This window comes from Chionomys nivalis, chromosome 22 (assembly GCF_950005125.1).
Source record: "Chionomys nivalis chromosome 22, mChiNiv1.1, whole genome shotgun sequence".
Classification (NCBI taxonomy): domain Eukaryota; kingdom Metazoa; phylum Chordata; class Mammalia; order Rodentia; family Cricetidae; genus Chionomys; species Chionomys nivalis.
This window is the reverse complement of record NC_080107.1, coordinates 52040334-52184512: the sequence shown is the minus strand read 5'-3', so window position 1 is coordinate 52184512 and position 144179 is coordinate 52040334. Positions and strand designations below refer to the sequence as shown.

General features: G+C 38.3%; 4 protein-coding genes and 2 pseudogenes across 4 annotated transcripts; 3 read left to right on the top strand and 3 right to left on the bottom strand.

Annotated features, from left to right (window-relative positions):
- The first annotated feature begins 8699 nt into the window (after positions 1-8699).
- On the top strand, positions 8700-8814 carry LOC130864975 (U2 spliceosomal RNA; annotated as a pseudogene).
- Positions 8815-18414: 9600 nt separating this feature from the next.
- On the top strand, positions 18415-19412 carry LOC130864376 (olfactory receptor 1J4-like; annotated as a pseudogene).
- Positions 19413-25796: 6384 nt separating this feature from the next.
- LOC130864493 (olfactory receptor 1N1-like) lies at positions 25797-26732 on the bottom strand. The gene has a single exon (XM_057754953.1). The coding sequence runs from the start codon at positions 26730-26732 to the stop codon at positions 25797-25799; it is 936 nt and encodes a 311-aa protein (XP_057610936.1).
- Positions 26733-41962: 15230 nt separating this feature from the next.
- On the top strand, positions 41963-45852 carry LOC130864375 (olfactory receptor 3). Its single transcript, XM_057754633.1, has 2 exons — positions 41963-41983; positions 44923-45852. Exons 1-2 carry the CDS (start codon positions 41963-41965, stop codon positions 45850-45852), a joined length of 951 nt encoding a protein of 316 aa, XP_057610616.1.
- Positions 45853-53706: 7854 nt separating this feature from the next.
- On the bottom strand, positions 53707-98274 carry LOC130864374 (uncharacterized). Its single transcript, XM_057754632.1, has 5 exons — positions 98181-98274; positions 90961-91118; positions 61128-61343; positions 59453-59969; positions 53707-54653 (listed from the first exon to the last, which is right to left on the bottom strand). The coding sequence occupies exons 1-5, from the start codon at positions 98272-98274 to the stop codon at positions 53707-53709; spliced, it is 1932 nt and encodes a 643-aa protein (XP_057610615.1).
- A 4256-nt stretch (positions 98275-102530) lies between these two features.
- LOC130864508 (olfactory receptor 50-like) lies at positions 102531-125374 on the bottom strand. Its single transcript, XM_057754991.1, has 2 exons — positions 124880-125374; positions 102531-103472 (listed from the first exon to the last, which is right to left on the bottom strand). The coding sequence occupies exons 1-2, from the start codon at positions 125372-125374 to the stop codon at positions 102531-102533; spliced, it is 1437 nt and encodes a 478-aa protein (XP_057610974.1).
- Positions 125375-144179: the final 18805 nt, after the last annotated feature.

The window sequence follows — 144179 nt, the reverse complement described above, 5'->3', positions numbered from 1 at the left end:
GACCTTGGGAGCTCAGTCCAGTGCTCCAGTGTGGGTCTCGGTTTCTATCTCCATCCATCGCCAGATGAAGGTTCTAGGTGATATTCAAGATATACATCAGTGTGGCTATGGGAGAAGGCCATTTCAATAACCCTCTCCTCTACTGCCAAAGGACCAAGCTGGGGACATCTCCTTGAACACCTGGGAACCCCTCAAGAGCCAAGTCTCTTGCCAACCCTAAAATGGCTCCCTTAGTTAAGATATCTTCTTCCCTGCTCCCATATCTGCTCTTCCTTCATCTCAACCATCCCACTCCCCCAAACTCTCCTCAATTCTCCCCTTTTCACTTCTCTTTCCCCCTCTCTCCTTGCCCCCACTCTACACCCACCCCCATGCACCCAACTTTTGCCTGGCAATCCTGTCTGCTTCCAATTTCAAGGAGGATCTCTATATATTTTTCTTTGCATTCACCTTCTCTAGGATCACTAACTATAGGCTCAATGTCCATTATTTATGGCTAGAATCCACTAATGAGTGAGTACATACCATTTTTGGGTCTGGGTTATCTCACTCAGAATAGTGTTTTCTATTTCCATGCATTTTCATGCAGAATTCAAGATGTCATTGTTTTTACTGCTGAGTAGTACTCTAATGTGCAGATGTGCCACCCTTTCTTTATCCATTCTTCCATTGAGGGACATCTAGGTTGCTTCCAGGTTCTGGCTATTACATGTAGTGCTGCTATGAACATAGTTGAACAAATGCTTTTGTAGTATGATTGGGCATCTCTTAAGTATATTCCCAAGAGAGAATTGCAGGATCTTTGGTAGGTTGACTCCCAGTTTCCTGAGAAACTGCCACACTGATTTCCATAGTGGTTGCACAAGTTTGCATTGCTACCAGCAATGGATGAGTGTTCCCCTTACTCCACATCCTCTCCAGCATAGGCTATCCTTGGTGTTTTTGATTTTAGCCATTCTGACAGGTGTAAGATGGCATCTCAAAGTTGTTTTGATTTGCATTTCCCTGATCGCTAAGGAGGTTGAGCATGACTTTTTGACCATTTAAACTTCTGTTGAGAATTCTCCGTCCAGTTCAGTACCCCATTTTTTAATTGGGTTATTCAGAATTTTAATGGCAGTTTCTTGAGTTTTTTTTTTTATATATATATTTTGGAGATCAGACCTTTGTTTGATGAAGGCTTGGTGAAGATCTTCTCTCCCATTCAGTGGATTGCCTTTTTGTCTTCATGACAGTGTCCTTTGTTTTACAGAAGCTTCTCAGTTTTTAGGAGGTCCCATTTATTTATTGTTACTCTTATTGTCTGTACTACTGAGGTTATATGTAGGAAGTGGTATCCTGTACCCATGTGTTGTAGACTACTTCCCACTTTTTCTTCTATCAGCTTCAGTGTAGACAGATTTATATATATATTTTTTAATTAAAATTTCCACCTGCTCCCCGTTTCCCATTTCCCTCCCCTCCTCCCAAATATTGCCCCCTCCCCCTACTCCCCTCCCCCTATCTCCACTCCTCTTCTCCTCCCCCCACATCATTCCCTCTCCCTCTCGATACTGAAGAGCAGTCCAAATTCCCTGCCCTGCGGGAAGACGAAGGTCTTCTATCTACGTCCAGGAAGGTGAGCATCTAAACAGGCTAAGCTCCCACAAAGCCAGTTCATGTATTAGGATCGAAACCTAGTGCCATTGTCCTTGGCTTCTCATCAGCCTTCATTGTCCGCCATGCTCAGAGAGTCCAGTTTCAACCCATGCTTATTCAGTCCCAGACCAGCTGGCCTTGGTGGGCTCCCAAAAAATCAGTTCCACTGTCACAGTGGGTGGGTAAACCCCTCACGGTCCTGATTTCCTTGCTCATGTTCTCCCTCCTTCTGCTCCTCATTTGGACCTTAAGAGCTCAGACCGTTGCTCCAAATTGAGTCTCTGTCTCTACCTCGATCCATCGCCAGATGAAGGTTCTAAGGTGATATGTAAGATATTCATCAGTATAGGATAGGGTCATTTCAGGTTCCCTCTCCTCAGTTGCCCAAGGTACCAGCTGGGGACATCTCCCTGGACACCTGCAAACCCCTCTAGAGTCAAGTCTCTTGCCAACCCTAAGATGGCTCCCTTAGTTAGGATATATACTTCGCTGCTCCTGTATCCACCCTTCCTATATCCCAACCATCCCAATCCCCCAAGCTCCTCCCATCCTCCCCTACTCATGTTTCTCATCCCATTTCCCCTTTGCCCCATGCCACCTCACCCGCAAGTTCCCAATTTTTGCCCTGCAATCTTTAGACAGATTTATATTGAGGTCTTTAATCCATTTGGACTTGAGTTTTGTGCATGGTAATAGATATGTATCTATTTTCATTATTTTACAGGTTGACATCCAGTTATGCCAGCACCATTTGTTAAAGATGCTTTCTTTTTTCCATTGTATAATTTTAGCTTCTTTGTCGAAAATCAGGTGTTCATAGGTTTGTGGATTAATATGCGGGTCTTCAATTCGATTCCATTGGTCAACATCTCTGTTTTTATGCCAATACAAAGCTGTTTTTCTTCCTGTAGCTCTGTAATAGAGTTTGAAGTCAGGGATGGTCATGACTCCGAAAGTACTTTTGGCTATCCTGGGCTTTTTGTTTTTCCATATAAAGTCGATTATTTTTCTCTCAATGGGGTTTGCATTTGTCTTTGGTAGATTGCCATTTTTACTATGTTGATCCTCCCAATTCAAGAGCATGGGAGATCCTTCCATTTTCTGGTATGCTCTTCAATTTCTTTCTTCAAAGACTTAAAGTTCTTGTCAAATAGATCTTTCACTTCCTTGGTCAGAGTTACCCCAAGACACTTTATGCTATTTGTGGTTATCGTGAAAGGTGAAGTTTCTCTGATTTCCCTCTCTGCGTCTTTATTTTTGTGTATAGACTGGCTGCTGACTTTTTTTGAGTTGATCTTGTATCCTGTCACATTACTGAAGGTGTTTACCAGCTGTAGGAGATCTTTGGTAGAGTTTTTGGAGTCACTTATGTACACTATCATATCATTTGCAAATAATGAAAATTTGACTTCTTTCTTTGCAATTTGAATCCCCTTGATCTCCTTATGTTGTCTTATTGCTATTGCTAGAACTTCAAGCACTATATTGAAAAGGTATGGAAAGAGTGGACAGGCTTGTCTTGTTCCTGATTTTAGTGGAATCGCTGTGAGTTTCTCTCCATTTAATTTGATGTTAGGTGTCAGCTTGCTGTATATTGCTTTTATTACAGTTAGATATGATCCTTGTATCCCTAATCTCTCCAAGACCTTTATCATAAAGGGGTGCTGAATTTTGTCAAATGCTTTTCCAGCATCTAATGAAATGATCATATGGCTTTTTCCCTTTCAATTTATTTATATGATGGATTACATTGATAGATTTTTGTATGTTGTACCAGCCCTGCATCTCTGGGCTGAAGCCTACTTGATCATAATGTATAATTTTTTGGATGTGTTCTTGGATGTGGTTTGCCAGTATTTTATTGAGAATTTTTGCGTCGATGTTCATGAGTGAGATTAGCCTGTAATTTTCTTTCTTGGTTGAGTCTTTTTGTGGTTTTGGTATCAGGGTAACTGTAGCTTCATAAAAAGAGTTTGGCAATGACTCTTCTGTTTCTATTATGTGAAACACATTAAGGAATATGGGTATTAGCTTTTCTTGGAAGTTCTGGTAAAATTCAGCATTAAAACCATCTGGACCTGGGCATTTTTTTGGAGGTTTTTGATGACAGTTGCTATTTCCTCACAACTTATAGGTCTATTTAAATTGTTCACCTGGTCTTGATTTAATTTTGGTATAATGTATAATTTTGGCATAATATCTAAAATATCCATTTTTTTCATTTTTCAATTTTCTGGTATACAGGCTTTGATAGTAAGACCTATGACTTTCTGAATTTTTCCAGTGTCTGTGGTTATGTCCCCCTTTTCATTTCTGATCTTGTTAATTTGAGAATTCTCTCTCTGCTGTTTGATTAGTTTGGATAGGGGTTTGTCAATCTTGTTGATTTTCTCCAAGAACCACTTCTTTGTTTCATTGATTCTTTGGATTCTTTACTGTGTTTCTATTCTGTTTATTTCAACCCTCAGTTTGATTATTTCTAGTCTTCTACTCCTGGGTGAGTCTGCTTCTTTTTTTCTAGAGCTTTCAAGTATGCTGTTAAGTCTCTAATGTGCGCTTTCTGCATTTTCTTCATGTGGACACTTAGTGCTATGAACTTTCCTCTTAGCACTGCTTTCATAGTGTCCCATAGGTTTGGGTATGTTGCATATTCATTTTTGTTGAATACAAGGAAGACTTTAATTTCTTTCTTTATTTCTTCCTTGACCCAGGGGTGGTTCAGTAGTTGACTGTTCTATTTCCATGAGTTTATAGACTTTCTGGGGGTAGAATTGTTGTTGAATTCTAACGCTATTCCATGGTGATCTGATAGTACACCGGTGGTTGCTACAATTCCTTTTTCATCTATGTTTGTTTGCTTTGTTACCAATTATGTGATCAATTTTTGAGAAGGTTCCATGAGATGCTGAGAAGAAGGTATATTCTTTTCTGCTTGGGTGAAATGTTCTATAGATGTCTATTAAGTCCATTTGTTCTCTTATTTCTCTGTTAAATTTCTGTCTGGTTGACCTGTCCATTGGTGAGAGAGGAATGTTGAAATCTCCTACTATTAGAGTGTGGGGTTTGATATGTGCTTTGAGTTCTAGTAATGTTTCTTTTACATATGTGGGTGCTTTTATATTAGGCTCATAGATATTCAGGATTAAGGCTTCAACCTATGAATTGTTCCTGCTAAGAGTATAAAGTGTTATTCTCCATCTCTTCTGATTGATTTTAGTTTGAAATCAATTTTGTTAGATATTAGTATAGCCACACCCACTTGTTTCTTAGGTCCATTTGATTGAAAACCTATTTCCAACCCTTTACTTTGAGGTAATGTCTGTCTTTGAGGTTGAGGTGCTTTTCTTGTAAACAGAAGAATGTTGGATCCTATTTTTGTATCCATTCTCTTAACCTGTGCCTTTTATTGTTGAATTGAGTACATTGATATTAAGCAATATTAATGACCAGTGATTGTTAACTCCAGTTTTTTTTTTGGTGGTAGTGTTTGTGTGTTTCCGTTCTTTGTGTTGTGCTGGTGGAGGGTTGTCAGATGTCTGTGTTATTATGGGTATTGTTGGCTTCCGGGGGTTGTGGTTTTCCTTCTAGTACTTTCTGTAAGGCTGAGTTTGTGGCTACATACTGTTTTTTTTTTGTTTTCAATGAGTTTAATTTTTTTTTAATTTTAATTTTTATTCTTTTTTAATTAAAATTTCCACCTGCTCCCCGTTTCCCATTTCCCTCCCCTCCTCCCAAATATTGCCCCTCCCCCCACTCCCTCCCCCTATCTCCACTCCTCTTCTCTTCCCCCCACACCATTCCCACTCCCTCTCGATACTGAAGAGCAGTCCAAATTCCCTGCCCTGCGGGAAGACGAAGGTCTTCTATCTACGTCCAGGAAGGTGAGCATCTAAACAGGCTAAGCTCCCAGAAAGCCAGTTCACGTATTAGGATCGAAACCTAGTGCCATTGTCCTTGGCTTCTCGTCAGCCTTCATTGTCCGCCATGCTCAGAGAGTCCAGTTTCAACCCATGCTTATTCAGTCCCAGACCAGCTGGCCTTGGTGGGCTCCCAAAAAATCAGTTCCACTGTCACAGTGGATGGGTAAACCCCTCGAGGTCCTGATTTCCTTGCTCATGTTCTCCCTCCTTCTGCTCCTCATTTGGACCTTAAGAGCTCAGACCGTTGCTCCAAATTGAGTCTCTGTCTCTACCTCGATCCATCGCCAGATGAAGGTCCTAAGGTGATATGTAAGATATTCATCAGTATAGGATAGGGTCATTTCAGGTTCCCTCTCCTCAGTTGCCCAAGGTACCAGCTGGGGACATCTCCCTGGACACCTGCGAACCCCTCTAGAGTCAAGTCTCTTGCCAACCCTAAGATGGCTCCCTTAGTTAGGATATATACTTCGCTGCTCCTGTATCCACCCTTCCTATATCCCAACCATTCCAATCCCCCAAGCTCCTCCCATCCTCTCCTTCTCACGTTTCTCATCTCATTTCCCCTTTGCCCCATGCCACCTCACTCGCAAGTTCCCAGTTTTTGCCCTGCAATCTTGTCTACTTTCCCTATCCAGGCGGCTGACTATATGATTTTCTTTCGGTTCACTTTCTTATTTAGCTTCTCTAGGATCACAAATTATATGCTCAATGTCCTTTATTTATGGCTAGAAACCGATTATGAGTGGGTACATCCTATGTTCCTCTTTTTGGGTCTGGGATACCTCACTCAGGATAGTGTTTTCTATTTCCATCAATTTGCACGCAAAATTCGAGAAGTCATTGTTTTTTACCGCTGAGTAGTACTCTAATATGTATATATTCCACACTTTCTTCATCCATTCCTCCATTGAAGGGCATCTAGGTTGTTTCCAGGTTCTGGCTATTACAAACAATGCTGCTATGAACATAGTTGAGCATATACTTTTGTCATATGATAGGGCATCTCTTGGGTATATTCCCAAGAGTGGTATTACTGGATCTTGGGGTAGATTGATCCCAAATTTCCTGAGAAATCGCCACACTGATTTCCAAAGTGGTTGCACAAGTTTGCATTCCCACCAGCAATGGATGAGTGTGCCCCTTTCTCCACAACCTCTCCAGCAAAGGCTATCATTGGTGTTTTTGATTTTAGCCATTCTGACAGGTGTAAGATGGTATGTCAAAGTTGTTTTAATTTGCATTTCCCTTATCGCTAAGGAGGTTGAGCATGACCTTAAGTGTCTTTTGGCCATTTGAATTTCTTCTGTTGAGAATTCTCTGTTCAGATCAGTGCCCCATTTTTTTATTGGGTTAATTAGCATTTTAAAGTCTAGTTTCTTGAGTTTTTTTTTATATATTTTGGAGATCAGACCTTTGTTTGTTGCAGGGTTGGTGAAGATCTTCTCCCAGTGAGTGGGTTGCCTTTTCGTCTTAGTGACAGTGTCCTTTGCTTTACAGACGCTACTCAGTTTCAGGAGGTCCCATTTATTCAATGTTGTCCTTAATGTCTGTACTGCTGGGGATAAACGTAGGAAGTGATCTCCTGTACCCATATGTTGTAGAGTAATTCCCACTTTTTCTTCTATCAGGTTCAGTGTGTTCAGACTAATATTGAGGTCTTTAATCCATTTGGACTTGAGTTTTGTGCATGGCGATAGATATGGATCTATTTTCATTCTTCTACAGGTTGACAACCAGTTCTGCCAGCATCATTTGTTAAAGATGCTCTCTTTTTTTCCATTGAATACTTTTAGCTCCTTTATCAAAAATTAGGTGTTCATATGTTTGTGGGTTAAAATCAGGGTCTTCTACTCGGTTCCATTGATCGACTTCTCTATTTTTATGCCAATACCAAGCTGTTTTCAATACTGAAGCTCTGTAATACAGTTTGAAGTCAGGGATGGTAATGCCTCCAGACGATCCTTTATTATATAAGATTGTTTTGGCTATCCTGGGTTTTTTGTTTCTCCATATAAAGTTGATTATTGTCCTCTCAAGATCTGTGAAGAATTTTGATGGGATTTTAATGGGGATTGCATTGAATCTATAAATTGCCCTTGGTAGAATTGCCATTTTTACTATGTTGATCCTCCCAATCCAAGATCAAGGGAGATCCTTCCATTTTCTGGTATCCTCCTCAATTTCTTTCTTCATAGACTTAAAGTTCTTGTCAAATAGATCCTTCACTTCCTTGGTTAGAGTTACCCCAAGATATTTTATGCTCTTTGTGGCTATCGTGAAGGGTGATGCTTGTATGATTTCCCTCTCTGCTTCCTTATCCTTTGTGTATAGGAGGGCAACTGATTTTTTGGAATTGATCTTGTATCCTGCCACATTACTAAAGGCGTTTATCAGCTGAAGGAGTTCTTTGCTGGAGTTTTTGGGGTCGCTTATGTACACTATCATATCGTCTGCAAATAATGAAAGTTTAACTTCTTCCTTTCCAATTTGAATTCCTTTGATCCCTTTATGTTGTCTTATTGCTATTGCTAGAATTTCTTTTTTTTTTTTTTGGTTTGATTTGCGTTGGTTTCTTTTTTTTTCCTCTTTTTTAATTCTTTTTTACTTAAAATTTCCAACTGCTCCTCGTTTCCCATTTCCCTCCCCCTCCTCCCACATATTGCCCCCTCCCCCCGCTCCCCTCCCCTTATCCCCACTCCACTTCTCCTCCCCCTAGTCCACTCCCCCTCCCTCTCGATACTGAAGAGCAGTCCAAATTCCCTGCTCTACAGGAAGACCAAGGTCCTCCCACTTCTATCTAGGTCCAGGAAGGTGAGCATCCAAACAGGCTACGCTCCCACAAAGCCAGTTCTTGTATTAGGATCGAAACCTAGTGCCATTGTCCTTGGCTTCTCATCAGCCTTCATTGTCCGCCTTGTTCAGAGAGTCCAGTTTCAACCCATGCTTATTCAGTCCCAGTCCAGCTGGCCTTGGAGAGCTCCCAATAGATCAGTTCCACTGTCACAGTGGGTGGGTGCACGCCTCGTGGTCCTGATTTCCTTGCTCATGTTCTCCCTCCTTCTGCTCCTCATTTGGACCTTAAGAGCTCAGACGGTTGATCCAAATTGGGTCTCTGTCTCTCTCTCGATCCATCGCCAGATGAAAGTTCCTGTGCCTTTTGGCTAAGATCAAGTGTAGTATCTGTTCTTATCAGTTTAATATTGCTAGAATTTCAAGCACTATATTAAAGAGGTATGGAGAGAGTGGACAACCTTGTCATGTTCCTGATTTTAGTGGAATAGCTTTGAGTTTCTATCCATTTAATTTGATGTTAGCTGACGGCTTGCTATAAATAGCTTTTATTATACTTAGGTACGACCCTTGTATCCCTAATCTCTCTAAGACCTTTATCATAAAGGGATGTTGAATTTTGTCAAATGCTTTTTCAGCATCTAATGAAATGATCATATGGTTTTTTCTTTCATTTTATTTATATGATTGATTACATTGATAGATTTTCGTATGTTGAACCAGCCCTGCATCTCTGGGATGAAGCCTACTTGATCATAATGGATAACTTTTCTAATGTGTTCTTGGATTCGGTTTGCCAGTATTTTATTGAGTATTTTTGCATGGATGTTCATGAGTGAGATTGGCCTGTAGTTCTTTCTTTGTTGTGTCTTTGTGTGATTTTGGTATCAGAGTAACTGCAGCTTCATAAAAGGAATTTGGCAATGACTTCTCTGTTTCTATATTGTGAAATATATTAAGGAGTATAGGTATTAGGTCTTCTTGGAAGTTCTGGTAGAATTCTGCATTGAAGCCGTCTGAACCTGGGCTTTTTTTGGTGGGAAGGTTTTTTGAAACAACTTCTAATTCTTCGCAACTCACAGGTCTATTTAGATTGTTCACCTGGTCCTGGTTTAACTTTGGTATATGGTACTCATCTAAAAAAGTGTCCATTTCTTTTACATTTTCCAATTTTGTGACATACAGGTTTTTGTAGTAAGATCTAATGATTCTCTGAATTTCCTTTGTGTCTGTGGTTATGTCTCCCTTTTCTTTTTTGATTTTGTTAATTTGCATATTCACTCTCTGCCGTTTGATTAGTTTGGATAGGGGTTTATCAATCTTATTGATTTTCTCCAAGAACCAGCTTTTTGCTTCATTGATTCTTTGGATTGTTTTCTGTGTTTCTATTTTGTTGATTTCAGCCCTCAATTTGATTATTTCCAGTCTTCTACTTCTAGGTGAGTCTGCTTCTTTTTTTTTCTAAAGCTTTCAGGTGGGCTATTAAGTCTCCAATGTGTGCTTTCTCCGTTTTCTTTAAGTGGGCACTTAATGCTATGAACTTTCCTCTTAGCACAGCTTTCATAGTATCCCATAGGTTTGAGTATGTTGTGTCTTCGTTTTCATTGAATTCAAGAAAGACTTTAATTTCTTTCTTTATTTCTTCCTTGATCCAGGTGTGGTTCAGTAGTTGACTGTCCAGTTTCCATGAGTTGTAGGCTTTCTGGGGACAGCATTGTTGTTGAATTCTAACTTTAATCTATGGTGATATGATAAGACACAGGTGGTTACCGATATTTTTTTGTAACTGTGTAAGTTTGCTTTGTTACCGAGTATGTGGTCTATTTTCGAGAAGGTTCCATGAGCTGCAGAGAAGAAGGTATATTCTTTCCTATTTGAGTGGAATGTTCTATAGATGTCTGTTAAGTCCATTTGATTCATTACCTCCCTTAATCCTCTTTTTCTCTGTTAGGTTTCTGTCTGATTGACCTGTCCATTGGTGAGAGAGGAGTGTTGAAATCTCCTACTATTAGTGTGTGTGGTTTGATGACTGCCTTGAGTTTTAGTAACGTTTCTTTTACATAAGTGGGTGCTTTTATATTAGGGGCATATATATTCAGGATTGAGACTTCGTCCTGATGAATTGTTCCTGTTATGAGTAAAAAATGTCCCTCTCCATCTCTTTTGATTGATTTTAGTTTGAAGTCAACTTTCTTAGAATTTAGTATGGCCACACCTGCTTGTTTCTTAGGTCCGTTTGCTTGATAAACCTTTTCCCAGCCCTTTACTCTGAGTAGGTGCCTGTCTTTGTGGTTGAGGTGTGTTTCTTGTAAGCAGCAGAATGTTGGATCCTGTTTTCGTATCCAATCTCTTAGTCTGTGCCTTTTTATAGGTGAGTTGAATCCATTGAATTTAAGTGATATTAATGACCAGTGGTTGTTAACTCCGGTCACTTTTTTAGTAGTAGATTTTGTGTGTTTCCCTTCTTTGAGTTGCGCTGGTAAAGGGTCTCTAGATGTCTGAGTTATTGTGGTCATTGTCGGACTCCTTGATTAGTGATTTTCCTTCTATTACTTTCTGTAAGGCTGGATTTGTGGCTACGTATTGTTTAAATTTGTTTTTATCCTGGAAAATTTTGTTTTCTCCATTTATAGTGAACGAAAGCTTGGCTGGGTATAGTAGTCTGGGCTTTCATCCATGGTCTCATAGTTTGTGCAGTACATCTATCCAGGACCTTCTGGCTTTCATGGTTTCCATAGAGAAGTCAGGTGTAAGTCTGACAGGTTTACCTTTACAAATAACTTGGCTTTTTTCCTTTGCTGCTCTTAGTATTCTTTCTTTATTCTGTATGCTTTGTGTTTTGATTATTATATGGCGAGAGGATGTTTTTTTTTTTTTTGATCCAGCCTATTCAGTGTTCTGTATGCTTCTTGAACCTTCATAGGTATATCTTTCTTTAGGTTGGGAAAGTTTTCTTCTATAATTTTATTAAATATATTTTCTGGACCGTTGAGCTGCGCTTCTTCTCCTTCTTCTATTCCTATTATTCTTAGGTTTGGTCTTTTTATTGTGTCCCATATTTCCTGAATGTTTTGTGATGAGAATTTGTTGGCCTTGCTGTTTTCTTTGATCAGTGTGTTTATTTTCTCTATGGTATCTTCAGAATCTGAGATTCTTTCTTCTATCTCTTGTATTCTGTTGGTTATGCTTGCTTCTGTAGTCTCTATTCGTTTACCTAGATTTTCCCTGTCCAGCTGGCCTTCTATTTGTGTTTTCTTCTTTGCCTCCATTTCAGTTTTCAAGTCTTGAACTGCTTCCATTATCTGTTTGATTGTTTTTCCTTGGTTTCCTAGGGTATCATTCACTGATTTACTCAATTCTTCAAACTTTCTTTTATACTTCTCATCCAGTTCTATAAGGGCATTTTTTACATGCTGTTTAAGGGCGTCAATCACTTTCATAAAGTCAATTTTATCTACTTCTTCATGATTAAGGTGTTCATGTCCTCCTGTTGTGAGGTCGCTGGGTTCTGGTGGTTTCATATAGTTTTTCAGATTGTTGGGTGAATTCTTGCATTGGCGCCTGCCAATCTCTTCCTCCGAATGCTCCCCTATGGATCTTCCTTTACCGGATCAGGTCTCCTTGCCTACTGATGTACCTTCCCAGTGATGGCACTCTGCAGTGATAGCTCTCCTGGTGCTCCAGCGATGTCTCTCCTGGTACCTATATCAGATCTCTATGCCCAAAGACGGCTCTCCTGGTACCCAGATTAGCTCTCCCACTAATGGCTCTCCTGGTGCCAAGATCAAATCTCCCTGCAGGTTGGGTAGTTCGTAAACAAAGCCCCTACCTTTCTTGTTGCAGGCAGGCCAGTGAAACAAAGAAGTCTTGTCTGCCTACTTGCCCTGAGGATTTGCCCCCAGCGCCAGACAGACTGAGCTGGATGGTGTTATGTGCCCAAAGAGGAAAGGGGGCAGAAGGGAGAAGGGTTCTCGATGCAAGCTGGGTGGGACAAGAAGAGAGAGGCAGTATGCAGGGTGTAGAGCCTCTGCAGGGAGCCCAGGGAGTATAGGGTGGGGGATGAGGAACTTCAGAGTCCCCTGTCCAGGGCTGCTTCCGCCGCCGCCGGTCACAAACTCACCGAACTGCTGTCTCTCCTGGTGCCGAGATCAGATCTCCGTGCAGGTTGGGTAGTTCGTAAACAAAGCGCCTACCTTGCTTGTTGCAGGCAGGCCAGTGAAACAAAGGAAGTCTGGCCTGCCTACTTGCCCTGGGGATTTGCCCTTAGCGCCAGACAGACTGAGCTGGATGGTGTTATGTGCCCAAAGAGGAAAGGGGGCAGAAGGGAGAAGGGTTCTGGATGCAAGCTGGGTGGGACAAGAAGAGAGAGGCAGTATGAGGGGTGTAGAGCCCCTCTCAGTTCTAATATCTTGTATTACATAAGCTTCTAGAACTAGATAAAGTGATAGATATAGAAAAGTCTGTCACAGACTCTTCTGACAGTACTATAATCTTACCTGATATTTACAACTACATATAAGATGATGAGAGAAAAGATCTGGCATTGACCAATGGTGCTAAATACTTCGGTACTGACCAAAAGGAATATGAATTATGATAAAGGAAAAGATAATTGGAGAGTTGGTATTGACTGACAAAATATAAAATTATGGCAAAGAAAAATATAATTGGAGAGTTGATATTGACTGATGATGTGGAAAAATTATGCTTTTGTGTAGTAGGGCTCTGTGGGCTGTGTTCTTGCCACCCAAGCTCCTGGTCACCTGGCTAGCTTATGCCCCAAAATAACAACACACAAACTGTATTCTTTTAAACACTGCTTGGCCCATTAGCTCTAGTCCTTACTGGCTAATTCTCATATCCCAATCAACCCATTTCTAATAATCTATGTAGCACCAGTCTTACCGGGAAAGATTCAGCATGTCTGACCTGGCGGCTTGCTTCATCGCGTCTGCCCTGGAGAGCAGAGGCATGGCGTCTGTCTCTGAGAGGAGCTGCCCTGCATCTGAGCTCACTTCCTCTTCCTCCTAGCATTCTGTTCTGTTTATTCCACCCACCTATGTTCTAACCTATGAGGGCCAAGCAGTTTATATTTTAACCAATGACCTTCCTCCATCATTTCCCCTTTTTCTGTTTAAACAAAAAAAAGGAAGGCTTTAACTTTAACATAGCAAAATTACATATAACAAAACAGTTATCAAGTAAAAATTACAATATTTGCATCTATTTTATCTTTATCATAACTAAGGAAAACTATAACTATAACTAACTATTCTTCAACTCCATCAAAGACTTCAGAAAGATATAATATTACCTAAGCAAACAAGAAATAAGCAACTTTCAAACTCTAGAAATGACAGAGACATCTCGCTGCTTTGGGTGGACAGTCACCCAAAGTTTCTCTGTACCGTTGGGGCGTCCATCTTCAGCCTACAGGCCCATAGTATCCAGAGACATTTCCATGAAGCAGTAAATTTCAAAGTCAGTTCAGTCACTATCTATTGTGTCCTGCAGAATGTCTCACAGACTCCATGAATCAGGAACCCCGAAAGATCATCTCACCTTTAGGCAAGTTCAGTAGTCCTCTCTCTGTAGGTTCTTTGTGTCCAGTTTATGCAACAGTCCAGGCAAGAGCAGTTTCTTGCCCAAATGGCTATCAAACTCCATAAGGATCCTCTTTGATGCCCATCTTCTTCTTGAAGTAGATTGGTGCTGCCAGGAGCAGAGTGTCTCATTATCATGAAAAATCATGTTATTAAATCATTTAAAATGCCATATTCTCTAATCTTTGAAAGATATGAAGAATACCTATCTAAAATATATCTGTGTACCTCTAGAAAATCTAACTAACATGACTACAATAAACTTTAAAGGCCCAATTATCTTTTTGCATTCTATGTTTGCATTCTCAAAAGCTAGAGATTCAAGAAGTATTTGTCTAGCTTCTGGGTCTGTTACACCTATGTTCAGAGCCTTAATTAATCTTTGCAAAAAGTCAATAAAGGGTTCTTTCTGTCCCTGCCTAATTCTGGTATATGATTCAACCCTTTTTGCTGGATCTTGTAGCCTATTCCAAGCATTTAAAGCTGCTTGGTGACATAGACACAGTACTTCATCATCATAAAGAGCTTGGACCTACTTGACTATTATTAATGATTATCTATTAACAACCTATATACGTTACATTTTTAAATGAACTACACAAATCACAATACCTTAATCAAGATCAGAAATACATATACATATAACAAAATTGACCTTAAATCTCTATCAATAAAGCAAAATCTATACTAATGCAAATTATTCATACCTCTATCATATCCCCCTTTAAATGTAAAAGAACATTTATAAACAATATTTGGGAATATGGACATAGTTATTTCTCTCCAAACTGCTTCCTGCTGAATGTGGGCACTGTTATTCGGGTCTTTTATGGGATAACCTATCTGCTAGGTTCATCTCAGTCAGCAGTTGAGCAAAGTAATTTTCTGAAGGTGTTCACAGCAACCTTTCAATAGGGCGTGGTCTATCATACCATATTGGGATAGAAAAAATCCAGAGTCTCATCCTCTGTGAAAACAAAAAAACTCTTCTCCAAAGTATCATATCCTTAGATCCAAATTCTGAAGTCAAGGTATTTTCAAAATATCTGTCTTGTATTAGTTCAGCAGCATTTATAAACAAATATCCTTCAGCAGCTCTTGCTCCTTCCTCAGCATTCAAACAATTCAAACAGAGCATAATAGCATACAGTATCAAGATTTTCTGTGTATTTTCCATCTTTGTGCAGTTTTATTTTAACCTCTATTTCATTTATCTTTACTTTTATTTTATATATCTTTGTCCTTGAATAAATCTGTTGACTCAGCTGTCCTTGAACTCTCAGAGATCCTTCTGTCTCTGCCTCCCAGGCTTTGGGATTAAAGGCGTGTGCTACCACACCTTGAAGTCACAGAGGTCAATCTCCCTCTGCCTCCCAAGTGTTGGGATTAAAGGTGTGTACTATCACACCCAACTACTTTCTTTCTTCCTTTTTTTTTACTTTTAAGAACTTTAACTTTTAGCCTGCATATATTTTTAACACACTGTAAATCATTTAGAAATTTTCTTTCTTTTTGATGCTCTCTTTACTGTATCTCTCTCTGTTTTTCTGACCACATGAATCTTTAATTTACCAAGCAATATAGGTAGGATTAAAGCCATGGCTTTGGCAGCTGGATCCAGCCCATTCCTTAGCTTTCCAGCCTCATGGCAGAGGTACTGCTGGAGCCATTTTTCTTGCCACAACTCTATGGCATTTCAAGGTCCCTGCCAGCAAGCAAGCTGCAACACTATATCCACAGACAACACTCAAGTCCTCTCTCTGTAGTCGGCCCTCCTGCCTCAAACAGTCAGAGTTTGCCCTGGCAGGACAGACCAGAAAGCCAGCATTTTTAAACAGTGCTGCTTTTTTCCTGCTACGGCTGAAAACCGAAAAGCATGTGTTCAGCTTTTCATCAACACCGTTTAAGTGTTTCATGGCAGGACATCTTAAGAGAGCTGCAGGGTTTTGCAGCTAAAGCTGAGTCAGGAAGCCTCTCTTAGATGAGAGTGCTTGCTTGCCTCTAGAAAGCAGAGCAGACCCGAGAAATTGCTGCTACCAAGAAAACATGCTTTACTCTATTCTTTTCCAAGCTTTCTCAGGCTTTCTGTGGATTCAGTTGTCCACACGTTGGGGGCCATTCTGTTGTGGGGAGCTGCAGGCTGTGTTCCTGCCACCCCAGCTCCTGGTTGCCTGGCTAGCGTATGCCCCAAAATAACAACACACAAATTGTATTCTTTTAAACACTGCTTGACCCATTAGCTCTAGCTCTTACTGGCTAATTCTCATATCCCGATCAACCCATCTCTAATAATCTGTGTAGCACCAGTCTTACCGGGAAAGATTCAGCATGTCTGACCTGGCGGCTTGCTTCATCACGTCTGCCCTGGAGAGCAGAGGCATGGCGTCTGTCTCTGAGAGGAGCTGCCCTGCATCTGAGCTCACTACCTCTTCCTCCCAGCATCCTGTTCTGTTTACTCCACCCACCTATGTTCTAACCTATGAGGGTTTCTTTATTTTTTAACCAATGACCTTCCTCCATCACTTGTGCCTTGTTGCTATTGGCAATTACTGAAAAGAGGTTGTGACATGGTGAATGTTGAGAGTTGATGCATATGCTGAGAATGTTAGATCTAAGTGACACTCTGAACCAGCAGAAGAAACATTTTCAACGTGGGTGATTCTACTCTCCTTTAAAATATGAGACTATAACCTTTGGGAGCATAATTATTCATAAAGCATCCTGACAAAAGTTATGTCTATTGAGACACAGGCCCTGAAAGTATATTTCCCTCCACTAATCTCTTCTCTTTACAGAGGTCAGCTCAATGATGGGTTTAAAGCTTCTCCTTCCCAAATGCCTAAGACAGGAGCTCACATGTGACAAATGCCTGTTTCCAAAGATGGGAAAGTTTGGGTAAAGGAAGAAGACTTTGCCCAAGCCAGGTGCGACCTATCTGTCTTGTTGCAGAAGCACAGGGGTTATTAAAATTTAATAAGAGAGAATGAATTGTGGGCCCATATTTCCTATAAGATAATTTACAGGCAAGCTCACTGGCCACTAGGCAGCTGTAATCCTACCAAACAATCAAGACAGCCACCTAACAAAGGCCAGGATGTATTGCTTGTTCTCCTTTGTTAAAAGGTAAATATCCTTGGGAAAGGTGTTTTCCAAAGCTGGTGATTGTAGTAAGGAGCGGTGGACTGCGTTCCCACCCAGCTCCGCATGGCTAGCTTTACCTGAAATAATAATGCACAAATTGTATTCTTTTAAACACTGCCTGGCCCATTAGTTCCATCCTCTTATTGGCTAACTCTCACATCTTGATTAACCCATTTCTAATAATCTGTGTAGCACCACAAGGTGGTAGCTTACCAGGAAAGATCTTAACCTGCGTCTGTCTCAGAGAAGAGAATCATGGTGACTCACCAACTCTGCCTTCTTCCTTCCAGCATTCTGTTCAGTCTACTCCACCCACCTAAGGGCTGGCCTATCAAAGGCCAAGCAGTTTCTTTATAAATTAACCAATGAAAGCAACAGATAGACAAATGACTCTCCTCCATCAGGTGATTTAAGTTGCAGGTGTTTCCATAGCCCCGCTTCCTCCGGAAAGGGAATATTAATCTGGATCCACCTTGGTTTACCTGGGGGTTAAAAGGTGTTTTGGAGAATAAACTCAGATCTTCAGGATAAAGGAAGCCTGAGAGGCCCTTCTGTGATGACTGTGTGAACTGTGTCTCATTATTTTCTCACACCTCCGTACTGGTCAAGATAAGGAAAGAGTTTCTATGTTGGGACCTACAGGCTCTCATATAAAACAGCAGTGGTTCTGTTTTTTTTTAATTTCTTGTTTAAAACAAAGCAAACAAGCTAAACCCTCTTTCTGTATTGGAGTATGCATTTTCATGATGTCAAAGAAGGTCATTGAATCAAGAGGAGATCAGAAAATTATCTAAAAAGTCATTATAAGTGTGATAACTGTCAATAAATGTATAATTATCAATAATACTTTTACTTGCTATCATAATAAACAGATATGTTTGTTTTCTCAACAACTTTATTTTTTGCAGTGGTCATTTGTTTTTGTAGTACTGGGCTTGAACATGCAGAACAAATGATTTACCAATATGCTGCACCCAAATCAATTTATTTGAGCCAATTTTACTTGTTTTTGTTATTGAAAACTTTGAAATCTCCACCTTATATTTTAACTATTAGTGCTAATTAAACCACATTTCAAAAGTTTACATTGCAATCTGAAGGAGCAAAGTTCTCTCCTAAAGCAATCTTCTTGACTATGCATTTGCAAAGCAACACATTTTCCTTGACCCAGATGTTAATAAATGGCAATGATGCCACTTTATTAAAATATTTTCTTTGTTGACAATTTTTTTCATTTTATGTGCAGCCCACTTTAAATGAGTAATAACAGCATATATTTGTCCACAAAAGGAATCATATTTTTACTTCCATGCCATAAATCAATGCCTGTTTGTTCCTTTGTTCTTCAATATCTTCCTGTTCACAGCAAAGAGAAGAGCCTGAGGAGGGATAACAAGAGCACAGTATCTGAGTTCATCCTCCTGGGACTCCCCATCCAGCCAGAGGATCAAGGCATGTAGTCTGCCCTGTTCCTGGCCATGTACCTGACCACAGTGCTGGGGAACCTGCTCATCATCCTGCTCATCAGGCTGGACTCTCACCTCCACACTCCCATGTACTTCTTCCTCAGCCACTTGGCCTTCACAGACATCTCTTTCATCTCTTTCTCATTTGTTACTGTATCCAAGATGCTAAAAAACATGCAGACTCAGGATCCATCCATTCCCTATGCAGACTGTGTAACACAGATGTATTTTTTATATTATTCACTGATTTGGACACTTTCTTCTCACTTCAATGGCATATGATTGTTGTATGGCTGTCTGCCATTCCCTCCACTATACCAATATCATGGGAGAGGAACTGTGTATTTCATGGGGAGCTATGTCCTGAATCCTGCCCTGTGTCAGTGCTCTTATCTCACACCCTCCAACTGACCCGGCTGTCCTTCTGTGCCAACAGTACCTTTCCTAATTTCTTCTGTGATCTCACAGCATTGATGAAGCTCTCATGCTTAGACATCTCCCCAAATGAGTTGGTCATTTTCACAGTAGGCACAGAAGTCATTACTCTGCCACTAATATTCCTCTTGATCTCTTATGGCTGTATTGAGATCACCATCTCAGAAATTTCATCTTCCAAGGGAATCTGCAAAGCTTTGCCCACATGTGACTCTCACCCCTCTATGGTGTCTCTGTATTATGGTGCAATTATTGGACTTTATCTTATGCCTTCACCTAGCACTTCAAGTGACAAGGAAATAGTCACTTCTGTGATGTACTCAGTGGTCACTCAATTGCTGAAACCCTTCATTTATAGTATAAAGAACTGAGACATGAAAGAGGCTGTGAAGAAGCTCTTCAGCAGGGCAGCAACCTGAACTTAATGACACCACAATAAACCTATGTATTCACATATCTCCAAATACTACACCCTCAATTGTAATCTCATTATGAAGCACATAGTCAATAAATATTAGATTCCTTAAATGTCATTCTGGTATATTTATTTCTATTTCCCTTGCATCTCTTTAGTGTAAAAAGTTGAACTCTGTTATTGTTGCCAATTTATTTTGCTGCTAGATTAGGAAATTACAATTATTATACTAATTTAAATCACTCTTCTTATTTCCTGGAAATATGTTTGTTCATAAGAATTGTTAGAGGATGTTGACATTAGTGTAGTATCATTTCCTTCTTTCACCTCCAATCCAGTACTCTTCTTATTTTGAAAAATTACTTCTAAAGAAGGAGGATGAAGAGAAGAAAATATATTCTGTTTTCTCTAACACCAGGAAACTCTGTTATGAGTTCAACTACTCCATTTAAGACTTGAAGCTTCTTGACTTTGAGAACAGTGACAAAGAAAACCTCCTCATAATTCCCCTGATTAAGCCACAAGAATGGGGTCATGTTGCCTGTGAACTCAATCCCAACTGGTTTCATATGCATATATGTTATATATGTATATATGTAATTTTAAATAAAGAAGCTGCGAATGGAACATAATTATTACAAGTGTTCATAAAATCAATGTATTTATGTAAAGTCTGAAAAGTTAGATTGTTGCTTACCTTATTTTTTAGATTCTGTCAATTAGCACCCAGTTAGGACATTACCTGTCCTATGGCAGACAGTGTGTCTAGCTCTGCTCAAAAGGAACAAGAAAAGGACATACCTCTAGCTCCATTTTTGTTTTGTTTTCTTGTTTTTTTTTTTGAGACAGGGTTTCTCTGTGTAGCTTTGGTGCCTGTCCTGGAACTAGATCTTGTAGACCTGGCTGGCCTAGAACTCACAGAGATCTGTCTGCCTCTTCCCCCTGAGTGCTGGGATTAAAGGTGTGTGCCACCAGCCCCCAGCTCTCCTCTTATTCTAGCTATGTAGAGACATAGTGAAATATGCAAGAATACCAAAAATGCCTTATTATAAAAATAATAAAATGCCATGTTTTTCATAATTCTGTATTTCAGGCTAATACAAGAGAGGAAATAGGAAATGCTGCCTAAGTTCCAGAAAAAAAAAACATTATGGGAAAGAATGTTTTCAACTGAGTTTTGAAGACTGTTCAAGATTAATTTGCAATGGGACAAATGTCAATCTAGACAGAAGGGACAGAATAAACCAGGAGTGGTACAGTGGCATGCTAAGTTCAAGGAAATAAAAAGGGTTTGTGTTGCTAAAGCACAGTTATGTGAGAGTCAAGAGAACATCATACATGAATCTAGGCAAGCAGATAAGTATTTTATTGCACAGGACACAAGATGCCATATTAAGGAGCTTGTGTATTAGCACTGGAGATAATTTGGTAATGGATTAGTCACTATACTCTGAGTAACAGACAAAAAGTGCCTGGATGAGTATCATGATGTAAGGATAGAAAGAGCATAATATGGAAGTATACTAGACAGGTGGTAGTAATGAACGGGAGAAATGCCAGTACTTCTCAGGAATGTTCTTAATTTTTTGACTTTATAAACAGATATTTAAGGAAGAATACAAACCTAGATGGCTAGAGTAAGTTTGACTTGTTTAACAATCTTAAGGAATTGTAGTAGTACGTTAAAGATGGCATGCTTTTCCTGTATTGATTCTAAACAAATAAAAAGTAGGTACTTTAAGTAGGCAAAATGCATGTGCAGACTGCTTATCATGTACCTCTGATAGCAGTGAAAATCATCATGTATGTGCTTATCACGTACCTCTGATTGCAGCTGAAGCAGAAAGACTTAACAGTAATCCTTAATTCAGTATAAGTCATTGAAGTACCAACAACATATTAGATGGTGGCATTAAAGGGGTAAAAGTTTGAACTTTGTGTCCAAGGGTAAAGATTATGTATCAAGAAAGAACACACTTAGAATTTTTAATACAATGGTAACTAGCTTGACTGGGTGGAATCTAAGATCGTAGAGAGTTGACCAGGAACAAACAATCATGTTCCTTTGTGGTCCTTTATATGCTGAGTTGACCTAAACCCTTGCTGCCGCAGTAATATTAGGGAAACCAAAGTGAACCTACACTCTGCTTTCCTAGTTGGCTTGGTTGTTCAGGTAGATGATAGAAAATGGTCAAGCCAAAGTGAACACACACTGTTCCCCTTAATGGCTTAGTTGTTTACATAGGCATTAGACAATGGTCACGTCAAATAGAAGGATCACAATTTTATGATACTTAGACTAAAATTTTTACACTTGTGTGATTCTTTTTTTTTTTTTTCGAGACAGGGTTTCTGGCCTCGAACTCCCAGAAATCCACCTGCCTCTGCCTCCCTAGTGCTGGATTAAAGGTGTGCGCCACCACCGCCCAGCACTTGTGTGATTCTTGAAGGGGAGAAAGCTAAAGCTTTACATATCTCATTTTCTCTCTCTAAAACTAAGATTCTGATGCCCAGTTTATACCTGAAGACAAATTTGCAACCAAATATGAAAAGAGGTCTTAATATTCTCATCTAGTGGTCTTTAGAAGGTTGGTAGTTTTGAGCATTTTTTTTTGTTTTTAGGAATGTTTTTCTTTTAAAATCTTTTAAAATTTTTATTTACATGTATGTGCTGTCTGTGAGTGAGCATGCACATGTTTATGCATATGGTCCATGGAGGCCAAAAGAGGGTGCTGGATCTACTGGAACTGGAATTACAGGTGGTTGCAAGCTGCTTGACTTAAGTGCTGGGGATTGAACCTGGGTTTGCTAAAAAAAAAAAAAAAAAAAAAAAAAACAAGTGCTCTGTCTAATGAACCATTGTTGAAAGAGCTGTGGGCCTCTTCCCACAGCCCAGCTCCTGGCCGCCTGGCTAGCTTATGCCCCAAAATAACAACACACAAATTTTATTCATTTAAACACTGCCTGGCCCATTAGCTCTAGCTTCTTACTGGTTAATTCTTACATCTTAATTACCCATTTCTATTAATGCGTGTAGCACCACGAGGTCCACTTACCAGGAAGATTCTAGCCTATGTCCACCCTGAGTCAGAGCTTCATCGCGTCTGCCTCAGAGAGCAGAGCTATGGCATCTTAGCTCACTTCCTCTTCCTCCCAGCATTCTGTTCTGTTTACTCCACCCACCTAAAGGCTGGTCTATCAAATGGGCCAAGGCAGTTTCTTTATTAGCCAATGACCTTCCTCCATCATTTCCCCTTTTTCTGTTTAAACAAAAAGGAAAGGCTTTCACTTTAACATAGCAAAATTACATATAACAAAACAGTTATAAAGCAAGAATGACAGTTACAATATTTACATCTACTTTATCTTTTATCATAACTAAGGAAAACTATAACTATCTATATATTCTTTAACTCCATCAAAGACTCCAGAAGGATATAATATTACCTAATTAAACAAGAAATAAGCAACTTCCAAACTCTAGAAATGACAGAGACATCTTGCTGCCTGGAGAGTCACCCAAAGTTCCTCTGTACCGTTGGAGCATCCATCTTCGGTCTACAGGCCCATAGTATCCAGAGACATTTTCACGAAGCAGGAAATTTCAAAGGCAATTCAGTCACTATCTGCTGTGTCCTGCAGAATGTCTTGCAGACTCTTTCATGAATCAGGAACCCCGAAAGATCATCTCACCTTTAGGCAAGTTCAGCAGTCCTCTTTCTGCAGGTTCTTTGTGTCCAGTTCATGCAACAGTCCAGGCAAGGGCAGTTTTCTTGCCCAAATGGCTATCAAACTCCATAAGGGTCCCCTTCGATGCCCATCTTTTTCTTGAAGTAGATTGGTGCTGCCAGGAGCAGAGTGTCTCATTGTCATGAAAAGTCCTAAGTTATTAAAACATTTAATGTCATAGTCTTTGAAAGATGTGAAGAATGCCTATTCAACTAAAATATATATACATATATCTAGAAAATCTAACTAACATGACCACAAACTTGACTATTATTAATGATTATCCATTAACAACCTATATACATTACATTTTTACATGAACTACACAATCACAATACCTTAATCAAGATCAGAAATACATATACATATAACAAAATTGACCTTAAATTTATATCAATAAAGTCAAATTCATACCAATGCAAATTAGTCATATTTCTATCATATCCCCCTTTAAATGTAAAAGAACATTTATGAACAATATTTGGGAATATGGGCACAGTTTTTTCTCTCCAAACTGCTTCCTGCTGAATGGGGGCACAATTAATCAGGTCTTTCATGGTATAACCTATCAGCTAGGTTCATCTCAGTTGGCTGTTGAATGAAGTAATTTTCTGAAGGTGTTCACAGCAACCTTTCTGGAGGGCGTGGTTTATCATACCATATTGGGATAGAAGCAATCCACAGGATCTCATCCTCTGTGAAAACAAAAGAAGAAACTCCTTTCCAAAGCATCATGTCATTAGATCCAAATTTTAAAGTCAAGGTATCTTCAAAATATCTATCTTGGATTAGTTCAGCATCATTTATAAACAAATATCTTTTAGCAGCTGTTGCTCTTTCCTCAGCATTCAAACAATTCAAAGACAACATAATAGCATACAATATCAAGATTCTCTTTTTATTTTCCATCTTTGTGTGGCTTTATTTTAACTCTATTTTGCTTATTTTTACTTTTTGAGACAGGTTTTCTGTATATCTTTGTCCTGGAATAACTCTGTAGACCAGGCTGTCCTTGAACTCTCAGAGATCCACCTGTCTCTGCCTCCCAGGCATTGGGATTAAAGGCGTGTAAGAGCTGCAGGGTTTTGCAGCTAAAGCTGAGTTAGGAAGCCTCTCTTAGATGAAAGCACTTGCTTGCTTCTAGCAAGCAGAGCAGACCCGAGAAATTGCTGCTACCAAGAAAACATGCTTTACTCTATTCTTTCCCAAGCTTTCTTAGGCTTTCGGTGGATTCAGTTAGCCACGTTGGGTGCCATTCTGTTGAAGGAGCTGTGGGCCTCTTCCCACAGCCCGGCTCCCGGCCGCCTGGCTAGCTTATGCCCCAAAATAACAACACACAAATTGTATTCATTTAAACACTGCCTGGCCCATTAGCTCTAGCTTCTTACTGGCTAATTCTTACATCTTGATTACCCATTTCTATTAATGTGTGTAGCACCACGAGGTGCACTTACCAGGAAGATTCTAGCCTATGTCCATCCTAAGTCGGAGCTTCATCGCGTCTGCCTCAGAGAGCAGAGCTATGGCATCTTAGCTCACTTCCTCTTCCTCACAGCATTCTGTTCTGTTTACTCCACCCACCTAAAGGCTAGCCTATCAAATGGGCCAAGGCAGTTTCTTTATCAGCCAATGACTGTCCTCCATCAAACCATCTCTTCAGCCTCTGAAATAAACATTTCTGAACAGCAATAGCAGAAGCATTGTAACACAGTGTAACAACATTCCTGGAAAAATCTTTCCAAGCTGTAGAACGACATTTAGCCAGCAGAGAAATCTAAATACTGAGCTCATAGTGATGGGAAATTCTTTATCTATTCTGGATTTCCTGGAATGAAGCAACTATCCTTTATTTTCTCTTAAATTCTACATATTTCTATGAACAGGACAAATGCAACAATTGATAAGCTAATAATTTAGAGTGAAATCTTAGTGTATTAACTTTTACTTAGCTTTAGGCATAGAAAAAATATTCTACTTGTTGAGCAAATGGATCTCAGAAAATAGATTTTACTTCTGGATGGCAGTACATACGAAGAATGACATTCATAGTGCCAATAGCTCTCAGTTGTTGGTGTCTGCCACATTTGCTGTTGCATCAGATGCACTTCCTTGCTTATATTACTCAATTGTCCAACTCATCTTATTAAATAGAAACTACTGAACTGGGTGTTGATATTCATGACTACAAACTTAGCACAGGAGATTGAGACAGGGAAATTGTGAGCTAAAGGCCAATTCAGGCAACAGAGTGAATGTAAAGTTAGTCTGAGTTGTACATCACTGCTCTATCTTAGCCAGGTGGTGGTGGCACACACCTTAAATCCCAGCACTCAGGAGGCAGAGGCAGAATCTCTGTGAGTTTATGGCCAGCCTGGTCTACTGAGTGGGTTCCAGTACAGGAAAGGCTACACTGAAAAACCCTGTCTCAAAAAAGCACTATGTCAAATAAGAAGACAGAATGGAGAAGAGAATAAATAAATAAGCAAAAAAGTAAATAACTTATTTTCTATAATCTTTACTTTATATTAGGGAAGGCTAAAGTCTAGTGAGGTTAAGTAATTAGAAATCAATCTGGTGGCAAGTATGTACACAACACCAAATTAAAAGAAACTTGCTTAACATAGACATGTCCCTTCATTAAACATTACTCTCATTATATTTAGGAAGAGAAAATTTGTCTCTGACAGAGGAGCTTCCTTAGAGCCCCTTTCATGTCCTTGTTCCTTAGGCTATAGATGAAGGGGTTCAACATGGGAGTCACCACTGTATACATTGCAGCAGCTACAATGTCCTTTTCTACCGAGACTATAGAAGGTGGGCACAAGTAGGCACTGAACAATGTCCCATAGAAAAAACAGACAACACAGAGGTGGGAACTACAGGTAGAAAAAGCCTTTGTACCCCCACCAGGAGTTCTAACCCTCAGGATGGCAAATACAATATGGACATAGGAGATGACAATGCACAGAAAGGGGACCATAAGCACTGTGCCTCCTAAGACAGAAATCATTAGCTCATTGACATATGTGTCAGAGCATGATAGCTTCAGAACAGGAATAAGGTCACAGAAAAAGTGAGCTATTTCCCCAACAACACAGAAAGACAGTCGAGCCATGAGGAGAGTGTGGGTCAGAGCAACTACGTTGGTGAGGACCCAGCACAGGGCAAGCATCAGGGCACAGAACTGCGTATCCATGGTTGTGGAATAATGGAGAGGGCGACAGATGGCCACATAGCGGTCATAGGCCATCACAGCGAGGAAGAAGCTGTCCAGATCACCAAACATCAGGAAGAAATACATCTGAATGAGACAGCCAGTATAGGAGATGGTATGGTGCTGAGTCTGAGCATTAAACAACATCTTGGTAACTGTAGATGATATTAAACCCATGTCAGCAAAGGACAGGTTGGCCAAAAAGAAGTACATAGGAGTGTGGAGGTGTGTGTCAGAGCCAATGGCCAGGATAATGAGCACATTCCCAGTCAAGGTGACAAGATACATACACAGGAAAATCCCATAGAGTAGCCACCGTTGCTCTGGAAACCCTGATATTCCTCGCAGGTAAAACTCCGAGATGCTGGATTGGTTGTCCATGAGCCTACAGAACCTGGAGGTCAGAAAAGATAGTCAGAATGTAGGGTTGATACTTAAGCTTCAGGCACTGGGTTTCAACCTTCACATACCCATGTCTATATTTAAACAATCTACTCCCCAGTCCTGATGTTTCTTGCCACCAGGTCTTACTTCCTTTTGTTCTTTCTTTCTGAGGAATTCTATGTTTTCCATCTCTCCTCTCTTTTTCCCCCAGGTCAGTCTGTGATATCAGATCTCTCCCAGTAAGAGTCTAGGCACAGTCAATTCTGTTACTACCCAGCTTAGACTAGGTTTATAAAGTCCTTTCAGCCCTATTATTACACTAGTATATTTTTATGGCTATATGAACATGATCCAAATTGTACATTCTTTTGGAGTATTATCCAAAAATGTGCAAAAATGTTGCCTTTACCAAACATTCATGATTACCCACTTCATAGTCAAGGGCTGTGGAGTGATTCATTCTCTCTACTTTTGACCACTTCTCCAGATGGAAAATATCAATCCTTGGGTTATCTGTCAACAGCACAGCCATCTTTCTGTAGATGATTTTCTTTAATCAGAGTTCACACCTAAACAGAAACCTATCTGCAGACCAAAGGATATTTCCTAAAATAGTCATTAGATTTCAAAGTGAAAATTTCAAACTTTTCTAAAAGGAGAATCTGAGAATGATTATATATATATATATATATATATATATATATATCAACCTCTGAAGTACACTAACTAAATTAATTGACACATCTCAGGATATCAAAAATTTTATGAGAAATTAGAAGGAGTCACAAACAATTTTGTCTATGACATAATATCATTATGGGGAATGTGGATCTTTACAAAGATTAGACTCCAGTTACTGAGCACATTCAAATAACATGTTCTGAAAGGGAAAGGCTCTACTAAGACCCAATGGATTATAATTTCTTCAAGAAAAAGAGGGATGCAAGTTGGCAGATAGTTCCATGATTCCCTAACTTCCAGGTCCTGTCTTTATTTCCAGTGAACCATTCTAAGCTCCTGCAAGTTACATGAGAGAAAAACAAGTCTTTTACTACCAATGACAGTATAAAATGCATCAATCAGCCAATTGCTATGGCAACAAAAAGTTCACCTGAGTAAGCTCTCACTCTCCTTTAAATAAAACCAAATATCTTCCTTAAAGTCATTTAAAAATATTTATTTATTGTGTGTGTACATGTATGCATCTGTGTGTGTGTATTCAGGCATGTGTGTGTGTGTGTTTGTGTATGTACCTGTGTAGAAGCACAAGAACAACTTAGAAAAGTCAGTTCTCCTTCCACCATGTAGCTTCTAAGCTTGCATTCAGATCAAGAGGCTTGTGGCTGTCCTTGCCCACTGAGAAATCTTTGACCTTGCAGGTCCATGTTTTTACATTCTGTCTTTGTTAGTCTCCTCAGTACTTTGTGTTAGCACCTTATGCTCTGTTTTTTGGTTTTACATTTTCTTACAAACTTTTATTATCATTCTTGGAAACTTGGCCTCAGAAATCTCAACATATCTTTGAAACATCAATCAGTAATTTCCATAATTTGTTCATTTCTTCTCATCCAAATCAAGCAAGTCCCTTTACTTACCACCACTGCCTCTTGGTCTAATATGTCAGTCAACAAGTGTGAGATGGTGTGAGCCTTATGGTAAGAGTACCACAAAAAAGACCTGGTAGCCACAACAGTTTTAGTCAAATTTTGTGCTCATTGCCATCTTATTCACTGAGAAGAAAGTCATGCAAAAGTATTTATGAAAAAGGAATAATCATAATCTTCTTGAAAAGAAAGATTTAATGGGATTGGCTGGAATTGGGGTTCTGAATGAAAAATTTAAAATATAAACAGCAAATAGACCAAAACAAAAGTCAAATTATTCAATAGAGATTAAAAACTATAGAAGGAATAGAAGCTTTGAGAAAAGTTTATCAAAGTTCTAGATGAGAAGTCCAAAAAGTAAACAAAAGATGCAAAGACAAGTCTAGGTAATATCCGAATGGAAGGCAGGATCACTCATAACTACCTTCAACTACTTGAAGAGAAAAATACGGAAAGATGAGCTTCTTTGTTGAAAACTTATAATGATATGAGACAAATTTCTGATTCTGCCTGGACAAAATTTTGAGGAATTCTGGGGTATTTTATATTTTCATTTTGAAGCCTGACTTGATAGAGACAGAGGCCCCTCTTCATCAGGCTAATCCCTAGAAGAGGGTGAACAAATTCACTTTAAATGTCTAAAGATCCAAGAAGTCAGGAAACAAGAGTTCCCCAGAGTCTTGTTAGTGAACACATACGATACCCAATTCCCCTCTGTCTTTATTAGAACAGATAAAATTAGTGCAGCACTGGGCTCCATAAAATCTAGGCTGTTTTATTATTTTCTTTATACCTTAAAAACTCTTGTAACTAATCGATAATGACAATCTATGGCAGCAGTTTTCAACCTGTGGGACAGAATGCTTTAGGGATTGCATATAGCTTGTATGTCAGATATTTTCATTATGATTCACAACAATAGCAAACATGCAATTATGAACTAGCAACAAAATAACTTTATGGTTGGAGGCCACCACAACATGAGGAGCTGTGTTAGGGATCAAAGCCTTGAGAAGGATTGGAACCGGTCTGCAGTAAAATAGGCTTTCTGGGGAGATGCATCTGCCTCCATGTAACAAGGTCCCTCTGCTCAAAGCTCCTTCACTAAAGAAGTGTAAAAGTGTCTAATACTTTCTTGACAGTTAGTTTCTCATGATTCTGATCAAGAATAAAAAGCACTGGTCCAATTTCACTCACCTGATTATATTCTATAAGTGATTTTAAGAGACAAAACCCACGAAGAGTAGAGTAATAATAGTAACAAAAATTTGGAAGTTGGGAACCAAATGGACTAGTGATCCTGAATATCCCCATCATTGGAACTAAATTTTAGATACTTTCCCCAGCTGTAGACCTCTGAACTCCTCTCTGTTTGCTTTAACTTGAAAAAAGTTAAACATCAGAAATTTAATTTGGGGTTAGAGGCATGACTCAGTAATGAAGAGCACAACTCTTACAGAGGACCCAGACTCAGTTTCCAGAGCCCACATGGTGTCTCACAACATTCTGTAACTCTGGAGCTGGGAGATCCACTGTGCTCTTCTGACCTCTGTGTGTTCTTGCACATACACTGTGAACATACATGCAGATAGGCATATAGCAAGCAAAACTAGCTTGCTTGTGGTCACTCACAGTCTTTGGTTCTTATGGACACAATAGGGCAATTACAAAAAAAATGACAGTGTTTGAAACATCATGCACAAGACTTAAAAAGTTGAAGCCAGACAAAATCCCAGCATTGGGGTGGGTGTGGGCATGAAGTCTTACTTGGAGATCTTAGAAACTGATATCTTCCAGAAGAATATTTGTCTTTCCTTAGTGGTGTGGCCCTAATAGATTCAACACTGCAGTGGATGGTATATCTTGCAGAAGAAGAAGATTTAGTTTTCCTTAGGCTGTGCCCCTGGTAGGTTCAACACTGCAGTGGATGGTCACACACCTAAAAGTATACAGGCAGCACCAATGAGACGTGATGAGTTTTGAAAAAATTGAGGACACATATTTGTGTTGGTATGGAATGGGGGTAGATCTGGGATGAAATTGAAGGGAATTTAAGGTACATCAAATGAAACTCTCAAATAATTAATAATAAAAAAAGCTACTGAGCTTAATAGTGTTTGCTTTTAGTCCCAGCACTGGGAAGTGGAGACACAGTGTCTCTTGGGTTAGCCAATCAGTGAGTGCCAATTACAATGAGAAACTCTGTCTTAAAAAATGCTGGGAAATCATCTGTGGAAGACACCCCTACATTGAACTCTGGCTTCCATACACATGTGTGTACATCATGTGTACCCACTGACACCCACCACATATGTATCCCACTACCACCACAAAATGTCTTAGAGTTCAGAAGCAAGAGACTTTGGTTATCACTCTTACCTTCAGTTTGGTTCATTCTGGACTCTGAATTACATTTTCCTAGAGGGAACCAGAAAGGAAAAGTCTTTGTTAGCCATGAAGTCCCTGCTGGTTATTTTGTCATCAACAACATGAGCTCTCCAGGGGCACACCCTTATGCCTTCTGCAACAAGTTCTTCCACTCCCAGAGCAGCCCCAGACAATAAAGCAATTGTATCCTGTTTTCTCGTATTTGAGCTTGTATGGACATACCATACCAGTTGGGTCTTCTTGAAGGTTTAAAAAATTATAACTCATACCTATTTTTCAGGGTTTCTGACTCAAAGTATGATGGGGAAGTTTTGTTAACTAGTTATTTTCAAGATGTGGGACCAAGTTGAGGTGTGGCTTTCTGGGACCTGGAGAAAAATGGGTGCCAGGCCCAGGTGCTCCCTCTCTGTGGTTCCTACACAGCACAGCTGACCTTGTTCCTATTTCATGATTTTCTTCCTTCATAATAAATAAAAGTATAAGCTTTCTTTTATCTAGATTGGCAATTTTCCAAATGGAACTAACTTCTACAAAAGTAAATTTATATATCTATGTCATTTGGCTGTGAGCTTTTATATATATAAATATATATATATAATATATACATATATTTAATTCTGAACTAAAATATAGACATCCTTAGAGATACCATCGATCTTACCACCGATTATGTCACCTTGAAACAAATGGAGGAATTTTACAGTATTTTTTATTTGAAGGTATTTGTTCTCATCAAATAAGAGATCATATGAAAAGAGGTATAAAGATAATATGTTGAGTGATGATTGAAGTGACATGTATTTGTGTATTTTCACATTGAATTCTAAGTCTAATATAGTATGCCAAGAACTCAAGGTTGAAATTTGTTTTGAACTATTGAAATTTTGAAATAATAACATAAAATAGAATCTACATATAATAATTTAATTCAAAATGAGTGTCTTCTTGAGAAAAAAATAGAAAATATCCTTTTTTGTTATTTTTATCTCTCAGTAGATGTGGTGTTTTTTTCCAAATTTACTTCACAGCCCTACAATTTCATTCATTCTTGCTGCCACAATACAAGCATAAGCAGGTGTTACATCTAAATTATTGAAACAGATGCAGATTCCTGTGGACAACAATGCTTTGTAATTTGTTTGCCACATCAGCAGACAGTAAGTTATTTAGAAACATGGTTACTTCTTTTGTTAAGCACTTTGTTGGGTGCACGGTTAGTTGCTACTGCTCTGAGACTGGAACTAGAATGTTCAAATGGACTGGAAAGGACTTCAGAAACAAAGCTAAAGAGGACTTTAGTTTCTTGTTAATCCTGCAGCCTGATACCTATCCAGGCTGAATTTAAGAGAAAATTGTCTGTTCTCCATGTGCCTTACTGCCACCAGACACTGTGCTAGAGAATCCAGATGCATATTGTTCAAAAGGCAGGCTTATGTGTTAGGAATCCTTTGTAAAGAACATATGGAGTTCAATGACCTTGATACTTAAACCTCTGTAACTGACCATCTATCAATCATGATTCTATATTCATTCTGTGTCAATTTCTAGGGATTCATAAAACATACATAAATGTTAAAAATAGAACTAATTAGTATTTTCATTATAATAATAAACTGTTCATTGTTAATATGGTAATGAGTAGCATAACTGATTGTACAACCCAGGTAAGGGTATTACATTACAAAATATTTAATGTATTAGATTGAAACAGTAGAAATTCTAAAGCTGAATTTATTCATTCAAGGTAGGAAAATTTGAACAACAATATAAATTTTAACTCCATAAAATGAATGGTGAGCCATAATAAAAGCCATCTTAGATCTCAAAAAAACCCATTCAGATTGAATAACTGTTTTTAATACTAATTTTACTGTGTTAAAGTTAAAACTTTTTTGATTAGACAGATAGGGGGAAATGATGTGGGATGTCATTCTCTACTCTATGAATATGTGTGGCTCTCATTGGTTGATAAATAAAGTTAAGGTGGAATATATCCAGACAGAATACAGCTAGGCAGGAAAGTCAAAATGAATACAAGGATAAAGCAGGGCAGAATCAAGAGAGATACCATCCAGCAATCCAGGGAATAACATATCAGCAGACCAGTAATGCTACAACTATACAGCCATATTTTGATGAACAGAAATTGATAAATTTAAATATAAGAACTAGTTATTAATAAGCCTGAGCCATTGGCCAAACATATATAATTAATATTAACCCTCTGAGTGCTTATTTGGTAACTGGTGGATGGAAGAGAACCTCCAGTTACACTATATCTAAAATACTCCCTATTTATCTCATTCCATTTTAGTCAATCTCTTTTTTTTATGTTGAGGGATAATGACTTTTTATGTCTTTTTAATTTTTAAAAATATTTATTAGTGTGTGTGCCCACGTTTTCCATATATTTATCATTTACATTTGGTCCATGGAGGTCAGAAAAATGTGTTGTATCCCCTGGAACTGGGGTAACAGATGAATACAGTCTGTCATATGGGTGTATCATACGGGTGCTAAGAACAGAACCCAGGTCCTCTGCAAGAATATTAAGTGCTCTAAGTCACTGGCCTATCTCTCTAGCCCTAACTTTTGTCTCTTTACATAATATATCAATCTGTCTACCAATTTCTTCTCATGTTTGATTCATGTGTATCTATGTAAAGGTACTAAAACTTTGACTTATTTCCATGTTATTTGACTTTCCAGGAGAAGATGTGAAAAAATGTCTATTCACCCCAGATAGGACACTGAGGACTAAATGAAAAAATGATTCCATGCATGTAGCTTAATAAATCAGGGATTTCATTAGGGCTATCTAAGTTTCATAAGTGATTTAAGGGCAACACTATCCCCCAAATGCTCATTCCCACATGTAAAATGCTGTATCTTTGGAGTGCCCTGATAAACTTGTATATAGTTTCACCAAAAAGACTCCAATTCCCAGCAACTGTTTACTGAATAAAAACATGGTGAGAAGCCTTATGAAACTTGTAACCTCCGGACTCCCTAATCCTTGTACATTTTCTAAGATTCTTGGACATATGCAATGATTAATAGTAATAATAATAATGACAATAAAAGGTTTTAATTTGAAAAATGTTTAAATGAATATAATTCTAACATCACTCTCCTTTAGATTTCCTTAATCTAAAGACTGGACTCTTACCACATCCTACACAGTCTCCTTACTATTGTCTTTATTTTCCTTCCCCATCCATTCCATTTTCTCTGTACACCATACATATTTTAAAGTATTCATTGGCTTTAAAATGACTTTTTCAATCTTGCGATCAAATATTTTCATAAGTCTTCACTTTCTTTTGATCAAAGTGTCAATAACTCAGCATGGACTCCATAGTTCTGCATGAGTCTTACCGATACCTCAAATTTTTGTTTAAACGTATCTCCTAGGCCATATACATCTTATTTATTTATTTATTTATTTATTTTTATTTATTTTATTTATTTTTATTTTTTATTTTTTAATTAATTAATTTATTTAATTATTAAAGATTTCTGCCTCTTCCCCGCCACCACCTCCCATTCCCCCCCTCCCCGAATCAAGTCTTCCTCCCTCCTCAGCCCAAAGAACAAGCAGGTTTCCCTGCCCTGTGGGAGGTCCAAGGACCACCCACCTCCATCCAGGTCTAGTAAGGTGAGCATCCAAACTACCTAGGCTCCCACAAAGCCATTACGTGCAATAGGATCAAGAACCCATTGCCATTGTTCTTCAGTTCTCAGTAGTCCTCATTGTCCGCTTTGTTCAGCGATACCGGTTTTGTCCCATGCTTTTTCAGACCCCGGGCAGCTGGCCTTGATGAGTTCCCGATAGAACATCCCCATTGCCTCAGTGTGTGGGTGCACCCCTCACGGTCCTGAGTTCCTTGCTCGTGCTCTCTCTCCTTCTGCTCCTCCTTTGGATTGTGAGACTTCAGTCCAGTGCTCCAATGTTGGTCTCTGCCTCTGTCTTCTTTCATCGCCTGATGAAGGTTAATATTCAGGAGGATGCTTATATATTTTTCTTTGGGTTCACCTTCTTATTTAGCTTCTCTAGAATCACGAATTATAGTCTCAATGTCCTTTATTTATGGCTAGAAACCAAATATGAGTGAGTACATCCCATGTTCCTCTTTTTGGGTCTGGCTTACCTCACTCAGGATAGTGTTTTCGATTTCCGTCCATTTGTATGCAAAATTCAAGAAGTCATTGTTTTTTACTGCTGAGTAGTACTCTAATATGTATATATTCCATACTTTCTTCATCCAATCTTCCATTGAAGGGCATCTAGGTTGTTTCCAGGTTCTGGCTATTACAAACAATGCTGCTATGAACATAGTTGAGCATATACTTTTGTTGTATGTTAGGGCATCTCTTGGGTATATTCCCAATAGTGGTATTGCTGGGTCGAGAGGTAGGTTGAACCCGACGTTCCTGAGAAACGGCCACACTGCTTTCCAAAGTGGTTGGACAAGTTTGCATTTCCACCAGCAATGAATGAGTGTGCCCCTTTCTCCACAACCTCTCCAGCAGAGGCTATCATTGGTGTTTTTGATTTTAGCCATTCTGACAGGTGTAAGATGGTATCTTAATGTTGTCTTGATTTGCATTTCCCTGATTGCTAAGGAAGTTGAGCACGATCTTAAGTGTCTTTTGGCCATTGGAACTTCTTCTGTTGAAAAGTCTCTGTTCAGCTCAGTGCCCCATTTAATAACTGGATTGATTAACCTTTTACGGTCTAATTTCTTGAGTTCTTTGTATATTTTGGATATCAGACCTTTGTCAGTTGCGGGGTTGGTGAAGATCTTCTCCCAGTCAGTGGGTTACCTTTCTGTCTTAGTGACAGTGTCCTTTGCTTTACAGAAGCTTCTCAGTCTCAGGAGGTCCCATTTATTCAATGTTGTCCTTAGTGTTTGTGCTGCTGGGGTTATACGTAGGAAGTGTTCTCCTGTGCCCATGTGTTGTAGAGTACTTCCCACTTTCTCTTCTATCAGGTTCAGTGTGTTTGGACTGATATTGAGGTCTTTAATCCATTTGGACTTGAGTTTTGTGCATGGTGATAGATATGGATCTATTTTCATTCTTCTACAGATTGACATCCAGTTTTGCCAGCACAATTTGTTGAAGATGCTATCTTTTTTCCATTGTATACTTTTAGCTCCTTTATCGAAAATCAGGTGTTCATAGGTTTGTGGGCTAAAGTCAGGGTCTTCTATTCGATTCCATTGGTCGACTTCTCTGTTTTTATGCCAGTACCAAGCTGTTTTCAATACTGTAGCTCTGTAATAGAGTTTGAAGTCAGGGATGGTAATGACTCCAGACGATCCTTTATTGTATAAGATTGTTTTGGCTATCCTGGGCTTTTTGTTTTTCCATATAAAGTTGATTATTGTCCTTCCCAGATCTGTGAAGAATTTTGATGGGATTTTGATGGGGATGGCATTGAATTTATAGATTGCTTTTGGTAGAATTGCCATTTTTACTATGTTGATCCTCCCAATCCCAGAGCAAGGGAAATCCTTCCATTTTCTGGTATCCTCTTCAATTTCTTTCTTCAAAGACTTAAAGTTCTTGCCAAATAGATCTTTCACTTCCTTGGTCAGAGTTACCCCAAGATATTTTATGCTATTTGTGGCTATTGTGAAAGGTGATGCTTCTCTGATTTCCCTTTCTGCTTCCTTATCCTTAGTGTATAGGAAGGCAACTGATTTTTTGGAGTTGATTTTGTATCCTGCCACATTACCAAAGGTGTTTATCAGCTGTAGGAGTTCTTTGGTAGAGTTTTCGGGGTCGCTTATGTATACTATCATATCATTTGCAAATAACGAAAGCTTAACTTCTTCCTTTCCAATATGGATCCCCTTATGTTGTCTTATTGCTATTGCTAGAACTTCAAGCACTATATTGAAGAGGTATGGAGAGAGTGGACATCCTTGTCGTGTTCCTGATTTTAGTGGGATGGCTTTGAGTTTTTCTCCGTTTAATTTAATGTTAGCTGTCAGCTTGCTGTAAATAGCTTTTATTATATTTAGGTATGACCCTTGTATCCCTAATCTCTCCAAGATCTTTATCATAAAGGGGTGTTGAATTTTGTCGAATGCTTTTTCAGCATCTAATGAAATGATCATATGGTTTTTTTCTTTCAATTTATTTATATGGTTGATTACATTGATAGATTTGCATATATTGAACCAGCCCTGCATCTCTGGAATGAAGCCTACTTGATCATAATGGATAATTTTTCTAATGTGTTCTTGGATTCGGTTTGCCAGTATTTTATTGAGAATTTTTGCGTCGATGTTCATGACTGAGATAGGCCTGTAATTCTCTTTCTTGGTTGGGTCTTTCTGTGGTTTTGGTATCAGGGTAACTGTAGCTTCATAAAAGGAATTTGGCAATGACTCTTCTGTTTCTATATTGTGAAATACATTAAGGAGTATAGGTATTAGCTCTTCTTGGAAGGTCTGGTAGAATTCTGCATTGAAACCATCTGGTCCTGGGCTTTTTTTGGAAGGGAGACTTTTGATAACTGTTTCTAATTCTTCACTACTAACAGGTCTATTTAGATCGTTCACCTGGTCTTGGTTTAGGTTTGGTATATGCTACTTATCTAAAAAAGTGTCCATTTCTTTTGCATTTTCCAGTTTTGTGGCATATAGGCTTTTGTAGTAAGATCTAATGATTCTCTGAATTTCCTCTGTTTCTGTGGTTATGTCCCCCTTTTCATTTCTGATCTTATTTGTTTGCGTGTTCTCTCTCTGTCGTTTAATTAGTTTGGATAGGGGTTTATCAATCTTGTTGATTTTCTCCAAGAACCAACTTTTTGTTTCATTGATTCTTTGGACTGTTTTCTGTGTTTCTATTTTGTTGATTTCTTCCCTCAGTTTGATTATTTCCAGTCTTCTACTCCTCCTGGGCGCATCTGCTTCTTTTTTTTCTAGAGCTTTCAGGTGTGCTGTTAAGTCCCCAATGTATGCTTTCTCCTTTTTCTTTAAGTGGGCACTTAGTGCTATGAACTTTCCTCTTAGCACTGCTTTCATCGTGTCCCATAGGTTTGAGTATCTTGTCTCTTTGTTTTCATTAAATTCAAGGAAGACTTTAATTTCTTTCTTAATTTCTTCCTTGACCCAGGTGTGGTTCAGTAATTGACTGTTCAGTTTCCATGAGTTTGTCAGCTTTCTGGAGGTAGCCTTTTTCCTTTGCAGCTCTTAATATTTTTTCTTTAATCTGTATATTTTGTATTTTGATTATTATATGGCAAGGGGATGTTTTTTTTTTGATCCAGTCTGTTTGGTGTTCTGTATGCTTCTTGAATATTCAAAGGAATATCTTTTTTTTTTTTTTTTTTTTTTTTTTTTTTTTTTTTTTTTTTGGTTTTTTGAGACAGGGTTTCTCTGTGGTTTTGGAGCCTGTCCTGGAACTAGCTCTTGTAGACCAGGCTGGTCTCGAACTCACAGAGATCCGCCTGTCTCTGCCTCCCGAGTGCTGGGATTAAAGGCGTGCGCCACCACCGCCCGGCTGGAATATCTTTCTTTATGTTGGGAATGTTTTCTTCCATAATTTTGTTAAAAATGTTTTCTGGACCTTTGAGCTGTGCCTCTTCTCCTTCTTCTATCCCTATTATTCTTAGGTTTGGTCTTTTTATTGTGTCCCATATTTCCTGAATGTTTTGTGATGAGAATTTGTTGGTTTTGGTGTTCTCTTTGATCAGTCCGTTTATTTTCTCTATGGTGTCTTCAGAATCTGAGATTCTTTCTTCTATCTCTTGTATTCTATTGATTATGCTTGTTTCTGTAGTCTCTGCTCGTTTACCTATATTTGCCATATCCAACTGGTCCTCAGTTTGTGTTTTCTTCCTTGCTTCCATTTCAGTTTTCAATTCTTGGACTGTTTCCATTACCTGTTTGATTGTTTTTTCTTGGTTTCCCAGGGTATCATTTACGTATTTACTCATTTCTTCAAACTTTTTGTTATACTTCTCATCCATTTCTATGAGGGCGTTTTTTACATGTTGTTTAAGGGACTCTATTGCTTTCAAAAAGTCAGTTTTTTCCTCTTCTCCTGTGTTAGGGTGTTTAAGTCCTTGTGTTGTAAGATCATTGGGTTCTGGTGTTTTCATGTTGTTTTTCAGATTGTTGGGTGAATTCTTGCCTTGGCGTCTGCCCATCTCCTCTTATCGATGCTATCTGCCTGCTGGTGCCTCCGCCACCCGGGCCTGCCTGCGCGCCGGTGCTTCCGCCGCCTAGGCCTGCCTGCTGGTGCCTCTGCCACCTGGGCCTGCGCGCCGGTGCCTCCGCCGCCCGGACTCCATATACATCCTTTTGTTCTCTTAAACATTCTTGTAATTGTTTTTTAAGTGTGTCACTGATTTCTTCTTGATGCTTTTCCATTTGACTCTGCTGTTCTAGTAAATAGCTATTCTACATCCATGCTGGATGTGTCATACTCTGTTTCCATTCTCACAAGTGTCTGCTTACTTATAGCTTACTTATAACTTATAACCTATGTTGCTTAACCCCTTAAATTGCTCACTTTACCTCACAACAGTTGTCACACAGTAGTTACACAGGCATTTTACTGATGATTAAATTAATGAATGAGTGAAAGAATAAATTAAATACTATTGCTTTCACTCTACTTTGTCTTATTTCATTCATTTTGATAGCCTGTAGGGAATTGGTTTTAAAGATTTTTTTCACACTGAGTTTTATGATCTCTGCACAGACACTAAGTATAATAGTGGGTCAAAGATGACAATGCCAGTTGATATGCTGATACCATGACTACAAAAACTCTTATAACAGAATTCATTTAATTGGTGCTTGCTTAAGTTCAGAGGTTACTCCATTGTCATTATGGCAGGAAGTGTGGTAGCACACAGGTAGGCATGGTTCTGGAAAAGTACTGAAAGTTCTACATCAAATTTACAGGAAGCAGGAAGAGTGAGACACTGGATCTGTCTTGAGCATTTAAAACCCCAAAACTCAGCTCCAGCGATACATTTTCTCTAACAAGGCAACACCTACTCCAACAAGATCACATCTTCAAATCCCTATCAAGTACTGCCACTCCCTAATGACAAAGCTTTCAAATATATGATGCTACAGAGACCATTCTTATTGAAACTACCACATATGCCAACAAGGTAGGGTAAAGCCATATCCCTAGATAAAGAGCTGCAGACAGTTAATCACTGCTGAGGAAAGGAGACTCAGTCTTTAAATCCCAAGTTATCATCTTTGGCCACATACTAACTCAGTCAGTTTTATAGGCATTTATGATATACAATATAACAATAATTTTAAAAAAGGTTATGAATTTGAGAAGGAATCAGGAATGGCCATGGCAGGAATTGGAGGAGAATGAAGGGGAGTAGAAATAATGTAAAAACAATACTCAAATATAAATTTTCAAAATTTAAAGAATTTAGTTTTTTAAAAATTAAGCACATAGCTTTCAAAATGCACATTTATGTATCATTTTCTAAAATATAATATTATATACATCATTAAAATGTGTTAAAGATAAAAGGTTAAAAGGGGGGAGTCTTTACATGTTTTCAAGTGTTCCTGTAGTAAGAAAAAGTTCCATTCCTTGGCAAGTGTTTGTGTCCCCATGGATTGATAGCAGCTTTCCTCTTAGTTCCAAACTGAAAGTGGGAATGAAGTATCCCCTAAGCAATAGAGCTTATAAAGGAGATATTGTGACATAAAGGCACATAAACTTTCAGTTTGAAGTTGATGCATCTGGATTTGAAAACCCACTTGAGAATTTTTTGAGCCATTCTTAAGCTCAGTAAAGATGGACAATATTATTCCCCTCAAGACTTGTTCTGATGGGTAAATAAGTACATGGTTATAAAAATTTTAATAAGTGAATTAATATGAAAATGACTGAATACTTATTAGTGTTCCCAAAGAGGATTGCTGTCTTTGTATGTAACAAATGTCCTTGTCCACAGGGAATATTAAGAAGCATACAATGAAAGTTCCCTAATTGTCTGTCAACTGAAACTGTGTCAGTAGTCTCCTGGGTTTACAATGTGACTGATAAAGAGGAGTCCTTCAGTTGCTGCCTTGGAGCTGGTGAAACAGAAAGTGTGGCGCTTCCTCATATTAGGTGTGGTATTATGACTTCTCTCTCCATCTGGCTCTCAGTCTTTTGAGAAACATGAATAACAAAGTCATGGAACTTGCAATGTTTGAGTTGCCAAGCTCACTCTGAGTTTGGTAAGGGCAGTATTTGTAGGGCTATACCCAAAACATAAACATCTCTCTCTGTCTCTCTCTCTCTGTCTCTGTTTCTCTGTCTCTGTATCTGTTTCTCGGTCTATGTCTCTGTCTGTGTGTGTGTGTGTGTGAGAGAGAGACAGAGACAGAGACACAGAGAGAGAGAGAGAGAGAGAGAGAGAGAGAGAGAGAGAGAGATCTACAGCTGGTCCTAAAGGCCTGGGAAAGAAGTTGAGGGTAAACAATTAGATCTGTGGTTCAGATCATAACCATCTTTAACTCCAATTACATTTAAATTTTAATTTAAAATGCATGTGGACATGTTAATAATCAGTTATAAAATCTTTTAGATGATTAATATAATTATATAAGGAAAATGTTGTGAATCTCAAGTAACCCCAGGAAACATAATAATAATAATATGAAGCTTGTATCTTTCTGATTAGTAAAATGTTATACCTTTTTCAACTTCTTATTGAATATTTGGTCTATATCCCTTCTGTACGAATATCAAAAATTAATAATCCATTTCTGTGAGTAGTTAAAACATACCTATACACAACTTTCCACAACAAACTTTTGCTACAACTTTTCAAATATTTATCTTACTGAATAGATATTTTTTTCGGTGGATTTACTTTGGCTTTAAACTTTCCCTTCTTGGTGGAAACTAGAAAGCTCATTAAGAAAATTAGCCATGAGGCTGGAGAAGTTCTTCAGCATTTAAGAACATTTGATGATTTTCCAAAGGACTAGAGTTTGGTTTCAAGTAACTCTAGCTCCAGATGATCCAACACCTTTTTCTGACTCCCACAGGCACTGTACTTATATGACATATATACAAACAGATGCACATACACAAATAAAAATAAACAGACCTGTTTTATTGATTGACGAGGAAATTTCAGTTCTCAGTCAGTTATCATTATAGGTTAGGTAGTGGACATCTTAAACTCTCTGTTTATCTCAGAGGGCTTATTGAAGATTTGGGAAAGGCATCAATCCAATGGCCTTAATAATGAGGAGTGTCTAGTCCATCCCTGTATACTCTTCTAGAAGGGATCAAGCATACTGGTTGATAGCATAAATTTGTATTTAGACTAGTCTGGGATTAAATGTCCTCTCATCATTTTAATGATATATGAGCTTAGGCAAATTATTTAAATTCTTTCAGCTTTAGTTTTCAATTGGTTAAGCTAGAATAATGTGTTTAAACTTTTAAGTTTATTTTATGTGTATGGGTCTTTTGCTTTCATGTATGTCCATGAACTACTTTCATGCCTGGTGCTCAAGAAGGCTAAAAAGTGGTGTTGTATTCCATGAAACCAGAGTTACAGACAATTGTGAGGATCCCTGTAGATTCTGGGACCCAACTCAGTTTCTCCAGAAGAGCAATCAGTGCTCTTACCCTCATGTCTTTTTCTGTAATCATGTTAAGCTATGATGGAAATTATATGTCTAGTTTATATTATACAACAGAGTATATGGCTAATAAATGGTTGCTAACCTAATTTATTTGTTTTTTTTTATTTGTTTTTTGGATTTTTCGAGACAGGGTTTCTCTGTAGCTTTTAGTTCCTGTCCTGGAACTAGCTCTTGTAGACCAGGCTGGCCTCGAACTCACAGAGATCCGCCTGCCTCTGCCTCCTGAGTGCTGGGATTAAAGGCGTGCTCCACCACCGCCCAGTGATATTTATTTGTAATATTAATATCATCATCAAGGCACAAATCTTGGGTTCAAAGATTTTACTGAACCTAAAATTCTTGGAACACTTCTTGAAAACCTTGAGTGTTATCAGGTAGCAATTATGATCTTACTTAATTATGCAGTTGCTGAAGGCTTTTGATGGGAAGACAGACAGTTCTGAAATCAAACCATAGGTTCAAAACAAGCTAGTGCTGTAATATTGTGCAAGAAAAAAAGTCCCAGTGTTCTTTCTGAAATGAGATTCATAATGCCTATTGAGAGATTTGAGTAACAAGTGAGTAGAACTTTAATAGAACCTGGTGTAAATTAAGTTTTTGTCATATTTTATCACGAATGCAGCTGTTTCTACTATTCAGTTCTGTAAAACTCACCTGAACCAAACCAATAAAATGGTAAATTTCCCCTCACTATCTGTGGCTTCTATTTTCTAAGCCCTACATCTCTCTCCATCCGTCTTACTTTAAGGAAAGCATTTCCATTGTTCTTCCATCTGAATCTCACCCCATAAATGCTCCATTCTCATCTATTCCATCTCAGGAGCAATGTGGGTCATAATCCTGTCTCTTTCCAAGGGATATTTCCTTTAAACTTAACATTTACTTGTAACTTAAAAATCTCTTTTCTTTTGTTGAAAGAATTTTGCATATTAGCATCCTACTGAAGATGGTATTTGGGGCAGGGATGTGGAAAACTCAAGGCTGCAATGAAAATTACACTGCATAGGTGAGATTTTTTCACTTGTTTACTTGAGGGATAAAATTACTTTGAAAATATGAACGATTAAAAGAAGCATAAAAATGTTCCATTATACATTTCCTATACTCAGTTAAAATTCTGGAATTAGATTTGGATTATACATGTGACAATCTATGTATAAAGTTCTCACCCTTTAGGACAAAGCAACAGAGTATACCATTCACAAATATCCAGGAGATTAAATGGGAGTGTTCTCACATATTCTGACTCTGTCTTTTTAAGTCCCATAGTTCCACCCTTCCTTTCATAGAGTCACAACCCAGGGACCCAGGCTGCTTTTGAGTCCCATTGACAAAGTAGTGGCAGGGCCTCTGATGCTCTGAAATTTTGCTTCTCTCTTTAATGTTTAGTGTAATATCAATTGGTTGATAAAACAGCTGTCACACCCAGTTAAAACCACTATGGTAGGCTCAGAAAAACACTACAGCATGCATAGCTCAGCATGTTGACCTTGATAACAGTGGACCCCCAAAATTGCAAAGAACTACAATCAAGAAATCCAAAGAGAAAACAATTCTAGGATTTTTTGTGTGGTGTGAGGTAAAAATACACTGTACGCTGTGTAGATCAACAACTGCCTCAGAATTACTCACCAAGGAGTCCATTCTTTATTTATACACTGACCTACACCACTTTTATCCATTGTAAATTCTTTATTGTAAGCTTGTCTGTGCTTATATTCTGTCTTTCCTTCCACTGTCTTCTAGGTTTACCTTTGTAACTACCTCTGTTTGTTTCTTATAGTAACCATTGTGCTGTAATATGTCTTTATACACTGTAGTAAATACCTTATTCTTTAAAAATATAGATATTTATATTGATATATGCTAGAAAATAAATATGTTCTAGGTTGTATTAAAGATACTAAGAATTTGTTTCAATTTTTCTCTTTGGATTTCTTGATTTTTGGACCACAGCTAGGGACCAACAAAGAAATACTAATTATAGACAAACAGGATTTAAAGAAGGAAGAAATCATCCCAACTTTAATTATGAAGGGTCATTAGATTTCAGATACTAGAAAACTATTTTGCTTCAGAAAAACAAACCTGGGGGCAAGACACTTGGATTCATGACCCCTCTTTTATCTGTATTACTTCTGTGGTTGTAAGATTATTTTCTTCAACCATTCCATCTGTAGAGTAGAAATGATAACAGCATGTACCTAGACCATAGATTTACACCTATTGAATGAATTAGTATGCAAACATGGTTACAATCCTACATAAGGAAAACACTTAGTAAATGTTGACTATAAATATTATTGTTTACAGACTCTGGGATTAGACTGAGAAAGAAAGTGGCGGCATGCCTGAATCTACATTTTTTCCTCCACAACATTTTCAGAAAAGCATGAGAGATGTAAAAGAAACCCATGTAATGGAAGACATTCTCTAAGACTTTAACAAACATCTCTATCATCATATGCCACAACCATTTCTTATCACTCCAACTTCCCCAGCAATTGCTGTCCCCAGCTGATACACAGCATGAGACTCAAGAACCAGAGTACTGTGTCTGAATTTCTTCTCCTGGGGCTCCCCATCAGACCAGAGCAGTGGGGCATCTTCTTCACCCTATTTCTGGTCATGTACCTGACCACAGTGCTGGGGAACCTGCTCATCATCCTGCTCATCAGGCTGGACTCTCACCTCCACACCCCCATGTACTTCTTTCTCAGCCACTTGGCCTTCACAGACATTTCCTTTTCATCTGTCACTGTCCCAAAGATGTTAACCAAAGTGCAGATGCAGTATATAGCCATCACCTATGAGGGGTGTATAGCACAGACATACTTTTTTATATTCTTTGCTGACCTGGACAGTTTCCTTATCACTTTGATGGCATATGACAGGTATGTGGCCATCTGTCATCCTCTTCGTTACACCACCATCATGAGTCAGAGCCTTTGTGCCATGCTAGTAGCTGTGTCCTGGGTCATAGCTTCTACTTGTGCTCTTTTGCACACTCTCCTCCTAGCCCAGCTTTCCTTCTGTGCTGACTACACTGTCCCCCACTTCTTCTGTGATCTGGGTGCTCTCCTCAAGTTGTCCTGCTCTGACACATCCATCAACCAATTGGTAATCTTCACAGCAGGTTTGGCAGCCATTATGCTTCCATTTCTGTGCATCCTCATTTCTTATGGCTGTATTGGGTTCACCATTCTTCAGGTTCCCTCAACCAAGGGCATCTGCAAAGCTTTGTCCACTTGTAGTTCCCACATCTCAGTGGTGGCTCTCTACTATGGGGCAATTATTGGTCTCTATTTCCTGCCCCCGTCCAACAGTACCAATGACAAAAATATAATTGCTTCAGTGTTGTACACAGTGATCACTCCCATGCTGAACCCTTTTATTTATAGCCTGAGAAATAAAGACATGAAAGGGGCTTTCAGAAAACTCTGGAGCAGAAAGACAGGTTTTTCCAACTGATAATTTTATTTTTTTCATCAATATGATCTTACTTCCTTGATAATATATAAGCAAATTATTAAAACTATATCTCACTAATTTATCTTCTACTGCCTTCCCTCAAAATGCTTTGCTTACATTGTTTCTATATCAATGCGAAGGGATATTAAAACAGAATATTCTATGATTTTGTTAATTTTATTTTATTAGATAGTGGGGCTTGTATCATTAAAAGGGAGTCATTGAGATGAACTCTTCCTCCAATTTTAAGTTTAGTATAAAATGTGCCTGGGTTTTCTACTATTACTTGAAAATTTACCAATTTTATGAAGTATGGCTCCTGTTTTTTTACATTAGCACCAGATACCCAAGAAATTTTCTACAGCTTTCCAAGAAAACGTAAAAATTTTATCTCCAATTACAAAATAATGAAGGCACCGATTTCTTGTTCCTCTGGAACACAATCAACACTTGTTTCCTCACCAGCAGGTGTACATATGTATTGGCAACTGTAATCCCAGCTACCTCAGGTTGTGTCTAATAGTTAAACATACAATGAAGTCATCAAATTTAAATCGGGTAACAACTCTTAGTGGTTGTTTGGGAAAGCTCAGTTTCAGAGAGGTGATCAACACCCTGTGACAACAAAGTCAGTAGAAGGAAAACTAGAATCCCAGTATCCCAAAGCAATTCTTTGAGGCAAGATCCATGAAAGCTATAAGGAATTCTATACAAATCTAAGGAGTAATAACATAATATTGAAGGAAAAGATACAATAGCTTTCTCAAGATGTGCATTTTACTTGGCTTAAAAATAGGAATGATCCAGAAAAGCTAATTTCCATCTTACAGTGCTGATCAGATTGGTGTATCATAAGTTATGATTGAAATGCATATGTTAACATAACTCAAGATGGTAAGATTAAAATTTAAGATATTTATGGTAAGTGCCAGGGTATCTATTTTCTGACTCTTGACTGTCTCAATCTAATGGGCATGTGAAATTCCTTAAATGTTGAGTCAGGCAGTGGTGATACACACCTTTTAAAACTTTTTAATTCATTTTACATACCAACCACAGTTCTCTCTCACTCTTCTCCTCCCAATCACCCTCACCTCCCCCCAACCCATACCTCATCCACTCCTTCAAAAGACTAACTCCTCACGTGGGGAGTCAACAAAACCTGGCACATTAAGTTGAGGCAGAACCAAGCCTCTCCCCTTGCATCAAGGCTGAGTAAGGCTTCCTACCATAGGAAGTGTGGTCCAAAAAGCCAGTTTATGTATCAGGCATGGATCCTGGTCCCACTGCCAGGGGCTCCTCACACAGATCAAGATACACAACTAATACTCACATGCAGAAGGCCTAGTTTAGTCACATGCAGCCTCCCCAACTCTCTGTCTAGAGTACATGAGTTCACACGAGCTTGATATTGAAAAAGTCTTTGACAAAATCCAACACCCCTTCATGATAAAAGTCTTGGAGAAAGGTCTTTGATCTACAATAGTGTACTGCCTGGTGGCACAAAACTTGTTGGAAGCAATCAACTAATAATTAATTTGACAAAAGGCCCACTCCACAAGATGGAACCTTTACACAACCCTACTTGGATAACTAAAAGCCAATAGGGTAAAACAAAATACTACTGGCCTAAAAAAAATTAGTGATATGACTTCAAACGATATTCTGCTATACCTATAGATAAATGACTTGGTCAACCATCATCAGAAAAACTTCCTCCTGAAGCAAATGGGAACACATACAGAGACCCTCAATGAGACATCATAGAAAGGCCTTGGAATGCTCAGGTCTAAATAGGATGTCTCAATCAAATCCCTCACGTCAGAATTCAGGAAAACCTGCAGAAGGGTAGGCACAGGATATAAGAGGCAGACAAGATGGGGTATATGAGTAAAACAAAGCCCTCTAAGCCAACTGAGAAAATATTGTATGAACTCACAGAGACGGCATGCAGTTGGCACAGGGCTGCATGAGTCTGCACCAGGTTCTCTTCTTATATATTATAGCTTCCAGTTTAGTGCTTTGTGGGACTCCTGAGTGTGTGAGCTAGTGGGTCTCTGATTCTTGTGCCTTCTCTTAGGTCTCTTTACCTTCTGTTAATTTGCCTTGTCCAAATTGGTGGGGATTTTTTTTGTTGTATCATATTTTATTTTGTTATTCTTTGTTGTTATCTCTGAGAGGCTTGTTCTTTTCTCATAAGAGACAGAAAGGAAGTGGATCCTGATGTGGAGTGATGAGGAATAACTGGGAAAAGCAGAGAGAGAAACTGTAATCAGAATATATTATGATGAAAAGAATATATTTTCAATAAATGGATGAAAAAGATAAATTACTCTACAGAGTCATTGTCATATTGTAGGAAGGAAAGAAGATGGGAATACATAATACTGAAGACAAAGAAACATACAAACACATGCAACCATTGCATCAAGTGTACATTTTCCACCTGTGATCACATTGCTTCTAAGAAGATGAACACATTGAGCAACACATTATGGGAAGACTCTTCTGTTCTTTCTAGGATGCATGGAATACAGTAGAACAGATGGAGTCTGTAAGGACCTCCATATTACATTATGACAAGTAGAAGAACTATAACCTCACAAACAAGCAATTCTAGGTGAATATAGCTATACACTTTGGGTAACAGCTCTGAGAAACAAGCAATTCTGGGTGAATATAGCAATACACTTTGGGTAACAGCTTTGAGAAACAAGCAATTCTAGGTGAATATAGCAATACACTTTGGGTAACAGCTCTGAGAACAAGCAATTCTAGGTGAATATAGCAATATATTTTGGGTAACAGCTCTGAGAAACAAGCAATTCTAGGTGAATATAGCAATACACTTTGGGTAACAGCTCTGAGAAACTAGTATGAGTTCTAATTTCTCAAAACTTTGAGAGGACCCAGGGGGTCAATTTACCAATAAAATGTCCCCAATTAGAGAAAACTTGATATAATTGTAATGTTATCTCTGTCTCTCCCAGGAATAGAACCATGTGTTGTCACAGACACAAGAGAGTTCATCCTTGGAGAAATCATAATATAACCAAGACTATGATTCAAGACATGGTGGCTTAAGAAGATATTTACTTTTCTAGTTGCACCAGGGGAACCATGGTTTATAAATCGATAATGAACCAAGCTGGAGACTGACTGTAATGACCAAAAAATCCTGTTTCTAAATTCCATGCTATTTTAAGAATTTTAAAAAGAAGACATAAAATTAGGTGTTGGGTGAGCACATGTCTCCATGGGGTACTGGAGAGGAAAGTTGAATATATATATACTAACAGTACATTAAATATGTATATGAAACACCCAAATAATAAAAACAAACTATTATAAAGTATTGACAGAAAGAAGCGTTTTAATAAATCACTGTACAGAAGTTTAAAAATGTTTAGTTTTGTGATCACTTTTTAATTCAGTGGCTAGTTTCCTTTTACTTTTCTCTATTGAAAAATTTTAAAAATATTTATTTATTATTTATGTATACAATATTCTGTCTGTATGTATGTTTGCAGACCAGAAGAGGGCACCAGACCTCATTACAGATAGATGGTTATGAGCCACCATGTGGTTGCTGGGAATTGAACTCAGGACCGTTGGAAGAGCAGACAATGCTCTTAACCACTGAGCCATCTCTGAAATTTTACAGTGTATTTTGATCACAGCATTCCCCACATTCTTCCTTAAAAGAAAACAAATAGGCAAATAAGAAAGCAAACCAGAATGGAAAAGAAACATATACACACAAAATACTTAAAAACAGAAAGTTGGAAACCATAATATATAAGCAAAATGTCAGTAAGTTAAAAAAAACAAATCAAACAAACAAAGCAATATGAGACAAAAATTAACTTTAAAAACACCATTGATTTAATTTTTGTGTTAGCATCTCTTGCTGGGCAGGAGACCCGCCATTAAGTGTTGTTGACAAATCCAGTGAGACTCCTTTGGAAAAAAACCTGATTTTTCCTTTGCAAGTGATAGGTTTCTAAAGAGAAGTCCAACTTGTTGTGATGATTCGTTTTTCTATGCTTTCATAATTGAAATGTTTTGTTGACCATGATGTGTGTGACTGGAAATTTTAGTGGACCCATAATAGAGAAGCAATATGATATTATGATTTAACCACTAAAAATGTGAATTGATATGGGCCATACAATTCTGATGTCAGATTGATCCCTAAATATGTTCTGCATGTTTAAGTAACATAAATTATAAGGGCCATAGCAACGTTTCATAAAGGTTAAAAACATGGGAATACATAAAAAGATAAAAAATTCAACTCCAGTGCCATAACAAAGCACATAAACACAAAACACTATTTTATGGATGATTGTGCCAAACCTCAAATTCATGTATTGAAACTATCTACATCTAATATGAATGTTTTCAGAAATAGAATAAAGAACAAACTAGTGTTAAATGAAGTCATAGGTCCCTCATTAGATGTTAATGATGTCATAATGGTTGCACACTGATCTAAAAGGCTAGAGGTCCTTTTCGGAAAAACGTTTTTCTTGGTTTTGCTATTATTCTCCTCTTTCTCCTTCTCCTTCTTCTCTGTCTCTGGCTGCCTTTCTGAATCTCATGTTTCTGTCACATAACCATACAGATAGGAGAAAGTTATTAGCATCTACAAGCTATAAAGAAACTGTATAATCCTACACTTCTAGATCCAATGTTATATGCAATTGATTTTCTGCTTTTTGTGATACCCGGTCACTGGTATATTGTTACATCCTCCTTATGCAGATAAGTCATGTGTGTACAAGAATAAATCTATGAATTTTAGAGATGAACACACATAGAAATAAACTAGATTTAGTGGATAGTCATGTAATCATGGCTCCCTCACACCATTTTTGTCTTTACAAAGTCACTCCTTATCTCCTACTCTACACACCCTACCTACTGGACCTGATGATCACCTGCCTATAGGGCTACTACAGTCAAGTTTCATACATATTTTAGAAAAAGTTAAACGTTTTTGAGACATGGTCTTTCTGTGTATCTCTGGTGTCTTGGAACTCACTCTGTAGACCAGACTGGCTTTGAACTCACAGAGGTCCACCTACCTCTGCCTCCTGAGTGCTGGAATTAAAGGTATGAAACACCACCACTTGGCACAAAGTTGATTTTTTTAAGGGGAGAAAAAGTCATGTGCTTGGTTACTATGTCTCAAAAAAACAAACACCTAAAATATGATCAGTGATATGATTCTTAAGAGAAAAACACACTTGCCACCAAGCCTGACAACATAAGGTTGAGCACTAGGACCCACACATGGAAGGACACCAACAATTTCAACCTGTCTGACCTCCAGATGTAAACACACACACTAAATAAATAAAACATGTAAAATCATTAAAACAGCTAAAAAACAGTAACCATTTAGGAGAACATATGGAAAGACCTGGAGAAAATTTTCTCAGCAGCTGTTAAGTCTATTACACAGTAAGCTTAGCGTCCTGGTCAGGGTTTCTACTGCTGTGATAAAACCATGACCAAGAGGAACTTGGGATCTTAAACATCTTAAACGTTCAGGTAACAGTCCATCACTGAGGCAAGTGATGGCAGGGATGCAATCAGGGTAGGCAGAAAACTAGAGAAGGACCTGATACAGAGGCCATGGATGGGGTACTGCGTATATGGCTTGTTCAGCCTACATTCTTACAGAACCCAGGGCCACCATCCCAGAGATAGCAACACCAACACTGGGCTAGGCTCTTACTCACTAATCACTAAGCAAGAAAGTACTCAACAAATTTGCCAGCAGGTCAGTCTTATAGAAATATTTTCTCAATTATGATTCAGTCTTTCCAGATATGTCTAGGTTTGTGTCAAGTTGACAAAAGTCAAATAGCACAATGTAATAAATATATTCTTCATGCTTCAAAACCAAAAGTATAAAGTGTTTCCTACAAAGGAAGATAAACAATGAAAATATTTATATTTATCTTTTTTTGAACATTGCCTAACTTACACATGCATGAAACTTGAAAATATGTGTCAGTTTTTCATTGTAATATTTAAATTTTAACTTTTCTTTATCCTTAAAAATTTCATAAATTTAAGCAACATATTTGGTCATATCTACCACTTACTCTTCCCCTCCAACTTTCCCTAGGATCCCCTATCATGTCTTCCTCCCACTATCATGCCCTTCTTTTATATTTTTTATTTTTTTATTTCTTAACCCACTGACACAAACTAGTGTTTCCCTTTTGTCTGTAGGCATGAATCATCTATTGGGAAATGGGAAACCAACCAGTGGCCATATTTCTGACAAAATGACTCTTCTTCCTCCAGATAACAACTGCCCAAAACTCTTCCATTATTGGTGGATATTTGAGCCACTCCCCTCTTTGCTCGAGCTCATGTGTGCAACAGCCACTTTGTGTATAGAGGACAGAATTCCACAGCCATTCCTCCATAATTTCCAGCTCTTACACTCTTTCATCGATCAAATATTTAATTAGCACATTCCTACCTCTCTTTCTTCCCACCCTCTCAACCATCCCTTAAACATTTACATTCCAGTAGTCTCCCCAGTCTTTCATATTATATATATAATATATGTTCTCCTATCCCATATTATTAGATTTAACCTGGATTTGAAGATCATAGTCTTTCAAGCAGCTTCTTCATGCACATTTAATTTTGGTTAAATCTACTCCTGACACCCACATCCCCATCATCCTACTACATGCCTCAATACTTCTGACCCCAGGCTTCCACCTCTTTATTTTCATTTCACCTAAATTCTAATAGTCCCATCCCATGCCCATTTGTAGTTTCTTAGATTCCATATGTGTGCTATGTTAACTGTGCAAAACAAAACATGTGATCCTAACACATGAAACTTCATGTGAAAGAGAACATGTATCATTTGTCTTTTGTGACCTGGATAACCACACTCAATTTTCCCATACATTTATTTTCACACATTTACATGGTTTTGTTTTCTCCTGTAGCTTAGTAATACCGCACTGTGCATATATACCACATTTTTCCTCTTTCCATTGGTCACTTGATAAACTTCTAAGTTGATTTCATTTCCTAGCTACTGTGTACATAGCAGTAGTGAACACCATATAGAAGTGTCTGTAGAGTAGATACAAAGTTTTTATGTATATTCACAGAAGTGGTAGCTGGGTCAAATGAAAGATCTATGTATAGTCTTTGAGAAATGCACACACTGATTTCCAGAGTGACAATATTATGTATTAATTTATGCACCAATTTTAAAATAAAAAACATTGTGGTGTTGGCTCATGCCTTTAATCCTAGCACTTGGGAACAGAGGCAGGTGGATCTCTGAGTTCAAGGCCAGAATGATCTACATAGTGAGTTCTTGGACAGTTAGGGCTACACAGAGAAACCCTCTCTTGAAGGACCAAGAAACAAAAAAAATAAAAACAAAAGTAAACTAGAATTTTAATTGGTGTTAATCTTAAAAATAAATCCAAAGTATATTAGAAAAAATAAAATTAAAAAGTATATATACAGGAGAAATATTTCTGCTTTGAGATAGGAAAAAATCTTTTATAAAGACGGCCATAAAATTAGATAATAATGAAAGGCAAATGACTGGCATTTTATAAAAATTTTATGTTCCTAAAGTTAGGACACACTGTGAAAAGGAAAATAGTGTGGAAGCATTTATAAAACAAAAAAATATTCCCCAAGATGAACAAAACAATTAAAGAGAAACAAAACCTGTGGTTGAGGTGAAATGCAGAAAGAAAAAGTACAATCTGAAGACTCACTGGAAAGCACATAGAGTCCTATGTGTGGAACTGAGAAGCTCTCAAATATAAAGAGGGAAGACCAAACCCTTCACTGTGAACAGACTCTCCTGTTGAGGATATTTCTCAGTGCTCCTTTCATGTCCCGATTCCTCAGGCTATAGATAAAGGGATTCAGCATGGGTGTGACCACAGTATACATCACAGCTACAATGATATCCTTATCATTAGTATTATTGGAGGAGGGGAAAAAATATAACCCAATAATGGCTCCATAGTACAAAGAAACTACACATAGATGAGAACCACATGTGGACAAGGCTTTGCAGATTCCCTTGGTAGAGGGAGTCCTCAGAATGGTGGCTCCAATGTGACCATAAGAGATCAGGATGCATATGAATGGCACAGTAATAACTATCACTGCTAACGTGAGAATGAGCAGCTCATTGATAGAGGTGTCTGAATTGGACAGCTTAATTAAAGCAGAAAGATCACAGAAGAAGTGGTGAACAGTGTTATCTCTAAAGAGAGAGAGACGAGCAAAGAGAAGAGTGTGCACAAGGCCATTGGTGGAGGAAAATACCCAGGACACTATCACTAGCAGGACACAGAGGCTCTGCCTCATGATGGTGGTGTAGTGCAGAGGGTGACAGATGGCCACATACCTGTCATAGGCCATGGAGGTCAGAAGGAAGTTGTCAACACACCCAAACAATAAGAAAAAACACACTTGGGAAACACACCCAACATATGAGATGGACTGACTGTGTGTCAGCATATTCATGAGCATCTTTGGAGCTGTGACTGATGAGAAAGAGATGTCTGTGAAGGCCAAGTGGCTGAGGAAGAAGTACATGGGGGTGTGGAGGTGAGAGTCCAGCCTGATGAGCAGGATGATGAGCAGGTTCCCCAGCACTGTGGTCAGGTACATGATCAGAAACAGGGCAGAGTAAATGTCTTGGTCCTCTGGCTGGATGGGGAGTCCCAGGAGGATGAACTCAGATGTGCTACTCTGGTTATTCTTCATCATGCTTTTCTCTCTTCCTAGAGATGAAAAATGATGATATAGAGGAAGCAGAGGTCATTGTATCTGCTACAGAATAATAGCATGTTTTTAACTAGTCAGATTGTATGTACATTCTAATGAATATCTTGAGTTTTTTGCCACATTGTTGGGTTAGATTTTATGTGACTAAATGTGCTGTTTGCCTGCCTAAAAGCCAACTTCATAGCGTTTTAGAAGAAAAAAATGGAAAGTACCACAGTGAGTATCAGATTTCTTCGGGCTCAACCAGAGGAGACTTTAGTCTGTGAAAAACATCTGAGATTTCAAATTGGAGAGCAAGGCAGAGTCAATAAGGAACAGATAGAAATCCAGTAGATGACTTCCAATGGCTAATTGGATTGGATTCAATCCCACCCCTGTCCATGAGATACCAGGAATATTTTTCAGATATGCTTTAATTCCACTTACCACAAAAGTAAATATTAGGTGTATGAAGCTCCAAAATATCAGAATCTCCACATTTTATGTGAATGATACATATATCAGGTCAATCTTTGGGGTTTCATTAACTAGTGACATACCTGGGATACTCCATCAATTCTTTCTTTCCTATCCAGCACTTTCATCACTAGATACAGGGGAAAGGGAGTATGTATCTCTTCTAATAAGCACCTACAGAGGCCTCTGTATACAGTGTCTTAGCTCAAGCTGAACCATTCCCATTCAAGCCTGTAGAATATCCAGAAATCCTTGACTTTCCCTGTCAGATCCAGACTCTAGCATAGTGGAGGTTTTTTCTGCATGTCTGTCTGACATAAACAAGTAATAAACTCTCCTTAACAGTGATTCTCAGGCTTGGTTCTCACTAATGATTCTTTAATAATTTTTGTTGTATTCTAACATTTATTATAATTTGTAATACACTAATTTTCCCTCGTTCTCCTTCAAATTTGTTGACTTTAGGCCTAACTGTTGTCATAATCATTTCATATTCAAGAAAGAAAATATGTGAAACAGATATTAAAATGCAAACTCCATATTCTCTGAAAGAATTATTCACTCTGAATGTATTGATTTTTGAGAATTGAATAATCATTTTGTCTACCATTTATTTGAAGTTAACTAAAGATTACAGTAAAATATAAATATAAAGCATAAATCATTTCAACTTGATTGAGGTATATTTAAAATTTATATTATATTTATCCTACTACATTAAAAGTCCTTTAAGTGATGCTATTATGGAGATGGACTACCCTTTTTATGTTACTTATTTTTTAATAATAAAAACTTTTGCATCTCAATGAAAATACTAATTAGCTGTCTGATGGAGATGTGGGTTGCTTTTATTCATTTGTTACATTTTAATAAATAATATTTGCAAGTTTTGAAGTTCTTTTGTGCACTGATATATGTAACATGGGTGTAGAATGAATTTCTAAAAATGCAATTAGATAGCATTTATATTTATGACTTTAACATATTGTTCAATTATAAAAAAATAAGGTGACAAGAAATTCTATTCCTATGTGTTCCTTAAAGTAACCTTAACATAAGAATCTTTATCATGAAAACTATTTCATAAAAAGCATGTTGGAGCATACAGAGCAAGGACATTTGAGGAACAAAAATTCAAAACTTTGGTCAGATGGAAAAGATATGGATTAGGGAACTCTTAGGGAGCATGTGTATATAAGATCTTTCCTGTCACATTAGAAATCTCCAATCTGTTCTCAGAAACAGGACAAAGTAAAAGTCTAAGTAAAGACTTTTAAGGTAACTACAAGCTATCTTCTTGTAGTGATTGAAACAGAATAAGCAGGAATCCGAATAGCCATTGCACTCTCTAAGGTACAAAATAATTCCCTTATGTGAATTGTTGCAGCACAGAAGAATCAAATTATATTGATTTAGTACAAAATTTGAGAAACTACCCAAGAAGATGATGGGTGTTATAAAAAAGCAAATGGATGTATGCCTTGCCTTTTCATCTCAAGATTAGATGTAGAATCAGAGACAATCTTTGTATGTAAATTTGTTGTCATCCCACTCTTTCAAATTTTAGATAGATGATCCAAATAAGTCATTCTACAGGAATCTTTCTGTCCTAGTGTGTCATGAAGAGGGCTAGACCTCAGGGAGAAGTAACACACTGCACACACATACAGATAAGGACATCCTTAGGGAGAAGTAACACACTGCACACACAGACAGATAAGGGCATCCTTAGGGAGAAGTAACACACTGCACACACAGACAGATAAGGACATCCAAGGTTGTAGTCATCCTGCTTCTTGTAAATTTTATTTCCACTCTGACATTGAGCATTTGATGATAATCACAGATACCTTATCTCCAAGGTGTGGAAGCTTCTTCCATTTATTTATGGAATATGCAGAATATAGTAAAGCTGGCAGAGTCTGCAAGGGCTCAATGTTCCACTGTGAGCAACAAAAGGTTTCTGCATGCAGCCTGTTGTGATAGACACATGATTGTTCGTGTCCCGAGAAACCACTGTGGGTTTTAATTTTATACTCTATGATGAGGGCCTGGGGTAATCCTGTATGCCTGGCTCCTGATTAGGGACAAGCTGCGTATGGTTTCATCATTGCCTTGGACTTCTCCAGGGATAGAAATTTTTGCTGAAGAAGACACAAGACAGTTCATCCTTGGAGGAATTGTGATAATAAGTGCAAGGCAACCAACAGGTGATGAACAAAGATTATCGCTTGCCATTTGCAGGATAAACCTACGGGATTTGAGTTTCTTGTGCTATGAAAAAATATAAACAGAAAGACTAGTACCATGCTTTCCACCACAAGGGAAAACCGAAAGAAAAGACGTCCTGAAAATCAAAAACAGTCTTATATGGAAGAAAGCAGGATGAAAAAGAGGCAGACATGGAAAATGTGAAAGAGGGAAACAAAGTTCAGTTGATCAAAGTGCTATGTGTGCGTGTACACAATGAAACTCGTTACTTTGTACATGGATGTAACTCAATATTTTTAATAAAAATAAGCATTACAGCATTCTGCTTATAGAAGTTAAAGTTTTTGTCTTGAATAGATGCAACCTCACAAGAACTACATTTTAAAATATATTCTTTTAAATGGGTATAGAAAGTAACACATTTGAGTGATGGGCAGATAAGTATCATTTTTAATTTTAAAAACACATAAAAGTTGAGATGCTGTACATCCCACATGTGTGAATCAACTCAGATTGGCTAGACTTCCTCAGATGCCGGCAACTACTCCTCAGCTCACATCAGGATACACAGCATACGCGTGACTATAAACTCCCTGGAATGCTTTGGAAAGTCTCTAGCCAGTGTTTCACAGGGCTTCACCTTCCTAGGACCAGAGATGTCCCAGAGGGGTTTTATTCATCAATTGAATCAGTATTTGTCTGTCACAGCCTTTAACAGAAAAGTAATTTGTTTCAATATGTGAACGGACTCATCTACTTGGAGGGGAAAAATTAACCATTTAGCGACCTTCACACTGAGACAGTTAAAATGGAATGTGAATGTAACAGAGGCTACAAATAGAAAGAGTCAGAGGGAAGTTGGCTAATGGGTAGATGACAATGAAATGGAAAACTTGCTTCTGGTTACAAGGTAGGGTGATTAATCTGGTAATAAAAAATACTGTGAATTTCAAATGGATACGAAAAAAATTATGAGTATTTCCATCATAAACATGTAAAAAATCAAAAATTAAACATGATCATCATTATTTGAACATCTGAACTATATACATGCATAAAACAAAACATGGTATCCAGTAACTATGTACAATTTGATGTCAATTAAAATTAAAAATAATTAGAGAAAATTAATTAGAACAAAAGCATAGCTACATTCTGAACTAAAGTTATCAAAAAATATAAGCCAGTTATATTATAAACTTAAGCACAAATAGAATCTTGAATTGGTCAGCCTGAAGAAATAGTAGCATCATTAGAAAAGGAGAAAAAAAATCTTTACCAATTAAAGGCTTTTGCATATCAAAAAATACTGAAAACAGTGAGGAAACAAAATAACAATCGCAGAAAAAAAGATGTGTGGATATGTTTGTGAATAAAACTTGCTTAAGACTGTCAGGATCGCCGGGCGATGGTGGCACACACCTTTAATCCCAGCACTTGGGAGGCAGAGGCAGGAGGATCTCTGTGACTTCGAGACAGACAGAAAGAGAGAAAGATAGAGAAAGAGAGAGAGAAAGACAGAGAGAGAGAGACAGAGAGAGGAAGGAAAATGGAGATTTAAAATGACATACACTGTAAAGTGTGCCTGAAAAGACAGTGCAACAAATAACTAAGAAATAACATTTCCCAAAGTAAAGGATGCTTATAAAGCCTGGGGAAATCTCAGCTCCCTTTAGTGTAGCAGAGGAAGTTGATCACATGGAAAATGTTGCCCTTGCAAGCATATTCCTCAAAACTCCTTTCATATCTCGATTCCTAAGACTGTAAATAAAGGGATTCAGCATGGGTGTGACCATAGTGTACAGCACAGCTACAATGACATCCTTGTCATTAGTGTTGTTAGATGAGGGGACAAAATATAACCCAATAATGGCTCCATAATAGAGAGAAACCACAGAGAGGTGAGAGCCACATGTGGACAAGGCTTTGCAGATTCCCTTGATTGAGGGACTTCTCAGGATGGTGGCTCCAATGCGGCCATAAGAGACCAGGATACATATGAATGGCACAGTAATGACCAATGATCCCACAATGAGGATGACCAGCTCATTGATAGAGGTGTCTGAGCTAGAGAGCTTAATCAAAGCAGAGAGATCACAGAAGAAGTGGTGGAGAGTGTTACCTCTAAAGAAAGAGAGACGAGCTAGAAGGATGGTGTGAACAAGGGCGCCAGCGAAGGATAACAACCAGGATGCAATGACCAGTAAGAAACAGACACTCTGACTCATGATACTGGTATAGTGGAGGGGATGGCAGATGGCCACATATCTGTCATAGGCCATGGAGGTCAGAAGGAAGCTGTCAAGATCTGCAAAAAATAGGAAAAAGTACACCTGGGAAATGCACTCAGCATATGAGATGGACTGACTGTGTGTCAGCATATTCATGAGCATCTTTGGAGCTGTGACTGACGAGAAAGAGATGTCTGTGAAGGCCAAGTGGCTGAGGAAGAAGTACATGGGGGTGTGGAGGTGAGAATCCAGTCTAATAAGCAGGATGATGAGCAGGTTCCCCACCACTGTGGTCAGGTATATGGTCAGGAACAGTGCAGAATACAAGTCTTGGTCCTCTGGCTGGATGGGGAGTCCCAGGAGGATGAACTCAGATGCACTGCTCTGATTTCTTGTGTTCCTCGCCTGCTAAAGATCAGAAAGACATGAAAGTGTAAGAATGGGAAATGTGATGACCAGGGCACAATGAAAGAAATCTTATTAATTAGTGTATTTACTTTTTTGAACTTCTCAAGCTTCTGAACACTAAAGGGAGGTTGGTGACTTAGAAACCAGCTTAGCATTGTGGAACTTACAAATTCCCAAACAATTAACATATTAAAAAAGATCAGCTTTGAGACATGTAGAAATCCCTAAAGGAATTTTGAGATGGGGAACGAAGTAAAAGGTTATACCAGCTATCAATTAATATTAAAGGTAGTCATTGATGTTTGATAGTTTACTAGCCTTTTGATCCTCTTCAGAGTTTGAAACATATTGGCTAATGTTTTATATCTGGAGGTGTATTGACATAGATAGAATCCAGGAGGCAGCTATGAAGCTGTAATTTTGATTTAGAGGCTTAAGAGAACAGAACTATGCCAATAAAATGAAATATCAGATTACATGTCTTCTACTCACTTTTTCACATCTTTCCCATCTCAACATCTCCGATTGTCTCTCTTTCTAAAGCAGTTTTCAAGGAATATATATAAAATGTCTGTGACTCTTTCAAGTTCTCTCTCTCTCTCTCTCTCTCTCTCTCTCTCTCTCTCTCTCTCCCTCTCTCTGTAGTTTTGGGGCCTGTCCTGGAACTAGCTTTTGTAGACCAATCTGGCCATAAACTCACAGTGATCTGCCTGTCTGCCTCCCGAGTGCTGGGATTAAAGGCGTGCACCACCACCACCCAGCATACCTTCTATTTTGTGTTCTCTCAACCAAAACCGAATTTTGATTTTTTTAGGTTTGTAGGATGACGTGAAATATTTAACATCTGTAGCCACATCTGGACTCTGCCAAGGAAGCAGTTGGTTTCTGTTTAATGCAGTCAAATAATGCTCTTCACTGTCATTGATCTTAATCCAGATTTCCTTTACTAATGACTCTTTTTTTTTTTTTTTTTGGCTCTTTTCAGTTTATTGCATGAAGGAGTTACACTAGTCCAAGTTAAAAGCGGACCCCAAATGGTTACATTATATAAGCTGTGAGGTTTTTAAACTTGTGACAAGGGACAGGAGGGAAATTCTACTCATTGCAAGGAAATCCTCACTTAAGCTTCAGAGTCACAAGCACTTAAAACCCATGAACCTTCAGCTGATCGTCCTTAGCCAGTCCAATCTCTATTAGGAACTGGCATATGTTCTTGCGCTGGTCACCCTGTAGCTGAATTACTTCTCCATATTCTGGATGCTCAATTACAGTACCATTGCAGGCAAATTTCTTCTTAAACGCCTTCACTAGTTTCTTTTTATCGTAATCATCAGCGATCCCTTGGACAGTGGTGAGGGTCTTCCTGCTGTTTCTCTGTTGAATTCTTTTTTTTTTATTTTTTTTTTTTATTTTTTATTTTTTTTTTTCAAATTTATTTATTTATTATTATGTGTACAACATTCTGCTTCCCACACACCAGAAGAGGGCGCCAGATCTCATTACAGATGGTTGTGAGCCATCATGTGGTTGCTGGGAATTGAACTCAGGACCTCTGGAAGAGCAGTCAGTGCTCTTAACCTCCGAGCCATCTCTCCAGCCCTCTGTTGAATTCTTATATGGATATAATCCTCCATATAAGGCGGCTGCGGGAGAAGGCAGGCGGGCAGGGGGGGGTGGGGGGGTGGGGGGGGTGGAGGTGGGGTGGGGACGGAGCATCGGGAAGCGAGGGGGCTTGAGGGGGAGGCAGCTGAGTCCTCAGCGGCGGCTCAGTGACTGGGGCCTACTAATGACTCTTAAATGATCTTTTGTTTTATTTTATTTCTAAAATTCCATTTATCATTGTCCCCTTCTTTATCTGTTGAAAATGGAATTATTCACGAGAACAATCAGAAAACAATAGTAAATTAAACATGGTGATCTGTCTATCAAAACACTGATCCCAGTTTTGTAAATAAAAACAATCTGAATGTCTTCATGTTTGAAAGCTGAGAAACAAGTTAATCACTCATGGGAAGAGGGGCAGCTAAAATTTTTGTTACCACTCCGATTTTCCCATCTTTGTTGAGACTGCTGTTAAAATCTCTACGCAATACATCTACTCTATGAATATTCTAATATAATTTTCTTACCAGAAACTATTAATTAATCATATCATCCATCACTGTTTGTAATAATCACTTTTCCATAATATAATAATAATTAGCAATTTTTGGACATTGAGTCTCATTATTTTTGCCATTTCTAGTATTACAATAAGCATTATTATTCATACATAAAAACATAAACATGTATGGTAAATTCACAGAAGTAGAATTACGGGTATGTATATATCCATGATTTTGACAGACAGCCAAGCATAAGGGTTTGCAGCTGGTGGGGAAGGCTATTCTTACATGTTCTGTGGAGTTATGGTAGTTGAGTGTTTGAAGAGTGAAGGTCTTAGGCATTGGGGGAATAGGGAAAGGTCAAGACTATGGGTCAGTCTGATAAAAATGTATGAAGTTGGAATATCACTGACAAACAGGGGTATATAAGGTCATTTATACTACAGGAGAAAGTCTCAATTCTCCAACTCAGAACATTAGTACCCACAAGGAAAGAGTTGAGTAAAGACGTGGCTGAAAGCTTTAAACATTATACTGTGTAGTGAGTAAAGCGGAGTTACAGTAAAACCAGGTATCAGAGGGGGCTGAACAGGGGGCTATTGTTATAGCTTAGATTTAAATATACTCACTGCATACATCTGAGTGTGTCACTGGAAATGGATACAATTAGAAAGTTTTGGCATAAAATTGGGAAGAAACCTAGCAAGACTTGATGGAGGTTACAGACAAAAGCCCCTGCATTTTCTTCTTCTCCTGGATTAGGTACTGTATAAATGTGAGATAAATTGCTCTATGGAGCTGCTGTATTTATACTCTCCTCAAACTTTAGATAGATACTCAATTTTGATAAATAACTGTAATAGCACTATGGTGTGGAGAAAAGCCTAGAGACAAAAATATACAATGCACACATTCATTGTGCATTGTATATACACACTTGTATTACTGAGGGCAAATTCTCCCCAGTCTTAGATTCACCCCTAGATGATAAACACAGATACCTTCATCTTCCAGACTTGAGAAAGTTCCTCCAATTCTCTCTAGAAGTCATGGGAGACACTGCAATAAGTAGGGTCCTTAATGGACAGAAAGTTTGATAGTGGTGGGCAGTAGCCTCACCAGCTCAGAACAAAACAAAAGTAGATATAGCAAAAAATATTTGCCTGCAGCTCTTGAGAATTCAGTATGAACACTAATTTACAAAAAGAAAAACAGAAACATCCCAAAGGAAAACACTGCCATCTTGATTCTAAATTAAAGTCAGGATATAATTGCTACATTGCACTGCCTCCTTAGGGAACACAACTACTTCTTGAAGAGTCTACTCATCCTTGGAGAAAGAAATAATAACAGCAACAAGGAAATCTGTAGCAACTTTTGGGCCCTAAAAAACTTATTGGAATATTATTTATCTTGGGATAAATGAACTAAGCGAGTGACTGAGTGTGGTAACCAAAGTTTCAGAATCCCATAACACTGTAAAATGATAGAAGTTCACTGATACAGTCACTCTGAATAGAAGGGTGAGATGTACATATCTCACCACCACTCAGAACACAGGGAACAGAGCATGGTTTCCATAGAGCTCAGTCTTGTCTTCAAAATCAGTGGAGTTGGTGTTGCATGGATACAGTTCTCATATACCCAGAAAATAGCCATCAGTGTAACTTTTCACTTAGCTCCATAGAAAACTAATTCCAAATCAATTCTTATATACCCAGTTAATAAGAGAAGAAGAATGGAAATCTAAGTTCAGAAGGTATGGTATTTTTATTCAAATACGGTATTTCAATCTTTTTTGAGAACTTAATAATTCATACTATATTTTGGTTATATTAGTCTCTTTCCCCCCACCTTGGCTCCTCTGCCCTAATTCCCCAGATTCACTTCTGTCCCTTCCAAATTGGTACCATCTGCTTTTGTTTTTGTAATCTAGGTGAGATTGTGTTGCCCACATACTCCTGGGTGTGGCACCACTCGCTGGAGCTTAGTGAAACATCAGAAGCCACATCCTTAAAGAAAAGTTTCTCATCCTGCCTCAGAAGACATCAACTGTCTATAGCTCCTCATGTGACTCATGACATAACAAATCTGGGGAAGCAATTTCAGGCTATAACAAACAAGCTGCAACAATAAACCAAAGAGTAAAAATCCATGTATAACTTTTTTAATGGAATTGTGTCTGGTACTGAAATGTGTATGTTGTAGTCATAAACTTCATTGTTCTTGTATTTGTTTGGATATGAAATGTCCCCCGAAAGACTCATATTTAAGGTTAAGTTTAGCTTGTTGATCCAGTGATTAAGAGATAATTGCAACATAATGACTCTGAGCCAATTAGAAAATGAAATCATAACTTGAATAAACTATAGGAAGTGGGGTAAAGTATAGGTGGGACAAAATTGGAAGAATAGGACATTGGAGGAATGTCTTTGAAGGATGTATCTCATTCCCTGGATTCACATTCTCTCTCTCCCTTGATCCCTTCCATCCTCCCTCTGTTTACATCCTTTCCTATCTTATCCTTCCACAGAATGGAAGGTCTCAGCTTCCTCTTCACTTTTCTTAGTGAGTGGTTTCTTCAGAGAAATGTAGCATTTTTGGTCCTAGGCTTCTTACCTTCTTTGATTAAAGGCTTTCTGACAACATCCTGAAAGATATCATCTTCAGAGAGAATGATATTGGGGGTGGGGACATGGCTGGCTGTAGGGGAGGTGCTTGGAGAGTTGGTGGGGTATTGTACTTGTGGAAACTGAAGGAATGGACAACTTCATGAGGTAATGACCTGTCTACCTCTTCTTCTGGCTGATGTGGTCCATACAATGAGCTTCGAATGTCTGCCCAAGTTTGTGGCTAGACCATGGCTACAGTCCTTTCTCTATGAATGGGAATATATATTCTTTGCCATTATAAGCTGTGAACGTTTATTTTTTCTTGTTTCTAGAAGATTTCACAGTCAAGAGATTATCTTGAGTGTCAGAAAAGACTTTGGACATTTGAGCTGTTTGGGCTGTTATAGATTATGAGGATTATTGAAGTTAGACTTGAACTCTAAAAGATTAGTTTAATTAAAAAAAACGAGTGATAAAGACCCACAGAAATAGATTTTTTTAACCTTAAATTTTCTAAATGCTAATGATAAAGGAACAACAGTTTCAGAGAGACATTGGATAACAGAAAATACAATAAAATTTAAATAGCCTGTATACTCTAAAGATGTATTGACCTCAAATGAAACCAGGATATGTGTTGCATTGGGGAAACAATTTTGCTTTTGTTTCCATGGGAGGAAAGGTATGGATACCATCAAAATTGATAAATTTTAGATTTGAACAGGAGAGAACTCTTAATTAGAAGAGGTGACAGTTCATCAAGCAGTGGGACCATTCAGTGTAAACTAACTTATAAAACTAACAAATGTTTTTCATTTGATCAGATATAACTTGTCAAATGGGAGCCATTCCAAAGTTAGGACTGGGGCATAGTTTTGTTTTTGTCTTTTCAGGATAACGAGAGAACCCAGCTAAGGGATCTGAAGACCACTGGACAAATAAGATATCTGAAGAAAAATGACAAAAAAAAATCCAGAAAAAAAGTCCCTAGAAAAAGGGCAGATTAGCCTCTTAGTATATCATATCTCCAATAGAATAAAATTTCATAACTTCTCCCAAATGCTTGTTTCTGCTGTTCTCCACAGATATATAATGCAAATAGCGTTCTTGTAGTCCCAGTCCACATAGAAATTAAAGATGGCTTTGTAGTTGGGGTGTGGCTCTCTCCTTCTCTAACCCTTAGTAAGTTGTTAAAAGAAAATGCAGAGTCTCGGCTTCATATCAGAAGTGCCACCTGGTATGGGGATAAAAGAAAACAAAAATCTAGGTACTATTATTGTCACAAATCTCTTACTGCTCAGATCTATTTTGAACCTTTAAAATGTTTCTTTGGGTATAGTACTATCATAAAATTTATACATTCTGTTTTGATATTAATGTTTAAGTTTTATACAGGTATGTTTCCAAAGTGAAACAGATATATTTTAAATAGGCAGGTGGTCTTCATACACTTCAGAGATAAACAGAATATGGCATTTAAGGTGTTTTAATAACATAAAGCTATTTTTTTATTTTTATTTTTATTCTTTTTTAATTAAAATTTCCACCTGCTCCCCGTTTCCCATTTCCCTCCCCTCCTCCCAAATATTGCCCCCTCCCCCCACTCCCCTCCCCCTATCCTCACTCCTCTTCTCCTCCCCCCACACCATTTCCCCTCCCTCTCGATACTGAAGAGCAGTCCAAATTCCCTGCTCTGCGGGAAGACGAAGGTCTTCATTCTACGTCCAGGAAAGTTAGCATCTAAACAAACTAAGCTCCCACAAAGCCAGTACATGTTTTAGGATCGAAACCTAGTGCCATTGCCCTTGGCTTCTCATCAGCCTTCATTGTCCGCCATGCTCAGAGAGTCCAGTTTCAACCCATGCTTATTCAGTCCCAGACCAGCTGGCCTTGGTGGGCTCCCAATAAATCAGTTCCACTGTCACAGTGGGTGGGTGCATCCCTCGTGGTCCTGATTTCCTTGCTCATGTTCTCCTTCCTTCTGCTCCTCATTTGGACCTTAAGAGCTCAGACCGTTGCTCCAAATTGAGTCTCTGTCTCTACCTCGATCCCTCGCCAGATTAAGGTTCTAAGGTGATATGTAAGATATTCATCAGTATAGGATAGGGTCATTTCAGGTTCCCTCTCCTCAGATGCCCAAGGTACCAGCTGGGGACATCTCCCTGGACACCTGTGAGCCCCTCTAGAGTCAAGTCTCTTGCCAACCCTAAGATGGCTCCCTTAGTTAGGATATATACTTCGCTGCTCCAGTATCCACCCTTCCCATATCCCAACCATCCAAATCCCCCAAGCTCCTCCCATCCTCCCCTTCTCACGTTTCCTATCCCATTTCCCCTTTGCCCCATGCCATCTCACCCGCAAGTTCCCAGTTTTTGCCTGCAATCTTGTCTACTTCCCCTCTCCAGGTGGATGACTATACGATATTCTTTGGGTTCACTTTCTTATTTAGCTTCTCTAGGATCACAAATTATATGCTCAATGTCCTTTATTTATGGCTAGAAACCGATTATGAGTGAGTACATCTCATGTTCCTCTTTTTGGGTCTGGGATACCTCACTCAGGATAGTGTTTTCTATTTCCATCCATTTGCACCCAAAATTCGAGAAGTCATTGTTTTTTACCGCTGAGTAGTACTCTAATATGTATATATTCCACACTTTCTTCATCCATTCCTCCATTGAAGGGCATCTAGGTTGTTTCCAGGTTCTGGCTATTACAAACAATGCTGCTATGAACATAGTTGAACAGATACTTTTGTCATATGATAGGGCATCTCTTGGGTATATTCCTAAGAGTGGTATTACTGAATCTTGGGGTAGGTTGATACCAAATTTCCTGAGAAATCGCCACACTGATTTCCAAAGTGGTTGCACAAGTTTGCATTCCCACCAGCAATGGATGAGTGTGCCCCTTTCTCCACAACCTCTCCAGCAAAGGCTATCATTGATGTTTTTGATTTTAGCCATTCTGACAGGTGTAAGATGGTATGTCAAAGTTGTTTTAATTTGCATTTCCCTTATCGCTAAGGAGGTTGAGCATGACCTTAAGTTTCTTTTGGTCATTTGAATTTCTTCTGTTGAAAATTCTCTGTTCAGTTCAGTGCCCCATTTTTTATTGGGTTAATTAGCATTTTAAAGTCTAGTTTCTTGAGTTCTTTATATATTTTGGAGATCAGACTTTGTCTGTTGCAGGGTTGGTGAAGATCTTCTCCCAGTCAGTGGGTTGCCTTTTTGTCTTAGTGACAGTGTCCTTTGCTTTACAGAAGCTAATCAGTTTAAGGAGGTCCCATTTATTCAATGTTGTCCTTAATGTCTGTGCTGCTGGGGATAAACGTAGGAAGTGATCTCTTGTACCCATATGTTGTAGAGTACTTCCCACTTTTTCTTCTATCAGGTTCAGTGTGTTCAGACTAATATTGAGGTCTTTAATCCATTTGGACTTGAGTTTTGTGCATGGTGATAGAAATGGATCTATTTTCATTCTTCTACAGGTTGCCAACCAGTTCTGCCAGCACCATTTGTTGAAGATGCTCTCTTTTTTCCATTGAATACTTTTAGCTCCTTTATCAAAAATTAGGTGTTCATATGTTTGTGGGTTAAAATCAGGGTCTTCTACTCGGTTCCATTGATCGACTTCTCTGTTTTTATGCCAATACCAAACTGTTTTCAATACTGAAGCTCTGTAATAGAGTTTGAAGTCAGGGATGGTAATGCCTCCAGACGATCCTTTATTATATAAGATTGTTTTGGCTATCCTGGGTTTTTTGTTTCTCCATATAAAGTTGATTATTGTCCTCTCAAGATCTGTGAAGAATTTTGATGGGATTTTAATGGGGATTGCCTTGAATCTATAAATTGCCCTTGGTAGAATTGCCATTTTTACTATGTTGATCCTCCCAATCCAAGAGCAAGGGAGATCCTTCCATTTTCTGGTATCCTCCTCAATTTCTTTCTTCATAGACTTAAAGTTTTTGTCAAACAGATCCTTCACTTCCTTGGTTAGAGTTACCCCAAGATATTTTATGCTCTTTGTGGCTATCGTGAAGGGTGATGCTTCTCTGATTTCCCTCTCTGCTTCCTTATCCTTTGTGTATAGGAGGGCAACTGATGTTTTGGAATTGATCTTGTATCCTGCAACGCTACTAAAGGTGTTTATCAGCTGAAGGAGTTCTTTGCTGGAGTTTTTGGGGTCGCTTATGTACACTATCATATTGTCTGCAAATAATGAAAGCTTAACTTCTTCCTTTCCAATTTGAATTCCTTTGATCCCTTTATGTTGTCTTATTGCTATTGCTAGAATTTCAAGCACTATATTGAAGAGGTATGGAGAGAGTGGACAACCTTGTCGTGTTCCTGATTTTAGTGGAATAGCTTTGAGTTTCTTTCCATTTAATTTGATGTTAGCTGTCGGCTTGCTATAAATAGCTTTTATTATACTTACGTACGACCCTTGTATCCCCAATCTCTTTAAGACCTTTATCATAAAGGGATGTTGAATTTTGTCAACTGCTTTTTCAGCATCTAATGAAATGATCATATGGTTTTTTTCTTTCAGTTTATTTATATGATGGATTACAATGATAGATTTTCGTATGTTGAACCAGCCCTGCATCTCTGGGATGAAACCTACTTGATCATAATGGATAATTTTTCTAATGTGTTCTTGGATTTGGTTTGCCAGTATTTTATTGAGTATTTTTGCGTCAATGTTCATGAGTGAGATTGGCCTGTAGTTCTCTTTCTTATTTGTGTCTTTGTGTGATTTTGGTATCAGAGTAACTGCAGCTTCATAAAAGGAATTTGGCAATGACTTCTCTGTTTCTATATTGTGAAATACATTAAGGAGTATAGGTATTAGGTCTTCTTGGAAGTTCTGGTAGAATTCTGCATTGAAGCCGTCTGGACCTGGGCTTTTTTTGGTGGGGAGGTTTTTTTATAACAACTTCTAATTCTTCGCGACTAACAGGTCTATTTAGATTGTCCACCTGGTCCTGGTTTAACTTTGGTATATGGTACTTATCTAAAAAAGTGTCCATTTCTTTTACATTTTCCAATTTTGTGGCATACAGGTTTTTGTAGTAAGATCTAATGATTCTCTGAATTTCCTCTGTGTCTGTGGTTATGTCTCCCTTTTCGTTTCTGATTTTGTTAATTTGCGTATTCTCTCTCCACCGTTTGATTAGTTTGGATCGTGGTTTATCAATCTTATTGATTTTCTCCAAGAACCAGCTTTTTGTTTCATTGATTCTTTGGATTATTTTCTGTGTTTCTATTTTGTTGATTTCAGCCCTCAATTTGATTATTTCCAGTCTTCTACTTCTCCTAGGTGAGTCTGCTTCTTTTTTCTAAAGCTTTCAGGTTGGCTATTAAGTCTCCAATGTGTGCTTTCTCCGTTTTCTTTAAGTGGGCACTTAATGCTATGAACTTTCTTTCCTCTTAGCACTGCTTTCATAGTGTCCCATAGGTTTGAGTATGTTGAGTCTTCATTTTCATTGAATTCAAGAAAGACTTTAATTTCTTTCTTTATTTCTTCCTTGATCCAGGTGTGGTTCAGTAGTTGACTGTCCAGTTTCCATGAGTTCATAGGCTTTCTGGGGATAGCATTGTTGTTGAATTCTAACTTTAATCCATGGTGATCTGATAAGACACAGGTGGTTACCGATTTTTTTTGTAACTGTGTAAGTTTGCTTTGTTACCGAGTATGTGGTCTATTTTCGAGAAGGTTCCATGAGCTGCAGAGAAGAAGGTATATTCTTTCCTATTTGGGTGGAATGTTCTATAGATGTCTGTTAAGTCCATTTGATTCATTACCTCCCTTAATCCTCTTATTTCTCTGTTAGGTTTCTGTCTGATTGACCTGTCCATTGGTGAGAGAGGAGTGTTGAAATCTCCTACTATTAGTGTGTGTGTGGTTTGATGACTGCCTTGAGTTTTAGTAACGTTTCTTTTACATAAGTGGGTGCTTTTATATTAGGGGCATATATATTCAGGATTGAGACTTCATCCTGATGAATTGTTTCTGTTATGAGTAAAAAATGTCCCTCTCCATCTCTTTTGATTGATTTTAGTTTGAAGTCAACTTTCTTAGAAATTAGTATGGCCACACCTGCTTGTTTCTTAGGTCCGTTTGCTTGATAAACCTTTTCCCAGCCCTTTACTCTGAGTAGATGTCTGTCTTTGTGGTTGAGGTGTGTTTCTTGTAAGCAGCAGAATGTTGGATCCTGTTTTCATATCCAATCTCTTAGCCTGTGCCTCTTTATAGGTGAGTTGAGTCCATTGATATTAAGTGATATTAATGACCAGTGGTTGTTAACTCCGATCATTTTTCCTTTCCTTTCCTTTCCTTTCTTTTCTTTCTTTCTTTCTTTCTTTCTTTCTTTCTTTCTTTCTTTCTTTCTATTTTTCTTTCTTTCTTTCTTTCTTGCTTTCTTTCTTTCTTTCTTTCTTTCTTTATTTCTTTCTTTCTTTCTTTCTTTCTTTCTTTCTTTTTGTAGTAGAGTTTGTGTGTTTCCCTTCTTCAAGTTGTACTGGTGAAGGGTCATTAGATGTCTGAATTATTGTGGGCATTGTTGGACTCCTTGGTTTGTGATTTTCCTTCTATTACTTTCTGTAAGGCTGGATTTGTGGCTACGTATTGTTTAAATTTGTTTTTATCCTGGAAAATTTTGTTTTCTCCATTTATAGTGAACGAAAGCCTGGCTGGGTTTAGTAGTCTGGGCTTGCATCCATGGTCTCGTAGTTTCTGCAGTACATCTATCCAGGACCTTCTGGCTTTCATGGTTTCCATAGAGAAATCAGGTGTAAGTCTGATAGGTTTACCTTTATAGGTAACTTGACTTTTTTCCTTTGCAGCTCTTAATATTCTTTCTTTATTCTGTATGTTTTGTGTTTTGATTATTATATGATGAGGAGATTTTTTTTTTGATCCAGTCGATTCGGTGTTCTGTATACTTCTTGGACCTTCAAAGGAATATCTTTCTTAAGGTTGGGAAAGTTTTCTTCTATAATATTATTAAATATATTTTCTGGACCATTGAGCTGTACTTCTCTTTCTTTTATCCCTATTATTCTTAGGTTTAGTTTTTTTATTGTGTCCCAGATTTCCTGAATGTTTTGTGATGAGAATTTGTTGGTTATGCTGTTTTCTTTGATCAGAGTGTTTATTTTCTCTATGGTATCTTCAGTGTCTGAGATTCTTTCTTCTATCTCTTGTAATCTTTTGGTAGTACTTGTCTCTGTAGTTCCTGTTTGTTTATCCAAATTTTCCATCTCCATCCTTCCCTCGGTTTGTGTTTTCTTTATTACTTCCACTTCATTCTTCAAGTTCTGAACCTTTTCCCTTACCTGTTTGATTACTTTTTCTTGTTTCTCTTGGTTTTCTTGGGTATCTTTGAGAGATTTATTCATTTCCTCTACCTTTTTGTTTGTAATCTCTAATTGATTATGGCAGTTTTTCACCTCCTGTTTAAGGTCCTCTATTAATTTCATATAATTCAGTTTTGAGTCGAATTCTTCTAATTCTTCTGGATTAGGGTGTACACTTCTTATTTCAGGATTCCTGGATTCTGGTGATGTCATGTTGCCTTTCAAGTTGTTGGGGGAATTCTTGCACTGGCGCCTGCCCATCTCTTCCTTCAAATGGAACCAGGAGAGGCCTGGTGTCTTGGACCAGTCTTTGCTGTGACTAACTCTCTGGGTGTATCTCCTCAGTGTAGGGGCAGGAACCGTTCCCTTCCAGATGAACTCCTCAACACCAAAACAGGGACGCCTGGTATTCCAATGACCCACGGACAAAAGGGTGAATGCAGGGGGTAGGGTGGGGTCGAGTAGAATACAGGCGACACTGCAGTACAAGCTGGAGGTGCCTGCCCTCCCTTTCGGGGGTTGTTGAGGCCTGCCCGCTAGGCAGGCACTCCTGCTCTGCTTGGGTAGCCTTAGTGAAGGGGGGTTTGTGCTCTCTATCGGGACAGTCCGCCCCAGGATAGCACACACTCACCCGTCCAGATGGAACCTCTCAGCACCTACACAGGGACTCCTGGTAGCCCCAATGAGCCCGGGACCAAGGGAAGTAGGGGGCAGGCAGAGCGGGTCCGGGAGATCACAGCAGACCCTGCAGCCCCAGCAGCAGGGGCCCGTGTTCCCTGGCGGGGACCTTGAGGCCTGCCCTCTAGTCAGGCACTCACTGCTCTGTGTTGGTAGCCATAGTGAAAGGGCAGGAAGCTGTTCCACAGCAAAGGACCTTGCAGACAAGGCAGGCTTGGGGGTGGGGGTGGGGGCGCGTGTGTAGGAAAGAAAGCCCTGCAGCAGGAGCTGGGGGAGGGGCGTTTGTGCTCTCTACTGGGACAGTCCGCCCCAGGATAGCACACACTCAGCCGTCCAGATGGAACTTCTCAGTACCTACACAGGGACTCCTGGTAGCCCCAATGAGCCAGGGACCAAGGGAATTAGGGAGCAGGTAGAGCGGTTCCAGGAGAGCACAGCAGACCCTGCAGCCCCAGCAGCAGGGGCCCGCGTTCCCTGGCAGGGACCTTGAGCTGTATATGTATTTCTGATCTTGATTAAGGTATTGTGATTGTGTAGTTCATGTAAAAATGTAATGTATATAGGTTGTTAATGGATAATCATTAATAATAGTCAAGTTTGTAGTCATGTTAGTTAGATTTTCTAGATATATGTATATATATTTTAGTTGAATAGGCATTCTTCATATCTTTCAAAGACTATAGTATATGGCATTTTAAATGTTTTAATAACTTAGGGTTTTTCAAGACAATGAGACATGTCTGCTCCTGGCAGCACCAATCTACTTCAAGAGGAAGATGGGCATCGAAGAGGCTCCTTATGGAATTTGTTAGACATTTGGGCAAGAAACTGCTCTTGCCTGGACTGCTGCATAAACTGGACACAAAGAATCCGTAGAGAGAGGACTGCTGAACTTGCCTAAAGGTGAGATGATCTTTCGGGGTTCCTGATTCATGAAAGAGTCTGTGAGACATTCTGCAGGACACAGCAGATAGTGACTGAACTGCCTTTGAAATTTACTGCTTCATGGAAATGTCTGCTGGAAACTATGGGCCTGTAGGCCGAAGATGGATGCCCCAATGGTACAGAGAAACTTTGGGTGACTGTCAAGGCAGCAAGATGTCTCTGCCATTTCTAGAGTTTGAAAGTTGCTTATTTCTTGTTTGCTTAGGTAATATTGTATCTTTCTGGAGTCTTTGATGGAGTTGAAGAATAGTTATAGTTATAGTTTTCCTTAGTTATGATAAAGATAAAATAGATGTAAATATTGTAATTTTTACTTGATAACTGTTTTGTTATATGTAATTTTGCTATGTTAAAGTTAAAGCCTTCTTTTTTTTTTGTTTAAACAGAAAAAGGGGAAATGATGGAGGAAGATCATTGGTTAAAAAATAAAGAAACTGCTTGGCCCTCATAGGTTAGAACAGGTGGGTTGAGTAAACAGAACAGAATGCTGGGAGGAAGAGGAAGTGAGCTCAGACTCGATAGCTCTCCTCTCTTGAGCAGATGCGATGAAGCTCCGACCCAGGATGGATGTAGGCTAGAATCTTCCCTGTAAGTGCACCTTGGGATGCTACATGCATTATCAGAAATGGGCTAGCCCAGGTGCGAGAGTTAGCCGAGAAGAGGCTAGATAAAATGGGCCAAGCATTGTTTAAAAGAATACAATTTGTGTGTTGTTATTTTGGGGCATAAACTAGCCAGGCGACCAGGAGCTGGGTCGCAGGGACACAGCCCGCAGCTCCCACAACACATAGCAATCACCTTGCAAAAAATTTAAGTCCAAGTATATCAAAAACCTCAACATAAAACCAATACACTGAATCTGATATAAGATAAAGTGGGCAATAGCCTTGAATGCATTGAACAGAGGACAACTTCCTGAATAGAACAATAACATAGACACTAATATTGAGAATAAATGGGACCACATAAAACTGAATAGTTTCTGTAAGGCGAAGGATATGGTCAATAAGACAAAACAATAGCCTACAGAATGGGAAAAGATCTTTATCAATGCCCTGTCTGACAGAGACAAAACAATTATTTCCAAAATAATTAAAGAACTCAAGAAACTAGACATCAAAACCACAAATATTCTAATTTGAAAATGGGGTACACATTGAAACAGAGAGTTCTCAATAGAGTATTCTCAAATATCCAAGAATCACTGAAGGAACTGTTCATCATCCTTAGCAATCAAGGGAGTGCAAATCAAAATGATTATGATTTTCTATCTTATATATGTCAGGATGACTAACATCAAAAACACAACTGACAGCTTCTCCTGGAGAGGATTTGGAGCAAGGGGGAACACACTCTTTCATTACTGGTTGCAGTGCAAACCTGTACAGATATCTCAAGAATCATTATGACAGTTTCTTAGAAAATTGAGACTTGATCTACCTCAAGATTCATCAATGCCACTCTTGGTCCTACATGAAAAGGATACTCCATCCAATCACATGGACACTTGCTCAACTATGTGTATAACAGGTTTGTTTGTAATAGCCAGAAATTGGAAAAAAAAATAGATGTCCCTCAACCAAAGAGTGGATAAAGGATATGTGTTACATTTATACAATGGAGTATTACTCAACAGTTAAAAATAATGTCATTAAGAAATTTCCTGGCAGATGAACGTAACTAGAAAATGTCCTCCTAAGCGAGGTAACATACTCCAAAAAGCAAACATGCTACATACACATTCATAAGTGGATATTAGCCATAAAGCAAAGGAGAAACATGTTGTAATCCATAGTTCCAGAGAAGCTAAGTATTAAAGAAGGCTCAATGGGGATACATAAACACACAGTGAATGGAAATACAATTTACACTGCCTTGAGTGGGGGAGGGACATGGAAGGGATAATGGGATGAGAACAGAAGGAATCAGGTGATGTAGCTTGGATGGAGAGAGTACTAGGAGAGACAACTGGAATCTGGGAACATCTCTGAGATCAGATAGAAACCTGGAGCAATAGAAAGTCCCAGGAATCTAAATGGCCCTAGCTAAGACTCCTAGTAATGAGGTACATGGAGCCTGAACTGGCCAATTCCTGTAACCAGGCAAGACTTACAGTGGAGAGATTGGGACACCAACCCAACCACCAACCCTTTGACCTACAATTTGTACTGCCTACAAGATGTGCTGGGGTAAAAATGGCACAGAAATTTGGGGAGAGATCAACTAATGATTGTTCCTATTGGAAATTTATACTCTAAAAGGTAGTTTATTTCTGAAGCCTGTGACCTAAAGGCATAATACCACAGAGATCTACCATAGAATCAAATTTCGATTTGATTTGATATCAAATATAAAATTAAAAAGTCAATGAAATGATTCCTAATGCTTTCTGTTATACTCATAGCTTGGTTCCTAATCCAACTGTCATCAGAGAGTGTTCACCCAAGAACTGAAGAGAACAGATGCAGAGACCCATAACCAAACATTAGACATAATTCAGACAATCCTATGGAAGAGGGAAGGAAGAATTTTAGGAGCTAGAAGGGTAAAGGACACCACAAGAAAACCCACAGAATCAATTAACCTGGGCTCAAATGGGCTTACAAGATCAAACAGATACCCAGCAAGGATGCATGGGACTAACCTAGGCCATGTACACATATGTTACAGTTGTGTAATGTGGTCTTCTCTTGAGACTCCTAACAATGAGACTCCTAACAATGAGACTCTGTTTCCTGCTATAGAGCCACATTCATACTCTTACTACTGTATTGTCTCATCTAGTCTTACAGAAGAGAAGATGCCTAGTCTCACTTTAGCTTGATACACATTGACTGGCTGATATCCATGGCAGGCCCACCTTTACCTGAAGAAAAACAGTGGAGGAGAAGAAGTGGATGGGAATGGGAAGAGGAAAGGTGGGGTGTAACTGGGAGGTGAGGAGGAAGGGAAATTTTGTTTGAGATGTAAAAACAAAACAAAACAAAAAAAAAACAGAAGTAAAAAAGCAAAAGAAAAAGCTGTAGTTTTAAAAAGTGAATTAAATGGACCATGCAATTCTGATGTCATATTGGTCCCTAAATATGCCTTGCATGTATAGGTGACATAAACTAGAAGGGTCATAACAACATTTCATGAAGGATGAGAAAATGGAAAAATATAATAATAAGATTTTAAAAATAGACTTCAATGACATAACAAAGCACATAAACACAAAAGACACATTTTATGGATAACTGTCAAACCAAATTTGTATATTCAAAATATCCAGATATAATAATATGAACATTTTCATAAATAGAATAAAGAATGAATTAATGTTAAATGAAATCATAGTTGCCTCATTAGATGTTAATGATGTCATAATGATAGAACACTGATCATTAGGTCCTTTTAACAATAATGGTTTATGTTGATCTGTTGTCCATACACACATCCAAGGCCCATGCACCAGGAAGACACCAGTATGATGAACAGATATGTGGTGGAGAAATAGGAAAGAAGGAGAAGTGGGGTGATTTGTATACTTTGGAGAGAAGTGAATCTGAAGACACATGTCTATGTTGAGGGACACATTGATTTGGGTGGCCTATATTGTCGCATGGGGCAATGCGATATCCAGGCCTGTGTTGCCATTAAGAATCATGTCTGTATCCATAGCCATACTACAGATGGGGTTTGTGTTGATGTCCATGGCCAGTGTTATCACCTAAGTTCACACAGATGTTCAGGCCACATTGGTGTCCAAAGGACAAGATACCACCGAGGCCATGTTAATCTGGGCCATGGTGATGTCCAGGCACAAGCTGCAGATGAGGGCTATTTCTGGGTCCATGAACCTATTGAAACTGTCATCTGTGTGTATTTATGCCTATCACCCATGTTACTAGGGGCCATGGGATAGCTAGCCCTACTGGCCTGGTCTCCAGAGAGTTGGACCTGTCCCTCAAAAGCTGGCTCAGTGGGAGAACTGCCCACAGGAAAATTTGCCCCAATGGAATGGGCATGGGAGAACTGATCTTTGATGTCCCAGAGAGAACTGACCCCCTATTACTGGATACCACAAGGGGAGAGTTGGCCCCACTCCCCATCATGCTTGTGGGAGAAACTGACCCCTATGGTATGGACCCAGTAGAGCTGGTCCTGAACCTCACCTAAGAGGGCCAGTTTTGTAGAGGCCCAGACTGGCCATCTGAGCTACCATCAAGGCACACATGCAGGACTTTGAATTGGCTCATAACAACATCTACCCCACCTATGACATTTTGTGGTACCAGTCCTGCAAAACCATAGCTGCAGGATGTAAATGATTCAATTGCAACAGCAGATATCTGAAAGAAGTTTCTGTGAGGGTCCAGTATTAATGGTGTACCAGAATCCAGAGATTTTGAGACAGTCTCAACAATTAACTGCAATGAACATTTGCAAGTAAAGTTGTTTGAGTAAAAGGGTATACTGTGTGACACACCTAAACTCTCAGGGACACTACAACAAATGAATGTTAGAGGTGGGAAAGATTGAGAAGTGAAATGTGTATTTATCTTTTGCCAGATAAGGCTATAAGGGTAGAGAGGGGAAATGAGTATGATTGAGGAGTATGATGTGAAACTCCCAAAAATATAATTAAAATATGTTAATAAAAAGAAAGATTCTCTCTTTCCCCTCTCTCCCTCCCTCCCTCCCTCCCTCCCTCTCTCTCTCTCTCTCTCTCTCTCTCTCTCTCTCTCTCTCTCTTTTTCTCTCTCTACATCTTTGTACATTTATTCTTTCTCTCACAAGACCATAAAGAAAGAAGGCAGGTTTTAACATCTGGAAGCTGTAAATAAACTATATCATCATAGACTTCTAAACCCAGAATTGCATGTAATTGAATTTCTATTGTTTATTACACCCACTCTTTGATATATTGTTATAGCATCCTCAAACAAATAAGTCCTTTGTGTACATGAATAATTCTATGTATTTCAGAGATTAATACACATATAAATAAACTATGAGAAGTAAACTGGATTCAATGGATTACCCACAACACGGCACCACCATTTTTGTCTTTACAAAATTAATCCATCGCTTCTACACTACACATCAGGTCCTCTTGACCTGCTGAACACTGAAAGGGGTTCAGTCAAGTTTCAATACATGTTTAAGAACTGTGGCCATTCTTTCTCAATTGTTGAACACCATAATTTACAGAAACTATATTTCAATTTGTGAAAAAGTCAATTGTTATTAAGGGGATAAAAGACATGTGCTTGGTTACCACATCTCAGAAAAACAAAAATTGAAACAAAACAACTAAAAATGTGACCAGGGAGATGATTCTTAAGAAAAAAAGGCACTTGCCCCCAAATCTAACAGTATAAGTCTAATTCCCAGGACACACACTTATGTGGGATTCCCTCTGTATGCTGTGAATATCATTGGATAATCCTTATAACACCACAAAATATAAGGACTTTTATGATTCTGCATGTTAGAGAACTTGGTGGGTCCAACGAGTCCCACTTTGGGTGAGAAACAGACATACCAGGCAGACAGACCTCATTTGGGAAGTTTTATTAAGTGAAAGGGAATGGAAAAGAGAGGAAGCAAATGGGGGAGACTGGCCTCTGTGGGCAGGAGTGGTAGAGGGGAAAAGTCAGAGGAATAAAGAGATTAAGAGACAGGGATAGAAAGAGGAAGAGAGAGACACAGAGAAAGAGAGAGACAGACAAACACCTGCCTGCCTCTATAGAGGAGTGGTGGGAAAGAGAGAGTGGGAATGGACAGAGCTTGTATCTTAAAGAGGGCATGGCCCTTGCACAAAGACTAAGTAGTGACTTAACAGCATAGGAAACTGGACTGGCCAGGGTACTGCCTGAGTCACATCCTGCCAGATGACGGGGCAGGTTAGCATAATGCCTTTATACTAAGGATAGTAGCAATTCCAGTAGGTCTGACATCCAGACATAAGTACACACACTAAATAAATAAATACATGTAAATTATTCTTCATATATTTCAAAGGCTACAGAATATGACATTTAAGTGTTTTAATAATTTAGGGCTTTTTATGACAATGAGACACATCTGCTCCTGACAGCACCAATCTACTTCAAGAGGAAGATGGGCATCGAAGAGGTTCCTTATGGAGTTTGATAGACATTTGGGCAAGAAACTGCTCTTGCCTGGACTGATGCATAAACAACACAAAACCCACAGAGAGTACTGCTGAACTTGCCTAAAGGTGAGATGATCTTTCGGGGTTCCTGACTCATGAAAAGTCTGCGAGACATTCTGCAGGACACAGCAGAAAGTGACTAAACTGCTTTGAAATTTCCTTCTTCATGGAAATGTCTGCTGGATACTATGGGCCTGAAGGCCAAAGATGGATGCCCCAATGGTACAAAAAAACTTTGGGTGACTGTCCAGGCAGCGAGATGTCTCTGTCATTTCTAGAGTTTTGGATCTCTTGTTTGCTTAGGTAATATTATATCCTTCTGGAGTCTTTGATGGAGTTAAAAAATGGTTAGTTATAGTTATAGTTTTCCTTAGTTATGATAAAAGATAAAATAGATATAAATATTGTAACTGTAATTCTTGCTTGATAACTGTTTTGCTATATGTAATCTTACTATGTTAAAGTAAAAGCCTTTCTTTTTTGTTTAAACAGAAAAAGGGGAAATGATGGGGTGGGTCTTGTATTTATCTGTTGCTTTCATTGGTTAATTAATAAAGAAAACTGCTTGGCCCTGATAGGACAGAAAATTAGGTAGGCGGAGTAGACAGAACAGAATGCTGGGAGAAAGAAACCGAGTCAGAGAGTCGCCATGATTCTCCCACTCCAGACAGACGCAGGTTAAGATCTTTCCTGGTAAGCCAGCTCGTGGTACTACACAAAATATTAAAAATGGGTTAGATCAATATGTAAGAGCTAGCCAAGAAGAGGCTGGAACTAATGGGCCAGGCAGTGATTAAAAGAATACAGTTTCCATGTAATTATTTTGGGGCATAAGCCATGCGGGCGGCTGGGTGCCGGGGACACAGTCCTGCCGCTCTTATTACAACAAGCAACTAAAGTGCATCCTAAGAAACATTAAAGAATTAGGAGAATATGCAGGAAGGAAAGCTAGAGAAAATTTGCTCAGCAACTGTTAAGTCTATTAGAGAGTATGTGACTGTCCTTGTCAGGGATTCCATTGTGTTCCCCCAAGTAGTTTCTTTGTGCACATTTAATTTTGGCTAGATCCATACCTGCCCCCTTTCCCCCATATCCATCACTACACTACATACCTGGACACTTCTGACCCCAGGATTTCATCTGTTTAATTTTATTTCACCTCAGTTCTAATATCCCTCTTCCTAAATACATCCCCAGCTAATGTGCAGTTTGTAGTTTCCTAGTCTCCATATATACTCTATGTTAAATACACAAAAGAAAATGTGTGGACATAGGATATGAACCTCAAATGAAAAAGACCATCAGTTGTTTGGTTTTTGCAACCTGGGTAGCCTTATCTAGTATAATTTCTCATTCATTTATACATTTACCTGTAACGATCATGGTTTTGTTTTCTTTTGCAGATCATTAATATTGCATTGAACATATATACTATATTTTGCCATTTTCCATTGGTCACTTGATAGACTTCAAAATTGATTCCATTTCCTCAGTTCTGCAGTGAACAAGGAGTGCAATTGTCCCTGTAGTAATATCTGAAATACTTGCTGTATATTCCCAGGATTTGTATAGCAGGGTCATAGGAAAGATCTATTTTAGTCTTTGAGAAATACCCACACTATTTTCCAGAGTAAGAGCATCATGCATTAATACTAGTTTAATATTTTTTTTGTTTTTGAGACAGGGTTTCTCTAGAGTTTTGGGGCCTATCTTAAAAAATAAAAAAAATTGTTTTCTTCCAATCTACCCTGCCCACAAGCCCACCTTTTCACCTGTGAGGTCCTTGGAACCCTGCAACACAGGCTGCTCAAGTGCTGAGGGGACAAAAGAGGTGAGTCAGCAGCCACAGGCCCAGACATCAGATGCCCCACTCTCTGGGACCTTACCAGTGGAACAGAACAGAGGGGCCCCTCCCCAACTCCCTAGGCTTTTCTGGCCAGCCATCAGGGAGTGTTCCTGCTACTGGACTTTCCTCCAACCCACCCTGCCCCCAAGCTTGCCTTTTCACCTTTCAGGTCCCTGGAACCCTAAAAAAGAGCTTGCTCCAATACTGAGGGGACCTAAGAAAGAGCAGACCAAGAAAAACTCCCAAGTACTCAAACAGCCACAGCAAAAATCAGACCAACATGCCAAGACACTGCTGGCCTCATTTGAAGAGATGGGTAGGAACCAATACAAGGCAATAAAGACAACATAAACCAAGGGAAGGCTGGATATGGAAAAGCTGCATAAACAAATAGGAACTACAGAGACAAGTATAACCAACAGAATAAAAGAGATAGAAGAAAGAATCTCAGGCACTGAAGATACTATATAGGAAATAGACTCCTTGGTCAATGAAAACATTAAGTCCAACAAATTCTTAACACAAAACATTCAGGAAATCTGGGGCATCATGAAAAGACCAAACCTAAGAATAATAGAGGTAGAAGAAGGAGAAGAAATCCAGCTCAAAGGCACAAAACACATATTCAATAAAATTATAGAAGAAAACTTTCCAAACCTAAAGAAGGATATTTCTATGAAGGTACAAGAAGTTTACAGAACACCAAATAGACTGAATCAAAAAAATTTCCCTCACCATATAATAATCAAAACACAAAACATACAGAGTAAAGAAAGAATATTAAGAGATGCAAAGAAAAAAGGTCAAGTAACATATAAAGGGAAACCTATCAGAATTACACCTGACTTCTCAATGGAAACCATGAAAGCCAGAAGGTCTCTGTACTGCAGACACTAAGAGACCATGAATGCAAGCCCAGGCTACTATACCCAGCAAAGCTTGCATTCACTATCAATGGAGAAAGCAAGATATTACATGACAAAAACAGATTTAAACAATACGTATCCACAAATCCAGCCTTACAGAAAGTACTAGAAGGAAAACCTCAACCCAAGGAAGCTAACAACACCCACAATAACACAGACATCTGATAATCCTCCACCCACACAACCCAAAGAAGGGAAACACACAAACACTAAAAATAACTGGAGTTAACAACCACTGGTCATTAATATTGCTTAATAACAAAGGACTCATTCACCTATAAAAAGACACAGGTTGAGAGAATGAATAGGAAAACAGGATCCAGCATTCTGCCATTTACAAGAAACACATCTCAACCTCAAAGACAGACACTACCTCATAGTAAATGGTTGGGAAAAGGTTTTCCAATCAAATGGACCTAAGAAAAAAGTGGATGTGGCTATTCTAATATATAACAAAATTGATTTCAAACTAAAATCAATCAGAAGAGATGGAGAAGGACACTTTATACTCAAAACAGGAACAATTCATCAATATAAAGTCTTGATCCTGAATATCTATGCTCCTAATATAAGAGTACTCACATACGTAAAAGAACGATTACTAAAACTTAAATCACACATCAAACCCCACACTCCTCTCTCAAAAATGAACAGGTCAACCAGACAGAAACTTAACAGAGAAATGAGAGAACTAACAGATGTAATGAATCAAAAGGACTTAACAGACATCTATAGAACATTCCACCCAAACAGAAAAGAATATACCTTCTTCTCAGCACCTCATGGAACCTTCTCTAAAATTGATCACATGCTCAGTAACAAAGCAAACATCCAGAGATACAAAAGAAAAATTGGAATACTCACCCATGTATTATTGGATCACCATGGAGTAAAGTTAGAATTTAACAATTCTATCCCCAGAAAGCCTACAAACTCATAAAAACTGAACAGTCAACTACTGAACTACCCCTCAGTCAAGGAAGAAATAAAGAAAGGAATTAAAGTCTTCCTTGAATTCACAAAAAAGAAGGCACAACATATCAGAACCTATGGGACACTATGAAAGCAGTGCTAAGAGGAAAGTTCATAGCACTAAATGCCCACATAAAGAAAACAGAGAAAGCTCACATTAGAGACTTAACAGCACAGCTGAAAGCTCTAGGAAAAAGAGAAGCAGGCCCATCCAGGAGGAGTAGAAGACTGGAAATAATAAAACTGAGGGCTGAGATCAACAAAATAGAAACACAGAAAACAATACAAAGAATCAATAAAACAAAGAGCTGGTTTTTTTTTGACAAATCCTTATCCACACTAATCAAAAGAACACCCAAATTAACAAAATCAGAAATGAAAGGGGGGGACACAACAACAGACACCGGGGAAATTCAGAGAATTGTTAGGTCTTACTACAAAACTCTGAGCTCTTCAAAATTGGAAAATATAAAAGAAAAGGACAACTTTTTAGATAGATACCATATACCAAAATTAAATCAAAAACAGGTTAGCAATTTAAATAGACCTATAAGTTGTGAGGAAATAGAAGCTGTCATCAAAAACCTCCCAACCAAAGAAAGCCCAGGGCCAGATAGTTTTAGTGTAGAATCCTACAAGAACATACGAGAAGAGCTGATACCTATACTCCACAATATGTGTTCCACATAATAAAAACAAAAGGGTCATTAACAAACTCTTTATGAAATTACAGTTACCCTGATATGAAAACTGCACAAAGACTCAAGCAAGAAAGAGAATTACAGACCAATCTCACTCATGAACATTGATGCAATGGTATCGGGTTTCCTTGTCTATCTTTTGTTGTCCTATAGTCATTGGTCCAATGTTGGCCTTTGACTCACCTCCTACATATACCAGAAGGCTGAGTCCTTCTATTTCTGTCATTCCCAGAGGAGGCATTATTCCTAGAAATCAGTTGTCTACAATCCCTTCTCATATGTCCCATTCCTACTACAATTAAAATGTTTGGTATTTTGATGTCTTCTCTTGCCACTGAAAATTGCTTTTCCTACCCAAGCTTCAGTACCATAGTCAAATGTCTTGACATCCATTGTATGCAAGACACATTAATCCATGGTTGCTAATATGATCTTTAAAGGTCCAAGGATCCTTTTTCATGCTATGTTGGTATTCTCATAAGCCAAAGATTCAGTTATTATACATCTAGCTTTTGGGTCAGTTATCCCTATTTCTACAGCCCTAATTAGCCTTTGCAAAAAGTCACTAAAAGGTTCTCTCTGACCTTGCTTAACCTTAAGATATAGTTCAACTCTTTTTCCTAGTTCTTGAATTCTGTCCCAAGCCTTTAAAGCTGCTGTGGTACATAGGGAAAGGGTGTGGTCATCATAGAGAGCTTGATCCTGATGATCAGAGTAAAGACCTTCACCTAGAATTTGATCTAGGGAAATCTCAATTCCTTTCACTTTTTTCTTGTTACTCGAAAATTTTTGCTTCCTCTTTAAGAAAGCATCTCTATTTCTATCCATTTGCATGCAAAATTCAAGATGTCATTGTTTTTTATCACTGAGTAGTACTCTAGTGCATATATATTCCACACTTTCTTTATCTATTCTTCCATTGACGGGCATCTAGGTTGTTTCCAGGTCCTGCCTATTACAAATAATGCTGCTAAAACATAGTTGAACAAATGCCTTTGTAGTAAGATAAGGCATCTCTTGGGTATATTCCCAAGAGTGGTATTGCTGGATCCTGGAGTAGGTTGATCCCAAATTCCCTGAGAAGCCACCTCACTGATTTCCAAAGTTGTTGTACAAGATTGTAGTCCCACCAGCAATGGATGAGTGTTCCCCTTACACCACATCCTCTCCAGCAAAAGCTACCTTGGTGTTTTTGATTTTAGCCATTCTGACAGTTGTAAGATGGTATCTCAAAGTTGTTTTGATTTGCATTTCCCTGATCGCTACGGAGGTTGAGCATAACCTTAAGTGTCTTTTGGCCATTTGAATTTCTTCTGTTGAGAATTCTCTGTTCAGTTCAGTGCCCCATTTTTTAATTGGGTTAATAAGGATTTTAAAGTCTAGTTTCTTGAATTCTTTATATATTTTGGAGATCAGTTTGATGTGGGGTTGGTGAAGATCTCCCAGTCAGTAAGTTGTCTTTTAGTCTTAATGACAGTGTCCTTTGCTTTACAGAAGCTTCTCAGTTTTAGGAGGTCCGATTTAGTCAATGTTGCCCTTATTGTCTGTGCTACTGGGGTTATACGTAGGAAGTGATCTCCTGTGCCCATGTGTTGTAGAGTACTTCCCACTTTCTCTTCTATCAGGTTCAGTGTGTTCCAATTAATATTGAGATCTTCAATCCATTTGGACTTGAGTTTTGTGCATGGTGATAGATATGGGTCTATTTTCATTCTTCTACAGGTTGACATCCAGTTATGCCAGCACCATTTGTTGAACAATGACATCTTGAATTTTGCATGCAAATGGATGGAAATAGAAAACACTATCCTGAGTGAGGTAACCCATACACAAAAAGCTGAATATGGTATGTATTCACTCATAACTGGATTCTAGCCATAAATAAAGGACATTGAGCCTATAATTCATGATCCTAGAGAAGCTAAATAAGAAGGTGATCCCGAAGAAAAACATATAGTTATCCTCCTGGATAATGGAAGTAGACAAGATTGACAGGCAAATATTGAGAGCTCGAGGGTGGGGGTTGGGTGGGAGTGAGGGGAGATGGGGAGAGAAAAGTGAGAAGGGGAGGATGGGGAAAGGTGGGGGGAATGGTGTGGTTGGGATGGAGGAAGGGTGGATATGGGAGCAGGGAAGTATATATATTAATTAAGGGAGCCATTTTAGGATTGGCAAGAGACTTGACTCTAGAGGGATTCCCATGTGTCCAAGGAGATGTCCCCAGCTTGTTCCTTGGGCAGCTGAGGAGAGGGAGCCTGAAATGGCCCTATCCTGTAGCCAAACTGATGAATATCTTGCATATCACCATAGAACCTTCATCTGGTGATGGATGGAGGTAGAGACAGAGACCCACATTGGAGCACTGGACTGAGCTACAAAGGTCCAAATGAGGAGCAGAAGGAAGGAGAACATGAGCAAGGAAGTCAGGACTGCAAGGGGTGCGCCCACCCACTGAGACGGTGGGGCTGATCTAATAAGAGCTCACCAAGGACAGCTGGACTGTTTAATGAATAAAAAATCTGCCTTGGCTGGTGATAGGGCAAAATAGAGTTTGGCGGGAAAAACTAAACTGAATGCTGGGAGAAAGAAGGTGGAATCAGGGGATGCAATAGGGCTGACAGAGGGGAAAGGTATGAGTTGCCAGCTGGAACCTTGCTGATAGGCTAAAAACCTCATAGTAAAATAAAAAGTAATAGAAGTGGGTTAATTTCAGATATAAGAGTTAGCCAGAAATGCACTTAAGCTATTGGTCAAACAGTATTGCAAATAACAGTTTCTGTGTGACTCGTTCAGGAGTCTGGGCAGCTGGAAAGTAAAAAAGCCTTCTCTTGCAGCAAATTGGCACTCCAATGTGTGTCACTTAAATACACATAAAACTTAAGAAATCTTGAAAAGGAAGTCTAGAAACAAAAAAACAAAGTTTAACATAGCTTCTTGTTCTGTTTGCTGGTGGCTCCTTTAAGAGATATCTTCCTGATTCAGCAGTACCAAAAAACTCCCAAGCAAATAAACAAACAAAACATGTGGATTTAAAACTGCAGCACAAGCTGCTGTGGCTTTTTCAAGAAGCTGAGCACTTGAGTGGCCTTTGTGAGCCCAGGTGCCTGTATGCCCACTTGGGGCCAGGAGGAAAGTAGCGGAGATCATACCCATAGCTCAGCACTCCCCAACTAGTCAGGCAGCAGAATCCAGTCTATTACAAGTGTACAAACAGGAGAGCATGGTGGATTCCTGGCATCATACACAGAGGTATTTTCAGGCCACAAAGTGTGCTATATGGCAGATTTAGCTATTATTCAGATAAAAAGGGTTTATGTGCTGCATGCTCCTTCTCAGAATAAAAGTGGTGAGTGTGGCTCCAACCTCGCAGTCACAGAGCTGGCAGTAATGATACCTCAGCCATTTTGAAAAGCAAAGAGAAGCAGAGCCAGCACCCAGGGCTGCTGTGACCAACCTGCTTACCATTTTAAAAGCTCTCCAGGACAGAAAAGGATTACAGACACACAATAGGACAGATTCAGATATAAAAGAACTCTAAATGGGTCACAGTGTTAGATAAATGTATGTAGGCTTGGGAGAGAGAAGAAAAATAATAAAGAGACAGTATATGTAATATAAAAGAGTACAGACAGTCATAGATTAAAGGAGTAAAGATATTAAAATATATATTAAACTTGTAGAAAAAGTAATAGAGTAAGAAAAATAAGTCACATAAAAATGGAAAATACACAGTGTCTGGATTATGTATATTATTGTGCTTTCTTTGAATTTTTTGACTGTAGAGAGACATTTGATTCTGGAAACTGCTAAGCTAATGAACATACATATTTTAAAGGTATCATGACTTCAGAATTTGGGTCTAAGGATATGTTGCTTTGGAAAAGAGGTTCTTCTTTTGTTTCCACAGAGGATGCAAACCTCTAGATTGCTTTCAGACTAATGTGGTTTGATGGGGCAAGATCCCCCAAAAGGTTGTCATGAATACCCCCAATAATTACTTTGCCCAAATAAAAGCAGGAAGCAGTTTGGAGAGAACTATGCCCAACATTCCCAAATATTGTTTGTAAATGTTTCTTTACATTTCAATGGGAATATGCTAAAGCCATTTGCATTGGTATGGATCTTGCTCTATTGATAAAAGACTTAGGTCAATTTTATTATCTGTATAATTCTACTCTTGATTAAGATATTGTATTTGTACAGCTCATTTAAAAATGTAATGTATAATTAAAAAATACAGGTCAATAAATAGTCATCTAAAATAGTCAAGCTTGTAGTTACGTTAGTTAGATTTTCAAGATATATAAAGATATATTTCAGTTAAATGTATTCTTCAAATCTTTCAGAGACCTATAGAATATGGCATTTAATATATTTTAAGAACTTAGGACTCATGACAATGAGAAACAACTGTTCCTGGCGGCACCAATTACTTCAAGAGTATGATGGGAATCAAAGAGGCTCTTTATTTAGGGAGTTTGTTATTTGGGCAAGATGCTCTTGTCTGGACTGCTTGATGCTATGTTGTATGAACTGGACATGTAGGACCCACAGAGAAATGACTGCTGAATTTGCCTAAAGGTGAGATGGTCCTTTGGGGTTCCTGCTTCATGAAAGAGTCTGCCAAACATTTTGTATGATACAGAAGAATGTAACTGATAAACTGCCAATATTGGAAGAACTGGTTTTGAAATTTTCTGCTTCATAGAAAAGTCTGCCAGATACTATGGGCATGTAGACTGAAGATGGATGACCCAAAATTACAGAAGAACTTTGGGTAACTGTCTAGAATTTTGGAAGTTGTTTACAATGTACTTGCTGTTATCTTAGGTAATATTCTTCTGGAGTCTTTGATTGTGTTGAAGAATAGTTATAGTTATAGCTTTTCTTAGTTATGTTAAAAAGATAAAATAGATATAAATATTGTAACTGTAATTCTTGCTTGATACCTAGTTAAAGTTAAAAACCTTCCTTTTTATTTAAACAAAAAAGGGGAAATGCTGTGGGAAGTCGTTCTGTACATGTGTTGCTTTTATTGGTTAATAAATAAAAAATCTACCTTGGCTTGTGATAGGACAAAGTAGAGATAGGTGAGGAAAACTAAAGTGAATGCTGGGAGAAAAACATAGAATCAAAAGATGCCATGTAGCCACCAGAGGGGAAAGACACAAGCTGTCAGTTGGAACCTTGCTGGTAGGACAAGAGGCTCATGGTAAAATATAAAATGATAGAAATGAGTCACTTTAAGATGTAAGAGTTAACCAGAAATATACTTAAGCTATTGGCCAAATAGTATTGCAAATAATATAGTTTCTATGTGATTATTTCTGGAGTCTTGGTGGCCAGGAAATGAACAAGCCTTCTCCTACAACAAACTGCCTACTAACCCTTACTCAAGAGTTGACCCCTGCACTCAGGAGAGCTGAAACCACCCCTTACCACAGGTGAGGAAGTGCTGACACTGGTGCAATGAGCATGTGGAGAACCCTCTACTCCCTTGCCTGAGGTGGGCAGCCCCAATGGCTGGGACTGAGCAGCTTAGCTACCTCCTAGGCCCACTTTTAGGGTCTTGGGTGGCCCACCCCAGTACCTACACCATCTATAACCAGCTGGAGCTTGTAAAGGGGATGGTCCTTTAAAATGTTACCCACAGGATCTCCAAGACCAGGGACAGCCAGGAGAAATAAAAGAGGAGTTTTGGTGAGGATACAGTGATGATGGTATACCAGAAACTAAAGTCCTTAATTGGGTCCACGACTCATTGCAAAGAACATTTGCTAAGAAAGTTATTTGGGCAATGTAACTCTCTGCTCCCAAATGAGACCAGGATGAATGAAGAGGTATTAGTCAGTTTGAAAAGAAGGATAAGAAAAAAGTGCTCCTTTTCATTTGTTTTGTTCCTGGTGGTTCACTTGCTTGCTTGTTTTGTTTTGTTTAGATTTTTTAAATTTAATTTTGTGAGTACTGTAAGGGTAGGGGAGCATATAGGGGAGACTGGGTTGTAAACAGAATTAGATTGAATAATAGAAAATTCCCAAAAAATCAATAAAGAAATTATGTTAAAGAAATAAACTTAAAAAATAAAAAAGTAGAGTAAAAGACAACCAAAAAATGAAAAGAAATCGACAAATTCCTTAAGGAATGTCAAGAAAATCAAACAGGTGAAGGAAACTATTCATGACATAAACATAAAAATAAAAACAATAAACAAAACACAAGCTGAACAAATTCAGAAGAAAAAATTTGGGTAAGCAACAAGAACTATAGACATATCACCAAAAGAATTCAAGAGATGGAAGAGAGACTCTCAGGATTTGAAGACACAATAGAAGAAATAGAACCATCAGGCAAAAAAACTCTAAAAAAGTCCCAATAGGGAGCCTTGGCCTGCTTTGCACTTGAAGGAGGAGGGTATATGAATTCCCCAGCTGTACATCATTGTTCTCTAGGCCCTAGATACTGGTGGTAGAATATACTGCGCCCCAAACCACAAAAATGCCCCTGACACCTGGCAGCGGCCTCCCCGCAACCTTAATCATTCACATTAATGACCACATAAGTGATCCTGGTAGCTATGGCCCCACCTACACCTGGTTGAGGTGAGTGTCTGGGCTCCAGGATAGATAGTCCTGCTATCTAGGCCTTATCCACCTGAGGGCACATCTCATGCCACACCACCCACACTAAAGTCCCAGAGACCTTGTAGCAAACTCTCCATATCCCGGTCATCACATGCCACATCAGGGACCACCAGAGGAACTGCTCCAATTGCACCTGGAGAAGCAATCACCTTATTGCACAGGTCACAACTGCACCAATTGGTGAACAAGGTAGCCCCAACTGAATCAATGAGAAAAAGAGATGGGTAGACAACAGTGTAAGAATACACTTAACAACATAAAGAGGAACTTGTGGTTCTCCGATGGCAAGACAGGAATATCCCAACAAAGGTGAAACAGAAGAAAATGCCCTTAAAATAACTTTATGGGTATGATAGAGGGCCTTAGAGAGGAAAAGATAAAAAAGTTAAAAATGCAGAGGAAATGATAAACAAAAATGGGAAGAAATCAACAAATCCCTTAAAGACAGCAAAGAAAGCCAAGAGAAAACAATCAAACAGGTAAAGAAAATGGTTCAAGAATTGAAAAATGAAATAGAAGTAATAGAAAAAACACGAACTGAGTGGATTCTGGAAATGAAAAATTTGGGTAACTGATCAGGAATGATAGTTGCAAACACTTGTAAAGGAAACATTACTGAAGCTTAAATTTCACATTAAACTCCACACACCAAATACAAAAGAATATACCTTTGTTTCAGTACCTCATGGAACCTTCTCTGAAATCAAATACTCGGTAACAAAGCAAACTTCAAAAGATATTTAAAAAACGGAAAAACATCCTATATCTTATCAGATTACCATGGCCTAAAGATAAAATTCAACAACAATTCTAATTTCAGAAAGCCTACAAATTCATGGAAATTGAGCAGTGCTCAAATGAATCACACCTGGGTTAATGAAGAAATAGAGAAAGGATTAAAGATTTACTAGAATTCAATCAATATTAATGCACAATATACCCAAACCTATGGGACACCATGAGAGCAGTCCTAAGAGGAAAGTTCATAACACTAAGTATCTACATAAAGAGAGTAGAGAAATCTGACACTAGTGACTTTTCATCATACATAAAACTGCTAGAACAAAAAGAAGCAAACTCACTCAGGAGGAGTAGATGTCAAGAAGGAATCAAACTGAAGACTGAAATCAAGAAAATAGAAACAAAGAAATCAATACAAATAATCCAAGAAACAAAGAGCTGGTTATTTGAGAAAGTCAATAAGATAGCAAACCCTTATCCAAACTTATCAAAAGGCAGAGAGATTAAAAATTAATAAAATCATAAATGAAAAGGGGACCATAACAACAGACAGTGATGAAAACCAGAGAAATACTTCAAAAACCTATACTCCACAATATTGAAAAAAATCTAAGAATTGCATAATTTTTTGGATAGGCACCATGTACCAAACTTAAATAAAGACCAGATAAACAATCTAAATAGACCTATAGCCCCTAAGGAAATAAAGTAGTCATCAAAAGTCTGCCAACAAAAAAGCCCAAGGCCTTGATGGTTTCAGTGCAGAATTCTACCAAAATTTCAAAGAAGAGCTAATATATATATATATATATATATATATATATATATATATATATATATTCCTCAAATTGTTCCACAGATAGCAACAAAAGGAACATTGCCAAACACTTTTTATGAGGCTACATTTACCCTGAAACCCAAACTACACAAATATGCAACAAAAAAGAATATTACAGACCAATCTCACTCATAAATGTGGATTCAAAAATGCTCAATAAAATGCTGACAAAACACATCAAAATACCAATATCAAGTCCAAAACACATCAAAACATCATCCACCATGATCAAGTTGGCTTCATTTCTAATATACAGGAATGGTTCAGTATATGAAAATCTATCAATGTAATCCATATAAATGTAAACCATATAAATAAACTGAGTGAAAAAACCATACGATCTTCTCATTAGATGCTGAAAAATATTCAACAAAATAAAACAGCTCTTATGATAAAAGTCTTGGAGGGATCAGGTATACAAGGAATGCATCTAAACATAATAAAAACAATACACAGCAAGCCAACAGTCAACATCAAATTAAATGCAGAGAAACTCAAAGTGATTCCACTAAAATCAGAAACAAGACAGGGCTCTGCACTCTCTCCATATTTTGAACATAGTACTTGAAGTACAGGCTAGAGCAACAAGACAACAAAAAGAGATGAAGGGTTTACAAATGGGAAAGAAAGAAGTCAAACTTTTATTACTTGCAGATAATATGATAGTATACATAAATGACCCCACTACATCCAGTAAATTGGGAGGAGACAAGATCAATTAAAAAAATCAGTAGCACTCCTATATGCAAATGATAAACAGACTCTAAAAGAAACCAGAGAAACATCACCCTTCCCAAATAACATAAAATATCTTAGGATAAGTCTTACCAAAGAGAAAGGCCTGTATGACAAGAACTTAAAGTCTTTGTAGAAAGAAACCAAGGAAGATATCAGAAAAGAAATGTATCTCCCATGCTCTTGAATAGGTAAAATCAACATAGCAAAAATGGTAATGTTTCCAAAAGCAATCTACAGATTTAATGCAATCCCCATTAAAATCCCCACATAATGTTTCACAGACCTTGAAAGAAAATACTCAACTTCATATAGGGAAAAAAAACTAGGATAGCCAAAACAATCCTGATCAATAAATGAACTTTCATACTTTCATAGGTATCACCATCCCTGACTGCAAGCTCTATTATAGCGCTACATTGATAAACAACAACAACAACAAAAACAGCTTGGTATTGACATAAAAACAGACAGATAGACCATGGGATCAAATTGAAGACCATAATATTTATCCAAACACCTATGATCATTTGATTTTTGACAAAGAAGTTAAAATTATACAATGGAAAAAAGAAAGCATCTTCAACAAATGGTGCTGGCATAACTGGATATCAACATGTAGAAGAGTGAAAATAGACCATATCTATTCCCATGCACAAAATTCAAATTCAAATGGATCTCAACATAAATCGAGCCACACTGAACCTTATAGAAGAGAAAGTGGGAAGTAACCTTGAATGCATGGGCACAGGAGACCACTTCCTAAATATGGGAGTAGTAGCAGAGACACTGAGAGCAGTAATAAATAAATGGAACCTCCTGAAACCGAGAAGCTTTGCAAGGCAAAAGACACAGTCAATAAGACAAATGGCAACCTGATGAATGGGGAAGATCTTTACCAACCCATCACAGACATAGGACTGATCTTCAAAATATACAAAAAAAAAAAAAAAAACCCTCAAGAAACTTGACATCAAATTAATCAATAATTCAGTTAAAAATGTGGGTACAGATCTAAACAGAATTCTCAACAGAAGAATTTCAAATGGCCAAAAGATACTTAAGGAACTGCTCAACATCCTTAGCCATCAGGGAAATGCAAATCAAAATGACTCTGAGATACCATTTTACATTAGTCAGAATGGCTAGAAACAGAAACACCAATGACAGCTTATTTTGGAGAGGATATGGAGTAAGGGGACAACTCCTCCATTGCTGATGGGAGTGCAAACTTACACAGCCACTTTGGAAATCAATGTGGTGGTGACTCAGAAGATTCGGAATCAACTTAACTCAAGACTTAGCAATACCACTCTTGGGCATATAACCAAAGAATGCTCAATCATACTACAAGGACATTTACTCAACTATTTTCATGGCAGCACAATTTGTAATAGCCAGAACCTGGAAACAACCTAGATGACTCTCAACTGAAGAATGGATAAAGAAAATGTGGTACATTTACACAAGAGAGTACTACTCAAATGTAAAAACAATAACATCTTGAAATTCACCTTCAAATGGGTATAAATAGAAAAAAACTATCCTGAGTAAGGTAACCCAGACCCGGAAAGACAAGCATGGTATATACTCACTCATAAGTGGGTATAAGATTCAAAGCCAAAGATAACCAGTCTATATAGTCCATAACCCCAGAGAAGCTAGGTAACAGAAACATATATGGTTTCTCCTGGGAAGGGAAAATAGACAAGATCTCCTGTGAAAATTGGGAACAAGTGGGTGGAGGAGAAGGGAGAAGAGAAGGGGAGGGGGAATAGAGAATGGAGCACATGAGGGAATGGGATGGTCGAGATGAGAGTAGGAGAGAGGGAGAGAAAGGGAAGAGAATCTTGATTGAGGAAGTAATTATGGGGCTAGCAAGGGACCTAGCACTAGGAAAATTCCCAGGAATTCATAAGGGTGATCCCAGCTAAGACCCTAAGCAATAGTGTGGTGGATGATGGACCTGGTCTTCTCCTGTTATCAGATTGATGACTATCTTAATTGTCATCATAGAGCCTTCATCCAGCAACTGATGGAAGCAGATGCAGAGAGTCACAGTGAAGCACTGGGCTAAGCTCCAAAAGTCCAGTTGAAGAAAGGGAGGAATAATAATATGTGAGAAGAGGTGAAGACCCACTGAGACAGTTTACCTCAGCTAATGGGAGCTCACTGATTCCAGAATAACAGCAGGGAAACCAACACAGGACCAAACTAGGTCCTCTGATTGTGGGTGATAGTTGTATCGCTATGGGGCCACTGGCAGTGCAGGCAGAATTTATCCCTATTGCTTGAACTGTTTTTGGAGCCTATTCTCTTTGGAGGGATACCTTGCTCAGCCTAGATATCGTGGGGAGGGCCTTGGTCATCCTTCAAAGTGATGTGCTAGACTTTGTTGACTCCCCAGGAGAAACCCTATGCTTTTGAGGAGTAGATGGGGGATAGGGAGGTGGGGAAGGTGGAGGAAGTAGGGGGAGAAGAGAAAGTGGGAACTGGGATTGTTATGTAAAATTTCAATTAAATAATAATAAAAAGCACTAGTGGGACAGGCATAATATAAGGCTGCATATTTATAACTAATAAAATGTTTCTGTGCCCTGATTTGGGGGCTGATGGGTAGCTCAAAAGAAAAATCCTATTATAATTGGTAATGTATTTTTCCCAAGACCCAGCTATACCAATCTCAGGCATGTACCCAAAGGATGCTCTACTATACAACAAAGACACTTGTACAACTCTGTTCATAGCAACTTTATTCACAATAACCAGAAACTAGAAACTACTTAGATATTCCCCATTCAAATAATGGATAAAGAAAATGTGGTACATTTGCACAATGTACTATTGAGTAAAAATAATGATGTTAAAAATAATGACATTAGGAAATTTGCTGGCAAATAGGTGGAACTAGAAAAGATCATCCTGAATGAGGCAACCCAGACCCAGAAACACAAACATGGTATATAAGTGTTCATAAGTGCATATTAGTCATACAGCAAAGGAGAAACGTGCTACAATCATAGATGCAGAGAAGCTAAATAAGAAGAAGGCCTCAAGAAGGTGGGGGATGCAAAATCTCACTGTGAAGGGGAAATAGAATGTACATTGATAGTGGATGGGGAGAGGGGCATGGAAGAGAGAATAAGATGGGATCAGAAAGGATTAGGTAAGAGGAGGATAGCAGAAGAGAGTACTGGGAGAGACAACTGGTATCTGCTAGAAAACCAAAGCAATAGAACTTCCCAGGAATCTATGTGGGTGACCCTAGCTAAAACACCTAGCAATGGGGGATGCAGAGATTGAACCAGTCATCTCCTATAACCAGTCAAGTCTTTCAGTGGAAGGACTGGGGCAGCAAACCAACCACAAACACTTTGACCTACATTTTGTCCTGCTGACAAGATGTCCTGGGGTAAAGATAACATAGACATTGTGGGAGTGACCAAATAATGTCTGTTCCATCTAAAGAGCCATGACCTGAGAGGCAGTTTACCCTTAAGGGCCAAGATACAAAAAAAGTAATACCTTAGAGACTAAACATGACTGGCAAAAAAGTCAGTGAACTGATTCCAAATTATGTTCTGCTATTCTCATAGATTTGTGACTAGCCCAGTTGTCATCAGAGAACCTTCACCCAGCAACTGATGGGAACAGATGCAGAGATCACAGCCAAACTTTAGGCAGAATTTTGGGAATCCTGTGGAAGAGGTGGAAGAAGGATTATAGGAGTCAAAAGGGCCAAAGACAACATAAGAAAACCAACAGAATCAACTAACCTCACCTCATAGAGGCTCAGAGAGACTGAACTGACAATCAGGGAGCATGCATGAGCCTGACCTAGGCCCTCTGCATATATCTGACAGTTGTATAACTTTGTCCTCTTGTGGGACTTCTAACAATGAAAGAAGAGGCTATCTCTGACTCTGATGCTGGCTTTTAGGACCCATTCCTCCTACTGGATTGCCTCATACAGTCTTAATAGAAGAGGAGATACCTAATCTCATTACAATTTGATACACATTGACCAACTGATATCCATGGAGGAACCTCTGTACCTGAAAAGAAACAGTGGATGAGAAGTAGAAGATTGGGAATTGGTAGGAGGGAAGAGAAAAGAAACTTTGGTTAGGATGTAAAAACAAGAATACAAATAAACAAAGACAAAAAGGAAAAGGGAAAGCTACAGTTTAAAATTAAAAGAAAGAAAATGTGGGTCGATAAGGGTCATGCAATTCCACTGTCAGATATGTCTTGTATGTTTAAGTGACATACATTAGAAGGGTCATAACAACATTTTACGACAGTTGAGGAATAAAAAATAATAAGATTAGAAATATAATCCAATATCATAACAAAGCACATAAACACAAAACAAACATTTTATGGATGACTTTGCCAAACCTCAATTTGAAACTATCCATTTCTAATGTGAATGCTTTCAGAGCAGAATAAGAAATTAATTAAATTGCTTAAACTAATTCATAAGTGCCTCACTAGTTGTTAATGATGTCATAATGATAGTACACTGATTCAAAAGTATTGAGGTCCTTTAAAGAAAGAAAGTTTATACCACCCAGTTGTTCCTCTACACAAACACCCGCAGCCCCTGCACCAGGTGGGCACCTCTACAGTGAACAAGTATGTGGTAGAAAAATGGGATGGATGAAGAAGTGGAACAGTTTTTGCACTGTGGCGAGAAAAAGAACTGAAGACATAATCATAGTAGTGGGGAACAGGCTAATATTGGTGGCCTAAGCTGCCATTTGGGGCAGTGTGATGTCCAGACTTGTACTACCATCAAGGACCATGTCTCTGAGTCTGTAGCTCTACCAAAGATGGGATCTATGTTGAAATCTATAGCCAATTTTACTACCTACAGTCACACAGATGCCCAGGATCTAGGCCATGATCTGAGGCCACATTGTTGTCTAAGGGCCATGATGTCACCCAAGGCCATGGTGAACTCCAGGCCAAAGGTGTAGCTGAGTGTCATGTCTGGGTCCATGATCCTAAAGAAACTGGAGTCTCTGTTGCTGTCCATGGCCCGTGTTGTCACTGGGGGCCACAGAATAGTTAGCCTTTTGACCTAGGTACCAGACAGTTGGCCCTGACCCTCAACAGCTGTCTTAGTGGGAGAGCTGCCCCCACTCCCAGAAGAACTGACCCTAGTGGTATGGGCATAGTAGATCTGGCCCTTAGTGGCCCAGAGAGGGGTCACAGCAAGGTGAGAGCTAGACCCACACTACACCATGAGTGTGGGAGAAACTGGCTCTTATGGTGTGGGCATAGGAGAGTTGGTCCTGACCCTCTCCTGAGAGGGGCAATCCAGTGGAGGCTCAGATGACCAAAACAACTACCACCCAGGCACACATCTGGGGCTTTGGGTTGTCCAACCCCATCATCTATCCCATCTTGACTGGCTAGAAGGAGCAGTCTTGTAGAATTGTAGCCTCAGGACCTCTATGACACAAAGGCAACTGCAGGATATATGAGAGAAGTCTCAGAAAGGGTCCAATTTTAATGGTGTATCAGAAGCCAGAGGCCTTGAACCAGACCAGAAACTCAGTGCAATAAAAATTTTCAAGTAAAGATGTTTGAGGAATAATGGTATACCACGTGACATACCACAGTTTCCAAGTGCGCTGGGACAAATGAAAACATGATAGAGAGGTGGGAAAGACTAAGGAGTAAAGTGTGGATTTTTTTAGTATTTCTCTTTTTGATGGGTAAGGCTATAAGGATAGAGTGTGGAAGGACTAGGAAATAAGTGGGATTAGGGTACATGATATGAAATTTCCCCCCAAATCACTAAAATATGTTAATAAAAAAGAAAGATGGTTTTCTCTTTATTTTTGTACCCTTTTGTTTTCTGTTACATGAGCATATAGAAAGGAGGTAGTTACTAACATCCAAAAAGTTAGGAATAAACCACATCATCATAGATTTCTAGATCCAGAACTATACATAATTGAATTTCTTCTGTTACTGACACCCAGTCTCTGGCATATTATTATAAAATCCTCAAGCAAATAAGTCATATATGTACATTAGTAAATCTATATATTTTAGAGGTTAATACACATAGAAACAAACTATGAGAAATAAAATAAATTCAATGGATTACCCACAGCCCTGCACCACCATTTTTGCCTTTACAAAATCACTCCATCCCTACTACTCTACACATCATACCCACTGGACCTGCCTTGCACTTACAGAGCTTTAGTCAAGTTTCAGTACATGTTTTAGAACTGGGGCCATTCTATCTCAACCATTGTGTGGTACTTTACAGGAAATACATTTCAATTTGTGAAAAAGTTGATTATTACTAAGGGGAGAAAAAAAATCACGTGCTTGGTTACTGTGACTCTTAAAAAAAAACATTTTGAGTAAGGTAACCCAGATTAAGAAAGACAATTATCATATGTACTCACTCATAAGTGGTTTTTAAACATAAAGCAAAGAAAATCAGCCCCCAAATCACAATCCCAGAGAACCTAGACCACAATGAGGACCCTAAGAGAGACATACATGGATCTAATCTACCTGGGAAGTAGAAAAAGACAAGATCTCCTGAGTAAATTAGGAGCATGGGGACCTTGGAAGAGGGTTGAAGGGGAGAGGAGAGGTAGGGAGAAAAGCAGAGAAAATGTAGAGCTCAATAAAAACCAATTAAAAAACAGCTAAAATGTGACCAGTGAGATGGTTCCTAAGAGAAAATACACTGCCATAAAGTCTTAGAACATAAGTTTGAGCCGCCCCAGGACCCGCAGAATGGAAGGACAGTAGCAATTCCAACGTATCTGACATCCAGGTGTGAACACACCCATGAAATAAATAAAAAACATGGAAAATCATTAAAACAAATGAAATGCATGGCAATAAACAATAAATATTTAGGAGAATATATGGGAAAGAGAACTGGAGAAAATTTGCTCAGCAGCTATTAAGTCTTTTAGACTGAAAGTGACTGTCCTGGCCAGGATTTTTCTTGCCATGATAAAACCATGACTGAAAACAACTTGGGAAGGAAAGGTCTTATTTCATCTTACACAAGCAAGATACAGCCCATTAATGAGGGAAATTATAGCAGGGACTCAAGCAGGGCAGACAGGGACATGGAGGAAGGAAATGATGCAGAAGCTATGTAGGGTCTGCTGTATACATGACTTGCTCTGCCTGCTTTCTTATGTAACCCAGGACCACCAGCCCAGCTATGGCATCACCAACAATGGGAAGGCTCTTCCACGTAATCACTAAACAAGACAGTACTCCACAAACTTGCCTTTAGGTCAAGCTTATAGAGATAACCAGGTAAGAGTCCCTCTTCCCAGCTATGTCTAGGGTTGTGTCAAGCAGACAAAAAGCAAGCAGCACAGTGACCAGACATAGTAATTATGTACTGCATGCTTTAAAACAAGCAAGATGAATAATGAGGGAAATATTCATACTTATCTTTATTTGAATATAGATATCAATTTTTTACTGTAATTTTTTAAATTTGTATTTCTTTATTCTTTGAACTGTTCATAAATGTAGGAATCATTTTTCATCATATTTACCCCTTACTCTACCCCGCCCAACTTGCCCTGTGAATTCCTATAATGTCTTCCTCCCAAACCCATGTCCTTCTTTTAAAGTTTTTAATTTTTATTATTTTTAACCCACTCAAACAAACTAGTGTTCCCGTTTTGTGTGTACTCATGTGGTCACCTACTGGGAAATGTGGAAGCCACCCTTGGCCTTAACTCCTGAAGAAAAGTGACTCTATCCACGCCAACAGCTATCAACTGCCAAAGATCTTCAGGTAGGGGTGGATGCTTTGACCCATTCCTTTCTATGCTGAAATTTTTAATTTTCTTGGTCTTGTGAAGGCCTTGTATGGATAACCATACCTGTTGTCAGTTCATTTGTGATATAGCCTCTTCTTGTCTAGAAGACAGCATTTCAAAGCAATTCCTTCTCAATTTTCAATTCTTACATTCTTTCCTCTATTATACATCTTTAATTTTAATTAACAAACTTCTATCTCTCTTCCTCCTACCTTTCACACCCTCTTAACCCTTTATCTCCCAGTATTCTTCCATGTTCTTTTATATCACATATGTTCTACTATCACCCCTTATTAGCTTTAACTTGGATTTCAGGATCACTGTTTCTCAAGTAGCTTCTTCATGTACACTTCATTTTGGTTAAATCTACATCTGCCCCCCACTCTCCATACCCAGCACCCCACTACATTCCTGAATATTTCTGACCCAAGAACTCCACCTCTTTGCTTTCAACTCACCTAAATTCTAATATCCATCTCCCTAAAAGTATCTGAAGCCAACGGGCCATTTGGTGTTTCCTAGTTTCCATATGTACTCTATGTTAAATATACAAAACAAATTACATGAACCTAGAATGTGAAACCTTATATAAAAATGAACATGAGTCATTTTCTTTTTGCAACCTAGGTAACCTCACTTAGTATAATTTTTCATATATTTATTTTCATATATTTACATGGAAATATCATGGTTTTGATTTTTGCAGTTTGTTTATATTGCATTATGCAAATGCCACATTTTCTCCCATTTTCTATCAATCACTTGATAGACTTCTAAGTTGATTCTATTTTCTAGGTACTGAGAATATAGCAGCAATGAGTATGATGTGCAAGTGTCTGTGTACTAGATATAAAGTCCTTTGTATACATTCCCGGGAGTGGTATAACTGTGTCATATGGGAGATCTATCTCTAGTCTTTGAGAAACACCCACACTAATTTCTAAAGTAAGAGCATTATGTATAATTTTACTACCAGTATTTAAAAATAAAAAATTAAAAGTAAAAACAAACTAGATTTCTAACTGCTGTTACTCATGAAAACAAAATCAAAATATATTATAAAATTAAGTAAAGAAGGAAGCAATGCATACACAGGAGAAGATTTCAGTTTTATTGAGAAAGTAAAACAATATTTCCTAAAGAAGGCCATTAGATTAGATAATGATAAAAGATGAATGACCAGCATTATACAAAAAACTTTATGTTCCTAAATATAGGAAATAATGAAAAGACCTGAAAAGGGAAATATTACAGTTATATTTGTAAAAAAAATAGAAACAAACAAACAAACAAAAACATTTCCCCGACAGGAAAAAAAAAACAAAGAGAAACAAAACCTGTAGTTGAGGGAAACACAGGCTAAAAAAGTACAACCTAAAGACTCACCGGAAAGCACCAAGTCATAGAAAGAGTCATGTTCAGGATGGAGAAGTTCTCAATACAGATAGAAGGAAGACCACCCCTGTCACTTTGAATACATTTTCCTGATGATGATATTTCTTAGCACTCCTTTCATATCTTTATTTCTCAAACTGTAGATAAAGGGATTTAGCATGGGTGCAACCAGAGTGTACAGCACAGCCACAATGACATGCTTGTCATTAGTATTGTTAGATGAGGGAACAAAATATAGCCCAATAATGGTTCCATAATAAAGGGAAACCACAGAGAGATGAGAGCCACACGTGGAAAAGGCTTTACAGGTTCCTGTGATTGAGAGAGTTCTCAGGATGGTGGCTCCAATGTGGCCATAAGAGACCACGGTACATATGAATGGTACAGTAATGCCTAGTGATCCCACAATGAAAATGAGCAGCTCATTGATAGAGGTGTCTGAGCTAGAGAGCTTAATCAAAGCAGAGAGATCACAGAAGAAGTGGTGGAGAGTGTTACCTCTAAAGAAAGAGAGACGATCTAGAAGGATGGTGTGAACAAGGGCGCCAACAAAGGATAAGAACCAGGATGCAATGACCAGTAATATACAGACATTCTGACTCATGATTCTGGTATAATAAAGGGGGTGGCAGATGGCCACATACCTGTCATAGGCCATGGAGGTCAGAAGGAAGTTTTCAATAGCCCCAAACATTAAGAAAAAATGCATCTGGGAAATGCACGCAGGATATGAGATGGACTGACTGTGTGTCAGCATATTCTTGAGCATCTTTGGAGCTGTGACTGATGAGAAAGAGATGTCTGTGAAGGCCAAGTGGCTGAGGAAGAAGTACATGGATGTGTGGAGGTGAGAGTCCAGCCTGATGAGCAGGATGATAAGCAGGTTCCCCAGCACTGTGGTCAGGTACATGACCAGAAACAGGGCAGAGAAAATGTCTTGGTCCTCTGGCTGGATGGGGAGTCCCAGGAGGATGAATTCAGATGCACTGCTCTGATTTCTTGTGATCCTCATCTTCTGGAGATGAGAAAGACAAGAAAATGTGAGAATGGGAAACATGATGATGAAAACACAATGGAATCAATGTTTTTAATTATTGCATTCACTTCATCTAAAACTTTCAAACTTTCTGAACACTACTTGGAGGTTAATGACTTAGTATCCAGCTCAACATATTTTCAGGGAACTTGGAAATATCATAACAATTATCAGATAAGAAAAGTCAACTTGTGAAGTCTCAGAATCTATAGTAGAATTCTGATATCATGAATGAGGTGAAAGGTCAGATCAGCCATCAATAACAATGCTAGTCGATAATTTGCTTGCCTCTTGATTTTCTTCACAGCTCTAGTATCATATTGACTGATGTTTTCTCTCTGGGGCTGTATTGAAATTGAAAGAATCCAGGGACAGCTATGAAGATGTAAAATATGATTGAGAACTAAAGGCACAGATCAATGTCAATAACATGAAATATCAATCTTCTACATAACCTTCACATCTTCCCCATTTGAACATCTTCACTGGTCTGTCTCTCTTTCTAAAGCAGTTTTCATGGAATATGTATAGCAGGTCTGTGTCTCTTTCAAATTATCTTGTGTGTTCTCTGAAACAAAGCCTATTTTTTCTTTTTCAAGTTCTCAGGATTTAGCTTCTCTGGCTACATCAGATCTCTGCAAAGGAAGCACTTGGTTTCTGTATAATATAATCAAACAACCTCAATTTTCACTTTACAATCCAGATTTCTTTTGCTAATGACTCTTCTTTTTATAAGCTTTTTTGAGACAAGTTTTCTCTGTTTAATATCCTGGCTGTCCTTAAACTCACTGAGATGGTTTTGCCTCATAAGTACTGGGATTAAGCAGCTATGCCACCAATCCTGGCTGCTAATGTGTCTTAAATGAGGCTTTCTTATGTTGTATTTCCAACATTTCATTTATTATTGTTCCCCTTTTTGTTAGCTGAAATTGAAAATTTTCATATGAAAAACAGCAAAATAATAATAAATAAAACATGATTATCTTCCTAATAAAACAAAGATACATATTTAATAAATAAAATCAACGAATGACTTTGTATTTAAAAATTGAAAAACAGTCTCAAATTTTAATTAACCACTCGTAAGTGGAGGAGGGTTAAACTTTGTGGTACTTTTCCAATTCTGCCATCTTGGTTGAAATTTTCTTTAATCTCTTTACATTGTACAGTCTACTCTTTTAAATATTCTAATGTGAATTTGTAACTAGAGATTAATCATTTATTTATATCACCAATCATTATATTTGCAAAAATTAGTTTATCAGAATAAAATAATAATTAACTACTTTTGGATACAATTTTATTATGCTTACTATTTTTAGTATTAAAATAAACATCCAATTACCTAAGTATGTATAAATGTATATGTATAAATATATACATAGATATTATATATGTATATATATATATGATGTGATGATAAATAACCAGAATTAGAATTAGAGAGTCTGTATATATTCATGATTTTATAGAGAGCCAAACACAAGAAGTTGCAGTTGGTGTTGAAAGTATTCTTACATGTTCTATGAACAGAGTCAAGATTGTTGAGTGTTGAGGCCTCAAGGTCCCCACCAGGGAAAGCGGGCCCCTGCTGCTGGGGCTGCAGTCTCTGCTGTGATCTGCTGGACCTGCTCTGCCTGCGCCCTACTTCCATTAGTCCCTGGCTCATTGGGGCATCCAGGAGTTCCTGTGTAGGTGCCGAGAAGTTTCATCGGGACGGGTGAGTGTGTGCTATCCTGGGGCGGACTGTCCAGGTAGAGAGCACAAACACCCCTCCCCCAGCTCCTGCTGCAGGGCTTGCTCTCCTACACACCCGCCCCCACCCCCACCCCCAAACCTGCCTTGTCTGCAAGGTCCTTAGCTGTGGAACAGTTTCCTGCCATTTCACTAAGGCTACCAACCCAGAGCAGTGAGTCCCTGACCAGAGGGCAGGCCTCAAGGTCCCCGCCAGGGAAAGCGGGCCCCTGCTGCTGGGGCTGCAGTCTCTGCTGTGATCTGCTGGACCTGCTCTGCCTGTGCCCTACTTCCATTAGTCCCTGGCTCATTGGGGCATCCAGGAGTTCCTGTGTAGGTGCCAAGAAGTTTCATCGGGACGGGTGAGTGTGTACTATCCTGGGGCGGAGGGTCCCGGTAGAGAGCACAAACGCCCCTACACTAAGGCTACCCAACCAGAGCAGCGGGCAGGCCTCAGCAACCCCCGAAAGGGAGCGCAGGCACCTCCAGCTTGTACTGCAGTGTCGCCTGTGTTCTACTGGACCCCGCCCGACCCCTTGCATTCGGCCTTCTTTACGCGGGTCATTGGAATACCACGCATCCATGTTTTGGTGTTGAGGAGTTCACCTGGAAGGGAACGGTTCCTGCCCCTACACTGAGGAGATACACCTAGAGAGTTAGTCACAGCAAAGACTGGTCCAAGACATCAGGCCTCTCCTGGCTCCATTTGAAGGAAAAGATGGGCAGGCGCCAATGCAAGAATTCCCCCAACAACTTGAAAGGCAACGTCACATCACCAGGATCCAGGAATCCTGAAATGAGAAGTCTAAACCCTAATACAGAAGAATTAGAAGAATTCGACTCAAAAGTGAATTTTATGAAAATAATAGAGGACCTTAAACAGGAGGTGAAAAACTGCCACAACCAATTAGAGATTACAAACAAAAAGGTAGAGGAAATGAATAAATATCTCAAAGATACCCAAGAAAACCAAGAGAAACAAGAAAAAGTAATCAAACAGGTAAGGGAAACGGTTCAAGACTTGAAGAACGAAGTGGAAGTAATAAAGAAAACACAAACCGAGGGAAGGATGGAGATGGAAAATTTGAATAAACGAACAGGAACTACAGAGACAAGTACCACCAACAGATTACAAGAGATAGAAGAAAGAATCTCAGACACTGAAGATACCATAGAGAAAATAAACACTCTCATCAAAGAAAACAGCATAACCAACAAATTCTCATCACAAAACATTCAGGAAATCTGGGACACAATAAAAAGACCAAACCTAAGAATAATAGGGATAGAAGAAGGAGAAGAAGTACAGCTCAATGGTCCAGAAAATATATTTAATAAAATTATAGAAGAAAACTTTCCCAACCTTAAGAAAGATATTCCTTTGAAGGTCCAAGAAGCATACAGAACACCAAATCGACTGGATCAAAAAAAAAAATCTCCTCGTCATATAATAATCAAAACACAAAACATACAGAATAAAGAAAGAATATTAAGAGCTGCAAAGGAAAAAGGTCAAGTTACCTATAAAGGTAAACCTATCAGACTTACACCTGATTTCTCTATGGAAACCATGAAAGCCAGAAGGTCCTGGATAGATATACTGCAGAAACTACGAGACCATGGATGCAAGCCCAGACTACTATACCCAGCCAAGCTTTCGTTCACTATAAATGGAGAAAACAAAGTTTTCCAGGATAAAAACAAATTTAAACAATACGTAGCCACAAATCCAGCCCTTCAGAAAGTAATTGAAGGAAAATCACAAACCAAGGAGTCCAACAATGCCCACAATAACTCAGACATCTAAAGACCCTTCACCAGCACAACTTGAAGAAGGGAAACACACAAACTCTACTACCAAAGGAAAGAAAGAAAGAAAGGAAAAATGACCGGAGTTAACAACCACTGGTCATTAATATCACTTAATATCAATGGACTCAACTCACCTATAAAGAGGCACAGGCTAAGAGATTGGATACGAAAACAGGATCCAACATTCTGCTGCTTACAAGAAACACACCTCAACCACAAAGACAGACATCTACTCAGAGTAAAGGGCTGGGAAAAGGTTTATCAAGCAAACGGACCTAAGAAACAAGCAGGTTTGGCCATACTAATTTCTAAGAAAGTTGACTTCAAACTAAAATCAATCAAAAGAGATGGAGATGGACATTTTTTACTCATAACAGGAACAATTCACCAGGATGAAATCTCAATCCTGAATATATATGCCCCTAATATAAAAGCACCCACTTATGTAAAAGAAACGTTACTAAAACTCAAGGCAGTCATCAAACCACACACACTAATAGTAGGAGATTTCAACACTCCTCTCTCACCAATGGACAGGTCAATCAAACAGAAACCTAACAGAGAAATAAGAGGATTAAGGGAGGTAATGAATCAAATGGACTTAACAGACATCTATAGAACATTCCACCCAAATAGGAAAGAATATACCTTCTTCTCTGCAGCTCATGGAACCTTCTCGAAAATAGACCACATACTCGGTAACAAAGCAAACTTACACAGTTACAAAAAAATATCGGTAACCACCTGTGTCTTATCAGATCACCATGGATTAAAGTTAGAATTCAACAACAATGCTATCCCCAGAAAGCCTATGAACTCATGGAAACTGGACAGTCAACTACTGAACCTCACCTGGATCAAGGAAGAAATAAAGAAAGAAATTAAAGTCTTTCTTGAATTCAATGAAAACGAAGACTCAACATACTCAAACCTATGGGACACTATGAAAGCAGTGCTAAGAGGAAAATTCATAGCATTAAGTGCCCACTTAAAGAAAACGGAGAAAGCACACATTGGAGACTTAATAGCCCACCTGAAAGCTTTAGAAAAAAAAGAAGCAGACTCACCTAGGAGAAGTAGAAGACTGGAAATAATCAAATTGAGGGCTGAAATCAACAAAATAGAAACACAGAAAACAATCCAAAGAATCAATGAAACAAAAAGCTGGTTCATGGAGAAAATCAATAAGATTGATAAACCCCTATCCAAACTAATCAAACGGCGGAGAGAGAATACGCAAATTAACAAAATCAGAAACGAAAAGGGAGACATAACCACAGACTCAGAGGAAATTCAGAGAATCATTAGATCTTACTACAAAAATCTGTATGCCACAAAATTGGAAAATGTTATAGAAATGGACACTTTTTTAGATAAGTACCATATACCAAAGTTAAACCAGGACCAGGTGAACAATCTAAATAGACCTGTTAGTCGCGAAGAATTAGAAGTTGTTATAAAAAACCTCCCCACCAAAAAAAGCCCAGGTCCAGATGGCTTCAATGCAGAATTTTACCAGAACTTCCAAGAAGACCTAATACCTATACTCCTTAATGTATTTCACAATATTGAAACAGAGAAGTCATTGCCAAATTCCTTTTATGAAGCTGAAGTTACTCTGATACAAAAACCACACAAAGACACAACCAAGAAAGAGAACTACAGGCCAATCTCACTCATGAACATCGACGCAAAAATACTCAATAAAATACTGGCAAACCGAATCCAAGAACACATCAGAAAAATTATCCATTATGATCAAGTAGGCTTCATCCCAGAGATGCAGGGCTGGTTCAACATATGAAAATCTATCAATGTAATCCATCATATAAATAAAATGAAAGAAAAAAACCATATGATCATTTCATTAGATGCTGAAAAAGCATTTGACAAAATTCAACATCCCTTTATGATAAAGGTCTTAGAGAGATTAGGAATACAAGGGTCGTTCCTAACTATAATAAAAGCTATTTATAGCAAGCCGTCAGCTAACATCAAATTAAATGGAGAGAAACTCAAAGCTATTCCACTAAAATCAGGAACACGACAAGGTTGTCCACTCTCTCCATACCTCTTTAATATAGTGCTTGAAATTCTAGCAATAGCAATAAGACAACATAAGGGGATCAAAGGGATTCAAATCGGAAACGAAGAAGTTAAACTTTCATTATTTGCAGACGATATGATAGTGTACATAAGCGACCCCAAAAACTCCAGCAAAGAACTCCTTCAGCTGATAAACACCTTTAGTAGCGTTGCAGGATACAAGATCAATTCCAAAAAATCAGTTGCCCTCCTATACACAAAGGATAAGGAAGCAGAGATGGAAATCAGAGAAGCATCACCCTTCACGATAGCCACAAATAGCATAAAATATCTTGGGGTAACCCTAACCAAGGAAGTAAAGGATCTATTTGACAAGAACTTTAAGTCAATGAAGAAAGAAATTGAGGAGGATACCAGAAAATGGAAGGATCTCCCTTGCTCTTGGATAGGGAGGATCAACATAGTAAAAATGGCAATTCTACCAAGGGCAATTTATAGATTCAATGCAATCCCCATCAAAATCCCATCAAAATTCTTCACAGATCTTGAGAGGACAATAATCAACTTTATATGGAGAAACAAAAAACCCAGGATAGCCAAAACAATCTTATATAATAAAGGATCGTCTGGAGGCATTACCATCCCTGACCTCAAACTCTATTACAGAGCCTCAGTATTGAAAACAGTTTGGTATTGGCATAAAAACAGAGAAGTCGACCAATGGAACCGAGTAGAAGACCCTGATTTTAACCCACAAACATATGAACACCTAATTTTTGATAAAGGAGCTAAAAGTATTCAATGGAAAAAAGAGAGCATCTTCAACAAATGGTGCTGGCACAACTGGTTGTCAACGTGTAGAAGAATGAAAATAGATCCATATCTATCACCATGCACAAAACTCAAGTCCAAATGGATTAAAGACCTCAATATTAGTCTGAACACACTGAACCTGATAGAAGAAAAAGTTGGAAGTACTCTACAACATATGGGTACAGGAGATCACTTCCTACGTTTATCCCCAGCAGCACAGACATTAAGGGCAACATTGAATAAATGGGACCTCCTGAAACTGAGTAGCTTCTGTAAAGCAAAGGACACTGTCACTAAGACAAAAAGGCAACCCACTGACTGGGAGAAGATCTTTACCAACCCTGCAACAGACAAAGGTCTGATCACCAAAATATATAAAGAACTCAAGAAACTAAACTTTAAAATGCTAATGAACCCAATAAAAAAATGGGGCACTGATCTGAACAGAGAATTCTCAACAGAAGAAATTCAAATGGCCAAAAGACACCTAAGGTCATGCTCAACCTCCTTAGCGATAAGGGAAATGCAAATTAAAACAACTTTGAGATACCATCTTACACCTGTCAGAATGGCTAAAATCAAGAACACCAATGATAGCCTTTGCTGGAGAGGTTGTGGAGAAAGAGGCACACTCATTCATTGCTGGTGGGAATGCAAACTTGTGCAACCACTTTGGAAATCAGTGTGGCGATTTCTCAGGAAATTTGGTATCAACCTACCCCAAGATCCAGTAATACCACTATTGGGAATATACCCAAGAGATGCCACATCAAATGACAAAAGTATCTGTTCAACTATGTTCATAGCAGCATTGTTTGTAATAGCCAAAACCTGGAAACAACCTAGATGCCCTTCAATGGAGGAATGGATGAAGAAAGTGTGGAATATATACATATTAGAGTACTACTCAGCAGTAAAAAACAATGACTTCTCGAATTTTGCGTGCAAATGGATGGAAATAGAAAACACTATCCTGAGTGAGGTATCCCAGACTCAAAAAGAGGAACATGGGATGTACTCACTCATAATCGGTTTCTAGCCATAAAATAAAAGACATTAAGCATATAATGTGTGATCCTATAGAAGCTAAATAAGAAAGTGAACCCAAAGAAAATCATATAGTCATCCGCATGGAGAGGGGGAAGTAGACAAGATTGCAGGGCAAAAACTGGGAACTTGCGGGTGAGGTGGCATGGGGCAAAGGGGAAATGGGATGAGAAATATGAGAAGGGGAGGATGGGAGGAGCTCGGAGGATTGGGATGGTTGGGATATAGGAAGGATGGATACGGGAGCAGCGAAGTATATATCCTATCTAAGGGAGCCATCTTAGGGTTGGCAAGAGACTTGACTCTTGAGGGGTTCGCAGGTGTCCAGGAATATGTCCCCAGCTGGTACCTTGGGCAACTAAGGAGAGGGAACCTGAAATGACCCTATCCTATACTGATGAATATCTTGCATATCACCTTAGAACCTTCATCTGGCGATGGATCGAGGTAGAGACAGAGTCTCAATTTGGAGCAACGGTCTGAGCTCTTAAGGTCCAAATGAGGAGCAGAAGGAGGGAGAACATGAGCAAAAAATCAGGACCACGAGGGATGGACCCACCCACTGTGACAGTGGAACTGATTTATTGGGAGCCCACCAAGGCCAGCTGGTCTGGGACTGAATAAGCATGGGTTGATTCCGGACTCTCTGAGCATGGCGGTCAATGAAGACTGATGAGAAGCCAAGGACAATGGCACTAGGTTTCGATCCTAATACATGAACTGGCTTTGTGGGAGCTTAGCCTGTTTGGACGCTCACCTTTCTGGACGTAGATAGAAGGACCTTGGTCTTCCCGCAGGGCAGAGAATTTGGACTGCTCTTCAGTATCGAGAGGGAGGGGGAATGGAGTGGGGGGAGGAGAAGAGGAGTGGGGATAGGGGGAGGGAAGTGGGGGGAGGGCAATATTTGGGAGGAGGGGAGGGAAATGGGAAATGGGGAGCAGGTGGAAATTTTAATTAAAAAAGAATAAAAATAAATAAATAAGTAAAAAAAAAAGATTGTTGAGTGTTTGGAGATGGCAGGACTCAGGCGTTGGGGGAACAGAGGAAAGTAAAAGACAATGATCAGTCTGGTAAAAATCTACAGAGCTGAAATATTACTGAAGCGCAGTGATATATAAGATTGTTTCTGCAAAACAGAAAGTTTCAATTCTCTGCTCAAAGCATTAGTACATGCAAGGAAAGATCTGAGTAAAGAAGTATATGAAAGCTTTAAACATTATACTGTGTAGTGAGTAAAGTCAGGTTACAGCAAAACCAGAGGGAGCTGAACAGGGGGCTATTACTACAGTTTAGATACAATGTACTCACTGCATACACCTGTCTGTCAGTGGAAATGGATATAGTTATAAAGATTTAGCATAAAACTTGTAAGAAAGCTAGAAGACTGATGGGGGTTAAAGACAAAGAAACTGCGTCCTTGTCTTAGGTCCTCAGTTTGATTATTTCCAGTTGTCTACTCCTCCTGGGTGAGTCTGCTTCTTTTTTTTTCTCTATAACTTTCAGCTGTACTGTTAAGTCTCTAATGTTAGTTTTCTCTCTCTTTTTTTTTTAATGTGGGCACTTAGAGCTATGAACTTTCTTCTTAGCACTGCTTTGATAGTGTCCCATAGGTTTGGGTATGTTGTATCTTTATTTTCATTGAATTCAAGGAAGGCTTTAATTTCTTTCTTTATTTCTTCCCTGACTCTGGGGAGGTTCAGTAGTTGACTGTTCAGTTTCCACGAGTTTGTAGGATTTCTGGGGGTAGAATTATTGTTAAATTCTAACTTTATTCCATGGTGATCCGATAAGACACAGGTGGTTACTAAAATTTTTTTGTATCTTTCGAAGTCTGCTTTGTTACCTAATATGTGATCAATATTCAAGAAGGTTCCATGAAATGCCGAGAAGAAGGTGTATTCTTTCCTATTTGGGTAGAATGTTTATAGATGTCTGTTAAGTCCATTAGATTTATTACCTCCGTTAGTTCTCTTATTTCTCTGTTAGGTTTCTGTCTGAATGATCTGTCCATTGGTGAGAGAGGAGTGTTGAAGTCTCCTACTATTAGTGTGTGGGGTTTGATGTGTGCTTGATTTCTAGTAATGTTTCTTTTACATAAGTGGGTGCTCTTATATTAGGGGCAAAGACATTCAGGATTGATACTTCCTGTTATGTGTCCATCCCCATCTCTTTTGATTGATTTTAGTTTGAAGTCAATTTTGTTTGAAATTAGTATAGCCACACCTGCTTGTTTCTTAGGTCCATTTGATTTAAAAACCTTCCCCCCACCCTTTACACTGACTAGATGCCTGTCTTTGTGGTTGAGATGTGTTTCTTGTAAACAGCAGAATGTTGGATTCTGTTTTTGCATCCAGTCTCTTAGCCCTAGCCTTTTTATAGGTGAATTGAGTCCATTGATATTAAGTATTATTAATGACCAATGGTTGTTAACTCCAGTTATTTTTTTTTTGGTAGAATTTGTGTGTTCCCCTTCTTTGAGTTGTGCTGTTGAAGGGTTGCTAGATGTCTGAGTTATTGTGGGCATTGTTATGTTTCTTGGGTTGTGATTTTCCTTCTATTACTTTCTGTAAGACTGGATTTGTGGCTATGTATTGCTTAAATTTTTTTTATCCTAGAATATCTTTTTTTCCTCCATTGATGGTGAATGAAAGCTTGGCTGGGTATAGTAGTATGGGCTTGCATCCATGGTCTCTTAGTTTCTGCAACACATTTATCCAAGACCTTTCATGGTTTCCACAGAGAAGTCAAGTGTAATTCTGATAGCTTTACCTTTATAAGTTACTTGACCTTTTTCCTTTGCAGTTCTTAATATTCTTTCTTTAATCTGTATGTTCTGTGTTTTGATTATTATATGGCGAGGGGATTTTTTTTTTTTGATCCAGTCTATTCAGTGTTCTGTATGCTTCTTGTACCTTCATAGGAACATCCTTCATTAGGTTGGGAAAGTTTTCTTCTATGATTTGGTTGAAAATATTTTTCTGGACCTTTGAGCTGTAATTCTCCTTCTTCTACCCCTATTATTCTTAGGTTTGGTCTTTTTATTTCCTGGATGTTTTTTGATAAGAATTTGTTGGATTTGCTGTTTTCTTTGATCAGTGCGTTTATTTTCTCTATGGTGTCTTCAGCATCTGAGATTCCTTATTCTATCTCTTGTATCTGTTGGTTATACTTGTCTCTGTAGTGCCTGTTCATTTATCCAGATTTTCCATATGCAGCCATCCCTCATTTTGTGTTTTTTTCATTGCCTCCATTTCAGTTTTCAAGTCTTGAACTGTTTCCATTACCTGTTTGATTGTTTTTTCCATGTTTCCTAGGTTATCTTTTATGGATTTATTCATTTCTTCAAACTTTTTGTTATTCTTCTCATCCATTTCTTTAAGGGAGTTTTTCACATCCTGTTTAAGGGACTCTATCACTTTTATAATGTTATGTTTAAAGTCTATTTCTTCTTCTTCTTCTTCTTCTTCTTCTTCTTCTTCTTCTTCTTCTTCTTCTTCTTCTTCTTCTTCTTCTTCTTCTTCTCCTCCTCCTCCTCCTCCTCCTCCTCCTCCTCCTCCTCCTCCTCCTCCTCCTCTTTCTTCTTCATTAGGGTGTTCAAGTCTTCCTGTTGTATGCTCGTTGGATTCTGGTGTTATCATGTTGTTTTTCAGATTGTTGGAGGAATTCTTGCATTGGAGCCTGCCCATCTCTTCCTTTAAATGCTCTCTGATGGATCTTCTGGTACAGGATCAGAGCCACTTGCTGGCCAGGGACCTCACAGACATAAGGGTGGGAGCAAGCTGGGATGGGATAGGAAGAGAGAGGCAGTAGCCGGGGAGAGAAGCCCCCACTGAATGAATGTTTAGGGGGTTGAAGGGTGCCTGTGCTCCCTTTCTGGGGTATCCGCTGGCCAGTCGGGTACATACTCACCTCTCTGATGGATCTTCTGGAACAGGATCAGGGCCACTTGCCGACCAGGGACCTCGCAGACAAAAGGGCGGGCTTGCTATGTACAAGCCCAGTGAACCAAAGGAACTCCTGCGCAGTTGCACTCACCACTTTGTCTCCAGACCCTCAACTCCAAAGCAGGCTGACCCCACAGAAGGGAAGGGGTACCTGGGAGCAATCTGGGATGGGATAAGAAGAGAAAGGTAGTAGCCAGGGAGAGAACCCCCCCCCTGAATGACCAGAAGGTTTAGGGGGTTGAAGGATGCCTGTGCTCCCTTTCCGGGGTGCCCGCTGGTTGGTTAGGTACACACTCACCTCTCTGATGGATCTTCTGGTCTTTTTTAAAATTTCTTACATGGTTTCTCTGTAGCTTTGGAGCTTGTCGTGGAACTAGCTCTTGTAGACCAGGCTGGCGTCAAACTCACAGAAATTCACCTGCCTCTGCCTCCCAAGTGCTGGAATTAAAGGCGTGCACCACCATTGGCTGGCTTTTGGTTCAGATTTCTAAACCACAAACTCATAGTCATTTTTTCCTGTCCCAGAGGGATCACATGTTACAGTCATCAATCTTTTTCTTATTGTTAAGTAAATGGAACAGTTCCTCAGTGTGTCATTAATTTCTGTTCTTGTTTTGTTTTTCATTCTTTTATTTAGTCTAGTCTACTAGTAATTTCCATTGGGTGTTCAATTAGATTTATTGAACAATTTATGAAATTCATACTTGTATTTCTTTCAGAATCTCCTTTTTGTTGAGTTAGTTCCTCCTCTCAGTGTAGACTCAACTCTTGTACTTCCTTTGTTTGATTATTTTAATTCTCTTTGTAGCCTTAGGCCTTTTTTAATTTCTCTTTTTGATGAGACACACTGGGGTTCACAGGGATCATCTGTGTCCATGGGTTTTTAACTATCTGCTGTAGCCTGGTAAGTTACTTGGTAGGTTTCACCGAGGACAAGGACGGCCCATCTCTAGAGTCTACCAGCAGTCAATATTTCAGTAAGAAGTAGGGTTCTGATATAATAAGCCTTACTCTGGTCCACAACTGACTTTTACTAGGACCAATCTTGTTTAGGCCACTACAGAGTTTTTTTTTCTGTTGTTTTGTTTTTAATTAATTAATTTATTTATTTATTAAATATTTCTACCTTCTCCCCGCCACCACCTCCCATTTCCCTCCCCCTTCCCCCATCAAGTCCCCCTCCCTCATCATCCCTAAGAGTAATCCGGGTTCCCTGCCCTGTGGGAAGTCCAAGGACCACCCACCTCCATCCAGGTCTAGTAAGGTGAGCATCCAAACAGCCTAGGCTCCCACAAAGCCAGTACGTGCAGTAGGATCATAAACCCATTGCCATTGTTCTTGAGTCCTCATTGTCCATTATGTTCAGCAAGTCTGGTTTTATCCCATGCTTTTTCAGACCCAGGCCAGCTGGCCTTGGTGAGTTCCTGATAGAACATCCCCATTGTCTCAGTGTGTGGGTGCGCCCCTCGCGGTCCTGAGTTCCTTGCTCGTGCTCTGTCTCTTGCTCTTGATTTGGACCTTGAGATTTCAGTCCGGTGCTCCAATGTGGGTCTTTGTCTCTGTCTCCTTTCATCACCTAAATGTTTTTCTTTGGGTTCACCTTCTTAATTAGACATCTATAGAACACTCCACTACAGAGTTTTTAATTCTTTATCTGGTATTTTAAACATTTCTGTTTAATTTCTTCTAATCTTTTCTTTTTTTAATAAGAACTTTTTAAATATAACCTTTTCTAATTTTACTTAGCTATCCCTGTTCCACCACCCACTCCTCAGAAAGGAAGGAGTCTAACACTTCACTTTGAGGCAGGACAAAGCCACCCCCATATCTAGGCTGAACAAGGTATCCCTTCAAGGAGAATGTGCTACTCGATGCCTGCTCAAGCACTCAGGATAAATCCTGATCCCACTTCCAATGGCACCACAGGCATCCCAAGCCTCATAACTGTCCCTCACATTCAATGGGCCTAGTTTTGTCCTATGCAGGTTCTCCCACTATCAGTTAAGAGTTAATGAATTCTTATTATTTCAGGTCAGTTGTTTCTGTGGGTGTCACCATCATGGTCTTGACCCCTTTGCTCATATTATCTCTCCTTCCTCCCTTGGGCTGGTTCTGGTAGCTCGACCCAGTACTTCACAATAGATCTCTGTATCTGCTTCCATCAGCTGCAGGTTGAAGGTCCTATGATGACAAGTAATGTAGTAATTAACCTGATTACAGGGGAAGGCCAGTTTAGGCATCCTCTCCACTGTTGCTTAGAGTCTTAGCTGGGGTCATCCTTGTGGATTCCTGGCAATTTCCCTAGTGCCATGTTACTCACTAGCTCTGTAATGTGCTCCCTCAATCAAGATATCTCTTTCCTTTTTCTCCCTCATTGTTCTTCCCCCTTCTTGGGCATCCCATTCACTCATATTCTCTTCCTCCCCTTCTCCCTTTCCCCTCCCCTACAACCTTCCCTTCCCCACTACTAAATTTCCCAGGAGGTCTTATCTCTTTCTGCTTCCCAGGGGGACTCATATGTGCTTCTCTTAAGATTCTCTTTGTAACCTATCTTTTCTAAGATCATGGACTATATACTGGTTCCTTTGCTTTACATCTAATATCCACTTACGAGTGAGTACATACCATGCTTGTCTATCTGGTTCTGAGTTTCCTCACTCAGGATGTTTTTTATAGTTCCATAATTTTGTTGCAAATTTCAAGATATATTTTTTTACTACTATATAAATGTATCACATTTTCTTTATTCGTTCTTCAGTTGAGGGGCACCTAGGTTTTTTTCTAGGTTCTGGCTATTACAAATAATGTTTCTATGAACACAGATGAGCGAATTCCTTGTGATTTCAGTGTGCTTCTTTGGGTAATATGAATATCTATTAACCTATATTTCTTAATGATACATTAGATTTTTAAATGAGCTGCACAAACACAATACCTTAAGAGCAGAAACATACATATAACAAAATTGATCTTAAATTCATATCAATAAACCAAGATCCATACCAATGTAAATCTCTATAGCATATCCCTCTTTAAATGTAGACAAATATTTATAAACAATATTTGGGAATTTGGGTGTAGTTTTCCCTAAACTGCTTCCTGCTTTTTGTTGGCAAAGTAATTTTTAGAGGTGTTCATGGTGACCTTTGGGGTGGGGGGTCTAGTTGCATCAAACCACATTAGTCTGGAAGGATTTCACAGGTTCTCATCCTCTGTGGAAACAAAACACTAACCTCTTTTCCAAAGAAACGTAATCTTAGACCCAAACTTTGAAGTCAAGACACCTTTAGAATATATGTGTTGGTTTAGTTTAACAGTCTGTACAATGAAATGTCTCTCTGTACTCAGTTCATTCACAATTCAAAAATTCAAAGGAAACATAACAAAATACATAATCCAGACTCTCTGTTTTTTCCATCTTTTTTTTATTTATTAAAGATTTCTGCCTCCTCCCCACCACCGCCTCCTATTTCCCTCCCCTGACCAACTCCCCCTCCCTCAGCAGTCGGAAGAACAGTCAGGGTTCCCTGCCCTGTGGGAAGTCCAAGGACCTCCCACCTCCTTCCAGGTCTAGGAAGGTGAGCATCCAAACAGCCTAGGCTCCCACAAAGCCAGTACGGTGCAGTAGGATCAAAACCCAGTGGCATTGTTCTTGAGTTCTCAGCAGCCCTCATTGTCCGCTATGTTCAGCGAGTCCGGTTTTATCCTATGCTTTTTCAGACCCAGTCAGCGTGCTAAAAGGTAGCGATAGAAGATTCTCCCAAAGAAAGTGTAGAATAGCCCCACCTGGTGGCAATATTGTATGTCAGTCATCTGAAATGATAAATAAGCAGTTTCATAAATCTATAGTTTACCATTATATGAATAACATTTTACTATATGATTCAAATGTAGATACTTTAGAAAGAAAGTTTAAAGAATTAAAGAAAGTTTGCATTGTTGGAGATTGCAAATTACTCCTGAAAAATGCAAAGAGGAGATTCTATTAATTATTTAGGTTATAAGATAGGTTTATAACAAATTAGACCTCAAAAGGTGCAAATTAGAAGAAATTTATTGCAGACTCTTAATGATTAGCAGAAAATTCCCAGCTACAGCCAACTATTGGGATAAATTAGGATGAACTGTTTAATTTAAACAAAACCTTAGATGATGACAAGGATTTAAATATTTCCAGGGAATTATCATCTTAAACTGAAAGAAAATTGACTTTGATTGAAGAGAAACTACAAGAAGCACATGAGAATTGTGTAGATCCAAATCTTAATTGCATTTTGATCATATTACCATCCAAAAATTCTTCTATAGAAATTTTAATGCAGAGGAAAAATAATATCTTATAATGGATCTTTTTTCTACATAAAATGAGCAAAAATTAAAAACTTATGTGAAAAAGGTCTGAGCTAATTCTAAAAGGAAAATTGAGACTTTATCAATTAGCCAGAATAAATCCAGTAGAAATTATAGTTTTTTTTAAATAATGATGGAATTGACAAATTATGGGAAGAAACTGAACCCTGGGAAAGAGCTTGTAGTAATTTTGGAGAGATTAACAACTATCCCACAAGTGAGAGAATTTGACTTAGAAGGAGAACTAATTGGATTCGTCTTTGCATTGTGTGTGACACACCAATAACTGGAACCCCTACAGTCTATACTGGTACAAATAAATCAGGAAAGGCAGGTTATAAGTCAAAAGATTTAAGTAAAGTAGAACAAAGCACTTAAGATTCTGTCCAAATGTCAGAATTATACGCTAAGTATATTATTAAGGGATTTCTCAACATAGTTACTAATTTGCAATACGTAGAAAGAGTTGGTTTATATATTGAAACCTCTGAATTTATATCAGATGATACACAATTGACTTTATTATTTATTCAGGTCCAAGATATAGTTACGAATAAGCATCATCCCTTATACATAACACATATCTGATCCCTACAAGTCTTCCAGGTCCTCTAGAAAAAGGTAATGCAGAAATTGACCAATTATTGATTGTAAATGTTCTGAAAGCCTCAGAATTTTAGAAAAACATTATATCAATAACAAAAGTTTAAAATAGAACTTTTTGATCACATGGCAATGGGCCAAGGAAACTATAAGGAGATGTCCTACTTATTCTTTATACAACCAAACATGACTACATGCAGGAAGTAACCCAGAGGGTACTCATGGGAATTACATCTGTCAGATAACTGTGTTCCTTTTTGTAGAATATGGAAAATTAAAATATGTACACCATGCCACTGATACTTATTCAGTTTTCAGTGGGCAACTGTTTTGAGTTTGGAAAATGCTGATTCAGTAATCACACATTTACTAGAAGTTATGGCCATCATGGTTATACTTTCATAAATAAAAACAGACAATGCCAGCACATGTCTCTAAGAAAATAAAAGGTTTTTGCTTATTATAATATAAAGTATATAACAGGTATATCAAACAATCCTACATGTCAAGCAGTTATAGATAAATCAAATATAACTATAAAGGATTTGTTAACTAAACAGAAAGGGATGATAAATACCCCCCAAATAGACTGCATATTGCTTTCTTAACTTTGAATTTTCTTAATGTTAATATAAAAGGAATAACAATTGCTGAGAGATGTTGAACAATAGGAAAAACTTCTGAATTAAATCAACAGGTATACTTCAAGAATGTGTTCACTTCAGGAAGGAAACCAGGAGACGTGCTATGTTGGGGAAGGGGTTTTGCTCTTGTTTCTACAGGACAAGAAATCTAGGAATACCACCAAAATTAATCAAGATTCAATTTGAAAAGGTAAAACTTCTTGATAAAGAGAAATGACAGCTCATCCACAGAGGTGATAATCCTACAAGTAGTAAGGAAACCTCACAAGGTTTGGGGCAGGGTTCTGTTTTTGTCTTTGCAGAAAAACTGAAAACATCAGTCTTTGAGAAGTCAAAAGACTTTGGACATATAGATACCTAAAGAAAGATAGCTATTCAGAAAGAATCACAAAGCAAAGAAAAATCTGACTTATGATACCAATATCCTCTTTAGAATACCTAAGCATACATATCCCCTTATTTTCAATATAATGGTAGTCACAACCCACTGAAAAATCAAATCTTGCTTTGGAGTTGGACTGTGGCTCTTTCCTTTTCTAAATACAATCATGTTGTTAAAAGAAAAACTCAGAGTTTCTATCTCACATCCTGAGATCCACCTAGTATAGGACAAAAGGAAAATAAAAATATAGGGACTTAGGTTATCAAAACTCTGTTTTCAAAAATTCTACTTCTCCCCATATCTATTTTTGTCTCTATGTCACCTTTGAATATGTGTCTGTCAAAATTAAACTTTTCATTTAGATATGAATAATGTTTAAGTTTTCCACAGTGAACAATAAATTTTCTTACAGTAATCTCTGAAGTCTCCAGGAAGAAGATGGGACCCCATAACAATAAATCCACCCGGTTCATCTGATGCCATTTATCTGATAGCACCACTTAAAGATCAGTTTTTGGCTAAAAACTGCTCAGAATTATTCAAAGTGGCTATCTGAGATGATCCAGTCTAACAGATCACTCTAACTGGGACTTGAGACAAGCCAGGCACTTTTCCATTACAAACAGACTAGACAAAAAAAAAAAAATGATACCGATACCTCTCCCAGTATTTCTCAATTAACCCAAATTTTTATTTTCAGGATCATCTGAAGATACAATCGCCCAAGGCATCAAGAAGTAAATTTAAGAATATATATTCCCTGGAGGTGAGTGGGTAGTTTTTGATCATTCAGAGAATTATAAATATTTGTCATTGTTTAGGGGGGTTGGCTAGAAGTTATTATTGGTAATGGTCAGGAAAAAGCTAAAGAAAAGAAATTACATTCAAGAATCTAGTTTTGAAAAGAAAAAAGGGGGATATAGATAGGATCGGATAAAATCTACTCTAAAAAAGAAAAAGAGAATAAAGATAAAAAGGTGTATTATTGAATTTACTTTTAGAAAGTAATTACTATTTTAAAAGTTTTACATTAGATTGGACTTTTGTTAATTATATATAAATTTTGTATATTGATTCAAATTTGAGATTAATTTTATTAAAACTTGTGTGACATATATTTCTAATCTTATTCAAGCTATTGCTTCTATACAGATCATTTAATAATATAATGCAAGTTTCTAGCCTTTGAAAGTTACTATTATTATTACTAGTTTAGGAGAATAAGAAAATTCAGGTTAGTAATTAGCCACCAATTATAATTGAACTTGTAGTCACATTAGGTATGTTTTCAAGGACAAACAAAAATATATTTTAGATTGACAAGTAATCTTCAAACACTTCAGAGACCTACAGAATATGGCATTTAACATGTTTCAATAACATGTTTGACTCTTTCTATGACAATGAGAAATGTCTGCTCCTGGTAGCACCATTGTACTTCAGAGAAGATAATGAAAATTTAAAAAAGTTATGGCAAAAGTAAGCCACTGAGCAAGAAAATGCCATTGCCTTGACTACTGACAATATGCTGTCCTAATTAAAGAAGCAGGGCATAAAAGAAGGTGACTGCCAAACATTGTCAAGACAAGTAGATACAGCTCTTCAGAATATCCTACTTCACTGAAAGTCTGTCAGAAATGCTAGTCCTGTAGGCCAAAGATAGACTCCCCATTGCAGAGGAATTTTGGGTGACTATCCAGGCATTCATCTGTTTCAGTCATTTCTCCCATTTATTTATTTCTGGAAGCTGTTTGCTTGTACTTCCTGTTTACTCAGTTAATATTATTTCCTTCTTTGGTCTCTAAGGGAGTTGAAGCCTGGATAGTTATATAGTTTTCCTTATTTGACTGACACAGAAAGCAAATTATTATAGAAAGTAAATTAGGTACAAGACTTTGTACTTATCAAGATAGGACAGATATGGTTATTTTCTCTGAATTTGTCAAATGCAAATGGACTAGACATTGCTGATGTATTTATTATGTGTATATATTTTACATAGTCATTGTGTTTATTGTATATAGTTTTTCTTATATTAATTATAACAGACACTGGTGACATACAGCTTTAATCCAAGTAATCACACTAGTTTGCCATAGAAATCAGGCAATATTGGTACATGCCTTTAATCCCAGAACTAGGGAGAAATATAAAATGGGAAGATCCAGGTTTCAGGCACAGTCTCATTCTGAGAATTCCTGGAAGCAGGATAACCATTTTGGACTGAGGTAGAGTCAAAACAGCCGGTGGCTGACTGCTTTGCTTTTCTCACCTTCAGCTTGAACCACAATATCTGTCTCTGGATTTTTATTAATTGTGCAACACCCATACACCAGGAATAAAAATAGATAAATAAATAAATGTTAAATGCGATTCGTAATTAGAGTTACTGACCAAAAGATCTATACTTCCCATGGGAGGCCTTCCCCTCTCTGAGGAGTGGATGGGAGAATAGAAAGGGAGTAAAGAGGGAGAACAGGAGAGGGAGGAGGGGGAACTATAATTGGTATGTAAAATAAAAAGATTATTTTTAAAAATTAAAAACAAGCACTACCTGCTTTACCAGTTGACACTGGTTTAGGTCCCAGACCCCACACAGTGAATAAAAGTGTCTCTAACTTCAGTTCCAGGGCATTCAATGTCCTCCTCAGGCATCTGTATACACTGCATGTATGTGCTGCATTGACATGCTTTCAGGCAAAACATAGATACATAAAACATGACAATAAATAATTAAAATATATGAAAAATAAATACTATATATTAGCACAATGCTAGAATAGATAACTTGGAATAATTTCATATTATCATGGTAAATAATTGAGTAAATTACTATAGTTTCCTTAATTTGAATACTATACATTAATTACATGTAGGGAAACATCACATCAAACCCCATAAATATCTGTCACATTTGAGTGTTAACTACAAAAGCTAAAAACTAAATATAAGGGGCAGAACATATGGCTCAGTGATTAAGAGTACTGACTGTTCTTCCAGAGGACCCAGGTTTGTTTTCAATTACCCATGTGGTAGCTCACAACCTTCTGTAAGTTCAGTCCCAGACAGTCTGACACCCTCTTCTGACCTCAGACACTAGACACAAGCATGATGCACAGACATACATGCAGGCAAAACACCTATACACAAAAATAAATAAATGAACATTAAATGAGATCTCTAATTAGAGTTACTGACCAAAACATCAGAGTACATTATAAAATAAAATATAAAAATACAATCATTAATTTAACAGAAGACATATTTCTGTCATCTTCAGAAAGAAAAAGATCTTTGCAATGAAAGATACAAACCTAGCTTTAAAAGACTTGGTGATGATTATATAAAAAATAAAATGTTTGCAAAGCAAGGAAAAATGTAGGGAGATTTTTGAGACCTTCCCAAGATAATCAATGTCAGCAGGGTAATTAAATAGAGAGGAAACTGTGCAAGGATAAATGAGTGAAGAAAAGGTGGTCACATGAAGTTTCACTAAGACAGAGAACAGATAATGGATTAAAGAAGAGAAGGGAGTAGGGTTGCTACCAGAGAAGACCACACACATCACTACGGACACACCCTACTGATAAGGATATTTCTTATGGCTCCTTTCATGTCACGATTCCTCAGACTGTAGATAAAGGGATTCAACATGGGTGTGACTACATTGTACATCACAGCCACAATGACATCCTTGTCATTAGTTTTATTAGATGAAGGGACCAGGTATAGCCCAATAATGGCTCCATAGTACAGACAAACCACAGAGAGGTGAGAACCACATGTGGACAAAGCTTTGCAGATTCCCTTGATGGAGGGACTTCTCAGGATGGTGGCTCCAATGCGGCCATAAGAGACCAGGATGCATATGAATGGTAGAGTAATGGCCAGTGTACCTAAAAGAAGGATGACCAGCTCATTGACGGTGGTGTCTGAGCTGGACAGTTTAAGTAAGGCAGAGAGATCACAGAAGTAGTGGGGGATGATATTGTCTCTGAAATGAGATACATGAGCCAAGAGGAGGGTGTGAACAAGGGAATTGGCAAAAGACAAAGCCCAGGACACAACTACTAACAGGACACAGAGGCTCTGATTCATGATGGTGGTGTAGTGCAGAGGGTGGCAGATGGCCACATACCTGTCGTAGGCCATGGAGGTCAGAAGGAAGCTGTCAACATTTGCAAGGGATAGGAAAAAATACATCTGGGAAACACACCCAGCATATGAGATGGACTGACTGTGTGTCAGCATATTCATGAGCATCTTTGGAGCTGTGACTGACGAGAAAGAGATGTCTGTGAAGGCCAAGTGGCTGAGGAAGAAGTACATGGGGGTGTGGAGGTGAGAGTCCAGCCTGATGAGCAGGATGATGAGCAGGTTCCCCAGCACCGTGGTCAGGTAGATGACTAGGAACAGGGCAGAGTACATGTCTTGGTCCTCAGGCTGGATGGGGAGTCCCAGGAGGATGAACTCAGACACAGTGCTCTCATTATCTCTCCTCATGATCTTCATCTTCTGATGTAAATAAAAGAATGATTTGACTTGTACACTATAAAAGCATTATATTAATGACATTATCAGAAAAATAACATAGTTTGAGCCACTTAGTCTGCCTATTTTAACCTTAATACATAGATTTTTGTCGCGGTAATGAGGTAGTTATGGTTTGGAAAGATATATTATTTCCCCAACTAGAAAACAACTGAATACCTTTTAGAGGGAACAGTGAAACATCAAAAAATTATCAAATCAGTTCCACATCCAGTTCAAGGTTACAGTTTTCATTAGGGCAATTTTAGATAAGGAATTAGTCACAGGGTAAATTGGTACCAGCAAATCAAATAAACAACATGATTTCAATAATGTTGAAATAATGTAAAAATTGGGACCAGCAAATAGAAAAATCAACATGATTTTGATGGCTTTTGATCTCTCTTAATTTTTCAATGTTGTGTGAATGCACAAGCCTAATGTTTTATTTCCTTGAATTAAATCCAGATAGAGGAACCCAGGGAGGTTTTTGAATCTGAAGATACCAGGATCTGGGGATTTTAGTGGAAGCAGCATATACCGAGGGTCAAAGCCTGAGGTGCATGAGTCTGTGCAAGTAGTATAAGTAACAAGAACAGCTCACAAGCAGCTATGCATTCTTCCCATAGCAGAGCTGTTTCTCCATCCACATGTTCACTCTGCCTTCACTCTTCCTAGGCTGCAGAAAATGACCCTGACTCCATATTAACATCCTCAGCTCAAACCAAAGCATCTCAAGCAAGTCCACAGAACATCTGGGAGCACCACTTCTCAGCTGAGCAAAGTAAATTCCTCCTGTTTTTCTAGCAAAAGAAATGTTGCCTGATTTATTCTTAAGCTGGGTTTGAAGCCAAAGATGGTTACTTTTTATGCATTTCCTGTATCTTTTCTCCATTACTAAGCTGGAATTTTTCCACCCCCTTCATAGTCATTTCCTATCCATGGGAGCAATCACTAAACAATAGGAAAATGAAAACGATAGAGTTAGAGTCAATCTCTTAGAGCTCTTGGTTGTATTCTAAGGGACGACATGATAAATGACCAAGTTTTTCTCTGTGAGGGATTGGGTTCTCACCATTTGCCTCTTCACTCTTTCTAGGCTTTAAATACAGTCAATATTTCAGTTCTCCCAACTTGGTCAAAACAATCTTTGAAATGGCTCTATTATCTTTCTCACTCTGTTAAAAATGTAGTTGATGCATTATTGCCTCAAATTGATTATAATTTATTTCTTACTCATTTCTGTGTTAGTAACAATTACATTATCATAACAAAAATGTTAGTTATCTATCTGTACCTGGGTAGATTGTTTCTAAGCAATAGTATTCTTATGCCATTTTATACACCATATATGTTGTATTATAAATGGGTTTTAGAGAAATGCATCCGTGCTTTCGAGAATATGTCAAGTCACAAGAGGACAAGGTGATGAAGAAGCTAATATACATTCTATGAAGATTGTTTAATGGAAGAACCTGAATAGGAATACTATAAAAATGGGGCTCTAAGAAAATGTTTGTAAAAAACAAGGCTAAGGACTCTGAGAAACAAAGAAAACTCAAAGTAATGCCAACCACAGAAACATATAGTTTGGAGGACGTTTAAGGAGTAGGAAGATAGGACATCTAATTTGCTATGATAGAAAGTTTCCACCTGTTCAAGAACAGTAACATCTGAGAAAGTGAAGAGGTAGAAAATGTGAAATGGCTTGCTGCCTTCCAGGTAAAATACAGATTGGAACAAACCAAGAATACTAGCTGGTGTGGGAACATCAACTATTGCAGCAAAATCACAGAGATTTGGGGAGAAATCTGAAGAAAACACATTATAAACTGTGTTTTGAAGGTAAGTATGAGCAAATAAGATGTATTTCTTGCTTTCTTTTCAGAAGTCAATATAAGATAAGATTAAGAAAAAATATTCAATGTAGAGTTTTCTTTTGTTTTGTCCTTTTATCTCAATGTTTGGGTAGGTTCTCAGTATAGAGTAAATTACTCTCTAAGGTGGTGTTTGTGATTTGATGGTGTGATCAATGAGATTTGAAATGCATACTAGACAGAGAGACAGACACAGAGAGAAAGAGTGTGAGAGAAAACAAAATCTATGCAGTGAAGCAGATGAATGTACCGATCTGACAGGCCCACTTAGATGATGAACAGATACCTTCCGCTAAAAGTATGAGCAGGCTTTTCCATTTCTTCTAGAAAGCACACTATACAGGGAAAAAGTGGAATCATCTGAAGCATTCATTTATCCATTGCAATAAACAGAAGAGTAATCATTCCAGAATCAGACATGATAGATACATAATTATATAAATTGTCCGTATCTCCTGAGAAATCCATGTGAGCTCACATTTTATAAAGCATGTAGAGGACATGGAATGCAATCTCTTTCCCCAGATCCCAATTAGAGGAACATAGGATAAGATTGCTTCAATTGTCATTGACTCCCTTAGGAAAAGAACTGTTTGAAACAGACATGAGAATCTCTTTACACTTGAGAAATAAAAACAGTAACCAATGGAAGATTTCCCATCATTTTGTCCTGTTTAAAATATGACTCCTGTGTTTATTTCACATTTAATAACATACACACACATAGACAGACACAGTAAAGGGTAAAGCAGAATCTAATATAATTTTAGGGATAATAATTCTAAACGGACATATTATCACATCCAAAGATGGACAGCCTACATACCCACATGTAAGTGTGGTTATCACCCCCATCCCAAGAAGCTACTCGTTACAGCAGAGACCATCAGAAATATAAACAATAGAGGTATCACCAAAGGAGGGGTGACCATCCCACCGAATAGATCTATATGCAGCCCCTACATCTTTGACTCAGGGAACATCAGAGAAAAGGGATTGGAAAGAATGGAGGAGCCAAACACCAGGAAGTCTGCTGTAAAACATTCTCTCCTAGAAATAGCTTCATAAACAAGACCAGAAAAATGGCAATGCCAATAGGTATGTTACCAATAAAGGGAAAAATTTTCACAGGGCCCTATGTCTAGAAAAAGAGCTACAGAAAACTAATGACTGTTGGCAAAAGGACAAACAGTATCTCCCAGGAACTAGTCCCTTATTGGCTTCCCAATGCAGTGTGATTGGACTTGAAATGATAAACACACTAATACCAAAATTGGGTCAGCAAAAAATATGTATTTGTGTGTGTGTGTGTGTGTGTGTGAGAGAGAGAGAGAGAGAGAGAGAGAGAGAGAGACAGAGAGAGAGACAGAGAGACAGAGAGACAGAGAGACAGAGAGAGAGAGAGATCAATAATAAAAGAAAAAGGAGACTCAGCTTCAGAGCAGAAAGGGATTGGAAGGTTTTAAGGGAGGGAAGTTGGGAAGGAATCTATGTAGGAAAAGGAGAGAAAGAAATTCTATTTCAATTAAAACATAATAAAATTTCATAAACAAGAAAAAGAATAAAGAATCATTGCTATAGTGGGGGTGTCCTAATCTGAACTGTACAAGTATAGATTTTCTGGTTCTATGATTGGAGTAATTTCATTCCATGAGTTTATATGTTTAAGTTTACTCCCTAGTGTGGAAGGTAGTGGCATTTTTTAAGAGATAGACACCCCCTAGAAGGCCATCCTCTGATTGCACGTGCTGACCTCAAAAGGGGATTAAATCTGATTTAGTGGATCCTTTCTAGTGGATACATGAGCATAATTGACTGAGAACAAGGTTAAGCCTGTCTTCCTTGTCTGGCTCTTGTTTCACCCCACACAGTCTCATCCATGTGCCCGACATGACACCGTTTGATGTGATGCAAAATAATCAAGGTTAAAGTGAACAGAGACCAAATTGATAGACTACTTTTATCCTTCCAAACTTTAAAATGGTGAGCAATAGAAAATAATCTAGCATATGTAGGTATCATAGCACACTAGGGTTTGGGGATGCAGTAATATTTCTATTGTACTACTTTGTGCAGTCATAGCATCTCTGTTCTTCCCTAAAAATAATTTTGAACCTAAAATTATATCTTGATAAAAGCAGATGAGGGCTAGGCACATGTTATTTTGTCAGTTATGTCATGAGCCTCAGAACTGTGACATCACAGTGCTCAGTCACCTTGACTACTGCAGACTCCTCAGACTTCAGTAGTTGGTCTGCCAACTGCTGTAGCTATCTGTGGTGTTTAGTGCCAAGGAGAAAAAGAAGAGAATTTCAAGTCCATTGGAAGGCTTTCCCTTCCAGGCTCTGCTGAAAAGGTATGCTAATACCCACTTTGATCCTTAGGATGGACTGGTGTTCTCAGGAGATGTCCTAGCTTCTTCCTCCAGATTATGTGAACTAATTCTTACACTTCGGCTCCAGCTTTACGGAAGTCTACTTAGAATAATAATGTTAAGTGCTGTCCCCTAAAGAAAGGAGACATTACATGTCAGGGGACGAATTCTCTGGACTACATGGGAAGGAAATGTCTGCAAGTCTCTTAAAGTGGCTGTTGGAGTTGTGGGGAGGTTTCATGTTCTGCTCAGTCCAGTTGTTTGAACTATTTTGACCACAGAGCATTGCAGAATATTGGGCACATTTCATCCAAAGTTCTAGAAGATCTCTAGCTTTTAGGAATCTTTTGATGTTTCCAAAATTACTTGCTGTTCTTCAGTACCTATTTTCCAAAATATGAGTAATTTTTATGACAGGAGTGACATTACAAGAAATCTAATTCACTCGAAGTTTTATGTCACTAAACTGGAACCACTTCTTTTCACACCGTCTCGAAGTTTTCAGTTGGAGGGAAAACTATTGTCTTTTTCACCCCTCCTTTTCTCTTTTGCTTCGGTCCTTGCTCAGTAAATGTATTATATTTATGTGAGTGTTTCTTGAAGAATTGAGCATAGGAAATTAGTTAAATATGATGCATATCCTCCAATATATATATGTATATATATATGCACATGCTGGTGTGTATACAAACATAAACATACTGTATAGGTAGTTACACTGCATAGGTTAATGGTATATTTAATGTAGTAATTCATCCTCTTCAAAATTGTGTATGAGTGTATATTTTCATTCCCTGATTTTAATGATGTCTGCAAATTTGTAACTCATACCTAATTAAAGAATATTCCTAGTTCAGCCTCTTTCTTGGCACTGTAGAATTCATATTACCCTGATAGTTTACACAGACATTAGTGCTTCAGCACTTGGAAACAGTGGACTACCGTATGCTCCACACTCTAGCAGTTGCTCATTTTCCTGCTGCCACCAAGAGTGGCAAGGAGGGTTCTTTGTTTTGTTTTGTTCTTTCATTTTTACTTTCTTTGGGGTTTTGGAGACTGGGCCTTTCTGTGTCTTTGGAGCCTGTCCTGAAGCTAGCCAGTGTTTTGAAGTTATGGGAAGGAACCTAAAAACTACCTATAGTAGTTTTTTATGTTTTTAAACAGAACAACTATTTTTTCTCCAATAAAAATTAGGTTAATGACTTTTTAAGTAGTATAATGACTATTATTCACAGGAAAGTAACAGAGTGAACCATGTTACTGTTTTGTAGTCTCCTTAATATTTTATATCATTATAGTGCCTTTTCTGATTTATCTGCTTTAACCTTTTAAAGAAAATAGTTTTTCTCATATAATACATTTTTCTCATATAAGTCCTGATTATGGATTATGGATTCACCTCTGTCTTCTCCTCCCAGTTCCTGGCTACATCCCATCCCACTCCAATCTATTCCCTCTCTATTGCTCTGTAGAAAACAAGCAGACTTCTAAGGGATGATAATAACAAAATAAAATAAGAAAAAAGAAAAACTAATCCATTGGAATTTGAAAACAAACAAACAAACAAGGAAAGAGTAGAAAAATGGCTAAGAAAAGGCCCAAAAAAGAAATGGTGTGGGAGAATTGTCTGTATTCTGTCAATCATATTTTAAATAAATGCTGATTGGCCAGGTAGAAAATATAGGCAGAAATACCAGACAGGAAATAGAAATGATGTAATGAGAACAGGAGAATTCTGGGAAGGAGGAAGTTGATTCCTCCCACTCCTGCCCAGACCACGGATGTGATCTGCCCCACTGAAAAAGGTACTGAGCCACATGGCTAACATAGATCAGAAAAATGGTTTAATCAAGATGTGAGAGTTAGCCAGTGAGAGGCTAGAGCTAATGGGCCAATCAGCTTATAATTTATAGAGATCTATGTGTGATTTTCTTTGGAGATAAACAGTTGTGGGGTACCAAGCAGGAGCGCTCGTGTTACAAAGAAAGACCCACTTATTTGCACACTCAGAAATCATATGTAACACTAAAGTGGAAGTCATAGTTTATGTGCAAAGCACCTGGTAGAACCAGTGCAGGTCGTGCGTGCTGCCTCAGTCGCTGTGAACTCAGACGCACGTCACTCGTGTTGATTTAGAAGGTCTTGTTTTCTTGGTGTCCTCCATCCCTTCTGGCTCTTACAGCCTCTCTGCCTCTTCTGCAAGATTTCCTGTTCTCTGAAAGGAGGGTTTTGATGGAGACCGCCCTCTTAGGGCTGAGTGTTCCAAGATCTCTCAGTCTCATTCTAATGTCTGGGTTGGGTCGCTGTGCTTGTTCCAATTTGCTGTAGGGGAGAAAGCTTCTTGGGTGGCAGCTGGATTAATCTAACAGCAAAGAATATTTCATTAGGAGTCATTTTATTGTTACATTATTTTTTTAAATATTTATTTATTTATTATGTATACAATATTCTGTTGTGTGTATGCCTGCAGGCCAGAAGAGGACACCAGACTTCATTACAGATGGTTGTGAACCACCATGTGGTTGCTGGGAATTGAACTCAGGATCTTTGGAAGAGCAGGTAATGCTCTTAACCTCTGAGCCATCTCTCCAGCCCCATTGCTACATTATTTTAATAGAACTGCAGGCTTGGATTCTTTCCCTTGGTCCCTGAGCTATCTAGTGTCAGGTACTTGTTCACACCGACTGTGGTGGTTATGGATTACACACTATGGAATTGGCCTTAAGTCAAATCAAATACTAGTTGTTTACTCCCACAAGCTTTGTCCTTTGTACCATTGCAGGCAGGACACCACTGTAGATCTAAAGGTTGGCAGCTGACTTGATGTTTACATTTATCTTTTGGTAGTATGCAACAAAGATGCTAGGTCAAAGGGATGAAGGCTCTGTGTAGGCATCAGCTCAACTTCTGTATTTTCAATGAGTTGTGTAGGTGTTTTCCTCAGCTATGGGACCTTGTGATCAATTTGTAGAGAGAAACCTAGAGCCTTGGCAAAAGCCTGGGTTACTTGGAGATTCCAAATGGAATATGGCAATTTTTTTGACAAGAACTCAGTTAGATGCAACTGATTGTCACTTCATTTGGTGACAAGATATGGCTAGTTGAGTCTTTTTGCCTCTAATATCTGGCAGTTGCATTTAGATAGCCTTCATCTGTAAATATATTTCAGAAAGCCTCTGCTTCATTCAGCTTCCATACTACCCATAATATGGTCCTCAGCTTTAGCAGTCTCTCTCTATATTCCCTCGATGTCTCCCACTCCCACCGCCCATATGACCCTCTAGTTTAATCCCACGACTATCAATTAATACCTATCTGTTTTCCTTTGCCCTGACATCTGTTCCCAACAGCCTCTTAATCTATACTTAACATCTGTGAGTCTACAGATTTTTGGTTGCTTATCATGAATTTATTCTAAAAGGTATTGTTTTCCTATTTCTTTATTAGTCAAATTGTCATTTGTGTATAGGAGGGCCACTGATTTTTGTGAGTTAATTTTTTATCAAGATACATTCCTTAAAGTGTTTATGAATGTCTGAGTTTGATGGTGGGATTTTCTGGGTCAATTATTTATACTACCATAGTATCAGCAAAAAAGAAAAGACACTTCACTTTGACTTCTTGCTTTCCCATATATATCCTTTTGATCTCCCTTCAGATGTCTTATTACTCTAGTAAAGATGTCAGGTACTGTATTGAATATATATGGAGAAGGTGGACAAGTCTGAATTGTTTGTGATTTTAGTGGAATTGCTTTGAATTTCTCCCACTAAAGTTGCTGGCCTAAGTCTTTTTGTAAACTGCCTTTAAGATGTTGAGGTATGTTCCTGTAACCCTAATCTTCCCAAGAGTTTTATCATGGAGAGGACTTGAATTCTGTCAAAATCTTTTTAGACATCTAATGAGATGATTATATGGCCTTTTCCAGTTTGTTTATATGGTAGATTATATTTATCAGTATCCATATGTTTAACCATCCCTGCATTTCTGGAATGAAGCCTTCTTGGTAATGGGAGATAATCTTTTTCATATATTCTTGGATTCAGTTAGCAAGTATTGTACTGAGTATTGTGGCAAATACGTTCAAAAGAAAAATTGTTCTGTAATTTTCTTTCTTCATTGGATCTTTATGTTGTTTGGGTATCAGGGTATGTGTGACCTCATAAAACAAATTGAGCAATGTTCTTTCTGTTTCTATTTTGTGGAATAATTTGGGGAGTATTAGTGTTAACTCTTCTTTAATGTTCTGGTAGAATTCTGTGATAAAAACCCTGGCCATGAACATCTTCACTGGAAGATTTTAAAGACTGCTTGTAATACACTACAAATTATAAGTCTATTTAAATTATGTATCTGGCCTTGATTTAACATTGGTAAGTTGTATGTATTGTGAAAAATTAGCCATTTCTTTTATATTTTCCAATTTGTTTGAGTAAAGGTTTTTAAAGTGTCTTCTTATGATTTTTAGAATTTTCTTAATTATGATATTCTTTCTGCTTTAATTTGGATAAGGGTTTGTCACTCTTATTTGATATTTTATGATAGCCAACTCTTTATTACATCTGTTTTTTATACTTCAATGCTTTTCTATTTTATCAATCTCAGCCCTGAGTTTATTCTGAGCATCTACTTCTTTGTGTGCAATTTCATCCTTTTGTTCTATATTTTTCAATAGGATTATCAAGTTACTATTATTAGATTTCTCCAAGTTATTATGTAGGCACATAGTGCTGTAAACTTGTCTTTTAGAACTACCTACATTGACTTTTAATGTAAGAATGTTATTCACAGAATATCATTATTTTCACATTTCTATCAAATGGCTTTGACTACTTATGTAATGCCATAATTTTAAATCTTTTTGTGCTGCACAGCCATACACACATTTCTTACATGGACATCTCAGTTTCCAAAGACACAAAATATTTAGAATCTCTTCCTTAATTAATTACATTAATTAGTTAATTAATTTAGAATCTCAAGCCTTAATTAATTGCTCCTAAGATTGTTTATCTACAGTAACTTTACAGTTATTATTGCTGCCAATATGAATTTGTGATAATTCATATATGCTATAAGGAAATAATGCTTCAATTTAGTCATCCTATTTCCCTTCAGAGAGCTCCACAACTGAGTATTTGGTCCCCCAAATTCTGCCTGTGTTAGGTTATTATGTTACTATTGACTCTCTGTTCTGTTAGTGTTTGGCCTGTACCAGGAAAAACCTCTCTACTGAAATGGAAACTGTCAATAAGAAAGTCTCAACTGGGGAGATGAATATTCAATACCAGGTGTCCAATGGACCATTGGAGCTCAGAAGAGGATGTAGCAGTAAGAAATGTTGATGGAGGAAGGTCATTGGTTAAAAAATAAAGAAACTGCTTGGCCCTCATAGGTTAGAACATAGGTGGGTGGAGTAAACAGAACAGAATGCAGGGAGGAAGAGGACGTGAGCTCAGAAGCAGGGCAGCTCCTCTCAGAGCCAGATCCGATGAAGCAAGCCGCCAGGTCAGACATGCTGAATCTTTCCTGGTAAGACTGGTGCTACACAGATTATTAGAGATGGGTTGATCGGGATATGAGAATTAGCCGAGTAAAGGCTAGATATAATGGGCCAAGCAGTGTTAAAAAGAATACAGTTTATGTGTTATTATTTCGGGACATAAGCTAGCCAGGCGACCAGGGACTGGGGCGGCAGGAACACAGCCCGCAGCTCCTACTACAAAGTGTCATCTCCTTTAATGCAGAGACTTCTTGGTTGTGACTAATAGTTGGTAGGTATTTTTTCATATTTTATTGATGTCAAGGAGTGTATTATTTCTAGCCTTTACTGTAAATCAAATCAAAAAGATTTTTACCCTTCTGTGCTTACAAATGTTTTGTTCCTATTCATTTAACATTATACTAATGCCCTATTCTGTCCTGTGCTCCTGCAGAAAATCCAGTCAAGAATCTATTGGAGCATCAGTGATTAGTGAAAGTGTCAATAATCTTACCACTTAAGAAAGACAGTGAGGAAATTCAGAGAATCATTAGGTCTTACTACAAAATACTGTACTCCACAAAATTGGAAAATGTAATAGAAATGGACAGTTTTTTAGATAGATACCATATAACAAAATTAAATAAAAACCAGGTGAGCAATTTAAATAGACTTATAAGTCACAAGGAAATAGAAGTTGTCATCAAAAACCTCCCAACCAAGAAAATCCCAGGGCTGGAGATCATTTTAGTGCAGAATTGTACCAGAACTTCCAAGAAGAGCTAATACATATACTCCTCAATGTGTTCCACATAATGGAAACAGAACAATCATTGCCAAACTCACTTTATGAAGCTACAGTTACCCTGATACCAAAACTGAACAAAGACTCAAACAAAGAAAGAGAATTACAAACCAGTCTCACTCATGAACATGGATACAAAGACTCTCAATAAAATACTGGCAAAGCAAATCCAAGAACACATCAAAAAAATCATTCATTATGACGAAACAGGCTTTGTCCCAAAGATACAGGGCTATAAATAAGTTGAAAGAAAAAAACATATGATCATTTCATTAGTTGCTGAAAAAGCATTTGACAAAATTCAATACCCCTTCATGATAAAGGTCTTGGAGAGATTAGGGATACAAGGATCATATTTAAATATAATAAAAACAATATACAGCAAGCCAACAGCTAACATCAAATTAAATGGAGAGAAACTCAAAGCCATTCCACTAAAATCAGGAAACAGACAAGGCTGACCACTCTTTCCATATCTCTTCAATATAGTGCTTATAGTTTTAGTAACAGCAAAAGACAACATAAGGAGATCAAGGGGATCCAAATTGGAAAGGAAGAAGTCAAAATTTCATTATTTGCAGATGATAGGATAGTGTACATTAAGTGACCCCAAAACTCTATCAGAGAACTCCTACAACTAATAAATACCTTCAGTGATGTGGCAGGATACTAGATCAACTCAAAAAAAATCGGTAGCCCTCCTATACACAAAGGATAAAGAAGCTGAGAGGAAAATCAGAGAAATAGCACCTTTTATAATAGCCACAAATAGCATAAATATCTTGGAGGTAACACTAACCAAGTAAATGAAAGATTTATTTGACAAGAACTTTAAGTCTTTGAAGAAAAAAATTGAAAAAGATACCAGAAAATAGAAAGATCTCCCATGCTCTTGGATAGGAAGGATCAACATAGTAAAAACAGCAATACTACCAAAGGCAATCTATAGATTCAATGCAATACCCATCAAAATCCCAACAAATTCTTCACAGACCTTGAGAGAACAATAATCAACTTTATATGGAAAAACAAAAAACCCAGGATAGCCAAAACAATCTTGTGCAATAAAAGGAATATCCAGAGGCATTACCATCCTGATATCAACCTCTATTACAGAGCTCCAGTAATAAAAACAGCTTGGTATTGGCATAAAAACAGAGATGTTGACCAATGGGAGCTAATTGAAGACCCAGATATTAATCCACACACCTAGGAACACCTGATTTTTGACAAAGAAGCTAAAAGTATACAATGGACAAAAGAAAGCATCTTCAACAAATGGTGTTGGCATAACTGGATGTCAACACATAGAAGAATGAAAATAGATCCATATCTATCACCATATACAAAACTCAAGTCCAAATGGATTAAAGACCTCAATATAAATCCAACCACACTGAACCTGATAGAGGAGAAAGTGGGAAGTAACCTTTAATGCATGGGCACAGGAGACCACTTCCTAAGTATAACCCCAGTAGCACAAACAATAAGAGCAACAATGAATAAATGGGACCTCCTGAAACTGAGAAGCTTCTGTAAAGCAAAGGACACTGTCAGTAAGACAAAAAGGCAACCTACTGAATAGGAGAAGATCTTTACCAATCCCACATCAGACAAAGGACACATCTCCAAAATATATGAAGAACTCAAGAAACTAGACATTAAAATTCTAAATAACCAACTAAAATATGGTGTATTGAACTAAACAGAGAATTCTTAACGGAAGAATTTCAAATGGTCAAAAGATACTTAAGGACATGTACAACTTCCTTAGGTATAAGGGAAATGCAAATCAAAACAACTTTGAGATACCATCTTACACCTGTCAGAATGGCTAAAATAAAAAACACCAATGATAGTTTATACTGAAGAGAACGTGGAGTAAAGGGAACAATCGTGCTTTGCTGGTGGGAATGCAAACTCGTGCAAACACTTTGGAAAACAGTGTGGTAATTTCTCAGAATATTGGAAGTGAGCATACCTCAGGAGTGTTGCAGAGATCCTGCCAGATGAAGCGGTGAACGGACACTTAAAAGAAATCCCACACTAGCTCAGAACTGAGAGATAGACAGTTATTTATTTAGGGGTAAACTCACAAATCAGGATTTTCTGCTTGAGTGGTGGATGGAGATCAAATCCAACAATCCGAATGAGCAATTGGTGAAAAGGAGCAAGGGGAAGAAGAAAAGGGGGCAGACACAAGTTCTTTGTCCATGTATATAGTATAAGAGGCCATGCCCCAGTAGGTGGGTAATCCAAATGGCAGGTCTTCCTAAAGCACCTCCCCCTTTTGTTTAAATAAGAGAGTTCTAAGCCTAATACAAAATTATATACAATAAAAACAAATATCCTAGTCTAATTAGCTTAAGTCTTATATAATAAATAACTTGGCCAAGTAATGAGAGGAAAGTAAATACAATTATCTAGTCTTCAAGCCTGTCAAAGATCTGAGAAGAGAATTAATATTACTTGAGTAAGTAGGAAGTACAAGCAAGCAACTTCCAAAACGTGCAAAAAATGACAGAGACAATTGGCTACCCAAAGTCTCATTTGCAACGTTGAAGCAACCAATTTTGGCTAAGGCTTAGAATAGCTGACAGACTATTATTAAAGGCAAGAAATCTTTCAAAACCATCTTACCCTGTCTAGGCAAGATTTGACAGTTCTGCTTATCCATGTCCGGATACTATATATCTTGTCAGTGGTTGAGGCATGGGAATTTCTTTGTCCAAAGCCAGTTATTGCCAAGAAGAAAACAAGCTCTAAGTGGAGTGTCTTCAGTGCTCAACATTCTCTCAGAACAGATCAGTGCTGCCAGGAGCAATTGTGTCTCACTTCAACAAAACTCTAAGTTATTTAAATGCCATTATCTACAGCTCTTTGAAGTGGTTGAAAATTATCTATCTATTCAGAGTATAATCTCTATGTATCTAAATAACCTCATTAGTCAAACTCTAAGTATGGCAAACATAGATGGCTATTGATCTATAATTCTTAATACCTATAGAATTTAAAGACTAACACAATAAATAACTGTGCAATAAATGAGGACAATGAGAAGTATTCACTCTATTACTATTATTATTAGTGTGAGTAAGCTCATACCAATCTATTATCCCATCCAATTTACCCCTTTTTTTCCAAAAAGATCCGAGCTTATAAAATTTCCCCCCAACCCCCAACCCTATACCATTTATAATCAACCCCTAAATGATTTCCCTAACTCTGAAGACAAACTTCATTGAGAAGGGGGATGTCATCTTCTAGAATTACTTCCAGCTGTCATGAGGGTGACATTCATTCTACAGGATCCTGTGAAAGTAAAATTATGGTTATATTTCAAGATTAATGTTTAGTATGATTGCAAATAGTCTCTGAGTATTTTGTGGAGTTCTGGCCAGAACATTGTAAAAATGTGCACCATTTCAGCTAACCAAGCATTATAGTTAAATGTCTCAACATTCATTGTATGCAGAATCTATTCATGTATAGGTGCTGATCTAAACTTCAAAGGCCCAATTATCTTTTTGCATTCTAAGTTTGAATTTTCAAAAGCCAGAGATTCAAGAATTATTTGTCTAACTTTTGGGTCTGTTACTCCTATTTGTATAGCCTTAGTTAATCTTTGTAAAAAGTCAGTAAAGTGTTCTCTCTGTCCCTGTCTAACCCTGGTATATGATTCAATTATTTTTCTGATTCTTGAATCCTGTCCCAAGCATTCAAGCCTGCTTTATGGCATACGGACAAGATTTCTTCATCATAAAGAGCTGGACCTGTGGGTCAACATAAGGGTCTCTGCCAAGAATTTGATATTGGGAAAACTCAAGATCTTTTGCTTTCTCTGTTGTTCCATATTTTTGAATTCCTCCCTGAAATAAATTCCAAACATCAAGGAAGGTCTGTCATCCAGGACTGCTGAAACTAACTGAGAAAAGTCATGGGGGTTGCCCTGATGTTAGAAGCCCAAGTCTTTATCATCTCCTTAACAAATGTGGAATACAAGCTATAAATTACGACAGCTTGGTGTTTTCAGAGCAGTCCATTGGCATTTGTGTTGTAGAGTATGTGGAATAACAATATACTACATCTTACATGCTTTGGTCCTAAGCTTCTTACCTTATTTGGTTAAGAGATTTCTGAAAACATATTGAAAGACATTATCTTCTTTATAGAAAATGATAAGTTTTAGGATCTTGCTAGCTCTTCTGAACCACAACTTCAATGAACAGTGTAGTATCAGTCTAGGAATATTCATCCCTACTTTTTTATAGTAGCCATGTTCAGAACATTCAAATTGGCATCTGTTGTCATCTGTTTGCATCCACAAATATACTTGTACTTCCTCTCTCCAGTTCTTCCTGGTCTATAGTAAGAACGCCCCTCACTCAACAGGAAACACACTCTGCTAGGAATCAGATACCTTGTTTCATGTAGAAAATTTTGTTTATTTTCTGTCTACTCATTTGGTGCAGATAACCCTTCCATTCTTACCCAGAGCATCAGCAGCTCCTTATGTGGACTTGAGTTCATCATAGAAATTACAAACCTTGTGCTCATAGTCCACTTCAATGCATTTCTGGCACCTGGTGGCTTGAGAGGAGTTAAATACTCAGCTTTATCTTGACATTGTCAATCCCCTAGGAGGTACCACACACACACACACACACACACACACACACACAAAAGCAGCTCATATATTTTTTCCTGTCATCACATTTAGTGGGTTTCCTACAACTCCAGTTTGTATTTTAGCTCAGTTTTCTAAAACACAAAGTCACAGTCTTTTATTCCTGTCCCAGAGGCATTACATATTGCAGTTGTGACTCTTTTTTCTGTTGTTATGTAAATGGAACAGTTCTTTAATGCTCTCTTTAATTTCTGTTATTGTTTTGTTTTCTACTTTCTTACCTACTCTGGTCTATTGGTCATTACCATTGGGTTTTGAATTTGATTTGAGACTTCTATTTGTATTTCTTTCAGCATCTCCCTTTTGCTGAGTTCTTCATTTGAGTCTAGAGTCAAACTTGCACTTCATTTGTCTGATTATTTAACTCTTTTGTAGCTTTTGGTCTCTTTTGCTTTTGCTTTTGGATGAGACCCACTGTTTCACAAAGATGATCTATGTCCATGAGTTTACACCTACCTGCTAGAGCTCAGTAGGCTCCTCAGTAGGTCACACTGAAGACAATGACTGCTCCACTAAAGAGTCCACCAGTAACCTATAGTTCAGCAAGGAGTAGAGGTCCTAGATAAGCCTTACTCTAGCCCATAATTGACTGTTGCTAGGTCCAGCCATCTGCAAGCTCATTGCACAATTTTTAATTCTTTATCTGGTATTTTAACCATTTCTGTATCTTCCAATCATTTCATTGAAGATTTATAAGTATTTGGAAGAGTCTCATATTCTGGCCTTACAATATCATGATTTGTGTACTTGGTGTTATCTGTTACTGTTTTATATAGCGGTCCTTCTCATGAACACCCTTCTCTTGAGGAATGATGCCCAAGTAGCACTCATGGAGGACTACTGTTAAGAGCAGTAACACCAGCAGAAAGCAGGTATGGAAATGCACTACAATCTAAAACAAGCAACAGTCACACTAGAGGTACCATAGAAAAGAGCAAAATAATGTAGAATAAACTACTAAGTTAAAGTTAAAAAGCTAAAAGTAATGATGATGATGATGGTACTAGTGGAATAAAGTAAAAGGCATGGAAGGGATAAAATAAAAGGAAATATGAGATAGAGAATAGAATAAGAGAAAACAAAATATAAAATAATGAATATAAAAGGAAATGTAAAGGAAGGTAAGAAGAATGATGTACAAATGATATTTGATAATAATACTAAAATCAATAGTGAAATATAAAAAAGCAAAGAAAGTGGGGGAAAGATGAAAAAGAGTTAGAGAATTTCTTTATGAATCTTCCAATATTAAAATCTAGACACATGCTTATTATACAATGAAACTAAGTGCTCACCATTTGGAGGCACTCTTCACCACAATATATCTACTTCACATTGCCTATAAATAGACTATTAAAAATGCTAATAGTATGTTAATGATGAAGTATCTGAAGGAGGTTCCAAGAGATCACTTACATAAAGAGCTTATGTGTGAAATAATTCTCTTAATATGTCAGATATACTTTTATCGTCACATCTTTTTGAGCTTTCATTCATGTGTAGCCCCATTCCAGAACTTTCAGGCTGATCACAAACATACATCAAACTATTAAGCAACTTTATCCAACAGCAATATCATTTCTTACTGTGTTTAACTTTTAGCTGCTGAAGAACCTATTATTTGATTCTCTCATAGTCTAAGCAAGAAAATAAAGCTTTTCCTGGATGTTCATATTAAAGCATACTTCAAAATTATTCAAATATACTAATTCTGATATCTTCTAATGTGGGTCAAATATGGGATGATTATTTCAGACTGTGATTGAATGTTCATTTCAGATAATGTTTGAAAGTTTGTTCTCCAGAAATCAGCTCTTCTTTAGGAGATTATGGACCCATAGGACATAGTGTTTAGCTGGCAAACATAGTTCACTGGAACAGGCCTTAAGGGTCTGGTCCTGCTCTTTGTTACTGCCTGTCATTATTCTGCTGGAGTAATTATGATTGTCTTCCTTGCATTTATAATACATTGCTTTCCCTATTGAGTTTTATAGCCTGTGGTCTATACCAAACTCTTAACCAGTTAACCCTTAAACCACTGATCACTTTACTAACACTGTTTTCCATTTCCAATATCATATTATATTTAGCATTCTCTGATTGCCTTCTGAGTGGAACTGCTTAGAAGTGGCAGATAAAGGGGATAAGCACATGCCCTATGTTCCCTAAGTCTTCTGTGTATAGAATTCACTGAATCTCTTGCATTCATGCACTGGATGCATGCACAAAAATATTGTCAAAATTGTTCACAAGGACAAAATTCCGAAAGAAAAAAACTGTGTCTGTAAAACTAGGACAAATGAGCATTATCTATTTGTTGCAGGAGGTCCTTCTGCTCCTCCAGCCAATAGCCACTAAGATACCAGCCCATTGGGGCATGGTCTCTCTCTTTAAAAATGTGGCCACTTCCCTCCTCGCTCTCTCTTTGCTTCCTGCTCCATTTCCAGTGACTAGACTCCTTCCTGATTGCACAGAGGGTTGTTGTCTGGGATGGTGATCTGTAAGTTTTTTCCCCTCTAAATAAATACCACCCTATTAATCATAATTCCAAACTGGTGTGGGATTGTTTGTGACTTACGCCTTCATTTGGCACCCGAACGTTTGGTTTTAGGATCCCTCCTTTCCCCACTTGGCTGCCTGCTGCCAGTTCGGCTTGGCATGAGCCCTCCCTCCTTTAGCCATGGCCAGTGCCTTGTGGCCTGTGCCTTGTGCGTGGAGCCAGCAGTTTAATATAAATTATTAAGCAGTGGCTTTTCTTGCTGCAATTCTTTATAATTTCCCTTTAGACACCTCAGATTGACTTCAAGTCCCCATGCACCCTATTGTTTGCCTCCCCACGTGGATTTAAACTCCACAGGTCCACGTAGTCTCTGCCTACGTGGTTTGGTCTTTTCTGAGTCGTTTTCAAATCTCCCTTGCAAGCACAGCTCTTAAGCGGCGCGAACCAGAGAACGCGGTTGCCAGTTGCCGAAAGCTGCAACCCCTCAGGGCAACTCTGTCATGTGGAGGCATACACAGCTTCTGGGTTACTCTTCTCTACCCCTGGATTCTGGGTTTATGGTTCCGTGTACGGAATTGATTTAATTACATTTACTTTGTTGAGCAACTTGCATTTCCCAGTTTTTAACAAATACTAGGTGGACACTGAAACAAGACCCCGTTTTCGTCGCGACTTGGCAACAGCGCCACCTGCTGGATAATGGGTAATATGGCAGTTTTCATTTCCAACACAAATTTTACTGTTTTGTTTACTAATACAATGGGTTATATCATGCAAGGTTTATATGACTATGGAGATAACTTAATTTACTGGTTGCTAGGTTTAAGTATTCTTTTGAATATTCTACCATTTAGGAAGAATATGGCATTCCTAAGAACCATACAATCTTTACTAGAAACTCGTGCAGGTCAGGAGATTCAGGATTCAAAAGAGACAATAATAAAAAGACTTGAAATGATTGAAGAAATTATTGGAGCTGGTGAACAGAGTAAGAAGGCACAAGGACAGGATACAATGCCACCACCAGCTATTAGAACTGCCTTACCCAGGGTT

What these genes read in the sequence shown, in the direction of transcription:
- LOC130864374 (XM_057754632.1), bottom strand. Translation starts at nt 98,274, where the DNA reads ATGGACAGCAACAGAGACTCCAGTTTCTTTAGGATCATGGACCCAGAC. An exon ending in GGAGTTCACCATGGCCTTGG is followed by an intron (nt 91,119 to 98,180) that starts GTGACATCATGG and finishes TCATTGATTCAG; the next exon opens with TTGGGGCTACCTTGTTCACC. An exon ending in AAGGTCTCTGGGACTTTAGT is followed by an intron (nt 61,344 to 90,960) that starts GTGGGTGGTGTG and finishes AGAATTCAACAG; the next exon opens with AGAAACAGCAGGAAGACCCT.
- LOC130864508 (XM_057754991.1), bottom strand. Translation starts at nt 125,374, where the DNA reads ATGAGGAGAGATAATGAGAGCACTGTGTCTGAGTTCATCCTCCTGGGA. An exon ending in ACACCCTCCTCTTGGCTCAT is followed by an intron (nt 103,473 to 124,879) that starts GTATCTCATTTC and finishes CATCTCCAGAAG; the next exon opens with ATGAGGATCACAAGAAATCA.
- LOC130864375 (XM_057754633.1), top strand. Translation starts at nt 41,963, where the DNA reads ATGGCCTTAATAATGAGGAGT. An exon ending in TGGCCTTAATAATGAGGAGT is followed by an intron (nt 41,984 to 44,922) that starts GTCTAGTCCATC and finishes ATGAGACTCAAG; the next exon opens with AACCAGAGTACTGTGTCTGA.
- LOC130864493 (XM_057754953.1), bottom strand. Translation starts at nt 26,732, where the DNA reads ATGGACAACCAATCCAGCATCTCGGAGTTTTACCTGCGAGGAATATCA.